The sequence below is a fragment of the Uranotaenia lowii genome, chromosome 2, assembly GCF_029784155.1.
Source record: "Uranotaenia lowii strain MFRU-FL chromosome 2, ASM2978415v1, whole genome shotgun sequence".
In the NCBI taxonomy this organism is placed as follows: Eukaryota; Metazoa; Arthropoda; class Insecta; order Diptera; family Culicidae; genus Uranotaenia; species Uranotaenia lowii.
The window spans coordinates 155,009,437-155,153,615 of record NC_073692.1 but is presented as its reverse complement, the minus strand read 5'-3'; the positions used below and the strand labels follow the sequence as shown (position 1 = coordinate 155,153,615).

Genomic DNA, 144,179 nt, shown 5'->3' with positions numbered 1-144,179 from the left:
TCAGTTTTGGGTCAACTCTTAAACTTAGCACATTATCTAGTCAATTTGGATGTGGTGGCCCACGTTTCCCCACAGTTTTTCAAAATAAAAAAAAAATACTTTTTTAAAACAGTCAAAACTCGGGAAATTAATGTATTTAAAAAATAAAAAAAAATGCCTAATGATACATCATTTTTCATTTTATCTTTTCTAATAAAGAAGTTATGAAACATAGAAAAAAAAGTTACCCATGATACCCCACTCTCCCCTACATTTTGTACTGGTTCCTTTAATTACGTTGTGAAAGTAATAATCAACCACATAACCAATTCTAATGAAACACTGAAGTTTCAATATAAACATTGCTGCACAATCAGTCAATTTTTTTTTGTTACAGAGTGCCTAAGAAAAGAAACTGACTGTGCCTTTTATAGTTGTTTTAAAAGAGTTTTGCACAAGAACTTTCATAGAGGTGGATGATAACCGGTGCTTTAAATCTAGAAACGTTGAGGCGGCTCAATTTTGTTCTGAAGATTTACGTGATTATTTGACATTTTCTTTCTTATAAAGTATTTTTACTCTGTAGGATACATTCGTCCCTGTTTAACATTTTCGAATCTAAGAATTTCATCAGAAGATTCTTTTTTGTCGAATGCATAAGGAATGGAGCCGAATGAAAAATAATTCTTTTATAAGTCTATTTTTTTCATTGATTTTGTACATCTTCGGAGGTTAAGGTTTTTCAAAGAGTGAGATATGATAAAGAATCTAAAGAATTTTTTTCAATGAAACTGTTTGTTGATTCCATCATATTCGTTACCAATAAATTCTGCTATTATGAAGAGGTTGCAGTAGGTAATATTGCTACATTCAAGTAATCATATCAGAACATTGACAAGGTTTTGCACGAAAACATGACAAAATTGTTCATCATATCTTAAATTAATTTGTTGAAAAAGTTTTCTTCATCAAAAAATCACTCCTAAAATAACTTTTTCGATATAAATATTTCAATTCTAAAATGCTTCTAATTAGTTATGTCCCGTAAAATGATTTAATTATCGAAATTGTTTGTTCAATCGCAGAAATATTTCTTTTCAAGTTAATAACTAAAATATTGATCCTATGCTTGTTGTGATATTTGCTTATACATTCCATCCAAACTAGAAAACTAATGTGATGCCGAGATCAAAGAAGCTTTAAGAAATAAACGACTATAACATCAATTCAGCTTCTATAAAAATATGATTGTATCATTTAAAAAAAAGGAATGATATTTTGAGTGAAAATATTGCCAAAAAATGGCAGTTAATTGGATGTGTTGAAAAGTGTCATTAAAAACGAAGAAATGTGGTTTTCAGTTAAGAATGTACTTGTTCCAGTTCAGGTATTTCCATCAAACAACAATTTCAAAAACTAGATCACACTTGTCAAAAGTGTTTCCTGATTATATCCTTCCAACCATACTCCAAAACAAAATTGTTTGCTAGGATGACCTCGGTCCTAAAGCGCAATGTTATATCTTTCATCCTTTTCTATATTTTTCCTAACTATCTATTGACTACTAGGACGTGGCCGGCGCCGTTATTGATGTTTAAAAAGAGAGCATCAGAGAATGAGCTACTAATCCCAAGTACCATTTTACTATCCATGGTTAGTACAGTAATTTTATTGATTGAATTGTGTTTTAACTTAATTTTCAATGATCTGTTAAAATAAACTGTTTTGAGCTAATAAAACATGTTTTTTTTACTTCAGTGTATCTCAAAGCTAAAAATGTTGAAAAAATATTTTCGCCAGGTTGTAATGAACGCACTCTTCGCGACAGAGAAGGAAACCATCAAGTTACAGAGAGCTTCTCAACGAGAACAGAATCGAAAGGAAAAATAAAAAAAAATCTCAATAAAATACGTTGTATACCGTCATCTGGGGCATCATGCAACACTTTTCAGCTTCTAAAAACCTAATAATGTCCACAGATAATCCTACCGTTTGTACATCAAAAGTTTTAAGGTTAATGGGACATCAAATTAACGTAGTCAGAAAAATAATTGGTTCCACAAGTTATTTTTAAATTTACAAAACATGCGATTTTCACCCTACTAAGAAAAAGGGGTAAATTGCTAAAACCTTTGTTTTGAAAAATAAAAAAAAGTTTGAATAGTTACAGTTTTTGACATATTTGTGATGTCGTTAAAGTACGATCTGCAGTTATTTTTGATTTTGTTAGAATTAAAGTTTATATTGTTTCTGTCAAAGATTTTTTTTAGAAGAAAGCATAAGGGTGCAGTATACATTTAGGGATAAAAAATACTACAAAAAAATTTTCATCATATTCTAGCATATGGAAACAAGATTTCAACTGTGAATCATTGATTTACATGTCGATGCATTTTAGACCAGACTGGTAACGGAATTTTAAAATTATTTATTTTAAAAAATTAAATGATTGTCCGGCAAACATTCATACACCAACAGTGTTGATATAGGATAATAAAATCCATATAAAGTTTGTAGGTAATATCATTGAGCCAATCCGTTACATTGTGTAAAGCTTTTACGGCATCAAAAATTGTAAAAATTACGATTTTACAAATTTTCTATGAAAATCAATAGCTTCAAAAAACTATTTCACGATGTGAGAAACTAGGGCATCATCGTTTTGTTATCATTAAATGATAATTTTATTACAATGACAAGTCAAATAAGTGTTGTAGTACACAAATGGTGCATCGAATCATGCTGTTGCATGATGCTCTGTTTGACTGTACATATTTGTTACCATTACAATGAATTTTCTACTTTTTGAAATATAATAAATGTATCCATTGGAAAAGTGAAAGTTTGAATTTTAATAAGCTCAACACTCACTACTTTCTTCAAAACCAGCGTAAAGAAATATTGTGTAGGATTCAAATAGTCCTGATTTCTCTATTCATATTCCAAAAACGTTGTAAAATTTATAAAAAAGGCAAGTTTTAAGAACATGATATTTTTCGTAAATTAAGGCTTGAAATGATTATTTCAAACCAAAACAAACTTCAGAAAAAAATTTGGAACTTAGTTACCAAAAAAATTTAAATCTAAGTATTAAAGATTCAGCGTAATAATATCAAATCTAAAAACCTCTGACATAATATAGCGAAATTAGGCTCACTTACCCTACTATCAATAGAAAATTTCAAACCAAGAAACGTACGAAACGCATCATTATTTCGGCTCTCTGCCCGAATTACCACCCACCGTACCTACTCGGAGAGCAAACAAACACGTTTTGCTGGACGCGCTGCTTGTGGTTCTAGAAATTCAGGAATGATTTTACGTTTATAATTTTCATATTTCTGTGAAATCTCATAGCGTGAATTGTTGCACCTCACTAGAATGTAGATTAAATGTGCTTTCCAATGAATATACTTTTGATTGGTCCAAACAAAGTAAAAGCACTGAAAATCCGGGTACAACCTGACGGTGGACCACATAAACAGATGAAATTTCAATTTGTAAAAAAATCGCGCAAAGTAGTGAACTTTGAAAAATTCCGGTAAATTAACTTTTTGTTGCATGGAAAATCTAAAGACAGCAAAATGTTAAAATTTTAATAGATTTTGTAGTCATATTTTTTTCAAAAATTCTACCATCGCTCAAACAGTATTTACAAGCAATCGAATGAAAAGTAGGTTTTTTAGACCACTTTTTTGAACTTTTTGCGACCATTTCATTAAAAAAAATTAAAATATTTTTTTTTTTGGCTTCATGATGTAGACATTAACTTCAGCTTTCATATGCATAAGACAAATATTTTTTTGGACATGGATGGACATGGACTACAGCAGTTTTCCTGAGGCATGTTTTTTCGGATTTTTTTTCTTTCATGCTGAATAACGAGAAAACTAGAAGCTTTAGCTATATGTATATAATATTCTAAACATATTTTACTGACATTACAAGATTTCTATTGATATAAGTTTTATATGAAATTCATAATAATTCAAACGACTTAGATAGATTTTACTTTTGGAGTTTCAAATTGACACTCTAAGTCGGAAATGGGAGTTTTTTTTTGTCCAGGCTTCCAGGAGACGTCCATAAAAAAAGTAAAGATACAATATTAAAGAACTTTTGAATTCATTTAGGGTCCTCGAAGAAATTTTTGTATTTTGAAGCTTCTGAAAAAAGTTACAAGCCTTCAAACTTGCAATAGTGTCAACATGACACTCTAATGCGGATGAGGGTTTATTCATCAACTTTTATCAGAGTTTAATGTAAATAAACATAAAAACATAAATACATAAATGATAATTGTGATTCATTTCCCGCAAGTACATGAAACTATATTGCAGCTATTAATCTTTATACAAAAGTTTACATTGGATTACTTCTTTCATTTACGCTTTTTCTTAAGAAAACTATTATGATGCCTGAATCGTATCATTTATAAGTATTTATGATAAATTCAAAGAACGAATTAACGTTTATTGCTGGGATGATGCGAATAATAGAAGAAAAATATATTGTGCTCATTGAGTCCGAGTACTCTACATATAAATTGAACTAGTTTGTTAGAAATGATTTCCATATTTTCTATCAATATCAAATGTAAATGAAGGTAAAACTATTAAATAAGTTTAGTATTAGATGTGATAATGAATGAATAAAATGCAATTTATATTGTGGCTCTTTGTTACATAAATTTTCAAGATCCAACGTAGAATAAATTAATTGTCAAACCCTGAAACCCTGGAACATCGAAATATTTAATTCGTTTTGTCAGGAACGGTTTTGAACGAGAAAAATGTTTAATTGTTTAATTTAATGGATCCAAATGATGTGTCAAATCTAAAACCAAATAGAAACCACTTTAATAATTTTTTTTAAGATCATATCACTTGTCAAAAGTGTCTCCAGATCAAATCCTTTCACCCACTCTAACATTTTTTTTTTGCTGGGACGCAGAGGTGACCTCGGTCCTAAAGCACAAATTATTTCTTTCATCCCTTTCTCTATTTTTCCTAACTATCTATTGACTACTAGGACGTGGCCGGCGCCGTTATTGATGTTCAAAGAGAGAGCACCAGTTTTGGACATTGTGAATGTGTTGTCAATCTCAGACACCATTCTTTTGACCTCTGATCAAAACTGATTGCCTAGGTCAATCGCGGAGTAGCAACCATTGCACAGTGGTGCAGAACATCAATCTAGCTGTACGAAATTAATAGGGCCCAGGGATGAAGAGATAGACATTTGATGTCTTCAGCAACATTGTTCAGTGTTACATGGAGCATATTCTAGTATCAAAATTTTTGCCGAGGGGTCCACCGATAGCGAGATAAAAATGCTAACTTTTTTGTTTTTCTAATTAGGGCTTTGATGTCTTCGACAAAGTTGTTTATCTGATCAAAATACATAAGTTTGTTGAATATGTCAAAGTTCTATCACATCACCCTCAGGAGTTACAGTCAAAGTAAAAAAAATCTCTTGAAAAAACAGTTTTTTGAACCTGACACGTTGTATATCGGATACAATGGTTCGCTGTCTTTGAAACAAAGTTGTAACAAGCCACGATCTATATTTGTCTCATACATTATGATGGGTTTAGAAGTTGCTGAAGCTCTATAGAAAGCATTTAGTGTATTTTATTGGCAATTTTGGAAGGCTCGTCCATCGAAAAGTGCACATTTTCACAAAAGCCCCTTTTTTGGCATGATTTTTGATGATAGGCTAAGCTTGCCAGATTGCCCGGTTTTATCCGGGCTTGCCCGGATATTTGATGCAAAATTTCGAAAAAGTCCGGTCCGGCCCGGTTGCCCGGATATCGCGAAAAAAGTCCGGATATTGCCCGGATTTTTTTCACAATTTTCACAAAGAAACCAAGAAAAAATCAAAGTTTTTGAGTTAGTTTCAGCAAAATCGATTAACGGTATGGAAATTTTCAACGGTTGTTTCAAATAATTTTGCTGATTTACTTTTATAAACATTTAAATATTTAAGTGTTCCAAAAAGTTTTTGGAAGTCTGCAATTACATTAATAAAATATTAATTTCATTTTTGTTGCATTTTTTCTTTCCTTTTATCTATAAAAAAAACCTAAATTTTGCCCAGTTTTTGCCAGGTTTTTGAATTTTAAAAATTGAAATCCATGCCCGGATTTTGCCAGGTTTTTTTTGAAAAAAATGCCCGGAATTGCTAGGCCCGGATGGGAGTGGAAAAAATTCTGGCAACCTTATGATAGGCGGAACCATTTCCATTTGAAATTAGCGCGGAAATCGGTGGAACTAGTAGAGATTTGAATGATTGGAAATACACATTTTGATTATAATTTTAATGGCATGTGCGGCGGAATGAGAACTAGACAGAATTTTATTTTATAGAATTTGAAAGAAAGGTGGATAGACAGGCATTAGTGCGCCAATAGGAGAAAGCTTGATAGGTGATGAAATTTTAGGCTAGAGGGCATGTTGATGAAAAGCTCCCATGAATTGCTCCCGCCTTTGCTCTGCATTAGCTAACTATACATGAGAAACCCAGAAAGAGAATTCCCATGTATAGCGAGCCCAATGGTTTGAGAGCGTGTTTTTACGCACACTTCAAACGAGCAAAAACGTAGCAACCCATGGGCCTACTGAGCTTTCCTTATGCGAGAACAGTTCTATCGACGTTGCCATTTTTTTCAGATTTGCTGCGATTAAAATCATATAACAAACAATCATTGGCAAAAAGAAAAAATACAGAAAATAGTTGATCACAATCCCAACTTCACATTTTCTAAACAGATTTCGGATTAAACATGGTTTTCTTTCACGGGGTTTCGCAATTAAGGAGTCAACCCTGTTTTGTTTGTTGCATTTTCCGTTGAAATCGTACAACAACATCAACTTCTCAGGCATGTATTGTATAGAATACTTTAATCTTCTTTGAATATTCAAATTTATGAGGAAGCTTTCAAATCGTATTGAGAGGAAGTCGCTAACTTTTGTCAGCTTCTCTTAATAAACGTCTTTATAGCTAAATATTCGTTCAACAGTATGAGCCATTTTACTGTTTCGGCACCCCACAGCATCATCAGATCCCAAAATGACCATCAAATGTTGACAGCCAACTATCAAACACAATTGGATATCAAATTTCTCACCCCTATATGAAACTTTTAAAAGCTCCACAATCCCAACATTTGGACGGAACGATGGACCGAAATTGTTTTATCACACATTGCGGCACGTGTGTGTCGTCTCGCTATCACATTTGTCACTCGAAAAGGGATAACTGAAAAAAAAAGATTGCCAAAAAGGGGACGCCCAAACGAGGAAAACCGCTATGGTCGGTCGCTATCACGCCGCTATTTCCAGTCAATTTCAGTCAATACACACATGACTCATTTGATAATTTGCCGACAGCTCGAGGGTCATAAAGTGGATCTTCAATATGCTCATAAATACCGAAAATAGAACCCATCGACAGAGAGAGAAAGCGAAGAAAGAAGGCGGGATCAATCGGTTGTTGAGCGAAGAAATAAATATAAAAGGGCATATAATAATAACCTGCCATGCTGTGCCATCGTCAGCAGCGGGTGGTTGAGGGTGGAGAAAACTTATGAAAAAGAAATGGTGAAAGAAAGTTATTTAGGTTTCGGACGCAAGCGGGGTGGAAAGTGCTTAAATTTCAATGATGGTTCTAAATTGAATTGTCTGACCAAGTTGTCACCGCACGAGTCTATTCTTTGGCTTTCGGTTTGTGGGACTCAACAGGACATTGAGCAAATAGAGTGTTTGCTGAATAATTGATTTTTGATAGTTGTGTTATTTGTTTATCCGCCAATTTCGAGATGAGGTTTACAGTAGACTGAATCAATCTGGGGTCATTTTTGAGTTACTCAAACCCTGGGGTCTAAATAACTTTGTTCTGGTTAAAAACTCCACACATGATTTTTTGCAGAATTTTTAAGTAACGATTACATGAATTAATTTGATCTTCTATGTTTGTATGGGAAAATTTAATATTTTGTTCTGGAAATCCACATCATTTTTGTTTCTTCTGTGGAATTTTTGAGATATTTTTCGAAGAGTTATGGTAATTTGAATGTGCTCTTCGGGTCATTTTTATAAGTGGCGATTGGATGTATTCTTCACAAATTAAAAAATAATTGAAACCCTTAAATACTAACATCAAAGCTATCAGAAGTTATAAACATTTAAAAATAAAATTGATTTTTTTTTTGTTCTTTTTCCATTTGGAACTAATTACAGATAATCTGCTTAACCATTTTGACTTCATTTTGAAGTATTGAATTTAGGCACAATTTTCCTGTTTGTTTGGATAACCTGCCGCTATTTAGCCTACCCCTTTTCTGAACTAGAATAAGTTTCCTACATAATAAATCTGTGAACATTGAAATCGATTAATATTTGTGATCAGGGGACCACCTATAAACTACAGGTTAAATTTCTTCGCAATGGATATTTTGCGAACAACTTTGGAAGATTAATCTTAACTGCGTATCATATGTGAAATTGACTCAAAAATTTGAGTTTGGACCTCATTACCAGGAAAAAAATATTATTTAACATCGTGGAATCTGACGGTGAGAAATAAGTTGCTTCTGCAAAAATGTTTTTGGGAAATATTCCTATGTTACAAACACTGCCGGCCAAAGGTTTGGGACCACCCCTTCAAAAACATGAACATTTTGGTCGGTCATAATAAGCCAAATTGATCTGCAATAACTTGTAAGAAAACTAAATTATGGTCAAACCAAATTTGCATGTTTTTTCAACGGTCGGATTATGTGGTGAAAATTATCAGAAAATAATCGAACTTTAGCTAAAAGTTTATTGAAGTTAACCTGCAAAAATATTTCAAATATCCATAAAGCAATTTCAACTCATGAGCTTCCAAATCATTTTACCAGATAGACAATACGTTGTTCGATAAAAGAGATACGCGTGAAATAAAAATGCATGTTTTAGAAGACTGATCCCAAACTTTTGGACGATAACTTATGTAGCTATTTTATTTATTTTAAGTACATATTTTTCTTCCAATTTTACACAAAATCTACCAAGTGTGTTTTGATAAGTATGAAAAAAGGATTCGAATGCAACTCGAATTTTGAAATTCGGTCTACCCCACCCAGAGATGATTGAATTGGAAGTGTAGTTTTTGTTAAATGTCTAATCTAAGTCTTTAATCTAAGTTTATAAACTTAACATCTACTTTTCTCACAAACATATAAAGAAGGTTTTGCTCACGATCTTTCGAATGAGGCCTAAAGAATTGCAATATTTCTTAAGATGGCTGAGATTTGACTGATCAAAATGTCCATGTTTTTTAACGGGTGATCAAAACTTTTGGCCGGCAGTGTATGTGAAAGTTTTATGAAGATCGATAGAACGTTGCAGAAGTCACCTGCATAACAAATAATACCACTTTCATGAAGAATTAAAATTTAGTCGATAAACTCTTTGAAAAAGGTGAATCCTGATAAAAAATTTTATATCTGTTGCACACAGAAAAAAAAAAGTTTTTTGCCTTTTTGATGTCAAAAATAAAAATCTAAAAGATTCTAAAAGATATGTAAAATCACGAACAAATATTTAAAGTTTCGAGAATCCATGTAACCTTACATGTAAGAACATGGGTGGAACTTTCAACGTCTGAAAAAATAATAATTATAAAACAGCGAAAAATGCACATACAATTCATTCAGAGTAAGCTTTCAACAAGGTTTCGGCGGAAGTCTTTTTAGGAATTTCTAAGTAAATTTAAACTGAATATACCATTATACAGGAAGATCATCCACCTTGAAAACTGGGATAGTCTTCAAAAGAGGTCATTCGCATATTTTTACAAGCTTAAGATACTGGATTTTCATAAAATAGCACATGGAAATGGTAAAAAAAGATCGTTTTCATTTGAAGATATAAAACAATATAAGGCTAAATTTATTCAAGCTTCCTCAAATTTTGTGGTTTTAAATGTTTGTCGTGATAGGATGAAATAGCATTCATGCGAAATTTCTATAAGCAAATCTCATAACTAATACTTAGTGTTTGAATAATATGAAAACTATAAACTTTGTAAATAATTCCAAACAAAACTTCAAAAAAACTTACAAACCTTACATGGCTTAACTAGAGCCAAATTTGTTATGATGATGAATACTTCAAAAATGTCGATAAGTCAAACAACTCATATTTATTTATATTTTATGCGAGGCTGTTTTAGGGGGCGGGGGGGCATTAGGTGCAATTCCCTCGGCTTAGGGGGGGCCCCGAGGAAAATTAAAATTCAAACATTACTTTAATCATACTGCTTTAAGTTCTACAAAACTAGGAAAGAAAATGAAAATCGGAATTGAAATGTTGAAAATAACAGGTAAGGTGGCCCTCTTGAAACAAGTATAGTTTCACCCTACTTGTTTCAAGGGGGTGGCACAGAAAATTTTTTGACTTTTACGTGTCACTGAAACTGCAACCTTTAATACAAATCAACCGGCAATTAACAAAACCTGTAATTTTAAATTGTTTTCCTTGAAAGTTCACGGAGTTTCATTTATTATTACAGCAAATGTTCTGTAAAAAAGTTGTACACTGAAAATTAATTGTCACGTAATTAGTTTTTCGACCTGTAAAATAACGGTAAATGTCCTGCTCCTTTTTTTTACAGGAAATTTGCGTAATTTTACAGGAAATAATTTTTGCTGTGTGCCGGATTTGTGCCGGATAAGTTTTTCCATTAACTGTCAGCAAATTGCAACGTTGATAAATAAGTCGCAAATGTCATAAAGCTGGTAAAACCACTAAATATAATCAAACAAAAAATTAATACAGGTTTGGTATTGAATACGCAATGCAACAACAAAATTTCTATAAAACACTAGGTAGGGGAAAGTCGAGTAAGACGGGCACCCTAAGGTAGAATCATAATAGATAGTCAGTTATTGCCTTTTTCATCGCACTTTTCGGTCAGATGGGGAGTTTAGGTAGTTTGCTATCACATTAACCATTGGAAATAGTAAAAATCCTTCATCAAAACTGTTTTTATAGCATTCTAGAACATGCTTGCAAATTACAGCTTTTAAAATGGTCGGGTAAAACGGACACTGCTTAGAAAAGGTAGATTATGCTGAAAAATTGCTGTACTAGTCAAGCATGGATCACGCAAAATCTGAACGCATTAAAAAGGGTCTATCTCGGAGCTATGTAAACGAAATAAAAATGTTTTGTAATCAAAATGTAGGGTTTTTATTGCACTTCAAAGGAATATGTTCCGAGTTGTATGCAAGGAAAATTTACACCGGTCTCGATAGCGATCAAGCAGCTTCAAGCTGTAATTTTATTAGTTAGGATTAGATTTAAATTACGTAGCTAATATAGTATCAACTTACAAATCAGTGTTGGAAGTAACTTCTCCTACAACCGGAACAGTTTTAATACGATGTATACAGTTCTTATACGAATGCTGTTAACAAATAAAGAATTAGCATAAGCCGTTTCACATGCAGTTAGAATATCAAACCTGGTAAGTTACTGTACGGCTTAAGTCAAGCTAGCTTACTTGGCTGGAAGAGCCGTAATGGTTCTTAATCGAGCTGTTTGCTTCTGCTAAGTAAACGAAGGGGAGTTAGCATGAACTTTTCTGTTTCACGTGTGGCAAAATAAGTTAATCTTATAAACTGTTAAATACGCGGCTTGGAATAGCAGAGTTCTACACTTAGCCGGAAGAGCCGGAACAGTTTCAGAAGAATCAAACTAGCTGGTGCTGCTGGGAAAACATAGAGTTTAGCATTTAGCATGTCCGTTTTGCAATCAGCGGGAAGAACGAACCTGGTGGACTGATGTAGGAACTTTTCACTTATTACCACAATTCAGTTCACTGCCTTTAGCGATCAAGATTATTTAAATTTTAAACTATAGTTTAGGTAGGTAGGTTATATAATAATTTAGCTAGATTTTTCAATTCTGCATCTACTTTGCGCGGGTGGTAGAAAATGTTTTCCGGAACTCGTCTTTTCCAATCGGGAGACATCTACGGCTGGCCACTGAACTGTAGTTTGGCATTTGGCGTCGCGTCGCTTCAAATTGGCAGTGCTCCCAGTTGTCAACAAATAATAAGAAAAAAAATTAGTCGTCCTACCATCCTTCTTTATCTTCTGCTTGACAATTGCCCAAAATTTTTCGATAGGGCGGAATTGAGGGCAGTTGTGTTGGTTGATGTCCTTTATTAAAATCCACCCGTTGGCCCGATACCACTGTAGTACCTCTTAGCTGTAGTGGCAGCGAAAACTTTACTGGTCCTTTGTGAGATCTAATGTACGAAAAAAAAAAACGTTTTTTAAGGCACTCCTCCTTGTACATTTCGGAGTCCATGGTCTTGTTTTCCACAAGAACCGGGGTTTTTCGTCCTGCGAATACCTTGCCAGATCAAACACTTTCTTACAAACTTATCAGCAAAAACGAATTTAAACTTGGCGGGGACATCACCCCGACCAGTGGCTTTGTAAAATTTTTGGCCAGGAAGCCGCCGAAAATCAGATTTCACGGTTTTTGAACCAGACCACGTCGAGTTTTTACGTGGGTGTCAAAAATTAATTTTCGCATCGCGGTTTCCATTACGTGTAACTTTATTGGAACAAAACAAATCGTTATGAAATTTTCAGCACTGATAGAGGAAACATTTCCGAACAAAGTACTGTCAAAACATTTTAGATCCGACAACTAGGAGCGCATGGTGTAATAAACAGTGCGTCCAGATTTTGGATGATCCATGCTTTACTTAGTTTTGTAAAATAAGCATTTCAGAAGATTTTAAAACCAACTGGTCCAAATCCGATAGCGGAACAGTGTGGTTTTCGTAATTCCGTCTTTAATAGGGCTATTTTCACTAGGGATCAACTTTTAGCAGTTTTTATGGCCTGTTTGAGGTACTGAGTACTTTTTGACAGACAATTGCTCTAGCCAATGTTTTTACATATCTTGAGGAACTTATGTGTCCGTTTTACCCGACCTTACAATTTCCGTCTTACCCGAATTAGCAACTTTTTTTTCAAAACCTTTGTTGCTATGCCATTAACTATCCTATTTCAAAAACACATAGCTTTCTTTGAGTTCTCTCTTTTCAATAGCGTTGCAGCGGTGAGTAGTAGAAGCTATGAATGAAAGTTAATTTTTCTTCGCAGCTTTTTATTTGAACCAGAGATGTCTCTAGGAGCCGCTGATAAGTTATGAGTAGTATCGGCAAAAATTATCTATTACAAGATTCGGAACTCTAGCGAAAATCGACGGACAAAATCGAAAAGCGCCACCATCAAATGCTGCGGCAGAAATGCAACTATTTAGTAAAACACGCTAAAGAAAAAAACCAATTTATATTACACTGTCGGAAATAACTAGCAGTTTGAGGGTTCAAAGCTTTTTTTTTTTCTTGGGGGCTGTTCAGATACCACTTGGACAGAAAAATAAGGTTTTAGACCCCCTCCTCCCCCTCCGTGGACAAGCGTGGAAATTTGTCAAACCCCTACCCCCTTCACCGGATGTGCACGTGGACAGATTTAATTTTTTTTTTCAAATCTAAATTGAGAGATAGAAAACACTACTTTTTGCTTTTTTGTTATTGAAATGGATGATTTGGAAAAAAAACGAATTAGCACTTCCTGATATAAAATAATTTTAAAAGTTTTAAATTTCTAAATTATCAAATTTATCACATGCTTTCAAATGGCTACTAGGTGCTACTAGTTGTTTAAACTTAAACTGGAAAGCTTTGCAAATTTAAGATTTTGAATTAAACATCTTAATGAAACTCGATAAAATTTATCAGCATTTGAATGAATTAAACTAAAATTAATTCAAACCTTGGGAAAAAATCTGTAATTTATCATAAATCAGGATCCCAATCAAAATAAATACTTTGCCACGTCATCAAAACCCTTAATCGCAATATTCTCAGCACTGTTCCGTGGAATTTGGAATCAATGATCAGGCTCAACGAGATATGCAATGCAAATTAGTTATCTGTTTTAATTGAAGATTATTTTTTTATTGAGGAATCTGAATGCGCAAAAACGAGTGAGGTTATTAAATTGAGTCAGTGGCATAAAGCTTTTCTTCAAAAATTGGTGAAAGTAGGTCAGAGTGCATTTTACAAATGTATTCCAAAATTGAACAAAAGCATATTAGAGTGCATTTTAAACCCCCCGGAACGAGGGGTACAAAAGAAAAAATCAATTATCGAGAAATGTTGACCTTTTCTGTCAGTAGGTGGTGTTAAGGATTGTTAAAAGATTGTCCGTTGGCATTTATATGCAAAATTTCAAGAGCTAGGTATCTTGGAATATATTATTTTTGGTATCGGTCTTTGTTGCTGACGGAACAACTTTTTGCCAGATCATCATATCTTTTATCTGGAAATACCATTTCTTTTAAACATTAGATAAATGCAGTAGTTTTTTTTTATCTATTACGAAATGCGCAATGCACAAATAATTTAATAATTTTTATTAAAAATATTTAGTCAACGGTCAAATTTGGTTAAATTGAAAAAATGACCAGGCGATTTAGAAACTGAAACTGGCCGATATATGGATTTGAGGTTGTGAGGAACTTGAAAATGTAAAAGTCTTGGATGGATTAATTGTTTGGATAGTTAGAAGATTAAGAAATTTGGAATGCTTTGATGTTAATTTTTAGATTGAACTGGACTATTCAGAATGAATGAAAAACAATGGTTTCCAGAAAAAAATAATATTAGAAACTTTAAATGACCTTGAAATTTAGTAACATTCAATACAAGAATGAGAAATTTTATAATATTTTAACAAATGGAATGATTCGTTTAAATAAAACTCATGTTTTGAAATATTTAACTTTACAACTGAAACCTACGAAAAGAAATAAAACTGATGTTCTTTAAAACCAAAATTAAATGAAACTGGAAACTTACATTTCTAGAATATTTGAATGTATAGAGGAAGTATGCCTTAGAGTTGAATAATTCTTAAACTTTTGAAGACAAAAATAATATGATTTCAAGTTAACAACATTTTTAAATAATAAAATTGAATTGTTTTATTTATAAATAGGAAACACTAGCACCTAGCAAAGAAATAATAAAAATTTATAATTGTTGAAAAGTAGGAAATTTAAATTCTTGGATAGCTGGAATTATTGAGTGTAAGAAGCTTGAGAAACTGAACTTTTCGTAAGTACAAAATTTTGGAAGTTTGGATACTTATAATTTTTTAGATATTCATTTTATTTTGAAAGCTGATCAAACTTTCATAAGTCTATTAACTAATTACGAATACTAAACTAGTTCCATAATCGATGCACTTGGAATGTAAAACTTGGAAATTATATCGTATTGTCTTTCAGCGGAGTTTATGTTTTGATCTTTTTGAATGATTTTCAAACGCATCGTCAACAAAGATACTTGGATAAGTTTTTGAAATGGCGTCAATCTTTAACCCTTTAATGCATAGTGTTGTTTTAAAACAACACTAATTAAATCAAATTTATCTCAACAACGCATTGATATTCACGAAACATTCCTTCACTTAAGTTGTGTTAGAGATTACAGGAAATCAGCTCAGGATGTTGTTGGAACTGATTTTCCAATCATACGTGAGTTATTTGAAAAGGTATGCTTAAAAGTTGACTTTTTTCACTGTTGTTTTAAAACAACATTATGCATTAAAGGGTTAAGTTATTTTCAATATCTGTTACATATATCTGTACCAACACGTGAGAAGGATGTATCTCCATATATGGCGAATCGAGAAAAACGCGTTTGAAGAAAATACAACCTATTTTAAATCGCTAATTAAAAATCACTTGAAATGTTTGCATTTTATGAAAGACAAACGATGTTTAGAAGCATCCCCTATATGTTAGAATAGAGAAATATCAATTTTTATGAAAAAACGACGCGCTATCGTAGATAGAACCTAGCTCACGTATTATTTTGTCTCCCTTGTTTATACACCCTTTGCTATTTTGTCATTTCTAGCTTAAGTTTTAAACTCGCGTTCATTTTTAACTATGTTTTTATGTTGAATAAAGTGTCAAATCTTTACCAACACATAAAAAACATCTATGTCCATATATGTCGTATCAAGAAAAACGCGTTTGAAAAAAATACAACCTATTTTAAATTCCTAATTAAAAATCACAAAATTTTGGTTTTTATGAAAGACAAACGATTTTTAAGAAGCATCCCATGTTAGAATAGAGGAATATCAATTTTCATGAAAAAACAACGCGCTATCGTCGATCGAACCTAGCTCACGTAGTATTTTGTCTAACCTGTTTATACACCCTTTGCTATTTTCTTATTTTTAGCTTTAGTTATAAGCTCGTATTCATTTGCAACTATGTTTTTATGTTGAATAAAGAGTCGAATTGATTATTTTGAGTTTGTTTGCTGAGTAGTAGCGAAAAATTGTTTCGGAGTAAAGGATGTATATCCATGTGATGGCAGTTCTGGTTTCAGAATGTTTATAGATCCTTTACTCAAATTGAGTTTTCAATGTAATGGAATACTTTTTTCTAAAAAGGGTTCTACCGTTAAGTAGGGCAACTGTTGGCCTATCATGAGGTACTGAAAATGGTTTTTGTTTACTTTTGGAGATAGATCCTTTTCACGTGTTGGTACAGATATATTTACTCTGTTTAAATGCTTTAATCATAATTTTACCTTTCAGATTCGTATCCTTTTTATCAATAGAGAATATATTTTTATTCATAATTTTATATAACTATATGTATTATTCTATTGATTTATTTAAAAATTTCTTATATGTTTATTCTAATATTTTGAGTAATTTTCCTTACCACCATATACTATTTCTATACAATTATATATTTTCAGAGGGAATGCATCTGGGGATAACTTAAAGGAATATTGCAAGCGGCACGGGTAGCCGGCCATTGTAGGTTTCTGAGGGTTGGATGCCTTCCTTCGACGAACCATCGGACCGTGGAAGCCCTAGAAGAAATTCGAAGGCCAAGCCACACAGCCATAGGCAGGACCTTGCTACCGATGGGGGAACCATACATACATACATACATCTTGGGGAATTTATGTGTCCGTTTTAACCGACCTTACAGTGTCTGTCTTACCCGAATTAGCAACTTTTTTTTCAAGACCTTTGTTGCTCAAGCCCTTCGACCAAAATTTGATGATTTTCCTCCAGATGGTCAATGAGAAGTCTAATAAAGATTTCACTGTTGAAAACGCTTGAAATGTCCAAAAATATAGCGTGTTATGGATTATTTTCTGAGTAGAGAAAATTACATCGAATGATGCTGCCTGAAAGTTTTTGTTTGTTTTGTTTACTATTATGAGACCTTGCTTGCTGTAATACAGCAGTTGATCTCGAAAGTGTTAATACACCTAGCAAAACATATTGTTATCATTAGATTTTTCCAAACATTGTAATTTCCGAAATACTGAAAGTGTCCATCTTACCCGACTTTCCCCTATCAATTGCAAAGAAAACCCTCCAGGGATTTAAATTGTTTCTTGCTCCCAAAGCCTTCTTTAAAATGAATTGAATTATTACTTGGAAGAAGCATGTTTACTTTCTTTTTTCAATTGGTATCAGAGGAAGTCGCGTTTGTCTGGAATTGTATGAAATATAGAATGAATGTTCTAAAATAAAGGTGTTGGTCAAAAACATTCGTGGACTGAACTCACCATTGGCTTTACTACACAAAAGCACTGAGAAAATTTTGTCCATGGAACTAAAATGTTTTCTTTCGTTTAAAAATCAGCTTTATATCATACCCCACAGTAGCTCTCAAACTTCCGCTTCTTTGACGGAACGTAGATTGGGAAGTCGTTGCCATAGAGTTGGGAAGCTTAAAATGGTCTTCTCTGAGGTCCAATAATTTTTTTTTCAATTTTTGTGCGTGTTTGCATCATTTTCGTCATTCATACCTCAAACCACCACCAGATAAGGGAGAATTCAATTTTCACAAAAAAATTCAATTCTTGAAGGCAACATCAAACTCAAGTATTTTGAATGGAGACAAAATCCTGCAAATGACTATCATAAATCTATCAAGCTACGTGAAGACATTGTAGCCTAGCAACTGGGAATCCTCGGCGGAAATTAATGCTTTCTTATCTATCCCCGTACATGTCTCGGGATTCGATGCCAGAAACCTTACTGTAGAAATCGTCTCAGGAAAACAACATGGCAGATATCTTTAATTTATTTCACACAATTTTCCACAAAGCAATTCCGGTTCCTAGATATTCCTCGGCAGATGTTGCTCAATTAATCATTAAAAGATTCTGGTTTCCCAGACTCTTTTTTCCTCTCTGCTCCTTCGCAACACAACAACAGAGCCCAACTTGCTGCAGCCATGTTTTTGCCGTTTGGGAATTGGGAGGAGAAATCGTTCGTAACGCGCGAAGAAGGAAGAAAAAAATAAGCTGAAAACTAGTTCTTCGAGACTTCACAGCGTGGCTCCGTTCCAATTAAAAGGCAGAAATCCGATTAAAAGAGTATAGAGGCCCCAACAAAAACCTTTCAGAAACTTTGTGAAAAAACTCCATTCCGATATTAGGAAAAATGGAACCCGAAGCGAGGCAGCAAAATATTGAAGTTGTGAGATCGAGTTGAGAAAAAAAAACTCAAACTATAGACAGAGCTCCGAGCTTTTATTGCACCCCCGCCATAAAACTAGATAAACTAGAAGTAGAAAAAAAAAGAGCTCTATAACCTTTTTTAAACCGTGCAGCAGAGTATGGTGGTTGGTGGGTTCCCGTTCGCTTTATGCAGCAGCAGCAGCAGCAGGAGAAACGTGTTCGAATTTGCTCCGCTTTTTTCTCTACGAAAAAGTTATAGAAGCATTTATTTTTCCTGTTGATCTTTTCGGACTAAAGTGGGTTGATGTTTTCCGGATTGTTCAAAACACGTATACCTGATCGAATGGATGCAATATTGACCGCTCTTGGCATTTGCTGCGACAAACAAGCCACAGTTTTAGATTTTAAGTTGTTGTTTCGGATCAGTTTGTTTCATTTTAGGGTTTTTTTATACTGTTGTTGCCGTTTACCATACTTTGACAAAGTTTGTTGGCAAAACATGCCAATCTCTGAACCGATGATGCATGGTTTGGTTCGTGAATTTTGTTATAGTTTATTGGTAATAAAAACAATTCTATTGAAAAGTTCTGCAATTGTGCTTTACTAAATACATAGAGCAGGTACTTTGCACTAATTCTTACTGTTTGTAAAAGACCGAAAGCGAATTCAATTTGATAGGTGAACCCCATTTTTGTACGATATAAAAATGATTTTGAAGAAGTTAATGTCCTGAATTCAAATCTGACTTAACATTAACATTTGAGACCTTCAAAGCCAAAGCGGTATGAATGCAACCCTTCATTTAATAAAACAACAAATTTGCAACAGTATTTGTTTAAAAAAAATTGAAAAATCGTATTTAAAAAAAAAAATCTTCGTGTACACACTTTCGGGGAAAAAAAAACCTAATACCTACCTCCTTCTTAACTTTTGTCTGATTCTTTGGGGTAACTTTGATCAACATTAAATTTTTGCACATAATCATCATTTACTAAGTCTGAAGTTTGAATAGCTGAAAACTGTTTTCTACGTTGGAAAGCCTATAAATTGAGTTTCAAATAGGCTAAATTTGGTTTGTAGTTGGAGAATTTTTTTATATAACTTAAAAAGTAGTTTTTAAAATTTTAAATATCTGTTTTTTTCCAAGACTCACGAACAAACACCTCTTCTGATAAAATGATAGCATTAAGAAACAAATTGGTTGTTTTATATGAAAGTTTAACTTTTTTCCTTTGTATAGGTATAGTTTTAAAGTTATTTTTATGGTCATTCTATGATAATTTTTGGATATTAAAAAAAACGGACATTTTCTATGAGAAAGCCAGATAGAAAAACGGCTAAAAACCCTATCAAATGGTTAAGTTTAAAGAAAAAAAAGAACATAGGAACAATGAGAAGCCCTAGGGCATTGCATGGAGGTAAAATTTCATTTGTTTTTGACACCGAAAAATATTGAGAAATGTTTATAATGTTTGCCCCTAAATGTATGCAGCAATATTGTCAATCATTTCAGTATATTTGTTTTTGAAAGAAAATGTTGAAAAATTCAACTGAGTCCGAACAAAAAAATACCGTTATTGATGTTTTAAACCTTCTGTGCTAATTGCCATCAAAACAATAATATTGAAGATGTTGAGATACGTAAAAACCATAGTGATCAAAGTTTCCCCGAAACATGAAATCTGGTTTTGTAAAAAACATTTAGTTATAGCCACCAATGTCGTTTAAATATTCTGCTATCAGGATCATGCTTTATACTCCTTATCTCAGTAAGTATTTTAAAACTTTTTAGTGTTACAAAAAAGCAACCCCTTCCAAAATATTCGAAAATGAATTTTAAACGTGATCAATGTTCCCCCAGTGTACGGTACGGTACGGTACATTATTTTATTTTGAATACAATAGTGTTTGTATAAAAAAAATAAAAGAAAAATTAATATCAAGTTCTAATTCGTTAAATAGTTGTAATGAAACATGCAAGAAATCAGAATTCAAACATTCTGTACAAATTTCTGATACTCGATTTTGAAGTAGATTTATTCAAATCTGCATGTTGATTTTTTTTTGTATTATTCATTTATTTAAAGACATCGAACTGCACATTTTATTTTAGATTCTAATTTAAATTTGTATGTTTGATTGCATGAGTAACTGAGGTTGAAGTTTTTTATACAGTGAGCGAAATAAGAATAGCACCACTATGTGTTTTGCTTGTTAAAATATGAATGATTGAAAATTACGAAAATTTTCTTCCACAGACTGTTCTGAATTGCTTTACGGATAAATCAAGCATAAGTTACTTTTTTGGACGTAGCAATTGGCGTTGAGGACCAATAATGTGGAAAAGGGGTGCGAAATAAGAATAGAACCACTTGAATTTTTCTAAGAAAAACAACATTATTTTCAAAAATTTACTGTGTAAAAGTGAATAATAATGCTTCTTCGAATTATTTGAATAGATAACTGCATTTTAGGAGTTTTCCAGAATTCCAAAGGATTTCAAATGTTTTAAAATGGGGGTTTTAAGAGATGCTCCTCTAGCGTTAAGGAATTTAATATTTGAGTTGTAATTCTTTATCAAATTACTAACTTTCTTCATTAAAATGACGTGAAATGATGAAACAAACATTCGGGATTAATTTTTAATCAGAAAAAATAGGTTGGAAATCAAAAACTTTGATTTTGTTCAGTAAACCACACTTTTGCCAGTTTCAAGTCGTAGATGGCAGCACTATCTTGCAGTTAACACCAAATTTTGTCTTAATATTGATTTTCCAGGTTTATAAAGGCCCATATTCATCATTTTGAGGTATTTTCCCATTACAGTTTTGTGGAAATTCACGCTGCAGAAAGCTTTTCCGGATTTGCAAAAGAATCACCAGCACAAAAATGTACAACCGCCAGAATTTCTGCTCATCTCAACTTCCAATTCAATTGCAAATCATACCAAAAATACTGCTAGCCGTCTGGTCCATCAAGCTGCATCCCAAATTATAACTTAATTCCGATAATCGGTCCAAAAAATTCACTTTTAGTGACCTTAATGCAATTCTATTTTTTTTTTATGATTTAGTGATCTTAGAATTTCCAAAGCGTTCACACGGTACATGTATTTATTTCTTGACCAAAATCGTCCAGCACTCCCTAATTAACCCCAGACATTCACAAATGGGCATGAATTTGGTTTGAAGGCAAGATAGTGCTGCCATCTATGATTTAAAACTAGAGAAATAGTGATTGATTATTAAAAAACATTAGTATTGAATACCAACCTGCTTTTTGGATTCAAACTTAGCCTCAAATCTATGTTTCATCATTTTGCATCATACTTATGAATGTTAATGAAGAAATCAAGCAGTTTGATAAAGTTTTATAGCTCAAATATCTAATTCCTTAACGCTAGAGAAGCATCTTTTCAAATTCCCATTTTAAAACCTTTGAAAACCTTTTGAATTCTGGAAAACTCCCAAAATGCAGTTATTTATTCAAATAACTCGTAGAAGCATTATTATTCACTTTTTCACAGTATATTTTTAAAAATAATCTTGTTTTTGTTGAAAAACTCAAGTGGTGCTATTCTTATTTCGCACCCTTTTTTCACATTTTTGGTCCTCAACGCCAACTGCTACGTCCAAAAAAAGTAAACTTATGCTTGATTTATCCATTAAGCAATTCAGAACAAACTGTGGAAGAAAATTTTCGTAATTTTCAATCATTCATATTTTAACAAGCAAAACACATAGTGGTGCTATTCTTATTTCGCTCACTGTATTCTCATTCTACATTTTGAATTCTTAATCTTAGTTTTGATGAAAAAATTATTTTCATTATTTTTAATCAAAAATACAACGCTCCGAAAGCAAAATAATGGTTCTGAAATCTGATCCAATAATAAAGTGATAAGATTTCGTTTTTAAATCTCATAACTGACATCTATTATCGATTAAGTTTTGTGACTTTGAAAATAATAATTTCAGCACCAACACGTGAAAAGGGTCTATGTTCATTTACGACGTTTCGAGAAAAACGCGTTTGCAAATTTTGCAATCTTATTTTAATCGCTAATTAAAATTCACGGAGAATCTTCCAAGTCTATATGGTCAAAACGGTACGTAGGATCATTCTTAATATGTTTTTATCGATACGACGGTGTTATCATGGAAAAATAGCTCGCAATTGTTTATAGACCCTACCTGGAGTATGAAATTCGTCTAAATGTGTTATACACCCTTTGCTTTGTACTGTATGTATCATATGTGTGAGTGAGATGGAGATAAAATTTCCCCTAATTTTTGACAAAGGCTTATGGTTCTCGCTACAGGAGTGAGTGAATAGCTTTCCGCATTCTTCCCCTTTTAATGTTTTGCATCTAGACTGTTTGCTTTGTTGTGGAGTAAAGGGTGTATAAAACAATCTGTGTGAGGATCATGTCATTTTATGGCTGTACATTTTTTTGATCCTTTGCTCAAACGGCAATATAAATCTTACGAAAACTGAAAAGCTAAAAACGGTTTTTGTGTTTAGTAGAGCTCATATTGGGCTATTCGAATCCACTGACAACGGATTTTGTTTACTTTGTCTTTTATACCCTTTTCACATATTGGTGCTGATTTGTTTCTTAATTTTCAGAAGATTTTGATAATTTTTGTTTGTTTTCTTACTTCTGATTCTACACGCAATAAAAATGTGCACGTAGTGGCTACGTGAAAAACTAGATAATTTTCATACAATCGATTTCCACGCAGATGCTACGAAATCAATACGCGTCCCTTTAGGAATTCGTACTTTATGGAGATTACCCACAATTGTCGTGAATTCCAAGTAAGTTCAACGCGATGTGGTTATGAATGCTGCGGGGAATGTTTTTTAATATCCGAATGAAATTATGGTTGGTTTTTTTTATCTCATTTTTATTTATGTTAAATATTATCAAAACAAAACAAAATTACATTGTGAAAAAACTTTATTTTCACAATATTTTGCACACTGTTCACTTACACTATACTTTTTAAGAAATTAAAACACTTCATTTCCTGCAGCTTATGAATCGTAACTTAGTTTGTTGAATCCTTGGAAAGTATACATTATTGAAAAATTAATTATTTCAATTTAAAATAGAGGAAAGTGTTGATAAATGCGCATAGTGGGTTAAATGCGCCTACGGCCGTTTGACGAAGTAGCTGACAAGACAACATATCAATGCATTTTGAGGGTGATACGCTTTGAACATAAGGCACAAAAGAGTTTTACAAATTTACCGACTCAAAAAAAAAATATTTAAAATTCATACAAGGTTTTGATACCTTTTGAATTAAAAAATTATACGTAATGAAGTTAACGAAAAAAACTTGGGTGATTTTTGTTTCTCATTCAAATAAACTTAAAACGTAAAACGAATTAATGCATTTATGAAGGTTTTATATTGATAAGAAATTGGAATAAGTGAGTTTTTTTGTATGCCCCTATCATGTATCATCAAAACTTCGAATGTAAACTCTAATTAGCATCTTCAGAGAGAATTGAGATCTTAAAACAGGTTTGATAAAGTTTTTGTTATAAACGAACTGGCTCCATAATATAGCAACCCTAACTTTAGTTTTATTCCATACAATTATAAAATACATAGATTAGTCGTATAAAATTTATCAGGTTTTAGCATTTCCAATGAAATTATACGGTAATATTGCCAGAAATTTTGGGCAAAACATAAATAGGTGCATTTAGCCTGCACGGTTCTAGGGTTCGGAAATTAAGACAACAGTTATAATAATTCTTTTTTCCGAAAATTGGAGCAGATTTCAACGTAAAAATTAGTCCAATAGAAAACAGCTGCTTAAATAATAGGCGCATATAGCTTGCTTCTCTCTTACTTTAGCGTGTTCGTTATTGCAGGGCTGGTAGCGGTTTGACTATGAAAAAGTAGTGACTTTAGTGACCAAAACTTGAAAAAAAGTGACCAAATAGTGACTTTCAGGACCGAAAAAAGTGACCAAATAGTGACTATGTAGAACGAAAAACGTAACTTTGAAGTACAAAAAATGTGACCAAATCAGGCCCGAGCGAAGGATCCGTCCATGGGAGGGTGGGTTTCGAAATTAAAATTTAGATAAAGTAATAACAATACCAAAAACAAAAAATTGAAAAGGAAAGGGTTTTCTTACACCGTTTGTCACTCATGTTCAACACACAAACAAAAAAAATGACTGATAAACCAAATTTTGGAAACATATTACAATGAATGTTTCAAATTTCCGATAAGTTAAGAAAGTAAGAAATAAATTAGTTTCAAAAGAATTTCTTAGCAAATTTAAAATTAAAAAATCTGAATTATAAAATAAATGTCCATTCTTGTACAAAACTTACCATGAATAGATGTTAGGAAAATGATAATAATTGTTAATTTTTATTTATCTAAATTTGGAATTCTTTTCTTCATTTTCAACTGGAAATTTAGTGAGAAAATCCGCTGTAATTTTTTAATTTGAACAAAAAATATTTAATCACGATTTAAAATGTGAATTACCGATTACTGAATAAAAAATGAATTTTGAACAGAATTTATTCAATGTTCGATGGTTTAATTTAATTTGATAAAAAGAAGAATATATTTATAATTATTTTAAAAGTGCCAGTTATATAAGCCAGACATAAAACCTTTAATAAAGTAAAATCCTCCAGTTATCAAAATTTCATTTTTGAAGCTTAAATAATAACTTCATGTTCAACTACACTGACAAAGAAATGTTATAAAATGAGTAATAACGTAAATGATAAAAAATGATGAAAAATTGAAAATAATGAGTTCAAAACTTTTGTTATTAATATTGAAAGCACAAACTAAATACAAAGTTAGTTAACAGTGCGTATTAAAATTTATTTTTAAAGTAGCTACTTAGAACAATTTTTCAAACTTTTTAGATTAATTTAAAAATCATGATCGATCCAAAATATATGATTTCATATAAAAAATATTAATCAAAAGTTTTTAAATTTTCAATCGCAGGTTTTTAAGCTTTAAATTACAAGCTCTGAGTTTTTTGTCACTTTTGATTAAAATATTGGGTCCTAGAAAAAGAACAGAAGGTTGAAATTATGTTTTATTATTAAAAATTTGAAGTTAAAGGCTTATGGTTGAAGAACACGAAAATTCAGAATTTAAAAACAAGGAAACAATTTTAAAAAATATGTCTTAAAAATTTAAAAAGTTTGATTAAAAAAATCCGGCAAGTTGATTAGAAAATTGAAAAAAAAAAACTGTACAATAAAATTCGGTAAATTTATTTGAAAATTGAAAAAACAATATGGAAACAAAAAATATTAGTTTTTAAAAACATTTCAGGAAGAGTTTTTTCAATAAACATGTTTCACCATAACCATTTTGGTGCTTATTTTTTTTAAAACTATTGATTTGGTAAATAATGTCCTAAACCAGAAATTTTGTCAAATTCGGCTGAACACATTTAGTTTTGGTGATAAAGAGTTTATTACTAGTAAAATCAAACATTGATAGATAACTGATTATGGAAAAATATCATTACAAGTATTTTTGACATCACAGCAGAAAGTGTAAAAAACTTGATTCTATTTAAAGCTCATCAATTCATATAAAACTTTTATTTTTAAATAATATGTTTTTGATTTGAGTTTTTGTAAAAAAAAAGTGCAGAAACTTCTCTAAAGATTTTTACTTATTTTCAAAAGTCATTTCAATAACAAAAGCTGATAGAAATATAAAGCTTAGTTCTTTTAGAAATGGGACACTTTCATTTGCTAATAGCTCGTTTACTAGATATCGGATATTCAAAATTTGGACAGCGTTTTGTTGCCTGTAAAAAGTACTATTCGACCTATTTTTTTCAAAATTTTAAATTGACGCGTTTTTGAATTATGTACGATGCAAGAGAAAAAGAAAAAAATAATTTTGCACAGTTTCCATTAAAATTCGTCATTATCCAATTGTTAGCTGACAAAACCGTTGATTATTCAAAGAATTACTGAGTTTTTGTGGTGAATAAGTATGTAAACACTGTCAATAATGTCCACAAAGTTCAAATCAAGCATTGGAGTGAAGCACAAGATCGGCAACTACGGTTGAGGGTAATCTGGGAAGTCAAGTCTCATACTAGTATTTTTAATTTTCAAAAAACGAAAAACTAAGGGTAGATCGCTGAAATGTCTAAAACAATTTTCTCCGATAAGCTGAAAGTGTTGCCTAATGATAACTCATTCAAACCCAACCTCAAACAACCATTTTTTGCTAGTTCCAGAGCTCGTAAGCTGTATAGCCGGTACCGAAGCTATGGGACAGATGATTTCTGATGAACGACAAAACTTATGAAATACCCTATTTTAAATAAATTCCAGCGTTTGAATCCTAACCATGTCTGCTCGTTGCAAGATCCCGAGTATATTAAAGTATGTATTTGCTGGTTATTCTGTATCAAATTATAATGATTTGCTAGAATTCTTCTCCTGCGAAAAAAAAACAAAAATTTTCAAAACGAAACTTTGGTTTTCGCTGTTATTAAAAGCCAAAAAAGAGTAATCTTGTATGTTCCACCCGCAACCTACGATTTATACTAACCGATTTTATCTTATTATAACATCTTATGATGGTTTTACTTCGTTATTGTCAGATTTTTCCAGGAGAAATTCCATTAAAAACGTTCAAAAATGTGGTCGAAAATAATCAAATTTGTTCATATCGAAACTACTGTATCCACTAAAATGCTTCCAGTTTCTTTTAAAAGAGAAGTATTGGATTAAAAAGTATCAGAAATTGAAGAAGGAGGGTGAAGCCATCTAAAATATAGATTTGACGAAGTATAAGTTGGAAAAACTGATCAATACCATGACTGAAAAAAGTGTGCGCCGGCCAATGGGAGATACCAAGAATAAAACAGAAATTTCTCTAAGAAAAAACTATAAATAATTTTTTTGAAATTTTTTCATGGAATATCATAACATTACCTTCATTTTCTTCAAAGAAAGTATTTCGATCAAACGAATGGTTTTTGAGATACACGCATTCGTAACTGTCCCATTTCTAAAAGAACTACGCTTTAAATATTGCATACATATTTAGATTCGGGGAACCCAAATTAGTTGAAATTACCGTTTAAATTCATTGCACCTAAGAAAAATGTAAATTTTGTGGCCTTGTATAAATTTTTAAAACCCTTTTTTTAAGTATTTAGAAGAACAAAAAACACGAAATAAAATTGTGTTTGAAATTGTTTTTTTTTTTTTAAGAATATTTCATATCAACATAACATTTGTTATGACATAAAAGATTTTTTTAATAAAAAAAATGGTTCGTTTCAATCTCAATCTTAGTTACACTTCTTAATAAAAACCCATTCTAAAGGCGAGATAGGGTTTTTGTATCATGTTTTGAGTTCCAATACAAAAGGTTGATTGAACTAAAAATTAAAATCTACAATCAAAGTTAGTTTCAATTCATGAACGTCAAATAATGTCGTCTATCGAAATGTCTCAAGCAAAGGGTGATTCATGCCGAAATTCCGCCGGAGGCGAAAAAAATTTCTAACTGACTGACTGATCAAGTAATTTACCGTTACCACCGTCAATATTAACACGCGCAATTCAAATTACTCTTTCATTGGTTTATTTTTGGTGAAAAAAGTGACTTTTGGTGATAAAAGTGACCATTTTTCAGAAAATAGTGACTTTATTGACCAAATGATGAAAAAAGTGACTTTTTAGTGACTGACCCAAAAAAAGTGACCAAGTCACTAAAAAGTGACTCGCTACCAGCCCTGTTATTGCGTTTTCTGTGCTCTGTTGAACACACACACACTGCGCGACATCGCAAAATCCCTTCAGTTGGAAGGGTCCAGGCGGTATCCCGAACATTGCAGTTAAGGCCGCGATTATGGAATTTCCCGTAATGTTCCGATCGTCACTGCAAATTAGTATTGATGAAAGGATGTTTACAAAGATTTGGAAACGCCAAAAGCTGGTTCTGCTGCCCAAACCCGGAAAGACATTGGGGAAACCATCGGCTTACTTGTCAATATTCCTACTGGATAGGTTCTGGAAAAGGTGATCTTGAATCGTATCCAGCGGTACACCGAGGTCGAAAGCGGATTGTTCAACAATCAATTCGGCTTTCGAAATAGGCGATGACTAGTCGATGCCATTCGAACCGTCATCGAAAGGCTGATAACGCCAGAGTCAAAAAGAGAAGAGGGGATCGTTTTTGTGCGGTAGTAACACTGTACGTGCGCAACGCCTTCGACAGTGTCAGCTGGGCAGCGATTGCATCTTCGCTAATAAAAATGAGGATACCGAAATATCTCTGCAAATTAGTAGAAAACTATTTTCAGAACCGTAAGCTACAGTACATGACGAGCGAAGGATTTCAGGAAATGGATGTTACAGCTGGAGTACCGCAGGGGTCGATACTGACCCTCACCATTCTGATACGATGAGATGGTGACATTGAGCCTGCCAGAGGGATTAAAGTCGGTTGATTTCGCGGACGACATCGAGCTACTAGCGACGGCTTACTCAACAGAAATCGTCCAGCTGAAAGCTTTAGAGGCTGTAGAAACGGGAAGTGCTGGATGCACTCCAAGAGTTTGCAGTTGGCTCACCACAAAACCGAGATGTGCCTGATATCAAACCTGATATCACCGCAAACAGACAGGATTACGGTTGGATCATTCACTATCGAATCAAACCGCGAGCTTCAATATTTGAGGGTGATGATTGATTACCGGTTCAGCTTTAAAAGCCACGTTGAGTATGAGTGCTAGAAGGCGGCAACAGCAACGGCCGCACTTACGAGGATAATGGCGAACAACTCGGGGATCCGAAGTAGTCAGCGGAGGGTAATTTCTAGTGTGGTTTCGTCAATCCTTCGATATGGAGGGGCGCCCTGAAAATCTGCCCTTAGCATCCAGTGTAACCAGCAGAAGCTGAACAGTGTACAGAGGCGAATAAATTTGCGGGATATCAGTGCATACCGCACCGTTTCGTCGGAGGCAGCACGCGCTGTAGTGGGAGTCATGCCCATTTCGCTTTGGTTGTTTTAGGACTCCGAGCCAGAGATATCTCCATGGCCAACTGGCAGTAGCTGTGGGACAGCTCAGAAAGAGGAAGGTGGACCCATCGTTTGATCCCAAATATCAAGGAGTGAATGGAGAGAAAGCCTGGCGAAGTGGATTTCTGCATGACGCAATTCCTGACTGGTCATGGATATTATATTGTTCAAGATTTGAAAAGGAACGTGCCTGACAACATGTTGCAGAAGATGTGTGATGACATCAACACTTGGCATGCAGTCTACGATGGGCTTGCCCGGATAATGACTGTTCTGCTACGCGGCGAAGCAGATGTCAATTTGTTTCGCCGCTCGAGTTCGCATAGGCTGCGTCCGTAAATTCGCATCGCACTCACTATGACATCAGCCATACTCGAACCCCATTTCAGACGGGGTCCACTGGAATCAACATAAAACTAACGCCAATCATAATTTGTAGTTACTTTTTGCGCAGCATGTTCGACTACCAGTTGTCAAAAGCTACAGCTAAGAGAAGCTTAAATACATAAAAAAACAAAAAAAAAGGAAATGGATCTATTGTTGAAAATCATTAGTTTGATTGCCTCGGAAATCCTTGAACCTTGTGTTTTTTTATCTAAAAAAATTATTAGCAGTAAGGTCTAAGAGTTACCACCATTCTGGATTGATTTTTTGGAAAAAAAGAAATCCTAAGTTAGGTAGGAACAACGCAACATAAACCTCGTTTCAAAGTGGGGTTGGGGAACATCGACAACAATCTTAAAAATATGCACAATATTAACTTTTCATACGTTGAAATTAGGTCTTGTGATATAGCTCAGTTGGCATGTTTGTTGTCTCCTGAGCCGATGTCCGCGAGTTTGAGCCCAAGAGCAAACATCGAACACAGTTGTACCGGATAAGTTTTTCAATAACGATCCGCCAACTGCAACGTTGATAAAGTCGCGATTGCCATAATGATGGTAAAACAACTATAATCGAAACAAAAAAAAATACACGTTGAAATATCTCAGTTATCTTTTATTTTTCATTTTTTCCTCATTTATGAAGTATATCGTAGAAAAAAGTTGTTTGTATCCATAAAACTAAGCTTCTGTAAATTTTTCAGTGAAAAAAAAAAATTTGACATATGAAATTTAAAACATTAACATTAACGATTGACAGTTCAGTTCTAGTGCCGAGCATTTAGCAAAATACATTACATGCAAATCGAAGGAAACTGTCACCTTCATTAACGTTTTATCACAAAAAAAAAAATCATCGGCGTCATCGATTGGGAAGAAGATTATTGTTCAGGTGTAATAAAAGTATCTGCACCATCGTCGTAATAATAAAAAAAAACTCCGTACCCAGGTACCAACGTAAGTAAGTGTACGTAGTCTTTCGGGAGCCAGTTGGCAATTGTGGAATCCTAAAGCGGCCATTGTTCAGCCTAACCATCGGTAATAATTACCTTAGGGCATCACCGTTTCGGATGCAAATGATGACCCACACAAATCGGGCCGGGTTTCTTTGGGACCCATGCAATCGTTGATGCCTTTCTACCTTAACAAACGTTTCATTTTCCAATTACGTTGGAGGCTACACCAGCTAGCAATTCAGCCAACCAGCGGATCGTTTCATGGTCTTTTGACAGTCACTTATTTATTGTTATTGCACGTAATTGACAGCCATAAATATCAGTTTCTTTAAGAAATACCGCTCATAAAGAAGCATGGATCTGTTTTTTTTTGTCCTGTATCATTGAATATCAGAGACCCGGGGCAGAACTTGAAATTTTATTTTGCCTTTTATTTGCATAAAATGATACTTATTAATTCTTTTATGCCTCTTCGAATCGTTATGTTAAATTCATTTCTTTTTTTTCCTGATTAATTAGGTATTATCATAGTTTATGAAAGGGCTAATTAATATTCTTTGAATATTCTTTGGCTAACTAGTATTCTTTTCCCTCCGTCCCTCCCCATTTCCACACTTTAAGTCAGAAGGGTCTGTAACATTCATAGACACATATTTCGTATTTAAAGGGTGATACGTTCAAAATTTGGTCAAGGGAAAACGCGTGTAAATCTGTGAAATCGTTAATTTAAACAATCAAATTAAATTTCTTTTTCAAGTTTAATAAGTATAAAATTCCGGAAAACTATTCAGTTAGGCTTCCGCTTTTCCAAATCCGAATTGCCAGGCCTTACGCTTAACCCCTGCCAACAGATTTTGTACAGCCACCTTGTCCACCTTCTTCGCCGCAGAAAGCCAGTTTGCCTTGAACTGCTGCTTATCCTTAGCAGTTTTTTTGGTCTTCTTCAGATTCCGCTTGACAATAGCCCAGTATTTCTCAATTGGGCGGAGCTCTGGCGTGTTGGAAGGGTTCTTGTCCTTGGGAACCACTGCACGTTGTTGGCGGTGTACCACTCCATGGCCTTTTTACCGTAATGGCAAGATGCCAAATCCAGCCAAACCAGTACGGAACAACCGTGTATCTTCAGGAAAGGCAGCAGACGTTTATTCAAACACTCTTTCAAGTAAATTTCTTGGTTGACAGTCCCGGAAGCTATGAAAATGCTGCTTTTCAAGCCACAGGTACAGATGGTTTGCCAGACCTGATATTTATTCGCGAACTTTGACAGTTTCATGTGCTTGAAAATATCTGCTACCTTTCCCTTTCCTTTTGCCGTGTAAAACTCCTGTCCCGGAAGCTGCTTGTAGGCGGCTTTGTTTCGTCGTCCATTACTACGCAGTCAAACTTCGTCAGCATCGTCGTGTACAGCCTCCGGGATCGCGCTTTGGCCATCGTATTTTGTTTATCATCGCGATTTGGAGTCACTACCTTCTTGTAAGTCGATAGTCCGGCTCGTTTTTTGGCTCAATGGGGTTTTCGATTTCCCCCCGATACAGACTTCGTGGCTGTCGACAAACGTTCCCCAAACACTTTAATTACATTTGTAACGGTTGATTTGGTAACTTTTAGCGATTTTGCCAGCTTTGCGTGCGACTAGCTCTGATTTTGATACGCTGCTCTTCTTCCTTGGACGGCATTTTGACAACTGAAGAGTGAATTCCAAAATCAAAATAGGAGCAACATTCTACACACACATTCAAAATGAGAGGTGTTCAGGTTTTTTAAATGCAAAATTGAAAGAAATACGTCAAGTTGATATTGACCAAATTTTGACCGTATCACCCTTTAAATAGCTTCCCATGTCAAATGTGATTCTATAAATTCTTGGTTAATGCAAAACATTTGTGTTGGAGCTTCCTCTTATCTAACTTTGTCCTTAATAGTTAAGCGAAAAAATTTAAAAGACCCCCCACCCCTCCCCCCTCTCCTTTCTATCCATCCACCGGAAGGAGGTAGTAGTACTTAATATCCATAGAAACATTCTTCGTATTCAAATACCCTCCCAAGCTAAATTTGGTTCCATTCGCTGGATAAGTTTTCGAGTAATGTAAAAATTGTAGGGAGCATCCTCTTCGCTTAAAAATTTCTCACTGGAAGAATAGCGGGTTCTTAAAATATCATAGTAACATTTCTTGTTATCAGATTCCTTCCCATACCAAATTTGGTTCCATTTGCTAGATAAGTTTTCAAGTTATGCTAAGAATTCTAAAAGAGCCCCTTCCCTCCCTTCTATCTCTTCACTGAAAGAAGGAGGGGTCTCAAATTATAATAGGAACCCTCCCACAGTGGTCGGAAAATCGCTCAAGAAAAGCAATCAGGAATGGTTTCTAGCTAGAATGATGCTACCTCCGAGTGCTTTGATACGCACGTGGTAAAAGTACCCATTGAATATATGTCGAAAATCAACACTAACTTGATACAAGAAGATATACCATGCCCCACCGGAGGCTACCGTTGCTATTCGTCACGTGGCTAATCGACGGTGATCGACATACTTGGTGATACATTTTGAACGTCGCTCCCTCAATCATTCCCGAACGTCTATCCGCGCATCATTGTTGATAATGCTCGTTATTGATAGACGATCATTAATGTTTCAAAAGGAAAAATCTGAATAAATACCAGGACCACATGTTCAAAAAAGCTGTAGCACATGCTGGACAGTTCATTGCGGTTTCCTAGTCATGATTTTGTCCTTCTAAGCAAAACGAAAAATAAAAAATCATCTGATAGCCTACATAGATCGCTCAGAACTGAAACATATCAGTTATGATCCTAAAGGTTGAAAGTCGTTAGGGGAAGGAAATCAGCATCGAGACGTTCGTTGCTGATAGTCTGCGTCCTTTTTTACCTCATCATGTATCGCAAAAGTGTTTCAAATACAGAAGCGTCGTTGTCATGCATGATTGTTTGTATGATTTGGTTGAAGAAGGAAAATTTGACTGCTTTGATTTTTTGGCTCTGAATGTAGTCAAGCATGGCTCAGTGAAAATGATTGATTTTCGGAAGCATGCCCTCCCAGGCCTCAAAAGCACCCACCTGGCAAGTTTTGAGTAAATCGGTTCAGTAGTTTCCGAGTCTATAGGGAACAGACAGAAAGAAATCAATTTTTATATTGATTTGATACTAAGGGGTTTTCAAGAACGAAGACCTACAATATGACAAATAACTTCTTCCAAAAGAGATAAATCCATACAAAATCAATACAAAATACGTTAAAACTCGAACAATTTTGTTGTGGTTTTTATTGGAACACGAACGAATGTTTGCCATCAGGTATCAGAATGGGGGTAGGCTTAATAGCGGCACATTATCCAAACATACGAGAAAATTGTGCCTAGCCAATTTTTATTAAATTTGGTACACCACCGAGTTTTTATAAATCGAAATTGTATGTGTGTCTTCGGAAACTTTTGAACAAGTACATTAGATTGAGTAGGATTTGAAGTTTTAAAACGAATGGTGCAAACCCGTACAATATAATTAAAAAAAATCTTCTGAAACATTTCCTCAAAACCAGTACTGACTCATTTTTTCAGAGTAAACGATAAAAATTTTGGAATTTAGAATTTCAACTTGAAAAACCTTTAATGGAAAGGGGGGATGATGAATGTAAGAATTAACGAACCGCTTACACACGCCTTTTTCTTTCAATTATTTTTAAATTTGATTAAATATTTCAGGATATTTGCTCTGCTTTTAAACTCCAAAAAAATAGCCTAAATTCAAACACGTTGCTTCGATGCAAACCATTCCTCATTTCATTCCAGTTTGAAAGTTTCTACGACAGGAGTAGGTTGGCCTTGTTTTTCATGGCGACTGAAGTTCAGTTCCGATGCCACGTCCCAAAAGTGCCATAAAAGTTGACAACCCTCTTGAGGGAAGAGCACAGAACAGAAAGGAAAAACGAAGACGAAGAGACCGATACGGTCCAAGCAAGACAGGACGAGCGAGGCGGATATGCCTATCTCTCCAAGGAATGGAGGGTCGGCTAGCTAAGCGCGTCTCTGCGTTTTGTGGCAATTTTAACCAAATGTTGAATCACGCGCCCTGAAATTTATCCTAACGGCTGTCGACGGATTCCACATTTCCATCCTCGTCGTAATACGGTATCTATTTCTGAAATAATTCAAAGAGACGCGTCTTGTTTCGAGGCAACGAACGGCCCGAGCCTTTTTTTAATACTGAAGCAGTCCATAAAAAAGGACATAATTTTTTCGCGTGAAACAAAGATTTATTAAACTAAGGCGGGAGTTCGCTCTGTTGTTTGAAAGATGGCACGGCATGCGTTCGTTCGTTTGTGGAGATACATATCAACAATAAAGTACATAAAAACATTAGTTTAGTGGCAACATGCCAAAACCGCAAACAACAAGAACAACAACAACACTAAATATATCGAGTTTTACGATTAACCTCATTCCAGGCGTTGCGTTTCGAGTCCAAACAAACGCTAAAAGTTATGACTTTTGGCTCTGTCCTGAAACTCGCTGTTTAAATTAATTTTATTTATTGATACTCAAATGTTGATGGATCGATGATCGATTTTATGCGATGCCAAGTAATTTGATTAATTGATACCGATTGTGGTTTGGGCATTTTAAAGGAATGATTTTACGAAAAGAACTGTTTTCCATGGTTTTAGAAGAACTAGGAAAGGAACTCTAGAAATTTCCTTTGTAAATCTCGTGGTTTTTTTTCTATCAGCTATCTTTTTGAAATTTTATAGAAAATTTTGATTATTTTATTTAAACTAAACATAAAACATGGTTTAAACATGAACATTTCTTTCTAAGGCTGTAAGTAATTTTGGCTTAACCCGTTTTACCCAAACAGGAGTTAATTTGAATCTTTCATTTAATTTCACCGAAATATGAGGTCTTTGATAACATTTCATGCCAGAGTTTTATTTGTGAACCTGAATTCTTCCAAAGGCAGGTCTATTTTTTATTTCTTTTCTCAATTCTGGATTATTTTCCAAATTCTGAGAGCATATTTATGAACCCAAGGACACTCATTCATGATAAAATTCAAAGAATGGCAATGGCGCCATGTTAATCAACTCTTCTTGAAATGAATAATTTTGACTTCTTCATTCCGTTATTTTTGTTTTTATTTATCTAAAAATTTTTGCAACTGTTTTCTAAGAATACAACCTTTATGGAATTTCTTCATTTTTTAAATTTTTTTGTTAATGATTTCATATTTATATGTTAACTTCTGGTTTGGTCAAATTTTTCGAAACTTTCTTCGTTTTTGAAATATTGTTACAACAATTTTTTTATCAATTAAGATTATTGAGTGATGACCATTTTGAACCTTTTTGAACATTTCAAATAATTACAAATTCATTTTGTATTTTACTAGCTGACCCGGTATGCGTTTCTACATCCTCTTAAATCCAATAAAATGTGTGAAAACAAATCGTTTTTGATTAAAGTTAACCATTTGAGTTATGAAAAAAAGTTGTATGGGAGCTCGCCTTCCCCCCTCCTAACGCTCCGGTAAAAGGAGAAAGAAGCCTTAAACGATCATAGAAATAAAAATCTACTCAAATACCCTCTGCCATTAAATTTGAATAACAAGTTCTCGAGTGATCCAAAAATATTGTATGAAAGACTCTCTCCTCCTTCCTTCCTTCCCAATGGAGAGAGGGAAGGTCTTCGAATAATTAAAAAAAAAACATCTCTCGTACTCAAATATACTTCCATGACAAACTTTGGTTCATTTGTTGGATTAGTTCACGAGTAATGCATAAAACTGTATGGGAGACCCCCTCTCCCTTTTTCATCCCTCCATTGGAAAAAGGGATAGATTTAAAAAAAATTGTAACTCGTTTCTTAATATCTGGTATGCGAAATTCGGTTTCATTTCACATTTGCATGATTTGTTATCGAATAATGCATTAAATTGTATGGAAGACCTCCTCCCTACTTTTTATCTTCTCAATCGAAGAGGGGGTAGTCCCAAATTATCATAGAAACATTTCTCGTTCCCAAATAACATCCCATGTCAAATTTGATTTCATTTGCTTGATTAATACTACAATTGTGCAAAAAATGTATGGACCAAAATGGTGTTCTTCTATCACCAAAATGGAAGGAAAGACGGGTCCCAAACCATCCTTAAGTTATTTTTCCAACGCATATAATTTCGCATGCTAAATTTGGTTCCGTTGGCTCTCGAACTGTACAAACAATTGTATGGGAGCTCCCCTCTCACCTTTCTACCTCCACACTGAAAGGAGGGAAGGGGCTCAAACCATCCTTGAAATATTCTTCCTTCCCATATACCCTAGCATGCCAAATATTTGTTAAAGCAAGAACATACCTCGATTAAAATAAGTTCAGAATTTTAGGGTTGTAGGTAAAAAGGGAAAAAAATCAATTTTTTTGAAAAAAAAAATAAAAATTTGAAATAACTGATAACTAACTAATAACTATTAACAGAAAAGTTATAAGTATTTTACATCGTTATAAACCTTACAAATCAAGCTTTCCTAAACAAATGAGCTTGACCAGCAAACATTTATGAAGGTATAACACAGGATCAACAGAATTATTCAAACAAATATACCAGATGAAAAGATTGTATTATACTTACCAAAATAGCATATAGCTACAAAAGTTGAGGCGATATATCTACAATGACAAGATTCCAACGATTAAATTTTCCCACAAAAAGCAAAATAAACATAAAAAAAAATTCCCCGACCGAGCTTTGAACTCCAGTCCTCCGAATTGACTGTCCGACATCTTACCACGATGCCAACTCATCAGTTGATATGATCCACGCTATAGCTCTATAAGTGAGATTCTTCTTTTACAAACCGGTCAAAGGAGGAGACCGGATAGAGTGTCAATTGAAGGACCGTCGATTTACCGTAAATCAGTTCACTCAAATCGTAAATGTTGAATTAGCATATTCTAAACTTTTCGGAGACATATTTACAAATTTTTGGGCAAAGCTTGTCGTAAATGAATGATGGAAAATCACTCAATACCAACTTGTTTGCGATGGTTATTGAAAATGTCTTGATATTCGATTTGCATTATCATTTCTATTACGATTTCATGTTAGCTGGGTGCAATGCTTTGACGTTAAGAAAAAAAAGATAACGCATGATTTTAAATTAATTTAAAATTTTAAATTTTTAACTCTTTGGGCGCGATCTTTCTTTGTTAGCTAGTGTCAGGGCAGAAATCTTTATTTTATCCAACTTTTAGTTAGTTTTTAATAATTTGACTGCGACCACTTACAACAAAGATCTTTAGAGCGATTTCAAAGTTGTGCCGTATTCAGTTTTTTGGTTCCTTTTTCTATGGGAGATTTCCATGCGAAAGAGCGCAGAAAGCAAAACATGCCACTATAACAATTTGATCGTAACACGTCAAAACATGATCTGAGACAACTAGTTTCGATCATAGAGTAGTAAGCCATGCCTTTTAGGCGACGAACGCGTTTTCGTTTTCGTCCATCAAAATCTATATATATAAAAATGAATTTCTGTCTGTCTGTCTGTCTGTCTGTCTTTCTGTCTGTCTGTCTGTCTGTCTGTTCCCTATAGACTCAGAAACTACTGAACCGATTTGTGTGAAACTTGGCAGGTGGGGGTATTGGAGGCCGGGGAAGGTTCCTATTATGGTTTGAGACCCCTCCCTCTAACATGAAGGGGGGGAGGGGCCTCCCAAACAATAGTCAATTTTTTGCATAACTCGAGAACCAATCAAGCAAATGGTATCAAATTTCGCATGGGGTGGTATTTGGGGACGGGGAATATTTCTATGAATATAAGGTACCCCTCCCTCCCCTCAGTGGGGTGATAGGAAGGGGGGAGGGGGGCTACCATAGAATTTTTCATATAACTCGAAAACTAATCAAGATATTGGAACAAAATTTGGCATGGATAGGTATTTTGATACAAAAAATATTTCAATGATTATTTGAGACCCCTCCCTCTTTCCAGTAGAAAGGGGGAGGGGCCCTCTTTCATATTTTTATACATAACTCAAAAACTAATAAAGCAAATGGAACCAAATTTGGCATGGGAGGGTATTTGGATACGACAAATATTACTATGATTATCTGGGACCCCTCCCTCTTTTCAGTAGGGAGATATAAAAGGGGGAGGGGGCCTCTTTTATAATTTTTACATAACTCAATAACTAATTAAGCAAATGGAACGAAATTTGGCATGGGCGGGTATTTGGGAACGTGACATATTCTTATGATTATTTAAGACCCTTTCCTTTTTCCAGCTACAACAGCAAATGGAGCCAAATTTGGCATGGAACGATATTTGGGTACGAGAAATTCTTCTATGAATATTTGGTATCCCTCACTCCTTCAAAGAGGTGGATGAAAAGGGGGAGTAGAGGTCTCCCTTACAATTTTCAGTATAACTAGAGAGTTGATCGATCAAATTGAACCATATTTGGCATGTGAGGATATTTGGATACGAGAAATGTTTCTATTATAAATTGAGGCCCCATCTTTTTTAGCGGAAAGATATAAAGGAGGAAAGGGGGGCTTCCATACAATGTTTTTGCATAACTCGAGAATTAATCGAGCAAATGAAACCAAATTTGGCATCAAAAAGCATTTGAGTACGAAAAATACTTTTTCTATGTGAAACAATTCCTTTCTTGCAATAGGATGATAGAATTAGGAATATAGGAGGGAAAGAAGAGGCTTACATTTAACTTTTTTTTAAAAAAATCCGAGAAATGGACAAAACTTAACATGAAAATCATTTTGGTATGATTCTATGATTATATGACACACTTTCAGTGAGTAGGTACAAAGGAGGAGGGAGGTGAGCCCAATACAATTTTATTAGCATAAGTTCTCAACGAATAAGTTCTAACGAAGCCAACAAATGGACACAAATATGACATGGAAAAGTACTTGGTTACGAGATATGTTTCTACGATTGTTTTAGACCCTTAAGCTTTACAGTGTAGAGAGGGGAAGAAAGGAGAAGGTTCCGTATACATTTCGTTGTAAAGCTTAAAAACTTATCAACCAATCAATGGAACTATATTTGATATAAGCGGATTTTCGGGAACGAAAAAAATGGGTATGATTATTAAAGATCACGACCTCCATTCAGCAGGAGGTGAAAGAAAGAACAGGGGAGGGGGCTCTCTTATCAGTTTTTAGCATAAATCTAGAACATATCAAGCAAAAACAACCATATTTTATAAGTTAGATTGTTTGCGTACGATTAATTTGGGCCCTCCCAGCTCAGGGTGAAGTTTAAAGAAACAGATTAAAATTATCAGATCTTTAACACAAATTTATAGCTCAAGATTAAAAAAATTAGTTTCAGTCATCTTTGTACTGCAATTCAAAACTCCAGCTGCAACTCTCATTTTATAGCGGTTGCTTTAGAATTATGTTATAATTTGATTTAAAATAATGCCAACAAAACAATAAAAATTTGAATAATTTCTGAAAATACTATTTGTTTTTGAAAGGTGTAGCAAAGCACACCGGGTCAGCTAGTTTTAAATAAAATTAAAGTCAAACTATCACCCTTATTCTCGTTTTCGATCGAATGACATTCGTTCGAAAGTTTTGCAATTTTGTATTCTTGTTTTCGTTCGAACGAATGAGAACAGTTCGATCTTTCGAACATCGTTCGTTCGAATAAAACGTAGCATTCCGGTTTTCGATCGAACGTATTTTTACTAACGAATGTCAAACGCGAATAGTGAAGTGTTGTGAAGTGAAGTGTTGGAATAACCGACTAGGAAATAATTCAAAACTTATTTCCACGACCCATGTCCCATTGCTTAAAATGTAAGTAAATCAATCTTGAATTTTTAATAATTTAAAACTAAATGCAACAAATTCCATGCAAAATAATTGACTCCGATAATTTGGCTGGTACAACAACATTCAATGGCACAGCAATAGTTAACAATTATTCATTCCTAGCTCGAAGCGTGTGAAGAGCCAAAGTACCAACAAATCGCAATTTTCGCGGATGGTTGAAGTTCTCGAACAGCACCCGGATGTAGCTAAAGGGTTTTCAAAATATGATGGTGCACCGGTTTGGGATCAAATTGCCCAGGATCTGAATAGCCTTGGCCCTCCAGAAAAAGACTCAACAGCCTGGAAAAAAGTAAGTAGAATCAAAGCGTTTTTGATATTTTGTGTGAGTATAATGCTACCGGCTGATTTATTTCCAGGTATGGTCTGATCTAAAATCTAATTTAAAAAAGAAACTATCGCATAACCGCCAAGAGCAACGGGCAACTGGAGGTGGCCCGAATAAGATGTGTCTGCTCACGGATCTCGAAGAAAGGATTGCCGCATTGGCCGGCTTGACACCAGCCGTCGAGGGCATCGAAGGAACTTCATCGTTTGGTATTGCAAGTGAAAACATCAGTGGAATTGCCAATGATGCTTCAGTGGAGCTTGCTTTATCAGACGAAGAAGAAACACAAGAAGATACCCGTCGAGAAACTACCCGCCGGAAGAGGCCATTAAATCAAAGTATGGAATTGTTGAAAGAACAAGTCCAGCAACAAGGACAATTTCACGGCGATGTTGTGAGTGTTTTGCGAGCTCATACAAAACAACTTGAAAATTTATCATACTACACAAAACAAGTTTCGAAGCGCATGTTGGAAATATCCAACATGACAAATCAACAGTTTCAAGAGCAGCGTCGCCACAATCTGGAAATGGAAAAAATTAATCTAGAAAAATTAAAAACAAAAAAAGCAATTCTAGAACTCGAACTTCAAAAAGAAAATTCATAAAAAAAAACTTGATGATCCACTTTTCGTTATGATATCTGTTTTTACAAAGCTAAATAAAAGATTAAAATTAAAGCTATGAGTTTTCTTCATGCGAAATAATGAAAAAAAAATGACGTTCTGCAGAACAACATATATATATATTTATGAATTTTAAACTATGAATTATTGTCAAAAGATAGGCAAATGTTGTGTAAAGCACAACAAACGTTAACAATTTTTGCTACTTTATTCGGAGAATAGTGGAGCTGTCGAGCCCCGAGTATGCAGCGAAATCTATTTTTAAGAACTCCAATTGTCCGTTCAATTATTCCCCTAGCTAAGCTATGCTTGCTGTTGAAGGTACTTTCGAGAGATCCTGATTGTGGGGATCTATGCGGTGTTATGAGCCATGGTTCAGCAGGATAGCCAGCATCACCTGTGAAAAAAAATCAATGCATAAAGAGGAATTCGTGAGCTATGTTATTGCTGTGCTTTTGTTTGAGGATTTTTATACTTAGGCTTACCTAAAATTTTGTAATTAACATCGCCTTGTCTATGCATTTCTCTTAAATGCGCTCGGGCGGCACTTAGTCCCCATATGTGAGAATCATGGTTTGATCCTTGGAAGCTGGCATCAATAAATCGAATTCGTTGGGAATGGTCACACATCTGTTAAAAAAGTAATTTTAATAGCCACATGATACCACATTATTTTTACTAATAAACTACTTACAATCATAGCATTAAGACTATAAAAGCGAATCAAAGCAATCGAAAGATTCCTTTTAATTCAACCACGGTAAATGAAAAGTTCATATACCAGTATTTCGATAGCAACTTACTACCTTCTTCAGTGAACGTTTTCGATTGATATTCAATCGAAAACGTTCACTGAAGAAGGTAGTAAGTTGCTATCGAAATACTGGTATATGAACTTTTCATTTACCGTGGTTGAATTAAAAGGAATCTTTCGATTGCTTTGATTCAGTTTGAATCATTCAACCAAGTAGGCTCATACCACACCAGAGTGACTATAAAAGCCTTTTCTATTATAGTACAGATGACGGTTATTTTTGGGTGGAACAATTTTAATGTGTGTGCCATCAACACACATAATGACATTTGGTATTCCTGATTTGTCGTAAAAGTATCGCTTGGCTTCCATTTTTTCCTGCTCAGTCATTGTGAAAGTGATCCATTTCGGACATATTTTTCTCTCCATGGCATTCAATATTTCGGTAAGCACCTTAGAAAAAGTTGGTTGGGCTATAGCGACGTCATAATCCTTCCCATTCCCGTGCTGATAGTTTCCCTCGGCGAAAAATCGTAAACAGGCAGCTAATTTTTCTTCAACAGATAGGCCATCATGTTTTCGAAGAGGAAATTCCTCTTGAATTTCTTGTCAAACGTATCGAAAAGCCGCTTTACTTAAACGACAGTTCCTTCTGAATCTAAAATTTTCAAATAGTTGAAAATTAAATACTAGTTCACACTGAGCTTGCAAAAAAGTCACAAATTTTAATTTTAATTGTGTTGAAATACTCACTCGGTTTCTGACAGGTTCATAATGACCGATCGTTGCCTGAGGTACCTTCTTTCGGTTCGCAAAGATCGGGTGTTCTCCTCTAGCGTGGCAAGGTAACCGAGCATCACGGTTTCCATCGTATGATGCGGTTAAAAAACGAAAGCTTTTTGTACACTTTTTCTGCAACTAGACATTAAAATATCTAAGAAGCTCACCAACAATCTTTGTTTTTAAGCACTGAAAACATCAAAACATATGTTTTTGACAGCTGTTTATTTGACGAGAATTGTCATTTTGGCACTTCTCAGTGTTCGAAAATTTCGAAGTCTATCTGGTAACACCACAATCGAAAGTATCGCATCCTTACGAAAACAAGAATGCCATATACGCATTCGTTCGAAAGTATCCGTTCGAACGAAAGTCAGATACGCCGTAAACCAGAATAAGGGTGTATATAAACTTTAAAACTAACGGTGGAAAAAGTGACCGGCGGAAGTTCCCGGAGTGGTTTGTGCTTTGTTTTAGAATGCTGAAACCTGGTTGAGGGAGTGCAGAAGGAATTCAAACGACAGCCGGTCCGGACTAGAGGAAATGGTTTCTAGTCGAAAACATCGAAAATTTATTTGGTTTGCTCCAACCTTTTCTAATATTTTAAATGTTTATATTGTATTATTTCCTTATTACACAATGTAATGAGATTAGAGTAGCAATTTTCAAATTATGTTATAGGTGTTTTAGTATTCCATATGAAGCGTTTGGTTGAAAACTCAACTCATTATTCCTACCCTTGTTCCAGAATCTTTTGCAGTATTTCCCACATGGCTCTCCTGGCCGTAGTCATCTCTGTAATGCATGTTTTATGTAACAGAGATTACGTTGAAAAGAAAAATGAAGGAAGGACTCAAGTCCTTTCACTTTCCAGAATGCTTACATGTTTTGGCTATGGTAAAAAAAGAAAAAGAAGACAACTAGTTTTGATCATAACAAGCACAAATGAACGTCGAATTGTTTTAAAAGTTATCGAAATATTTTTGTTTGCTCGCTTATATGAGGATCTCCCATAGTGCAACGGTAGTTGTAGCAGTTGTAGCATGCAAAATCAAAAGATTATTTTCAAACATTTGTTGTTCTTCAGTTATAAATATTATGACTGCATATTTTGAATGGCAACATTTCAAGATACGATTTTTTGCTTTGGCATTCCATACGCTTTTCTTGGACCTCACGAATTTGATTCTTTTCTGGAATTTTCGCCCATTGGGATGATTTACCTACCTCTATCAAGATTTCAATATGGGTCGAACGGAGTAAATCTTGATTGAAGCGAAACAGACTTTGGAAAAACATTATTTAAAAAACGCTTTATTATTCCCGTTTGAGAGTTTTATAACCTAAAGCCAATCGAATTCAATGACATTGGATGGTAACGTCTAGCTCAGCGGAAATTCGTCAAATTATTTTCGTGGAGGGGACAGAGGAAATGTGATATTAGTCATCCGGATCCCAGTAACAAACTTCAACATATTTCAGATAGTAAGCATATATTTTTTTTATTTTTTCTTGCTTCACTTATAATAATTAAGTGTGGGGTGTGTGTTGTTTTTTTTGTTTATTTTCTTCCATGTGTATCGATTTTAAGTTTATGTGATTGCAATTAGAATGTATCTACAATGGGTGTAAGTATCCAACATAATCAAAAACTTCCTCCCGGGAATCCCTCCCGGTGCAGATGTACATACATACATACATATATACTCCTACCACTCAAAACGAAGAAGACGATCGATGAATGGTGACAGTCGTAACCGGCAAAACAAACTCTACAGAATTATGTTACGGTTTAAAAAAATAATTTTAACCATAATAACGACAGCAAAACTCAAAACTCATAATGGTTGAATTGAAACCTAAGTATCTCTTAACTAACTAAAGTAATCTCGTCGAAGCGGCGGCATCGCGCACTGTTTTGCACTGTTGTTGTTGGTTAGTTGGTTGTTAGTGTGTTTGTGTTTTGATGTGAGAAAATCCCCTATCGACCGAATTTCACAACCTCGCGATACGAGGTCAACATAGTCGTTTCTGGCGATTTCTTCCTTGTTTGTGTGTGTATAACGTAAAGATCGTGAATTTTAAGTTTGGTGCCGCAGGCAATTAGCACCTTGGAGCCTTTTTTGTCGTGTTTTTTTTGTTTTTTTTCAGTGTTAAGTTGTTTCGATTAAACGGGTTTTGTTGACAGTTTTTTTTTCTTTATTCTTCTCATGAGGTAAAAGTTGGAAAAAGGTGAAACGATCGCTAGACAATGCTTTCGTTGGTCTATGGGTGTCTTTATTCAAAACATTTTATCCAGTTGCTTTTACAGAGAAATGATGATTGGTTTCTTAGATGTAACGTTATTTTCTGGTTGGTTTTAATACTATTGCAGGCAAATTAAACTATTTAAGTAGCGCAGTGGAAAGCTAGCCTAAACTGCCAGTTCATAATAATTTGCACGCGTATTGCTACACGTTAAACTCGTTGCAACCGTTCATGGGAACTAACAAATTCTTACACGCTAAATTAGGTTATTAAAATTATATCATTTTTACATTGCACTTTGTTTAATTTTCGTTATTTTTTCGCCCGACTGCCGTTTATTTCTCGAAGTTTTGGTTTTCTAACGACGGATCGCAAAAGGGTGGAGCTTGGGCTTGGGTTTCCAAACGAGGGCATCGCACAGCTTGGGGGATTGACTGGCATTTCGTTTCCTGGAGCTCGGTGTATAATTTATGCATGAGGCCTTCCGATTGGTCGGATTCGACCTACCGGCGATGGCGGGTGCGGGCTTATAAATTATTCATAACCAGACGCGTGAGATTGGTTTCTTTTTCGTGCGGCGAATGAAATTCGCACCAACACACAGAAAATGGAAGGCTGGCTACAGCAGCAGCAGCATTCTAATAAGGCATTTCAGTTCGTGCGTCCAAGCCCGTCCAGAGCATTCATATATAATGATATTCCAAGCTGCCTTTCCCTAACCTAACTTATGCGTCCGTTGTAGATTACTGTGAGGTGTTTTTCTTCATTTTCTTTGCTCTCACTCTAGCTTGGCGGCACCCCTTCTATGAACAACTTTCCATTTGCTAATAACTCGTTAAGTCGGAGCTGAATGCTCTTATAATTTACGATTCTACCTCGCTACAGCTCTAAATCAAGGAGAAATAAGTTAATCTAGCGAACCACATCACATTATGCTTAACGAAGTTGGGGGACCCTGGGGGCCATGTCCATGGCCCTGGTTCAGGTGCTGTGAGGTGGGCACTCCCAGGTGCGAGTGCAGCGGATGGTGAGGATGGTGGAGTCCCATCGAGCCCATGCCCATACTCATGGCGCTCATCTGGTGCAGGTGCGACAGGTGTAGCGAGGGTTCCAGCTTCGGTTTCGTGTCCACCAGCAGATTGGACATGCCCTGGACGACGTTGTGCTGCGAGTGGGCCACCGAGGAAAGCGACTGGCTGTTCAGACCCATGACACCGTTCTCGGCCTTCTTCTTCTGCTTGCGGTCCTTGGCGCGGCGGTTCTGGAACCAGATTTTGACCTGTCGTTCCGAGAGCTGCAGCGACTGGGCCAGCTCCGACTTCCGGCGGATCGTGATGTACCGGGTGTAGTGGAACTCCTTTTCCAGTTCGAGCCGCTGATGGTCGGTGTAAACTACCCGGTATTTGTCCTTGGTACGTGTTTTCCCTGTAGAAAAAGAAGAAAAAATAAATGTTAGTGTAAGGTTTGATTTGTAGTTTGTAAAAATACAGTAATCTTTTTTTAAGGGAATTTATGTCTTTGGGTGTACAATATGCGCCTAAAAAGTAGGCAACATGCACAACATAAAGCTATTGAGCCGTGAACACAAATCGATCGCATTAGCACACCGACTCGAGATAGTTAATAACATCGTTGGATTTGCATGCATAGAATGTTTTGCGAAATAAATTTGATTCTCTAAAAACCAATTCGGAATGGCGACCCGTGGAAATTTTTCAACTATCCAAAAGCTATCTGAGAAAAAAAAACACTAGCAGGTGATGATAAACCCGTCAAGAAATCTATCCGAATTCAACCATCACTGCCACAAATGTTCCCCAGAAAAGCCAAACAAATATTTGACCACACTTCGCTTTACCATCACATGCATTTCTCGAACCAGCATTACTGACTGATTCTTACCTTCCCGTTTACACCCCTTTTCAGATACCGACTTGCCCAATCTACCAACAACAATCATACCGAAGAATACGATAACGATCTCAACGTGCTCATATCTATCTGGATGGTTAAAAACGCAGTAAAGGAGAGGTACGATACACAATCATAAGGAACGATAAACACCTTTTACTCAAATCGGGTCTCCTCTTGGAAATATAACTGTGAAAGACTTTCAGCGAATCTTCGGGATCCACCAGGAGCCTGCTTTGATATCGAATACATCGAACATCATCATCAACATCAGTTTAAGGTTAGTGAAAACCCAATTTTGATTAATTCCCATCCGATAGTCCGAAACCGGGCGAAAAAAACCTTTTTCCATGTCAGCGGAATTAGTGCGCACCCGCCGCCCGTCGGACAATAATCACACAAAAAAAGTCTTATCGCCAAAATCAATATTTACTCTGGTTCCACGCTATGCGTGTACGTGTGTACAGCAACGTACATATGTAGGTAGACAACAACACACGATGTAAACAAATAATAACCGAACAAGATACTTGAGCCACTTGGAACACGGTTTTTTTTCTCTTCAATTTTTGGCTGATTTCAATTTGAATTTTGATGTGAACTCATTAATGTTAAATCCATTATTAATATAGTAGTTGTAGTTCGAACAGTTACGGTAGTTCTGACATAACCAAAGTTGGACGGATTTGTTTCAATCTTTAATGTGTCCATAAAAATGGGCGAATTTATTGTTTGGGGCGCTGTCGCATTTTGAGGAGCTGTCCCCAAGTGTTGTACAATCATCTCAAACGCCGGAAATACGCAATTTTCTGTTTGCTTGTGTCGCAGTTTACCTTGCTGCTTCCATTAGTGGACAGTAACGCCACTGCTGCTGGTGCAGATAAGATTCATTCATTTATTCCTTCTTTTTTTTTCTTATGTGTGTCGCCAAGCACATTTGGATGAGTTGTTGTGCAGCAAATATGGCAACTGATATGTGACATTTTTTATCAAAATTTTTAATATTGAAATTTTTGGTTTAACTTCAAAAATGAATTGGTTACAATAAATAACAGTGTAGGCATTTTTTGATTTACATTTTAGAGTGCAATGTTCACTCCTTTTTTGTGTTTATTTCCAAAAGTGATATTGTCGCTGAATCTCCAAACCGAAGTTTTCGTCATCATCAGCGACGGCGATATCACGACGACATTTCATATTGACCGAATATCAATCAAACATCTTCCAAGTTTCGGAACCAAACAAAAGAAAGGGTTGTCGATTGACGAGGTGTTGATGAATTTTTCATCGTCGCTGGTTGACAAGGTTGCCATTCACCAGCACGAAAACTTCGGATTTCAACTTATTTTATAAAGCTTCAAACTGAAATTTTGGTATAAATCCATTGTAAATTTGGATGACTATAAACATAGAAATATTCGTTTCCGGATAATGTTGTATAACGAAATAGAGCAGTAATATTTCCTTTCGTTAAAATATTTTTAGGTTGTTCGTCGACCAAAATGTCTTGCCTAGGTTGAGAAAGCAATGTCGCATTTAATATCCATACTGGCTGAATAAAAGTTTAAAATAAGAGTCACTATTCTCAAATAGAATGCTTTCAGGCAGAAGCTTGAACACTCCCTACAAGACGAAGAAGAAAGAGTATACATCAATGAAAATATTCGTTTATTAAACCTTGATTGATGCCAGAATTGCCCGGTTTTATCCGGGTTTTCCCGGATATTTAATACAAAATTTGAGAACAGACTGGTCCGGCCCAGGTGCCTAGATTTCATTGAAAAAAGCCCGGATTTTGCTCGAATTTATTCACTTTATTTGGCAAATAAAAAAAACATATTGTGCTGAAAAAATTTCTTTGTATGCGTCCAAAACGATTTTTGATTAAGTTTCCCAAAAAAAAAACTAATCATAAAGGTGTATTTGAAGCCTATTATCCGATTTCATTTCTGTGGATAAATTTTGTTGGAAAAATTCAATTTTTCCATTTTAAATTCTTGATTTTTGTTGAGTAATTTTTGAGTTATGGCAAAATTTCCCGGATATTGCCCGGATTTTTGGTCGTCAATTTTGAAAACAAATGCCCGGATTTTGCCAGGTTTTTATTAGGGTGGTCTAACCGGTTTTACCGAAACCGGTAAAACCGGTGCGTCCATTTTCCAATACCGAAAATACCGTCTATTGAGACGGTAAAAAATCGATATTTTCGGTAAATTTTTCATTATTCTTATGCATTGAAATAAGATTGACACAGCTAAATGTTTTGTTACACCAAATATGTATGAGTGCAAATACTCAAATTTTGTCCAATCAGCTTCAAAATCTAAGATCAATAAAAGTTACTGCAAGGTTTATGTGGGAATAGTTATTGCTAAAACTTGTCAATGTAACTTTTTGGATTTAAGCTTTAGTGGTGTTCAAAAGAGCATTGACAAGCTGCCATCTCTCTTAGAAGATATTTTTTCATGAAACTTTACACATTTCAGTTCAGCTATCGAACTAACGCTCCACAACATTTAAAGACTGTTCAAGTGTACAATGACTGAAGAAAAGATACAGCTACAAGAAATTAAAGATTGCTTTACAATAATCACTGTATTTTTCATTGAAAAACTGTAGTTTGGTAAAAAAAAATGCCAAAATGATTTAGCTATAAACAAGCCAAGTCTATCAAAATCGTTCTAAGCGGTGCCGGGCTTTCATAAATTTACATTTTAAAATCAAAAAATTAGAAGCTTCCTACTTTGTTTTAAAACATTAAATGTTTCAACAGAGTCAGCAGTTAAACACATGTTCAAATGTTTGTAAAAAAATTATCTATCGATATTTTTATGGTAATTGATGGGACTCTGTTGTTTTTATTTTTAATGCTAGCATTTTCTTTTTCCAGACAAAGCAGTTACAAAGTTTTTATAAATTTGTAACAGTATTATAATAAAAAACGTATGGATCAGATCCGAACAAATATATTTATTACGGAATTTTGACTGGATATTGAAAAGATTTTTATTCCTTTTCGATCGTTTTAATGTTAGAAAGGCAAACTGAATGCGATCTTGACCTAGGTTGCGGGGAAAACATTCGTATTTTGGACAACAAAAATAAAAAATTCTGTGAATCAACTTTGTCACAGAGTTTTGTGTTTTGCCTCATCATATTACGTCTTTTTTTTACCGTAAAATCTTTGTGTACATCAAAATGTAAATATTTTGTATATCATTTTCATGAAAGATGTTTTAAAACTTTTACTAAATCTGTGATAGATCTGTGTTCTTAAATCTGAATACTGTATTGCAGAGTACAAGACAAAAATTCGTTGAAAATAATATGAATTTCTATAATTTCTGCCACCTCACAGCAAAATTATAATAATGAAATGACGATGAAAAATATTATGATAATCATGAGAATGACGATAGATTTATGAAAAAGAGATAATTTAAAGACACAAATCCATATTTTTCAATAAAAAATGTTGCTAAATCTATTGCATAATAAATTCTGAGCATTTTATGCCATTACTACTGCAATTTGACGAAACTTTTTCATGAATTCGATATGTTTTGGAAAATACCGGTTTTACCGGTTTTATAAATTACAAATACCGAAATTCCGGATTTGAAAAAAACCGGTAAATTCGACCACCCTAGTTCTTATATAAAATTGCCCGTCCCGGCTACATGCTGAAAAAATTCTGGCAACTTTATGCTAGGATAAGAATGCCAGATTGCCCGGATTTATTTACAGTTAAACTCCCTTGAATAAAAAAATAACTTTATTTGGCAAATCAAACAAAAAAAACAAATTGTATTGAAAAATTTCCTTTTTATGCGTTCAAAACGAATTTTTTATTGTTAGTTTTACAAAAATAATCATAAAAGATTTTTTTAAGCCTATAATACGATTTCAAAAATTAAATATAAAATTTGGCAAAAGTCCGACCCGGTTGCCCGGATTTAGTTGAAAAAATGTCCAGATATTGCTCGGATTCATTCACATTTTTTACAAAGTCAAACAAAAAAAATGAGTTATTATATTTTTTTCATTTTTTCATCCAAAAAGTTTAATTGAAATAAAAAAAAAAACATTAACGATTTTGGATGCCCAAAATACGATTCGAAGTCGGCTGATATGATTCGATAAAAAAAATGTTTTATATGTTTTTTTTCTATTGATTTTTGGGAAACAGTCCTTGAGTTTTGCCTAAATTTTTTCGGCTGGAAAAATGCCTGTATTTTGGGTTGATAGTTTTGAAATACAATGCTCGAATTTTGCTAGATTTTAGATAAAACAGTCCGGTTTTGCCTGAGTAAAAGTCAGGCAACCTGTTGCTAGGATAATGGCTAGAATGCCCATAAAAGATCGAGCAGGTCAGTTATTGACCGTTTGGACAGATCACCTCAATCGTTGGACTGCGTATTTCGAAAAACTCTTTCATCAATCATAGTGCATTAACGACGTTTACTCGCGATCGCCCTCGTTAGCTGGGATAGAAACAGCAGTTGAGTGAAATTCAACAAAGAGCTTGAAATCGATTGCTTTCACCCTCTAGAGTAGACGTTGATCACTACAATGTCCAACTACTCTGCAAAGTGGTCCTTAACAGGATCCAGAAGAAAAATTACGCCTGTTTATAACACTACGAATAACAATGGAACAAATAAACGAATTTCGAAACTCTCTCCAGCTGCTGTTCGTTAATTTGTATTAAAACTCCTGAGCTGCTCAGAGAACTGTTCCACCTTATCGAAGTACACAGTACACATTTAATTGCTTCTTGACTGACACAAGGATGAAATCCCAGCAAACATAAAATCGCATCAGAAATGATAGATTAAGTCGTTAATAATGTTAATGCGAATCGCAATTCCTACCACATAAGTAAACGATCGTAAAAATGGTCACTTAAAGTCGGTTTAAATCGGATATGATAAAAGTCTCCAATGTTTACAAATCTGTTCTCCCGCGGGGTATTTAAGTGAGAAATCAACCCTTTGGTTCTCTCTGCGAGTAGCAGTGCAATCAGATTATTTAGATAGTTCCGTTGAAAGAATTGTCCAATGAGAGAAGCAGCAACTGTTGTGCCTAGCAACGGTTTTCATGAATTGAGAGCAAAACTTACGCTCTCTTGCTTAGTTTCGGGATGAACGAATAAGGTGTTAAATATCGCCCAATTTGTATAGTTCTTATCTTTCTAGACAGAATTTAAAAATATGTATGTATATTGTCTTCACCTTTGTAGGTAAATGCTATTTTTTCGACTTTTATACGATCATTCTATAATGTATATGAAACGTATAACAAAATTGTAAAGAAATATACTTATATTATATTTTTGCTGGGCTTTTATCGATCGCTGCTTTTTCTTATCCTAGTGGATGAGAACCGTTGATCTAGGTACAATCAATCTACTAAAAACCAAATCGAGGATTATCATGGAATCCTTTAATTTTGGAGGAGATAAACGATCATAATTGCTTGTTCGCCCAGGCAACTGGGTATTCAAGACTTTAACGAAACCAGGTAGCAGGTCTCGAAATCAACGTTGGAAAGACTAAGTTTATACTGAAAATCCATACAGTTTCATGGTAGCAGGACAGCAGGTTGACAAAATGAAAGCCTCCAGTATTTTGGTAGCTAGACAACACCTTTAGATGATTCCTAGAAAGTACATCAAAGCCTGAACCAGAAAGGTACATGGTCTTCGAAAAGTCTGTCGACAGATCTAACCTTGAAAGAATACTGGAATCTTCCGAGAACATAATTGGTGATAGATTAGAATAATCCTGCCAAGTGTGATAATTTTTTTAAGAGATGCATTTGATTAGACACTGGATAAATATCGAAGAGTTTGTGGCTGGGAAGCCTAACTTCAGCAGTAAGAAATGTCAACGGAAATCTAGCCTAGCATCAAGACTAAGACGCCGGCTCCATATTGTCTATATTGGAGATCAGTAAAGTCGACCCCATGCTTCAAATAATCGGCACAAAAGTCTTGAAAATATGTACCTAACCTAGACATTACATAGACCAAAGAGACCATTATTTAATCAATCAGCTGAACGAGCGTGCGTAAAACCACTTCTCGAAGGTGATAATTGATATCGGTTTTGAGAACCATTCCTGATGGCTCCCCCCTATAGTTATAAGGTAGGGGAAGAGTGAAAATTGAATAAAAAAAAGTAAGTGGGAACCCCTCACTAACACTCACGCAAAACCCCTAACGGTTCAAAGCGCGCCGCCGAAAGTCGTTAATCCAGATACGGTCTGGTATAACCCGTTTAATTTTTATTTTCCTGACAAACGTACATACATATGTACAGTACCTAGTAGGTACTGTGAAACGCTTTCGTAAGTCGGTATGTTCTAGTTTTGAAGTCACGCAACGGCTAGTAGGTATAGATAACCTTTTATCAGTTTCGGAAAACAGGGCTCGAGTGGGTCGCGTACCGCGTATTGTACCTCTATATGTACTAAATATCTACAAGTACTTGTACTTGAGCGCTTTCGGTGTACTCTTATTGCTTCCGAGCGTAGATATCATTTGGGTCTTCCATTTCAGATCCGGTCTTTTTATGTTTGGTGGTGGAAATGGAATTGGAGTTTTTTTCTGTTTTCCAAAAATCACAGATTGACCCAAACAAATGGGGCCAAAGCCCACGAAGTGGAGGATGGGGTTTATGGCTCCCAACCGATCGGATAATACCAGCCAAGTCGCGGAACCACCGGATTACGCTCATTAGTGGAGTGTGAACAAAATTTATACTGCTGCCCCAGCTCTCTGGGAGCTTTTATTAAAGAGGCGATCCTCCGTAATGAGCCCATAAAATCGAAAACCGATTTTTATTGGAGCCTATAGATTGGCTAATACGCTCGCTTTGCTGATGATGATGATGGTGGTGGGCAAGTTTTTGGGGTGGAGCCGGAGGAAAATTTACGATCCTACAGAGCGGAGCCATTACAACCGAGATATCTCGTAACTTTTGATGGTTCGATGAGATGATAGGAACCGGTATATTGAGATGTGAACACCTTACTTTGGGGACTATGGCTATTGCTATCTCCGCCCCTGGGTGATAGATAAGACCTCGTTTCTATCTCTTTGTGGACATCCGCCTTTGTTCGAATTTCGAAAAATTTCATCATTTTTTGGATCACAGCAAACAAAATTTTCATAAAGCAAGAAAACTTTACACTCAAAACAATGTAATGATCTGGGAGTGAGAACCGACCCTAAATCCGTCAGAAGTCTCCATGTTTGTTCCCATGTAAAAGGTCTTGAGAAAGCGTGCCCACATTTGTTTGGGCTGGAAATCTCGGCTATTTGCTCTGGAATTAGCCGAAGCAAATTCGTGTAAAATGCAACTTAATTGCTTTGCACAGCTCAGCAAGATCACGCAAATATTGCCGGAGTCAATATGTGTGGAATCAATTGAGAGGAAGAAACCCGTTGAGCATTTGCCGTTAAGCTTTTTTTTGCACTCCAAGTTCAGCTGAGCGTCAGTTGTGATGAAAATATCACAACAAAGCGCCGTTTTGTTTTGGGATTTCCCATCAAAGAGGAAAAAATTCGTTTGGCCTGCAACCAAAAGAGACCGCCAAAGAGCTCGCCGATTGAGTATATATCCAATTGACAAATGGATTACCGTGGTAAATACCTTCCGACAAACGGGTGGCTGATCCCTGGCTAATACCTTAAAAAAGAGCCGTTCCAAAAACCAGTCTGCGGTGGTCTTCGCTCGCGATATCTCGAAATCCTCAACTTCAAAGCCAATCGCAAAGCGATGCACGACACTGGGAGCAGGAGAAATCTTTCCCTTGAGCCTGGTCCAGGAAGCTCCGTAGATCCGAGGTGCGTTATCGCGCGAGTAGATTCCCCCCGGGTGAATTTTCCGTTGAGATCTCTGTTGTTGCGATGCGTGGCATTTGGGGATATAGCACGTTTGTTTACTTTCGAACCAAGTCAAAAGTACCGCCAGCCATCGGAAACCGTACAACGATCACGACTGACAACGCGGAAGGACCAATCGGCTCAACCCGTTATCTGCCGGCAAGAGTGCTCCGTCGTCGCGTCGTAAGCATTCCCCCGGTATCTCGTTCTAATACTCAACTACTCACACTTGAGCACTGGAAGCTCAAACACTCAGACAAACTCAAACCAAACCCACGCGGACCGATGCTAGAGAGGAAGCATCGTAAATAATTTGTCGTAATCTACCGCAATAAAAGGATTAATGCTTTTATGATAATTCAATATAATAATGGTATTGATTTTTATTTTGGCTATATATTTCTGCGCCAGTACAACGGGTGTGTTGTTGTGTCTAGAATCATCTTTCCACAAAGCTCAGAGACACTGAGGCGGCTTGAACGTTCCGCTCAAACGTATCACTTTCACCCTTAATAAAAATGTCACACAGCGGGTATGAGTGTCAAATATTGTCAACCCAAACTAACGTCCTTAAAATGTGGAAACCAACGAACGAGAGAGTAGAAAAAAAAACAACCATCACGTCTCTATTATCACCCACAACCCTGGTTGAACCAAGGCAGGGACCGGAAAAAGTAGCATCCCATCATAATGAAGTTTCAAATTTTTCACCTTGGTCCCTGGGGTCCACTTACGCATAACCAGCTACCAACCCCCTGCCAGTTGTGCCGCTCAAAGGACCGAAAAAGAGCCCAACAACTTACTTTCCACAATCCACAACCCCTGGGCTGTCCTCTCCTTTTAAGGGAAACCCCGGTTGCCAACAACTAATAAATATTCATCGTTGATTGTTCTGAGATTTCGGCTTTCTCCCTCGTCGTCAGAGGTTTTCCATACCATACCTCCTAGTCGGAAACTTACTTGAAACCAAGTGGCAAAGAAAGGTCGGCATTCGGCTAGGTCGGTTTAGCTTTTTTTTTATATAATTAGGTATCACTTTTTTAAATTGTTGAAAATGCCATAATTTGAAAGTTTTTTATACGTTGTTTCGTGTGATTACTTGTGGCTTGTTGATGTCACGACATCAAACTTTGCTGAAAGATGTACTTGTCCTCCTGTTCCGTTTTTACATGGATTTTTCCAGGTTCTCGCAAAAAATGTAAATTTCATCATTAACAATCATATTATCATTGATCAGCATTGAAATTTCCACCAACGCTCTCGTAAGACACCTTATCATTTTATTTTTATTTGTTTAAAGAGGATTTTAACCCTTAGTAGTCACTCGCCTTCTGTATCAAGAAATTAAAAACATTTCTATATTCACCATGCTACTTTCACTACAGTGCTTTACATTCGGTTGAATATGACAGTCCAGAAAACGATCTCCCGCCTTCCTAAGAGTAACTTTTCCTTGTTGAAAAGCTTTAAAGTGAAGCAACACTACAGGACTGAGCTGTTGAACATAAAAAGGTTGCCCTAAATAACCTCGTGAGATCATATCCGGGCATCCGGGACTTTCATATTCATCCGAATGAAAATAAAGCACTGTAGACACATTCCGCGCGCTTATACCGCTCACAAATGATTTTTTTCAGTTCTCGAATAAAAAAATCTCCAAATCGCCAAGTTTTTCTATAATTCAAATCACAAAAAAACCAACGAAAAAAGAGAAAAATATGTTTCCAATATGTTTTGTGTTATTTCAAATATAAATTTTTTGACGAATAAAGTGTGAATTTTTACAACATATTTAGAAAATAATGAAAAACTAATATTTGGATTACTTTTTTCGCAATTTGCAAAATAAGTTTTGAAGAAAACAACTACTGCTTAATTGTATAGAAGAAAAAAAAGAATTTGTTTATATTCGACGGAAATCTTTTTAAAAGCGATCAAATCAAGTGAATTCACGTCACAAAAAAGGAAGCTTTTTAAAACTTCAGTTTCCTCGTAAATTTACATTTTCTAACAAGAAGGATAAAGATCTTCTTTGGAAATGATGAGTTGATTCTGAAACACTTAATTTTACAGAAATCTTTAGAGATCAAACTGAGTTACAACAGCGCAAACGGGTCAGTTCACGTAACAAAATTTGATTTGATTTATAAGGTAAAATGCTTATGCTTTTGCTTATGGCAGATCTTGTCAGCATCTCGGTAAATAGTAAAAATACATTCCCTATTAATCATATCTTGGCCGGGCCCACTGTGCATTATTGGACGCAGAGACGACTAGAACCAAGAGAGGGAGAAACATGGACAACATTACCAAACGTTTTCAGAAGAATGAAAAAGCGAATTATTATCGTTGAGAGTGCTGAAAATTGGTGTGCTTCCGACGTTGATAATCTTTTAAGATTCCTTCTTGATGGAAGTGTGGAATCTCCTAACAGAAATCCCAAACTAAACATAAACATTTTTTTTCCTTTAATCGAGATTTTTTTAGTTATTTCAGCATATCGTCAATGTGAGTTACTCATCGAATTATTGTTGTAAATTCTGCATGCCATCATTTCTGGTCAATATTGACCTTGGTAAAAGCGCCATTGAAGCGCTGTTGAAAAGCTTGATTGTAAAATAAAATAGCTTTTATCGAAATATTTGAAAATTTCAACATTTGGAAATCATTAAAACATATTTGATAAAAAACAGTAGGTAATTGAAAAAACTTATCTGAATTGTATGACTTTTTTTTAAGGGAGTTAACTGCCAGGGTCATTCTTCACTAAATTTTTTGACTGTTTAGACTGGTCCATACGATTCCCCAAAATGCTACAAAATATTTTCACAACATTCGGTTCGGTTCACTGCAATTAATGATAAAAAAATCCACAGCAATTTTCCTCTTTTGAACTTTCAATCTTTGAAAAAACAAATAAATTTCTTTCTATTTGAGAAAATTTTCCGAACCACGTAAAAACGCGTGTTGACACTTCAGCACACGCCTACTCTCTTGTAATATTTATAAGGGAGATATGCTCTGAAAGCTGTTTTTACCCTCGGATTTTTACAAATCGAACAAAATTTGGTTCATTATTAAATAATTAGAAATTGAACAAAAATCAATTTTTTTTGGAAAAAATTAAAAAAAAAATTGTCTTGTTGAATAGTATGCATTCAGTTATATGAGAAAAAGAACTTATTTTAATCTATGATACCTCAATATGTTGTTAAGTAAATGTGAGTAAAAAAAATGGAAAAAGTTCGGTAATGATACTGAATATTTACGATTGAAAAAGTCGGAATAACGAGACATCACTTTTAAAAGTGTATTGAAAATTTGTAGGCCGTAAAGAATGGTTCCAAATAGCTAGGATTTTTGTGCTTGAGTTAATTGCGTGAAATAATTGTTTGAACTGAGTGAACTCAAGTCACAACCAAGGTTGCCGAAATCACAGAAAAATCTGTATTATCACAGAATTTTGAGCAAAATTTCGTCACAGAATCTGTGTCACAGGTCAAAGAATTTTTAAAATTTTCACAGAATTCATAGCTTTCCTACATTTTTTACAGATTTCCAAAATTATAATTTTTCTATGTCATAATTGACTTTTTATTTCTGACAATAATTCATGAAAATATGAAAACAAGGTAATGCAAATGATTTTTTTCAATTTAAACTGTAAGAAATTTCCAATTTGTTGATGTTTGACACGATTTTCCTATGAACTTCATAGAAAAAGTATCACAGAAAACCCTCACAGAATTTTAGGTTCAAATCAGAGAATTCGAGATTTTTTTTTGTCAAAAACACAGATTTATTTTGTGGCAACCTTGGTCACAACTTTAAAGAGGAATAATTTTGTTCGTTGTTTTTCAATCAGAAAGCTACGTATACCAAATTGTGAGCAATTAATTCGTGTACAACTTATTCTAAGACATCAATTTTTCTATTTCCTCAGAGAGAACAGGAAATTTGGGTGATGTATACTGAAGACAAAAATGATCAATTCTAGCTTGAATTTACGTCACAAAAGTAATCGACCACAACAGAAACACATTTAATTTTTTAGTGATCGAATCATATTCATTTCAAAGGAAATTTTATTTGCAACCGTTCGCTACTATTTTTTTCTTTCTACAATAAAATGGCTGACCTTTACAATGATTACAGCTCAGAAAAGTCTGGAAAAGTGAATTCATGTCACGGTGGAATGTGTCATGTGATGCAGGGTGGGGTGTCTCAAAAGGGCGAGGTAGGAGGTAAAATTTAAACGCCGATCATTGGTTATGTGGTTGCTCAAGGTAAAATTGATTTTTTTTTGTGAGAACCTAGAAAAATCCATGCTAAACAGGACAGGAAGACAGGTACATCTTTCAGCAAAATAACGACACCAACCAAAAATCGTTGAGAACAGCAGCTTTCGTTTTATCTACATGGTTCAAACCAATCTTGTGGCCATCCCTAGCCCCAATATGTATCCCTTAGAAGGTTTGTTAAAGAAAAGGTGGAGAACATTTGTGTTCAGATTAAAAAAAGGGAAATTTGACTATTTTTTTTAAGTCTAATTGGATCTGATAGAATTTTGTTTTTATCATTTTTTATCAAATCATTAATTTAGCGACATTTTCATGTTTTGCGCTAAAATTATGCAATTCAATAAACAGATTGCTACTGAGCTATGAAAAAAATGACGGTAAAATGTTCTTAAATTTACCAGCTTTCCAATGAACTTATTAAAATTTAAAAAGATTTCTCCGGCAAAAAAACTGAACACATCGGAATGATTAGATATAAAAGATGGATGTTTTTTTTCTGCCGATCATTGTTTAATCAAGTTTAAAGTTTAAAAAAATGTCTACGTCAATATGATGCAAAATCTCCTTTATTTGACATATATTTCCAATCTTGCATAACACGTTAGTGGCGAATAATAAAATTCTTATATAAATTTTATGTTAAACATTACCGGATCAGTTAAAGCTTGGATCATTTAAAAACATTTTAACAAAACTTTTAAAATACTCGATCTCCAAATGTTCGAGGGAAGCCTGATAGTGACTGAAAACTCATGGAGATCCGATTAAGCATTATGTAATATTTCAGTGTTTATGCTTTGAACAACTTAAAATAACCAAAGAATTTTACCAAGAGTTTGTCGAGATTCAGAGCTTCGAATTTCAGGCTTTTACCTTTACAATCTGATCAGTCATTTTAAGCAGTTTGTAACATTTTTATTCGACACCACAATTCAGAGGGATGAGGCTTATAGAGGCGAATCTACCAAGCAAGCCTCTCTAATAAAATAAATTAAATTAAAATGAGGCTTATTTTCTACGAAAAGAACGAAACTTTGCTTCAGTTTGTCAAACAAGCAACATTTTAAATTTTCAATAATTTCATAAGTGTTCATAATTTTTATAATCAGTTCGAAATATTTTTCAGGCGCAGCTAGCCGTACAAATCCGTACAATCTTCCAGCTAAAACCAAATTATGTCACGATTTTTCGGATTTTTTAGACCCATATTCATCATTTCGAGGCAGGTTTCCAACACAGTTTTGTTGGCCTTCACGCAGAAAAAAGCTTTTATGGATTTGCAAAAACTCACCAGCATTAGAATTTTTTTCGGCAACCTTGGTTCTAGCGTCTTCAAGTACTTCACGGTGAAAAACTTTATTTTTTATTAAAAAGATTAAAAAATCTTTAAAAAAAACAAAATGTTGTAGACCCCCCGATGGATTATTTCAAATTTTGGCTCAAATAAAAAGGGTAAGTCCCAGCTTTCGAATGGTGCAAAAATTAGCGACGCTAGAGATTTTTCGATAAATAAAATTGTTCTATCAGAGACACCGTGACTCATTACTTTACCAAAATCATTCAGCAAACCTTAATTAATTCAGAACAGTCGAAAATGAGTTAATTCCGTTTAACATCAAGATAGTGTTGCCATCTACGATTTAAAACTGAAAATATGATGTTTGACTTATTTAAAAATTCACATTTCAATGAGAAGCCTGTTTTCTGGATTCAAATTCAGCCTAGAATCAGTGTTTCATCATTTAACGTCATATTAATAAAGAAATTAAGCAGTTTGAAAAATAGATCAAACGTCAAATTCTTTAAGGTAAGGTTGCCAGAATTTTTTCAGCACGTAGCCGGGTCGGGCAAATCTCGGCAATTTTATATAAAAACCTGACAAAATCCGAGCATTTGTTTTAAAAACTGACGACCAAAAATCCGGGCAATATCAGGGCAAATTTTGTTGAAACCCAAAAATTACTCAACAAAAATCAGGAAAAAAAATTGAAAAATATTTTTTTTCATAAAAATTTATTAACAGATTTAAATCCTGTTTAAGGCTACAAAAAAAAATAAATGATTATTTTTGCGAAATTTACTCAAAAAAAATTGTTTTGGACGTGAAAATAGAAAATTTGTTTGATTTGCCATAAAAAGTGAACAATTCCGGGCAAGGCACCCGGGCCGGCTGGACTGTTCCCTAATTTTATACCGGGAAATCTGGCAACCTTACTTTAAGGGCTAAAGGAAAAACTCTTAAAAACCCCTTTTAAACCTTTGGATTACTAGAAAACGCCTAAAACGCAGTTATCAATTCAAAAAGTTCGTAGAAGCATTATGATTCACTTTTACACATTAAATTTAAAGAAATAATATTGATTTTTTTTTTCAGAAAAATCATAAATGGTACTATTCTTTTTCCGCACATATTATCATATTTTTGGTGCTCAACGCAAATAGCTTCATCCAATGTGCTCTAGAAAGCAGTTAATATTAAATGATGGTTTTTTCTATTTACTGCTGATTTTTAACTCTCAAATTGTGAGTAAATTTTCTGGACAAGTTGGTAGTTTGTGAATTTTTTTTTCTGTTAGATTTAAAGCTTAGTTCTTTTAGAAATGGGACAGTTACAAATGCGTGTATCTCAAAAACCATTCGTTTGATCTAAATACTTTCTATGAAGGAAATGAAGGTAATCTTATGATAATTCATAAAAAAAATTGAAAAAAAAATTTCGTGTTTTATAAGAAAAATTTCTACTTTATTCTTGGTACCTCCCATCGGCCGGCGCACACTTTTTCCAGCCATAATATTGATCAGTTTTTTGAACTTATTCTTCGTCTTATCTGTATTTTAGGTGGCTACATCCTCCTTTTTCAATTCATGCTACTTTTCGGTCCAATACTACTCTTTTGAAAGAAGCTGAGACCAATTTAAAGGATACAGCTGTTTCGAATTTGCCAAAACTAGCTATTTTTTGAGCCACTTTAAAGCGTTTTCAATGGAATTTCTGCTGGCAAAATTTTACAATAACAAAGTAAAACCATCATGAGATTGAACTTCAAGTATAATCGGTTATTAAAGATCGTAGGTTGCATAGGGTATATGCAAAATTACTCTTTTTAGGCTTTTAAAAACAGCGAAAACCGAAATTTTTGTTTTGAAAATTGTTGTTTTTTCCACAGGAGCAGAATTTCATCAAATCATTATGTTTTATACCAGCAAATACATACTTTAATATGTAAGGGACCTTGCCACGAGCAGACATGGAATAGGATTCAAACGTTGGAATTTGTTTGAAATAGAGTAGTTTTAAAGTTTTGTCGTTCATCAGAAATCATGTGTCCCAGAGCCTCGGTACCGGCTATACAGCTTACGAGCTCTGGATCTAGCAAAAAATTGATGTTTGAGGTTAGGTTTTAATGACTCATCATCAGGCAACACTGTCAGTTTACCGGAAAATTTTTTATTTGGAAATTACAGCGATCTACACTTAGTTTTTCGCTTATACATCATTAAAAATGCTGGTATGAGCCTTGACTTCCCAGATGACACTTAACCGTTGTTGCCGATCATGTGCTTCACTCTAATGATTGATTTGAACTTTGTGGACATTTTTGACAGTGTTTGCATACTTTTTCACCACTAACACACAGTAATTCTTTGAAGGATCAACGGTTTTGTCAGCTATGATTATGATAATGATGGATTTTGAAGGAAACTGTGCAAAATTATTTTTTCCTTTTTCTCTTGCATCTTGAATATCTCAAAAACGAGTAAATTTAAAATTCTGAAAAAAATGGGTAGGATAGCACTTTTCACAGCCTGTCAAAATTTTGAATGTCCGATCACTCGTAAATGAGCTATTAGCAAAAGAAAGTGTCCCATTTCTAAAAGAACTAAGCTTTAGTCGATTATCTAAAACGAATCCATACAGATGCTTGTCATTCCTATCACAGTGCACTATATAACCATTATTATATATTAAAAATAGCTTTCTCGAGCGCTTCTACGAAAATTTTCAAGAAAAACAGGCTTTTTTCACTAAACCTCCTTGCACAAATTTGGCCAGAGTACTTGAAAACGAATAAGGATCAAACTCTGTTAGTGGCATTGTGATCAGCGAAAAAAAGCTGAAAAGTGAACCAGTCTAATGTACATGTATATTGCTATAATTTATATTGATTTTTAAGAAAACATTGGGGCGCGTTCGCAGATTACAGAATAAATGGGTTAAGCTATATGGTGGACTGTACTGAATTGGCGTTTTATACATGTAAGTTTCGAAAATTTAAGTTAACACATGCAACTGCAAAACTGTTTTATGGATTCGCACATGGTATCTTCAAAAAGAGGTTCTTATCTTGAGAGCTTTTTCTAAATACCTACTTGTTGAACGTCAGGGTTTTTAAGGCACTTGGCACTCTTTTTGGCATCACTTGATTTCCAATGCTTATCGATGATGATATTCAAAGCAAGTCGTCATTGATTCAGAAGACGATATTTTTTACAAGTCGACCCAACCTAGCAAAATAATTCAAGGATGAGTATATCACCTAGGATTGCCATTCCCTAGTTTTTTTTTATTCCTTCCAACGAAGGAAACCACCAAGGACGACCGAGAGTCCTCTTCTTTGGCCGTCTCATCGGTTCGTCCTTGGAATAACTTTGGCACATAACCAAACCGAGACAAACCAACAACCGTAGAGAGATTGCTCAAGTTTTGCATCGAAAACCCAGAAATCGGTACGATTGTACTTAATCAACCGTGACGTGTTGTTTGCTTACTGGCCTGCCTTATGGCCAATTGGACACCGATAAACCTTCTGACATTCGTGTTTATTCGTACCAAGGTGCTCACCCGGTGGGGGATCTTCACTTTTTTTTTTGGAACCGTAACAACCAACAAGGCCACAACTGTGCGGTTCGGTTCGGGTTTTGCCAACTTTATCGAAAGTTACGCAACATTTTAGGTGAAGTTTTGAAAGAAAAAAAAAGCGAAAAAGCGTTACGGTCTGTGGAGAAACCGTCAATCGAAGATTTATGGTATGGTCAGTTTGGTTTTTCTTCTTTCTGGTCGTTTCTTCAAGCGTCTTTTTTTACTAGTGAGTTTTTTGGAAAGTGGTGCTGAAAATTGAAGCATACAGTAGTGATTAGTTACTGTGTGTTGAATTTAATTGGTTAATCTGTTCGTGTGTAACCAAGTTTTTCTAAATTGAGTTGTCAAAATTCAGTCATTCCTGACAGACGATGAAAACACTCCTTCTTGATCTTGATTCTTATTCGATGTTTGTATGTCTAAAGCTTTATTCAATCTCAATTTGGAAAACATCTCAACAGATGTAAAATCTCCGATTGTGTCTATAAAAATAAACCACTCGTCAGACAAATCCAATCATTGTCTAAGAACTACAGATGGTTCCGTATTAAGATGTTTATATCGTTGTCCCTCATGAGTATGTTTATGCTTTTTATGTTCAAACTCGTATTGGAATATCATCTTCCACCAACCAACGTCAATGTTTGAAAAGTCTTGGGCGGCTTAACGTTCCACTGATCTCCAGACGCATAGTTTAGATTTTTCGACGCCATACGAGTCAATTGCACCAAGTATTGAATTTTGACTCTTTAACATCCAAAGTCTGTGAAGAACCGCGCGCCGTTTACTGACTCTTGCGCTTTCAAGTGGAAGGTAGTTAACCACTTTCGGCACGAAACCACCCACAACATCGGCCATCGTTGTACCGAGTCAAGAGAGTTCACAAACCTCTCGGGCGAACTCCCCGGGCGAGATCTTCGCCTCGGGTCCCGAGATATTTAGTTGTTTTATTTACTATAAAACAAACTATAAAACGTCGATAAACTAACCCCGACCCGACCAAAAACTACGACGGGCAGCATTCGAGTAGAGTTTCCTGCCGAGCGCGGAAGAGTCCCACAGCACGCCATTGCGATGTTTGACTGCCGACCAATCCTCCAGTCCAGAGTCGAAAGAACCGGAATGACTCACGGAACAACCGTAAAGGGGAAATTGTTTATGTGTTTTATTTTCCTATTATCCAGGCTCGCGCGAGCGTTTTCGTACGAGACTCGATGTATAAGAGTATCTCCCACTAGGGTAACATTGTATATGTCTTCTCCTAACCGATTCGAATCTTTCGGTGGTCGTTTGGACCATAAGTGAAGTGATAAAAGAAGTGTCCTGCTGCACCGTTTAACAGAACGAAGACGGTTCCTCTCCAAGGATCTCTTTAAATTTATTCGCCCCATTGCCGTCGTCGATTCTTGTGGTGTTCTGTTTTTCTGTATTGTTTGAGTCGTTCGTAGTGTTTACGATTAGGATAGGAATAAATGCTAGGAAAGGGAACCCGAAAACCTCATAGATTTTTTCTTGTGACTGGCTGCCTGCCGAAGCAACTACACAAGTCTGTAGAGGTGCCCTCACTAGTTGTTATTTCGACTGGGGTCATAAAACCATAAAAGCCAAAGTCGCCAAATCTATTACCAAAATCGTTCGAGCGGGCGGCGGCAACCGGGTCCGGGGTTTAAAGGGGTTGCCCTAGGCAACGCACGAAAAACGAATGGAACCAAGGGATGCTTCTTGCATGAATGCGTGGCGTTACCAAGGATACCTACTGCAAAATGCTGACGGACTGCTCGAACATCGAATTCAGAGCTTAACGAAATCGAACAGCGTTTGATCTCAATTTAATGAGCCGCCATTGGAATTTTTTTGACATTGAACGAACCTATCACTGGAGAGTAGAGCCACAATAGGCATACTAATTCAGAGTCAAATTTAGCTAATTGATAAATTTTTTAATGAGAAGCTTTTTGGTCTGAATCTCGTTAATTGGATGACCAAATAAACGATAAACAATCGAGCATCACAATCTAATTTCAAAGATTTATTGACACTACCCAATTATTCACAAACTGTATTGCAATTTTACCCCCCAACTTCGAAAATTGCTGCTGCTATCGCTACACAGTAATTTTTTTCCTCTATTTCCAGCAAAAAAAATTGCTGGAAACGTCCAGCAATCCAATTTGTTGCTGGAAACCAGCAAACATTCTCCGTTTTGCTGATTTTTCCAGCACTCGATCGTCATTGCTGAAAAACCAGCAATGAATCTGGCAAACTTGATGGATTTGTTTATTTTTTGCATGTTATTTTTCGTTGCAAGTCGATAGAGACAATTTTTTTATTTTCAACAATGACGGCGTTGTTGTTGCAAGAAAAAAATCTATTTGAATAATTGTTTAATAACTTTATCCTTAACTTTTTCTCCATGAAGAGCGAACACGAAATTATAGCGACACATTCAACAGGGCATAACTTTTTAACCATTGGGTAAAAATCAACCAAATTTGGCACATTTCCTCATTGTTGTATATTGTTTACATGCTGTCAAACTCGAAGTCGTGTTTTCGATTCAACGAACATGGAGGTGAACCAACGCAAGTCGAGAGAACGAATTCTTTCGAAACACCTGGAATTTCTTGACCTGTCGCACCGGCAGTTGGGAAAAATGTTGAACATTCTCCATTCAACCGCCTCCAGAGTGAACAAAAATACGGGTAAGGTGAAGCGGATGATTAAAGCAAATCCTAACGTCTTAAGCCGTAATTTGGCTAAAAAGATCGGCATGTCGCAGAACAGAAGATGCTGACAAAATATGACTGCTGTGTGATGGACGACGAAACGTATATAAAAGCAGATTCCAAGCAAATTTCGGGGTTGGAGTTTTTCACCGGCAAGAGCAAGTTCGATGTGGACGACAAATTTAAGAAGAAGAAAATGTCAAAGTTCGCCTCCAAATATCTGTGAGTATGCTTTTCGTGACAAAGGGCACAGTAAACGGCAAGATCTACAATTCTGAGTGCCTCTAGAAGCTCCTTTTGTCATTTTTGTAGCAGTACGACGAAGCTCCGCTATTTTCGCCAGATTTGGCATCATGCCACTATTTTAAAAGTGTCCTGGAGTGGTATGAGGCCAATTCTGTCCATTTTGTTTCAAAGGACATGAACCCGGCAAACTGTCTGGAGCTGCGCCCGGTGGAGCAGTACTGGGCAATAATGAATCGGGAACTTCGGAAGAGCAAAAAGACAGTCAAAAACGAGAAGGACATGTTAAGAAAATGAAAAAACTGAAAAACTGGTACCGGATGACACTGTACAGACTTTGATGGAGGGCATCAAGCAAAAATGCGTTAAAAAATTTTTTTTTAATTTTCGGATTTTGTCGTGGAATGTATCAAATTGAAGAGTTTTTTTAGCGTAACTTCAAGTCCAATGCCTCTAGCAACTCAGCACTAGATCCACCGTGACGTACTGAATCCATCGCAATGAAACACTTTTGTTCAGATAGTGTCACAACTGCAGCAGGCTTGGAGCTGACGAATTCCGCAAAATCAACCATTACCGTCTGTAAAATGCTGTAGTTTTCGCTTTTAGGGCTTTGGGGTCAAGAATACTTGCCTGCCAAACTCACAGGCCTATACCTGAAGGATCATCCAGTATAGGACATCTTGAAGGAAAAACTCTCAGCTTCAAGATAACATAGGTCTGGAACGACATTTACCGGAAAAAAGTCAGCGAGAATCGCTGGAGGCATTCGCAACTGACTGAAGAGATGTAATGAGGTCGTAGGAGGCAAATTTGAGCCAATCTTTGGATTTTTTTTGTTTGATGTTGTTGCAAAGGTTCTTGGAATGTCACTAGTGTTCAGGTGGTCCGATTAGATTAATTAATAAGCAGGATATCTCTTTTGAAGAGTCTAAAAAAGTACGAGAACTTTATTGTCACTCTGTGGATGCACCCATCCTCAGCTATGAAAAAGAAGGCTTTCATTCCAAATCAACTTCAAATGTGATACAACTTAAACAAAGCCATTCTAACAATAACGAAAGCTATAGTGGATTGTTACGAGACATTTCGGTTAACTTTTTCATTAGTGATTCACGAGCACAGCTAGTTATTACTTTATAGTTAACGAAATATGCGGAATAAAAACTTTGTTCCTTTCTTGAAACTTGGGCCCTAATCAATTCTAAAAAATGTCACTATCGTTGAAACTTCATGTTGCACATTTTACATTGAAACCTCAGAATGTTTCAGAGCAACTGTAATATTGTTATCGCTTTCTCTAATAACAAGTCTTATAATTATCAAGGAGCTGACAGAGAAGAAAATTTCGGTACTGACATTTCAGTGCCGCACTGACGTTTTGGTACCAAAATGCCATTGAAATCAAAGGAGAACTGACGGTCTGGTTCCAAAAAGTCAGTACGGTTCGTTTGTATGTGATTTGACAGTTGATTCAGTCCTTTGATAATTATGAACACGTTCCTTAGCACGAATCTTTGGTAGTGGTATTTAGTTTTAGAGACAATGTATTTATAATTGTGGACGACTTCTGGAATTTTGCTAATTACACGAGTTCTTTACCACGTGCTAGACTCGGGGTTAAAAGCCTAAAGGCTCTTTTCACGACTCCGCAATTGCCGTTGAATCTTCATGTTCCACTTTTGTACCGAAAAATCTCTAAATATGCCAGTGCAACTGAATAGATTCTTCATTACGAGTCTGACTCGTGGCAATTCTTATGAACCAAAAATTCCTGAAGACTCAGATTTTTGGTTTCTGCTTATGATGCTGATTCTCTACAACGATTCAGACTCGTAATTTTAGGCTCAAAGAATTCGATCAAAAAACATACTCACCCTTACTCTTGTTTACGGCGTATCTGACTTTCGTTCGAACGGATACTTTCGAACGAATTCGAAAAAGCTATTCTTGCTTTCGTTTGAATGCGATACTTTCGTTGTTGGTGTTACCAGATGAACTTCGAATTATCTAGGCAGCATTGACATTTCTTATCTGCCAACTATATGTGAACAAACGCGTGATTTTGTGAAATTTGTAGTTGTTGGACCGGAATATTTTAGTAAAATAGCCAGAATCTAGCAAGCAACCGACCCAGAAAAGTACGACAACAGCAGCGGATCCAGATTCAGGTGTTTCCAGACGAAAATTCGAGGCTGACAGCTTCCGGTGGTTGTATTGGTGCTGCCGATCTTTCTGCTCAAAAGGTTACCCCGTCGTAGGAGATGTATGTAATGCAACGAAAATGCAACCATTCGTTTGGTTAGCGGGCGCGAATCTTTCTGTTGATGTTGTAAAAATTCTCTGCTGAAGGGAAGACGGAGTGAAAGGAACGATGACAAAGCTGGAAATTTATGTCTTAAAGAAGTAAAATTTAGTAACTCCTAAAATTTTTGATTTTTGAAATTATACGATCCTTCACTATTTCACTTCAAACGGTAATGATTCGCAGTAGGGGGAAGTGTTCCAAAATGCGCATGTTGGGTAATATGCGCATACTGCCGATAGACGATATGGCTAGAGATTCATCATATCTAATCAGTGCAGTTTGAGGGTAATACGCTTTTAACACATGGCAAGGAAAAATTAAATTGTTATATAAAGTCGAAAAAATTAAAAAATTCAAACAAGATTTTTGTCAGTTTTGTTATAATATATTGAACTTTAATTATTGTGCGTACAGGTTCTGTGAACAAAAATTTAAATGGTTTTTCTTTCTTATTCATCTGGAAATCGGAAATTCACCAAATTGAAGCTTTTGGCAAAGTTGTAGATGATAAGATATTGGAATAAGAGACAGGTTCTGAATGCCCATATCAAGGCAGGTTAAATGCCTATATCAATAAAAATAGATAAGTCTTATAAATTTTTTACTTTTTATCATTTAAACATTAAATCTACGCTCAAATCACGACCTTACAGCGAAAAAAGAAGAACTTCATACTGACCCGATAAAAATACAATATGAACAAAATATTACCATGAAATATGGCCATATCGCATACTTAACTATGTTTCATGCAAAAGAACTAGTGATGTAAAAAAATTCACCAAAATTTCAGCCTTAGCGTATGCTTAACATCCGTTTCTACCATTTTCAATTAAATAATTTCATAATATTGCAAGTGTAAATGAAATATAGCTAAAAACATAAATATGCGCATTTAGCCCGCCGGTTTCGGAAATCAACTATTTTGACTTCTTTTATTATTAAATTATTTTCACAAAAACTGTAAGAGATTTTGAAAGAAAAATTGCTCTAACGTATAGAAAACAGATGTCCGCTCATGTGCATATAGTTTTCAGACTTCTATCTATTGGAATATGGGAGAAAATGAGTGCTTTCCTTAATATGCGCATATAGCCCGCCTCTCCCCTATCAGCCTCGCGTTTGTCGGCCCATAGAAGAAATACGTTCGAACGAAAACGGGAATGCAAAGTTTCGTTCGTATAAACTATGTTCGAAAGATCGAACTGTTTTTATTCGTTAGAACGAAAACAAGAATAAGAAATTGCCTTACTTTCGAACGAATGTCATTGTTCGAAAACCAGAATAAGGGTGACTATCATTGTCGTTTGCAACTGAAAAACCTCAGATGGTTCCTGAGCAACCGAAAAACATTAAATTATCGTTTTTTGTTGATAATTAGCACAGTATTGTGCACTAAGTCTTCCTCACGAGTCTGAGTCGTGACATTTAGTTTGAGAAAAAATATGCTAGACGCTTAAGCTTAAGACTTCTAGGTTTCCCTACTGAACCATTTTTGATTTTACCACGAGTTAGACTCGTGATAACAGATTAAAATTCTTCGATCAATGTACTGTCATTTTCGTTTAAATTACATCTACACATTTACCATAGAAATACCTCAGAATTTGTAAAAACCTGGCAAATTGAGCAAAAACCGGGGTATACGCACGAATTCCTTATCACGAGTCTGACTCGTAGCATTTAGCTCGAGGCAAAAGTTCTTGGCGATTCTGGATAACTTGTGGCTTTTGCTTATGACACATATCACTTATCACGAGCACGAGTCGGGGTTATAGACCAAATGACTCTATCCACTATTTTCTGTCGTCTGGCTTCTGTAGTCTTTTGTCTGTGTGTGGTGTGGCTTTTGTCCAATTGTTGCTGTCTTTTGATGTCTTGATGATTTTTTCTTCTGTGTTCAGTTTTCCAATATCTGCCCTCTTTCTTCTGTCTTTTGTCACAGCAGACAGATGGCAGAACACAGAAAACAAACGAGAGACGAAAGAAGACATAGATAGAAGTTATGTCTCTTGCCTTCTGTCGCCTGCATTCTGTCCTCTTCCGTTTGTCTTCTATCGTCTTTTTCGGTCGTTTCTCTTGTCTTTTCTGTTTTCTGATGCCTGCTATATTTCTTCTGTGTCCTGTCTTCTGCCTTCTTTTTCGGTTACAGAAGACAAAAGATAACTGTCATCTGATTTTTATCTTTTGTCTTCTGTTCTGTTTCCTGTCTTATGTTCTCTCTGCCATATCTTCTGTCCTTTGTCTCCTGTCCACTGTTGTCTGTTGGATGTTTTCTGTTTTATGTGCTTGAAAATAAGCAACTCAAGTTCTCTTTCTTGTCTTTTTCTTCTTTTTTCGGTATTTTTCTGTCTTCTGACGTCTGTTTTCTGTATCTGTTGTCGTTTTATTGTTTGTCAGCTGGCTTCTGTTCTGTTTTCTGTTTTGTCTTCTTACGTCTGTCTTCTGTCATTTTCTCCTCCCTCCTGTCTTCTGGCTTCTGTCTTATGTCTTCTGTATTTCGTTTTCCATCTTCTGTTGTCTGCTGTATGTCTTCTTTCTTCACTTGTATTTTTTGGTCTGCTAACTTCTGTTTCTTGTTTTTTGTCTTTCATTTCCTGTCTTCTGTTCTATAGCCACTGTATTAAAATTTAAAAACTCGACAAATATTTTTTCATCAACATCTTGCTAATGATCGTCTAACTGAAAAATCGTTATGATATGTTTTTTCTGTCTTACCACGTTCAAACCTGAAACAATTGCATCAAACCGAGCCATTATCGTTATCTCGGGCACGCAGCAAGCATACAAACATATTCTAACCCTACTTTCCAAATATGTAGGTACGGAACAAGTGATTCAAACAACGACACCAGTAAAATCCGTGTCAGAAAACGACCTTCATTTATCTTGTCGCTCTCCCCTGATGAAACATAATAATCATAACCGCATGTTGTGTTTATTATTTTACCCGGTATGCTGTGGTGATGAAGTTTTGTTGAAGGAATGTTGCTGCTGTGGCGGTTGTGTAACATTCACGAGTTTTCGACAACAAGGGGTGGTGGCATTTGTGTTAATTTTCGGAATTGCGCCCCAGAGACCATTTTTGGCGGGTAATTTTTCCTGCGCCAGTTAGTAGAAGGTTGTCTCAGTTTTGATGTGAGTTTTTTTGCCGCTTTCAACAATTTAGAAAAAGCGTTAAAAATTAATTGAATTATTATCTGCGAAGAACAAAATTGGTCGACCGGTTGCTTGTTCAAGAATGCAGACGTTTTTCGTCCTGGAAACAGACGCAGGTATTCATACTTTCGAACAACAGAAAAATGTGCGAATTGGGTTCAAAATTTGGCGGTACCATAAACGGTTCTCGACCTCATGGAGGCATTCGGAGGAATCGTATCGGCATAACCTTTGGTTGGAGACGAGCTTATCGACCGACGATCGGCAAAGCAAGGAACGCTCAAGGAGATTCAAGAAGCGGCATGAGAGGGCCTCCAATTAAGCTGTAAAATATTGATTTTTGTTTTCATAGTATCGTTCCCTTTTGAGGCATTGAGATGTTCATGGGTTCGGTCAATTTGGTGCAATAAAATGCAAGCCTATATTTGCATTTTTTTTTTTCTGGGATGAAATGTCTTTACTGTAAGAACAACAAAAAACAGAAGAAAACATCGGGAAAATATCGGTGCCAGGTATCGAACCGAAACAGTTTTTGTTTCATTGTGTTTTGGTTCTTATACTGGGTATAATTCATGCTGCAGCCCAGTTCTAAGTTATAGTTTTAATATTTTCAAAACACGTCAAATATCGCAAATTTGAGTCGGCTTAATTCGGCTTCACGAGGAATTTTTATCGTCAGCACCAGTATATAAATCATACTTCATTGCTTAATGACAAAACTATACTTTTTTCAATGATGTACATTCGTGTTTTCATTTTTCTCATAGATATGACGACGTTTTTGGCTTAATGTATCATACAAACATTCGAAAGATTATCTCTTTTTCTGAACTTTTATTCAGCTTTCAAAATTCTGAATATATTTCGAGGTTTTATGCTTATCATGTTTTTCAGTAAAGGTTTGATCAACGATTTTTTCTATCAAAATCAGCAAACTGGCTAATGTACGTCAGAAAAACAAGGAAAAAAACGTTACAGATTTTGTCTTCGCCAACAATATTTGGGCTCCCCATAAGCTTAACCACGAGCGATTTGCGCTCGCTGCCAGGGAAAATGATTGATTGCTGCCAGGGCGATTGACAGGGCTGCAGCAATTTATCAAACCAGCACCGGTTGACAGCTTCGAGGGGTTTTATTGATAAAATTTGTGTGATTAATCGCATCGCTAGCTCCACCTTTTGTTTGCTCTCCGAGGGGCCACGAAAAGGGAACATGGTCGCCATATTGTGCTTGTTTGCGTGTTTGTGTAGGAGATGTGATTTCAGTTTAGCTGCTGGAATCCGGTTGATCATAGCCGAACGATAAAAAAATGGCTACAACCTATTGGAACTTATCTCAGGGAGCGCAATAAAAACTTGTGCCATGTGTCTAGCTGAGTTAAAATATTTGTAAGCAAAATTTCGTGGAAAAATCATACAACTCACCTAGAAATTATTACAAAATGATGTTACCTGGTTAAACTCTTTGGAATAAAAGATGAACTTGCAGGAGGATGCAGCCCGGAATCGGATACTTACATTTTCCTGTAAAATGCAACGATCAGAGAAAACTGATTAGCATTTCCGGAAGTAGTTCAAAACTCAGAAAAGCTCCAAATAAAACAGTAGCAGTCGAAAGCCAATTTCAAAGCCTATAAACCAACCTTTACCCAATAATCAAACAATCCGTAACCTTTTTCTCGTGGCAGCGCTTTTGTCGGAGAGAATCCTCCAAAAAGAACGCTTAAATGTGCTAAATAGCTACCGTATTCAATTCTCACCGAAAAATGAAAAAAAAAGAAACCAAAATGCAGTAGCAGACCGCGGCGATAAAACAAATCCATTAACGTGTCCCTAACCAACGACCTCTATTAACACCTTTTGGTTCGAAAATTCTCAACTAGCGCATCACGATGAGTGGTTTCGAAGACCGGTGGCTTGTTTGAAGGTTTAATGTTTGAGAAATTTTGGGTCGGAACCCTTTTTTTCGTATTATTCCTATGGGAAAATTCAAAAATAAAAATTTGGATCGTCCAATTCAGATTCAAAGTCGGAATTCAGATTCCAAATTTTTAATTCAGACTCCGAATTCCGAATTTGGATTCAAACCCACGTATTCAAAAATCCGATATGCAGAACTCAAAGATTTAAAACTATTATTATTTGATTCCATGGATTCCATGGAACTTTGAATATTCAATTCCACAAGTTTCGTTCTTATTCATTTTATAAAGAAAATAAGTATCGTAAAAGGAAGTTATAAAATCACAATGTGGGCTTGCGATATAGCTCAGTTGGCAAGTCTGTTGTCTCCTGAGCAGATGTCCGCGAGTTCGAGCCCAAGAGTAAATATCGAACACAGTTGTACCGGATAAGTTTTTCAATAACAATCCGCCAACTGTAACGTTGATAAAGTCGCGAATGCCATAATGATGGTAAAACGACTATAATCGAAACAAAAAAAAAAAAAAATCACAACATGTGAATAATTTTCCCAGGAAAAATAAAAGCAAACATCAAGCTGGTATTTCAAAGCAAGCAATCACACAAAAAGGAGTAGGTAATAAAGCATTCAAATTCAAGTTCACTTTTATATCAAAACCTTCCCAGACCCCTACGCTTCAAAGACGTGAAAAAGCAAACAGCTTCGCATGATTGGTTAAAGGAAAGATATGGCATCCGTCACCAAGGGCAACGAATCATAGCAACCGGTTGCTTGAGCCGCTTCAAAGAATGAAGGCACAGGAACAATCGCTCAACTTTGAATTGGTTCAAGAAGAAATAAGAACTAAGGCCCTTCGAACCAGATCGAAGGAAATAGAAGACAAAACAGACGAAGGAATCAATAAATAGCTGGGGAAGGTTAAAGAAATAACGTGGCAGTAAAGAAACCATTACTTGAAGAAATAGAGGAAGTTGGTGGGTTTGGCAGGCAAAAGGAAACAAAGTTGGGAAAAAATGTTTTACTCAATGAGAGAAACTAACACTGAGAATCTAGAAACGTCATGCAAAGAAAATCGTCGGTAACACGGAAACTTGCTTCCATGCAAGTTTCACGGTTTCCGTTTTTCGGGAAAGACTATTGCTAGGTTCATGCATATATAGGCCCATTCATTTAGGGGCAAGACAAAACCGAAACACTCGTAAAAAGAAGTAAATTGTATGTACTATGTTGTGTGTGCATCATACCACCGGATTCCATGGGGGTGAAATCTTGCAGGGACGGCGCCGAACAGATGTTGATCAGGCCTAGGAGGGGCAGAGGGAGTTCAGAGAGTTAATAATAACCTATGAAATTGGTTCTTGGTTTCGCGATTGCAAGTGTCACTAGAAAGTGGCCCTCGAATAGTTTTTAAAAATTTGATGCCTTTTAAAAGACTTTTTCGAAAAAGATTTAAGTTAGAGAAAGTGTGAGACATTCAAACAAAACCACATTCAATGACCGGGAAAACATGCATGAAATTTATCTGTAATATAAAATATTGCTATATCCAAAGATAACTAAAAACAAAGTAAATATAAAGCGTTTCATTAGACCCACGATTTTCGATCGCTTAAAACTGAGTCAACTTTTTAAACGAGTGTATCAAACTGTGAAATCAATCCAGTAGGCCGGAATCGGTAATTTACACCTTCGTACCGAATGCCTGTCTATAACAGTTTTTGAGGTTGTCGTTCGAAGAAAGCCGATCATAACATTCAAAACTGAAACCTAACTGCTTGGCAAATAGTCTACATAAACAAAACAACAACATAAAACCGCGCGTTTAAAAGCCAAACAAACCAGGCCAGCTCTCGTTTGTTGACGACGGCAATTAAAAAGTTGTAATAATCCAAGTGTGCGTTTTTACCGAGCAATAACTGTTGTTGTTTATGGGAATGAGTTAACTCGTTTTAGATGTGTTCTAATTAAGCGTGTAAATAATTTTTTTTTGATTTCCATTGAACAATGGTGATTTGTTATGATTACATTCGAATCATAAAACTCGTCAATAAAGGCACGGATGTTAATGTTTGACAGATGTTGAATAAATCGTCAAAAATTACACGTAAGTTTTGTTCAGTGCAAGTAACTTTTTTTCAAACATTCATCAGAATTCACAATTTTGAAACCTTCTATACACAGCAAAAAAATTCTAAAAGTACACGCAGTCTAAAAAATGAGTGATCTATTTTTTCTTGAGTGTAATTGCAAAAAGATGTAATTTTAAACTCCTTTTGATGTAATATTAGACTTTTTTCAAAAATAGGATAGAAATAAACTGTTTTGATGTAATTTTACATTGCGTCATGCAAAAATCAACCTGTTTGATTTAAAATTGAATGTAAATATTTAACTTCTGCCTTTTTATATTTCGTTAGTTTGCGCACAAAGATAACAAGTCGAAAAATTATTCGGAAACGAGTCGATCAAAGGCGTAGCTACCTACAGCAGCACTTCTAGAGTCTTTTAAAGTCGTAAGTATACGTGAAATGAAGAATGCGGTTGAACCTAACTAGTTTTTTCGCCATTACAGCAAGGTCAGATGGTTTCGCAGAGGCTGATATCCGGACAGTTATTATCCGGAGAAACTTTTGTCAGATCAATTCAAGTGTCCAAGTGCTGACTGAAAGATCATGATGTTCCGGAACCATTCGAGGATACTGATGACGCTGATCTGTAAAAACATCCTCGTGCTGGGAATTATCGGATGGAACAACAATTTCAGCTTGACGCTTTCCGTGATGGTGTTTTAATTTTCAGTTTTGTAAATAAATGTGAATTAAAAATAATACATGTGGGCGTATTTATTCAAAGACAAAAGCAAATACCTGAATATTTAGCAAAAATATCAATATTTACGATAATAAATTTAAAAATTTACATCCCTGTGTATTTTTACACGACGGCTTTTGTGATCCGATCTCGTGCATTGATTTCAATCTAAATTTACACGCCTCAAAAATTACATCCTTGAAAAAAATAAACCGTGATAGAATTTTACATCAAAATCGATGTTCCGTTTTCGTGCATCGTTTTCGATCTAAATTTACACGATTTTTTCTTGCTGTGTATTCTAAAGGGTCATTCCATCAAGTGATCTCACACTAAGGGAAGAATGCCACAGTGTGGTAAATTCCTGGAAAAAAAATCAAGTGATCTCCATGACAACCCAACCCTCTTTCTTAAACGACGTCGTCATGAGCAACTAACCAGCAGCGCCTTTCAAAGGTTATAGCTTCTAACAAGGATAAAAACCGTCCATTCTTCGACCAAAACCAGAAGACAACCTAAGCCAGATGTTTAACCGTGAAGCCAACAAAACAAAACTCGTAAAACAAAATGGCGACCCGTGACTCGTGACTCTGCCACCGCCGTCTTATTGTAAGACGAACGTGGAAGAACCTCCAAACAAACGTCAAACTTTGCCGAAGTCCCCGAACATAAATCACTTCGATATGGTTTGGTTTTATTTTCTGTTGATGTTGTTGTTGTTTTGGGACGGTCCTTTTTTTAACGGGCGAACCAGTTTGGAGTTTTTTTTTTTGTTGTTTTTGTTTCAGCTAACGTCCTTCAACAAAAACATGTTAGCAGGATTTAAGGTTTTTTTAGGTCCCTGTTTGTTGCTTTGTTGTGGCTTTACGATGTGTGCTTCGGGACTCACTCAAAGTTACGGCAGTGATTTTTAAGTACTACATATCTACCGTGGATTGATTTATGTGGAACTTAAGGTGCAGTCGTTCTGATTTTAGAGTTTTTATCATAAAAGCTTTTCGATTTGAGACAGTTTTGATGGTTAGGAATAAAAGTCAACTGTAAAGTTGTGTTTCTATGTTCTAGCAAGGTTGGTGGTACAATTAACTATCGATCATCCAAATCAATCATAGTTATAGTTGAATTTTCAGGGAACGTTGCTTGGAAACATTTAGGTATCGATTTTAGTAAAGAGCCATCATCGCTGTTTCGAGAAAATTGCGTTTAAAATTTGACAGCTACATAACCTTCCAGCAAAAATATTATTTGGTTTTCTCAACATCTCGAACACAAATCATGCATCTGATAAGTGAGTAGGTTCCAATAATGGTCTTCGAACGTAATTTTTCACCCACCTTATAACTCGATTTGGCGCATACGCCCTTTTGAAAAATCGATACCGATTTCTTTCTATAAAGAAAGTAGATCAACCTTATTTTGGATCAAGTTTGTATTGAAGCTTTGATTGTGCGTCTAATTTGTAAATTTGGACAATGTATTTCTCGCTTACGTCGTATGAAACAAAATGTAAACAAACAGTTTTATTACGACAAGATGCAAAAACTGACATAAACTAGTGGCAACATCTTTCCATTTAGAATATTTGGAGCCTGGACAACATATTCTATATGTGGAACACAAATTTTAAAGTTGTTTTGATGAATTCTTTCAGTTTTCTGTGAATTCTTAAGATGTTTTATACGACGTAATGAAAGCTCACACGAGATTTAATTTTACACAATAAAACAGTTATCCGTTTTGCAAATTCCGAACAACGGAAGGCTTTTTTTATCAACTTCTTTTATTAACTACACAGCAAAAATTATTTCCTGTAAAATTACGCAAATGTCCTGTAACAAAAAGGAGCAGGACATTTACCGTAATTTTACAGGTCGAAAACATGATTACGTGACATTTAATTTTTACTGTACAACTTTTTTACAGGACATTTGCTGTAATAATAAATGAATCTTCGTTTACTTTCAAGGAAAACCATTTAAAATTACAGGTGATTTATTTTAAAGGTTGCAGTTTTCAATGACATGTAATAGTCAACAAAAATTCTGTGTATTCTATTCAGCCAATATGGAACATTGAAAGTACACTATTGAGTACAGTCTGAAATGTTGGTTGTTTGGGTTATATCTTTAGTTCAAGATGCTTTGCTAGGATTTTTGAAAGGCTTAACATTACAGTTTATTCCAGCTTCAAAGTAAATTTCTATCTCTCGCTCGTAAGCGTTTAAATCAAGGTTGCGAGATTTTTTTCAGAACGTATCCGGGCCGGACAAATCCGGTCTATTTCATTTAAAAACCTGGTAAATCCGGACATTGGTTTCAAAATTGAAAACTAAAATCCGGGCAAATTTGGTAAACACCCTGGAATTACTCAACAAAAATCAAGAAAAAAAAACTTGGAAAAAAATTGCATCAAAGCTAGACAGCAGATTTTGAATCGTTTTTTTTTCATGTTTGTTTTTAAAAAACTTGCTCAAAAATTTCGTTTGGACGCATAAATTAAAAATTGTATCAATGCAATTTGTTTTATTTTTGTTTGATTTGGAAAATGAAGTGAATAAATCCGGTCTTTTTCAAAGAAATCCGGGCAACCGGACTGGATCGGACTTTTGCCAAATTATTTAAAAATAAAACCAGGCAATCTGGCAACCTCAGTATAAATCGAACCGGAAAAGTAATTTTCACCAAGTTTTTTATTGTGTATGAAGGCTTTCTAAATTTTCGAAAAAAAAAAACAGGAATAAAAGAACTGTGGAAACTTATAAACTGTAGAAAGGGTATAAATAACTTTGATTCTAAATTTTTTCATAGCAAACGTTAATTCCTTGACGATAATCATTTGAAATTCGAATGTCGAAAATAATGATTTGAATATCTATGTATCTGTAAGACTACATTTCCCTAAAAAATGCACCGTACTGAAGCTAAAATTTCTAAAATCGACGATTTCAACCAAAAAAACTGTTCTCCAAAAAACACAACACTGTCTTTTGAGAATAACTTTTAAATGATTGGACAGAAGTTGATGAAATTTTAAGTTAAATTACGCAATAATATAATGCTTATATGTGCACAATTTTGCAGTTTATTCTTCTGGTACTTTTGTAGAAAATCCAAGCAAAAATTCCAAAAAGCTGGGGGCACGCTAAACAGTACTTTTCGCAGTCCACTACGAAACTTTTCAGTATTTCATTACGCGGTCTAATTTTCTTGCGTACGACTTGACCTCCGCATTCTGTTTGTTTATTTTATTGGCATTTTTATTTTGTTGGTCTGAATTCTGGTCCATTTAATCGTTTAATTTATAGAAAAATCGAGTGAATGTTATGTCATTAAATGTGAAATAATGCTTTTGATAAAAAACAATCAAACAACCCTATGGTCCTATGGTTCAGTGTCGCAAATCTATTTATGTAAGAAAAAGATGAGGCGCATATAAACAATTTTCAGCCACTTGTAAAAAATTATGTCAGTCGAACTACCGTGACTGGCAAGTTATAAAACTTTTCAATTGATAAATGTCGATATTTACAATCAGTGGCTCATACGAAATCAATTCATTGCTCTTCTCGAATCTTAAAGTAGAGCAAACTCAACGTCTACTGTCTCCCTGAATTGGAAATTATTATAGTCGAATCAAGCATGCAAAAACCCCAACCTCCAAAATGTCAAACATGCTTTCAAGAAAAAAAAAAACAAAAAAAGAACACTAGAAAACATCAAACGCTAACATTTGCGAAAAAACTCACCTGGATTGGGTTGCGCCGTATACGATTGCTTCTTCATCCACTCGAAGGGACTTTTGACCGGTGTCGGCCGTTGGGAGGTAATCTGTGGCGACGAGGACCCATTGGGCGCTCCGGGGCTGGACATATCGCTACCGGAAACGGTAATCGGTGGCGACGGTATACTGTGCAGCCCGTCGCCAATGTGATCACCCGGATTGGCCCCGTTTGTGCTTCCGGGACCGCTGCTTTGCCCACCGACGCCGCCGCCACTTCCGAGGTGAAGCCCGCCGGGACTGGACCCATGCGGAAGCAGCGTCTGCGGAGGTGTTGGGAAGTTTTCATGTCCGGTCCAATCCGGACTGGACTGATGGAACACATGCGGATGTGGATAGTACATCGGCTGCGGAGAGGATTCCCCATCGCCAATAAACTGATGGTGCGGCGGCTGATGCTGATAGTTTCCCGGGTACCAACCGGAAGTGGCCGAATACGGCAAGTTACCACTGTGATTTTTTGGGTACATTGCAAAATGGTTGTAGTAGGACACCATTTTCACCGATTTTTCACTTTGCACTTTTGTTTTAAATTCTTTGAATTGAGGGTGTAGTTATCCAGCACATATAATATCTTGAGGCTTCGTTTGTCTTCAGTTAACCAATTCTCAACACTTCATCCATTGTACTTGGTAGTTATCTTCGAGTTTGCATATTCACACTATAAATAACACATTTGATGTAGTTGGATGATTTATCAACACTGCCCTCCCGTTAAGTACACTTTTTATTGTCAATAAAATTATGATATTATGTAATAACAAATGCAATAAATAAATTTTCACTTTTAATCCTCGTTATTGATTAGCGGATAGCTCTCGCTGATGCGTACAGGCCAGTGACTCTAGCACTACAACCTGGCTGCCAAGTACCAATCTCTCGGGCACCGAGACTGGTCCAAAATTTGCCAAACCAAGAACTAGATACGAAAAAACCAACCTCACTCAACGAAACTCGGCCGAAGACTGACGGATATAAAATTACCCATGTTTACTTTCCACTCGAGCTGAGGGGCGTGTCCCAAACAGCTACCCGCTAGCCAATGGCAGCAAGCTGGCAGACATTTCTCTACCTGTTAGCCAATGACATGCGCGCATTCTGTTTACACTTCATCTTCTTTGACCTTCGCTACTGTGAACGAAGCGAGACAACACCAAATCCACGAATCGTTCTCTCGCTTCAACCTACGTGCAATCCGTCCAGCTCACGTACGCCATTTGTTGTGATAAGAAGAATACGCTAAACATGACGCGGCCAACCGATCGTGGCTCGCGAATGTTTTTCGCTAAAAAAGAAAAAAGGGAAAAAACAGGACGGAACCATCTAGCACCGATAACAAAGAGGACCTACGCAAAATTGACGGTTTTTTTGGAATCCACATCGAAAAAAAAACATATTGCGGCTCGCGGCACAAGAACTACAGATGCTAGACAGATAGGGACAAGATACGGCGGGCGGCATCAGCGGCGGCGATAATGATGTTTGATTAATGTCATAAAGTACCGTATATTTAGTTTATGCGGGATCCCGCGTGCGAAAAGGCTACGACGACGCATCGGTGCCATATCCGTCTACTGCGGCAGGCCAACACCACCGTTAGGATCCTTGGACGGAGCGCGGATGCACCCAGAACAAATATACCCGTGCTTTGGAGAAGTTTTTACACTCACAAATATTTCAGTGTTTTACCAATGGCTTCCCCTTAAGTTATACTACGACTGCAAAAAATCTTGCCCCAAATTTTGGGTGCATCGGCAGGGAACCAATCCTCCCTTCTCAAAAAGTCTAGCTTGTAGAGGTCGAAGGCGAAAACGTTCCGGCTGATGGCGGTTTGGCGCTTTGGCTAATGAATATGGCCGGCCATATAAAAGTTCGGTTCCTCCTGCTCCTCTTGGAGCTCCAGGCGCCGCGGAATCTGCCAGCGGCCATGCGAAACGCCTTTGCTGCAAGACGATGCGCGTTTTGGGGATGGATTGTTGGGGCAAATGATGGCTCGTTATCAGTCTCCGTCGTTGTCGGGGCGTATGTCGGATGATGATAGTCGGTCTGGTGGGTTGTGTTTTTCGCTGCCAGAACCTAATTAGTCAACACAATTATTTTTATATGGGTAGCAGTTTTTTTTGGTTCTGTACTCGGGACAAAATGGGGAGGGTTTTATGAAGCCCGCTGAGAAGGATACAGTTTTCGGGGTTCGCCAACCAAAATTTATCTATGCGATCAATTGCGTAGCACAAATTTTCGTAATTTATTGCAAGTCAATTACCAATTCAAAGATTTCAGAAAGCAAACGTTTGAATTGTTGTGTATGAAAAAAATGCATCAATCTTTGCTTTTTAGCTTGTAGCGTTTATGATTAACATTTAAATTCAGTTCAGAAATATAACAGAAAATATTCGTTTTAAATTGCTCTCAAAAATTTACGTAATAACCAGCCCCTTCTGAAAATGATAAAAGTTGAAGTTGAATTTGAATGTTGGTTAATGTTTGACCAACAAACCACACCAAAATACAAAAATATTCAAAATTCTATTAAAAAACAATTGTAGTTTATCTTATTGAATCTCATCAAACAGGTCGTTCAGGTAACAGCCCTAGAAAATGTGTGAAGTCCTTTGTTCTCAAGAAACTTTTAAATTCCGCTGAATTCTTAATGAAAAACTCGGTCTCATTTCGAACTGAGCTAACGTTTGTATCCGAACTCGTCATATTGGTTATGAAAATGAAAATTGCTTTTTTCAAGAGAAAATTTTAAGAAATTTTTGTTTCCTTTTTACTGTTGGATTTAATTTTCTGTAAAAGGGTGTAGTTTTTATTTTTTCGAGTTTTTTGAACGATTATTTAACAGATTATCGTTGAAAAGCTTGTAATATCAATCGCCATGCATTATGAAAATATCACATCATTTTAACAACCGTTAGCTAGAACACATTCGAACATTTTTTAAGAAAAATGTATTTTTTCACAAAAACTCACTTCGCAGAACAGAGATTGGTTCAAAAGATCCCAAATTTGGTAGAAATACTAGGGATACCAATGCCGGATCCACATGAGTCCGGCATTGGCAGAATTTTTGGAACTGTTTGAAGGAATTTAAAGTTCTGAAATCTGTGGTTTTTGTTACGGCTTCTACTACAATTTCAAATTTGAAAATAATAGAACTTTTTCATTTGGTGTTTATATTCTAGTATTGTCATCATTATTTCTTTTATCACTGTATGAAACCATCAATTTGATGGTTTTTTATTATTTAACCATTTCTGTCTGAGGCCAATAATTTACAGAAACTGCGTCTATCATTATGGGCTTAATAAAAAGAAAAAAACGGACTTTTAATTTTTCGAAGTCGAATCCAATATTTTGAAACCAGTTTATTAAAAATGATCTTGAATTGAACGATCATCTTCAGTTTAAAAGGCTTGAGAATCCTTAATGCCAGAGAAAGCTATTTTCAGTAGAACAGTCTTATGAATTTTTCGAATTTATCGATTTGAATTCTTGAAAAGACAAAATGTACGTGATTGTAAGTAAAACTTTTTAGTTCTAAACAATTTAATTTAACAAGGCAACGTAATTTACATTTTTATGAGGAGCATAATTTTTTTTAACTGATATAGACTAATTTGAAGGCGCTGTATCCATTTTTGCACAATCCGTTTTCTTTTATCGGAAGGCCACGAATTTTTAGATTTATTTGCGAAAAACGACGCAACGTTGGATTCTCACGATATAAACTTGCCTATTCCATGCTTCTGTGAATAAGATGTGTATGAGAAGTTGTCCACAGTAGACGCAACGAAAGGTTCTGGTCCAGCTTGGTCACTCGATTGGATTGCATCATACCTCACTCGTACGCGTCTGTTCTCCATGTCAGGGGCGGCGTGCGGAGTGTAACAACGTCCTGGTGGCCAACCTGAGCATTAAAATCCCCGATGACGATCTTGATATCATGTTTTGGGCAACGGTCGTATTCACGCTCCAGCTGCGCGTAAAATTCGTCTTTGTCGTCACCGGTACTTTGTCGTCACAGGCACGCGACGAAAAGGGACTAGCGATTGGAAACTTGGAACATGGAACTGCCGATCTCTAAATTTTGTGGGCAGTACCTACGTGCTCTCCAACGAATTGAAGAGCCGCAAATTCGACATCGTAGCGCTGCAGGAGGTATGCTGGAAGGGCTCCACGGTACGAACGTACCCAGATGGTCGTGCCATCTACCAGAGCTGCGGCAACACACATAAGCTTGGAACAGCTTTTATAGTGATGGGAAAGATGCAAAAGCGCGTGATCGGGTGGTGGCTAATTAACTCACGAATGTGCCGGTTGAGAATCAAGGGCCGGTTCTTCAACATCAGCATCATCAACGTGCACAGTCCTCACCTTGGAAGTACCGGTGACGACAAAGACGAATTTTACGCGCAGCTGGAGCGTGAATACGACCGTTGCCCAAAACATGATATCAAGATCGTCATCGGACGTCAGATCCTGTCGAAGCGCCAACATCGAATCAGATCACTATCTGGTGATGGTGAAGATGCGCCCAAAACTCTCCGTAATGAACAACACACGAAACCGGCGCCCGCCTCTGTTAAATATCGCACGACTGAAGCAACCTGAGGCCGCGGCAGACTACGTGCAATCGGTCGAAGCAGCGCTGCCAGCAGAGGGCGAGCTTGATGAAGCCCCTCTCGAGGACTGTTGGGATACCATCAAGACAGCCATCAACAGTGCTGCGGAGAACGTCATCGGTTATGTGGAGCGAACTCGACGGAACGACTGGTTCGACGAGAAGTGTAGGAGGGTGATGGACGAAGAGAATGCCGCGCGGGCGGCAGTAGTGCAAAGAGGCACCCGTCGAAATATGAAAAATCACCGACAGCGGAAGAGGCAGCCAGTCCGAATTTTCCAGGAGAGCGCCGCCTGGAGGAGGAGGAGCTCGAGGAGCTGGAGCAGCTGCATCGTTCCCAAGAAACACGAAAGTTCTATCAGAAACTCATCGCATCCCGCAAAGGCTTCGTGCCGCAAGCCGAAATGTGCCGGGATAAGGACGAGGGCATCCTGACGGACAATCGTGAGGTGATCAAAAGGTGGAAGCAGCACTTCGATGAACACCTGAACGATCAAGACGGTGGGGGAAGGTACATCGTAGGCGTAGCAAACGACGTAGAGGAGCCACTCCCAACGATGAATGAAGTTAAGGAAGCCATTCGCCAGTTGAATAGAAACAAGTCGGCTGGGAAGCATGGTATCGCAGCTGAACTCATCAAAATGGGCCCGGACAAGTTGGCCGATTGCCTACACCGGTTGATGGTCCGGATCTGGGACATAGAGCAGCTGCCGGAGGAGTGGAAGGAGGGGGTAATATGTCCCATCTACAAGAAGGGCGACAAATTGGACTGTGAGAACTACCGGGCGATCACTGTCCTCGATGCCGCCTACAAAGTGTTGTCCCGAATCCTACTCCGCCGCCTAACGCCACAAGCAAACAGATTCGTGGGAAGTTATCAGGCCAGCTTCATGGAGGGACGGTCTACGACGGACCAGATATTCACATTACGGCAAATCCTCCATAAATGCCGCGAACACCAAGTCCCTACCCACCATCTGTTCATCGACTTCAAAGCCGCATACAACACGATCGACCGTAACGAGCTATGGAAAATAATGATGAAGCTGATCAAACTGATCAAGGCGACGATGGATGGAACGCAGTGCTATATGCGGATTTTGGGTGAATTATCGAGTTCATTCGAATCGCGCAGGGGGCTTCCACAAGGTGATGGTCTATCCTGCATGATGTTCAACGTGGCGCTAGAAGGTGTTATTCGACGAGCGGTGGGCGAAATGCGGGGCACGATTTTCAACAGATCCAGTCAACTTATCTGCTTTGCCGATGACATTGATATATTCGGTAGATCATCTGCGGCGGTGGAAGACATCTACCGCAAACTGAAACGCGAAGCAGGAAGGATTGGGTTGATGATTAATACGTCCAAGACGAAGTACATGCTGGCCTGCGAATCCGAGACCGACCGAACCCGCTTGTCCAGTAATAAAAAGGTTACGATCGACGGCGACGAGCTGGAGATAGTCGAAGACTTTATCTATCTCGGCTCACTGGTGACCGCAGACAATGACACCAGCCGTGAGATCCGGAGGCGAATTATCAGCGGAAGTCGTGCCTACTATGGACTCCACAAGCAACTACGGTCGAGAAGACTTAGCCCTCGCACGAAGTGTAACCTGTATACGACGCTCATTAGACCGGTTGTTCTCTACGGGCACGAGACATGGATATTGCTCGAGGAGGTCCTGCGTACACTCGGAGTATTCGAGCGACGAGTGTTAAGAACCATCTTTGGCGGCGTACAGGAGAACGGAGTGTGGAGGCGAAGGATGAACCACGAGCTCGCGCGACTCTACGGCGAACCCAGTATCCAGAAGGTGGTGAAGGCTGGCCGGATACGCTGGGCGGGATATGTTGCGAGAATGCCGGACGACTGTTCGCAAAACAGGTGTTCGCTACGAATCCGGTAGGAACAAGACGAGCGGGGGCGCAACGAGCGAGGTGGTTAGACCAAGTGGAGCGTGATCTGGCGAACGTGGGGTGCCCGAGAAATTGGAGAACGGTTGCCATGGACCGAGTGAATTTTAGGAATTATGTTCGTCAAGTTATGTCGTGAGACGGTATACTATGTAAATAAAAAAATAAAATAACAACAAATCAACGAGTTCCTGGACTCTGTTCTGTTCGTTGATTTCGAAAAAACATTCGACCGACTGAACTATGAAAACATCTGGGCTGCACTATAGACGTAGAAAGACGTCCGAGAGAAGCTAGTCCATCTCATTGAAGTACAGAACGAGAAATTTTCGTGCAGGGTCTTGCACGACGATGTCTTGTCCGATCCAATCCCGCTAACTGCTGAAGTTAGACAAGGATGTATCTTATCACCGCTACTTTTACTCATCGTAATAGATATCGACCTCACCGAAAGCTGCAAGTCTGTAGGTCTCAAAGTCAATGTCGAAAAGACTGAGTTGATGGAGATCATCACAGAAAATCCCTCCAGTTTCATGGTAGCTGGGCAACAAGTTGAGGAAGTGGAGTGCTTCCAGTATCTTGGTAGCCAGATAACGCCTGATGGTGGTACCAAAAAAGACATCGAAACCCGGATCAGAAAAGCCCGCTTTACAACATCTGGTGCTCACGTCAGATATCTCCACGAACGAAAATTCGAACCTTCAACTCAAACGTCAAATCCTCATTGTTGAACGGTGTGAAACTTGGTGCACATATGCGGTAACGACGCGAAAACTGCAAGTACTTGTGAATCGCTGCCTGCGGAATATCATCCCTGCTTGGTGGCCTGGCAACTGGATCTCAACCGTGGAACTACATCGCCGGTGTCATTAAATGGTATCGCTAGAAATCAAGACTCAGAAACACGTAAGTGGAGATGAATTGAGCACACGGTGCGAAGAAACGAATACGAAATTTCCAGAGAACCGCTCGAATGGAATCCAGAAGGCCGAATCCGAACTATCGACGAAAACTTTGACTGGGACCAAGTGAAGACGCTGGTCTTCTACTACGGCCCTATGCGCCAGAGAACAGAGGCTAGCAATTCCTTTCCAACCGTGTGGAGAACATCTCCCAGATTTCCCCTTTTTTGACAGATTTAAGCTTTTTTCTTCAGATTTGAGCTTTCATCTCCTATGCTCTCAAGGCAAAAAAGCTTAAATCTGAGGAAAAAAGTTTAAAAACGAGATTCACCAACACTTATTTAAAAGATGTTGGTCACACGATACATAGACAAATCGTGTAACGTTGCCGGCTCCTGCCAGAGAATCGACGCGGGACCATTGAGTAAGTAAGTAAGTGTTTTTATTAGGATTGGTTCGACCAAAAACAAAAAAGATCATCATTTATCATTATAATTCTGGTTGTTTGGTTTAAAGATTGATTCATCTGAAAATATATCTCAATTTTTTTCTGGGATCACAGTGGGCCGTAGGAAGAACCGACTCATGGGGGGGGTTTTGGTGACTGATTTTAACCTATGATGTTTTGCCCAACAACGTACGAAAAAAACAAATTTTATTTGTTACTATGATTATTCATTTTTAAGTTTTCATTAATAGTTTTTGTTTTAAAACGGAACTTTAGAAAAATGGTCCTTAGCCTAAAGGGTGAGTTAATTTTTTTTATGAAACTTTTGGAAACAAAATATGGAATTTGCTTTCATCGAAAGTACAAATTTAAGAACTTGTTTAAAAGTCTGGTAGGTCGAAGCATAAAATAAGTTCTTTTCAAGCTTGCCTTCAATTTATTAAAAAAACGTATTCTATGCTCAAAACATACAAGCCCAAACTCTTTTGCAAATTTCAAGAATTTAACCTTAGAAGAAAATAAATTAAAAATTTCAAAAAAAAAACAGTAAGTGATAACGAATTTTCGGATAAAATTTACTCGAAGCAAACTTGAACTAAAGTTATGATTTCAGTTTGAAATTCAGCTTTAAAAAACTTCAATATCAAGAATGTTAATCAATACACCGAAAAAATATAGAATTTTTTTGCAGATTTTTTTTGGTGAAGATCAGATACTCGTTTTTTTTTAACAGGAAATATTTTTCATAAAGAATCAATACCATAATGAAAATCCTGTTTGTAATTTTTTCAAATATAATTTGGAATATTATGCATAAAGCAAAACATAGAAAATTCTTCTTTATATCTACGATTTTCAGCTGAATTGTGTGTACAAACTTCTTCTGATTAAAAAAAAATTAAATTTGGAAATTGACAAGCAAATTTTTATGTTCATGTTCTCTTGAGTTCTTTTACAATTTTATGTTGATTGAAAAACTCGTTCACTCATTCCTGAATTTCAAATCTTAATACTGAACCTGAATTAAAAAATTGAACTGTTTCCAAATTTCTATACCATTTCTGAAATGTACAAAAATACGATTTCCGAATCTAAATTTCAGATCAGAATTTTATGAGCCAAGTTTCAGAGTCATCATTCATGAATCTTTCATTTAAATTATGCATCGCTGGTTTAATATTAATTCATTTTTTCAATTATTTATTTTTAATCTGTATTGTGAATCAGAATTAAAATGATGAATCTGAATCTGAGTTTTCAATTTTGGATCGCCACTTAGAAGCTTTTAAAGTTTAAATGTTGTTTTAGAATAAAGTTTGAGAACTTCGAATTAAAATGTAAAACAAAATTCTTCTTTTTTCATATTCGGAAAATGATTATCAAAATATTGAAAATACAAATGATTTTCGAAAAACATGATTCAAATTTTATATGAAATGCAAAACCGAATCAGGATTTCAAAGCAGCTTTTCATTCTTAATTTCTAATGATTATTCGAACTGAAAATGAAGAAACCTGAATTTGATACAGAATCAGAAATACGAAAATATTTAGAAATTAAAATTTTGGTTATGGGAATAAAGAATCAAAATCTCCAAAATGAGTTTAATTTAAAATTTAATATTCAGACCTGAATTTCTATTATAAGGTTGCAAGATTGTCCGACAAATAATATAAATATGCCCGGATATTTAATATGAAATTTGGAAAAAAAAATCCGGTCTGACCCGGTTGCCCGGATTTCATTGGAAAAGCCGGGTTTGTTCTCATTTCAATTTTAAATCAAACTTTAAAAAAACAAATTGAGTTAAAAAATATTTTTTGTTCATGCGTCCAAAAGTTTTGAAGCAAGTTTAAAAAAAAATCAGGAAAGGTTTTTTCAAATCTTTTTTTCATGATTTTTGATGAGCAATTCCTAACTTTTGATCTGTATTGCCCGATATTGCCTGGATTTTGGTAGAAAATTTTGAAATCAATACCCGGATTTTGCCTGGTTTTTACATACAACAGCCCGGATTTGTTCGGCCCGGATACGTGGTGAAAAAAATCTGATAACCTTAGTTTATGAACAAGTGAGAAAATTTTGAAAAACTGTAGCAAAATTTTGAATTTGGGATGGGTTTTTGAGGTTTTGGAATTAATTTTTAGTCTAGATTGTTTTTCTTGAATAGACTTGCTCTATTATCATAATTTGATTATGGATTTAAAATTTTGAGTGTAGAGTAGAATACCTCGCTTGCTTTTTTGGGCCCCCCCCCCCCCCCGTTCCTACGGCCATGGATCACACACAAAAGTTTTTTTTTAAATGTCTTTTTTAAGAGATCACTGACGTTTTCACAACATTTAATGGTTTCCTTTGATGATTCTTAACTTTGACCGAGTTGAGTAACGGTATATTTTTGAAACATTAGGATTTTCCTCCCAACACCGACGAACTGTGTAAATAAACTGAAAAGTCACAACATAACCAACAAAAATCACTTACTAATATTGTTTGAACTTTGAGGCAAATAAGCTGTAACACATAAAAAGACAAGTCCGGTATGTGTGTAGACTAGGAACAAAACATAACTGTTGCAACTGCATTAGTTACCATGTTTGTCGAAAGCCACGCTAGACTGCAGTACGCCAAGTGTATGTCTTAGGATCATAAATAATAGCATGAATGTGGCTTAGCGCATGGAGATAATCGGTGCATTTTCCTGGAATCGAGATTCGGTTTGGTTTGGTGTTGGGATTTATTCAAAACCAGTACTGGAATGACGAGAAAATTTATTTTTTTCCGAAAGTTAACTCTGTGGATAAGTAAGGCTTGATTTGTCCTTCATGTTAACCATAGCCACTCGAAGGCATTTTCCCACATAGAGTGTACTGAATAGTATCCTTATTTGTTGTGAATGTTAACTAATAAATATGTAATACTACTTCTAAATGACTTTACCGTGTTGCTCAGAAAACCCGTAAGCCCCTTTGGAGCGATGACTCATTTTAGAGCTGTACGTCGAAGTTGTCTGTTTGTCGTAGCTTTTATTTACGATTACTCTAATGTTAGTCAAAGCTTTATAGAAGATTTTTCCCTCACTCGGGCCACACTCTAGAGAACATTCAGGAATAGGCACATATGCATTTTTTTCTCTGTTTACCATCATCACATCAGGTTTTATCTCAAATGTGCTATCGCGCCATTACGGGGAAAAACTCTACGCAAAGTGCGCAATATCTTTCACGTACATAGTTCTAAGAGTAGATACCTCACCAACTTTAAACAATTTCTTGTTCTGTGCGGTTGTTGTTTGGTTGGTAACACAAATCCCACTGCTGATAACCAGGCTCTGTTTGAAAGGCCCAAGTCGGTGGAAAACCCGTGGCCTCTGCCCGGTCTTGTTGATGTTATTGTTACGGGTTGTATCCCCTCGACCTCAGGAGCGACCATATCGGGGCCACGCCACGCCACAAGGTTGAACTTTTTCCTTCTCGGCGCACATAGTACAACAAATGGTCCTACATGTATTGTATGAGGCATTGGCTGCGTGAGGGCAAATATGTACCAAGCACAAGCTCTCCAAAGCCATAAACTCGATTTTTATAGTTGTTTGCATATTTATTTGTACTCTAATTTTTAGACACCTTCGGCGTGATGATTATCTATATGTTCTCCATTTGGTGGAACATGGTGTAAAGTGATGAATAACCAAGTGCTGGGTTATAACTAGTAAATCACAACCCGTCAACTCACGGCCGGCGATCGATGTGGGCAATTCGGATCGAATTGGATTGGATAGGCTTACGGCAGATAGGCAACGGACATTTGTCTGAAACAGCAGGTAAGCTACCTAGTGCGCACCCTAACGAGATCGGTCATGAAAATTCCACCAAAATTGAAGAATAAACCTTCTGGAAGGCCCCTCAACCCAATCCGGCAACTGATATGTGGGTGCAATTAGTTCGAAAAACAAATAAGATTACCCAAGTTTGCAAATACTGCCAGTTCGGGGACGACACGAAAAGCCACGCCTCTCCTTTCGGGTCGTTTTTGGCAGAGCAGCAAGTAATCCCTGTGTATGGGACTTCTCAGACTTTTTATGGTCCTGGGTCAGCCTTATTTTTTCGGATACCGACCGGCGGCAATTGGACGGGCCTGCCAACAACAACCCTTAGCATAGTTTTTTTTTCCTCTCATTCTTCTTCGTTCGGTTCGACAAATAAGGGTAGGTAGCTGCCTGTCGCCCCGTAATCTCATTGTTCGGAACGAAACGGGTAAGCAAAACAAAAGCGAATTTTAGCTCCCATTCTATTGTCTTTCAATTAAGATTTTATGAAGCCGGGAGAGCAGCACATTTTAGGACCGACCGTTGGCAAGGCGAAAGGCCGGCTGGTTTTTGGGATTGCCGCTGCCAGTCGACTGTTGTTGGGTGGGTGGAGTAGATTAGCAGCATTTTGCCTGGAATGATGAACCAGGGAATTGGATTTTCAGCTCTCAATAAGATTAGCTTGGGTCATGAAAAACGACGAGTGAATAATCTTGTTGAGTACTGTACCTTTATCCATTGAGCAATTATTGAAGAATCTTTTGATAAAAAAAAACCGTTAAGTCTTTAAAATCATTCAAAACAAAGCAAAAATACTGTTTTGAATGAAAAAAAAAACGTCAGAAAAATTGTCAACTGACAATTCTTTCATAATGGAATTGCCGATTTCAAACGGAATCAGCTAATTTGTAGCTGTGAAGTGCGTTAAAAAAAAAAACAGAACAAAAAATGATGCCCGCAGAGCGCAGGAATCGCATATAAAATAATTGTAGAAAAGTAATTGATATTTGAAGTTAATTTGAAAACCCGAATTAGCCAGGCACAAATATCAAATTCTTCGGTTATTAGGAAAAACACCTAAGAAGGAAATACATAATCTAAGTTTGAAGTGTTTTATTGATCATTCCATCGATTTATCGAATATTCAAACGAATGAATTCTTTTGAGAGTTTGTGGACGTTTCTGAACACAAAAGTAAACAAAAATGATGTTTAGATTTAAAAAACGATCTATTTTACTGTTTTGTACTCTGGCTGGACCCCACGCCCCCGAGATACTACCGAAACCTTACAAAAAAGTATGCAAACGTCATTTCAATTAATGAATATTTTTGTATGGATTTAGAAAATCACGTTTAAAGATTGACAGGGGACTGAGATAAACGGAGAATCATCGTCAATGATCACACAAATTTTGCTGCCAATGATTGAATTTGTGGTAATTTGTTGCAATTTGTTAGAGAGAATTAGAAGCTTTTAGTTAAAATGAGAGAAACCGGTGCTCAGAGAGAGAGAGTGAAAATGTGCTAATTGTTGCAAATTGTAGCAATTTGTTAAGCAGTTTAGGGATTTTGATTATTACCATTCCAAATGCAAAGAATTCTCGTTCCATTGCAATCCCTCGTTGACAGCTCTATAAGCGCCCGGCAAAAATATTAATTTGTTTTCTCAATACCTCGAACACAGATCAAATTGATGAAGACCTATATTTTTAATCTACACATTGGGTAGGTTAACGTGAAGGTTTTGAGAAATCGATACCGATTTCTTTTTGTTTTTTCTGTCATACCCGTAAAGTACGCAATTCAGTACCTAAACTAATTGCTACTTGTTAAGAAGAAAAATTAAAAATAAAATGGTCATGGTGAAATTATCTAGAAATTACCAGCTTTCCAACGAATTTGAACTTGAACATTGAAATTTGAAAAGAGAGAGTAACTGAAAATATCGGCATTTTAAGATAAAAACAATGGGTGGTGTTCTATTTGTACCGGTCACTGTATAGGGGAGAGAGGGGCAGAACAAGCACCCGGGGCATGATAAGCACTCCTCTTTTCTAAAGTACGTATTTTCTTAAATAAATTTTCATGAGGATTAGTTTTTTATTTCCTATAGTATTAATTTTTCTGCAAAAAAAGAATCTTCTCATCATCCTTATCGAAACATTAAAAAAAACGACTCAGTTCTCAAGTGACAAAAGAAGGATTCGAAATTTGTTCAGACCTTATGTACGCACTCTATCGAAAAGGGTCCGAAAGGGCTAACATCAAAAATAAGTCAAAGTCCATTATAAAAAAAAATTGAAAATTCTACTTTTTCATTTTATAAAACAAAGTTGTAGAATACGTGAAACATGAAACTTTTTTGGAAACATCAAAACTCTATCTCTTTTCAGAGCAGAGTTATAAAGGTTTTATTTTGAAAATTATTTAAAAGTTAGTTTTTTCAACTTAACTATATTTAGATGAGGATTTACGGAAAATTTTCTTCCCAAGTGAAAGTTTCCAAAATTTATCCGTAAAACTCTAATAAAAAATTTCTTCGTTAAAATTCAGTGACTTTTGATGTGTTAACCTTAAGTGAAGTGATGTTAAGTTAAAATTTACGAACGGATAAGTTTTATCCAGAAAGTTTTTCAAGAGATGGGACTGGGCTGGACCCTCGGACCAGTTTTGGGCGATTCATCATCGAGATAGGTTTTGGCTTCGGGAAGGATCCGGATCCATTTAAAGCTAAGTGTTTTTCTTTATTTCTTCGACTTAGTTGCTTAGTTGTTAATTAAACAAGTATTGTTGCTACTTTGAAATTTTTGACGGCAAATTTCTCAGCAAACTTGAAAGCCGTCTCAGCTAAATTCACCAATAGTTTCTTTAAAATGTTATGCAAAACTTATTTTAAAATAGTATTTATTCAGGAGCTTTTGCAGAAAATGCATAAACAGTTGCAAATATACTTTTTGATAAGCATCGACATTTTATTTTCTTTCGTTAGAATAGTTCAATAACGGTTATTGTGAACATAAAATTCAAACCTTTGGTAAATATTTTTATTATTAATTTGAATTAAAACGATTTTCTTGCGTTTGTAGATTTCGGTTACATTAACAGTTGCTGTTGATATGCTGTGGGATATTTGAGAATCTTTTGATATAATAACATGTAGTGTAAAGAACCTTTCCGGTTCGACCGCGGATGATTCAGCTTTTCCAGGGAAACCTCTCAATTACTTAAACTACATCTGGAAAAAATTGTGAACTCTTGGTTTTTTTTGTAATTTTTATTGAAGCTGCTAATACTTGAGGTTTTAAGGAGCCAAACTCGTTGTGTATGTTTACAATTGTGTGCTTAGGTCGAGATCGTCACTTTTTGGAGGGAACAGGAAATTGATAGGGATATTCCCACCTAACCTTCACAACCCTGTTTCATGTAGGACTATTTTGTTTAAATTGAAAATATTTAAAATTCGATGTACTAAAAATTTAATAGAAAAATTAGATTTAAAAATGTGTCATCTAGTTAAATTCAGAGCAATAATTTTACGATGAGCATTTTGAATTGATGAACTTTTTTTAAGGGATGGTTTTGTTGATATCATTTTTTTTAAGTAAATCGCATTAAACGGTTTTTTTTTAAATTTATTATTATTCACTCATTCATCACCGCTAAACTTGTTGCAATTCAGGATAGATTTTTTACATATAGATATAAACAAATTAAAAAGAAGGTAAATCTTCGAATTGATATTTCACTGGATATTACGGTTATACTATAGGCTTATTTTTTTACAAATTTATGTTGGAGAAAGATAGTAGGAATGTTCATGAAAAATAGGCACTTAGTGATAGTAGTTATTTTTTGTCATCATTACACTAAACAACCTCATGCCCCCGTATTAACTGAAAGCGTCGAATAGGAGCTAATAGGAGTAAGGAAAATAATTTTTATGGTTCACCGTAACACTTGTCAAAAGTGTCTCCCAATTAATTCCTTTTACCCAGTCCCAACCAAAATTAATTTGCTAGGATGCAGAGGTAACCTCGGTCCTAATGCACAAAATAAATCTTTCATCCCTTTCTTTTTTTCCAATCTATCCATTGACTACTAGGACGTGGCCGGCGCCGTTATTGACGTTCAAAGAGAGAGCATTAGTTTTGTGCAGTGTGAATGAGTTGCGAATCCCAAGCACCATTCATTTGACTTCTGAACAAAATTGATGGCCTCGGTCAATCACGGAGTAGCAACCATTGGCGATGTGGAACTTGTTCTACTGAGCCACACCAGCGATCGTGGAACTCGAACTGATTATAATCATAATTTGATTTTGAAGAAAGTAATCCATTTTCTATAACTATGCATTTCGGGTTTAACGGTTTAAAGTGGATGTGAGTAGTTCAAAAAAAATGCAAAAATGGATTGCAAATGGATTTATAAAACTAATAAATCACGTTGAAGCTTGAACTAAGTGCAATAAATTGGTGTTGGCTCCATTTGCCTCCACGTGCTTATATTTAAACACAACAAGCATATATTTGATGTGTTTTGCGTGTTTCCATACAAAAAATGGAACAATTGATTTCCAGACAACAATTGACGAAGGCAGAACGAGGACAGAATGCTAAAGCTATAGCTAAGTTTAAAAAACTAACTTTTAAATAACTTTCAAAATAAAACCTTTACAACTCTGCTTTGAAAACCATCATAAAATTTAAAAATTTTCACTACAATCAATTTTAAAACGCACTTTTACTTTAATTTGTTGACTTTAGGCATACAGAGCACCATTGGTCAAGGCACGATGAGCATTTTCTGCCATAGAATCTAGTCGCGAATTCTACTCGATGAAGTCAGCTGAATTATAGAGCTACAGCTTTACTAGTTTGCATGTGACGATTTAGCCCATTGGCGATCGAGGCGATTTTTTTTTCATTTCATTCATGATCGGCTAGTAGCATCATCCGCCAAACAAAGCACCAGAAACATAATGTATCAGTGTTTGTGTGTTAATTGTTTGATTCTACAAACAGACATACATTATTTTGTGATTGCTTTCTTTGATGGATCTACGACTCACCGTTTAGTGCAAAATGCATCGATCATGAATGGTAAATGAGAAAAAAATGCCACAAGCAGGAATCGAACTCGAGTCTTCTGATTACCTCTTCGACACCTTACCAATAGGCCAAATCGTCAGATGGAACATGTCAAGCTATAGCTCTATTATTCAGTTGACTTACTCGAGTGGAATTTGTTGCTAGATTCTACGGCAGAAAACGCTCACCATGCCCCGATTAATGGTGCTTATACTGAAGGGGGTTCTGATTTTGCCCCAACAGTAACTGATTTTCAGCTTTCGGCAATAATTTTTAAATGCAATTTTAAACGTTTCGGTCTACTTTTTCAAGTTGAGAAACAGACTTTTTCAGTGTCTGGATTTCACTAACATATTATAGCTGTCTTCTATGATTGAATAAGCGTCCTCTTTAAGGTGGACATTATGCCCTTATCTTCCCTACATAGCATACTTTTTAACTTTAGCTTACTTAGGCAATCAAAAAAAATCAAGTACCTAATAACTGATCTACAGCTTTTTTCTGATGCATGTTTTTCGATTTTTTCCGTCTTAGAAAAACGTTAGAATAAATTATTGAAGCTGTCTAAGGTTGATGACAAATTCAAGCGACAAAATATTGCGTTCCAACAAGAAAGCAACGCAAAGCATTTGTATGACATGACGTACTGGCGCGTTGAATTTCACAACGAATTACCATTTTTCTTCATCTGCAATAGCTGGGGATCGTCTCCTGTTTTTCGGAAGCCATCAAGAGCTTATCAGATCATGATCCAGATTGCGAGGATGCCAAAATATCAACCGACAAAATTCCTTGCTAATTTTGCGGAAATAAGAATTGATGAGAATTTTCACACCGATTGAGATATTATTTCGAACAGATCTTCGAATCACTGTGCTTAAAACCCGAAATTACAAGTTCAAAACGTGAAAAAAAACTATTAATAATGGGATTTCAACTAATCTCGCTTCAAAACATCTCGGCATCGGTTTTGTCGTGGTTTGCTGCACTTCCAGGCCATTCATTATGTCAGGTTCGCGCGTTTTCAATGGAAAGTAAATGAGAGCAGTCATGTCGCATGCGAGGAAGCAACATAAGCGTCATATTTGAGTCACGTTACAAGCCATCCGAAACTGCAAATCTATATATATAAAAATGAATTTCTGTCTGTCTGTCTGTCTGTCTGTCTGTCTGTCTGTCTGTCTGTCTGTCTGTCTGTCTGTCTGTCTGTTCCCTATAGACTCGAAAACTACTGAACCGATTTGCGTGAAACTTGGCAGGGGGGGGGTACTGGAGGCCGGGGAAGGTACCTATTATGGTTTGAGACCCCTCCCTCTCTCAATAAGGGAGGGAGGGGCCTCCCAAACAAAAGACAATTTTTTGCATAACTCGAGCACCCATCAAGCTAATGGTATCAAATTTGGCATGGGGTGGTATATGAGTACGAAGAATATTCCTATGAATATTAGGTACCCCTCCCTCCTCTCAGTGGGGTGATAGGAAGGGGGGAGGGGGGCTACCTTACAATTTTTCATATAACTCGAAAACTAATCAAGATATTGGAACTAAATTTGGCACGGGAAGGTATTGGGATACGAAAAATATTTCAATGATTATTTGAGACCCCTCCCCCTTTTTTGTAGAAAGGGGGAGGGGGCCTCTTTCATATTTTTTTACATAACTCAAAAACTAATAAAGCAAATGGAACCAAATTTGGCATGGGAGGGTATTTGGATATGAAAAATATTTCTATGATTATTTGAGACCCATCCCTCTTTCCAGTAGGGAGAAATAAACAAGGGAGGGGCCTCTTTTATAATTTTTTACACAACTCAAAAACTAATTAAGCAAATGGAACCAAATTTGGCATGGGCGGGTATTTGGGAACGTGGCATGTTCTAATGATTGTTTGAGAACTCTTCTTTCTTCCAGTGGGGAGAAAGGAAAAAGGGAGGGGAGTTTCATACCATTTTTACATCATAACTAAAAAACTACAACAGCAAATGGAACCAAATTTGGCATGGAACCATATTTGGGTACGAGATGTGCTTCTATGAATATTTGGTATCCCTCACTCCTTCAAAGAGGTGGATGAAAAGGGGGAGGAAAGGTCTCCCTTACAATTTTCAGTATAACTGGAGAGTTGATCGAACAAATTTAACCGTATTTGGCATATGAGGGTATTTGGATTCGAGAAATGTTTCTGTCATAAATTGAAGCCCCACCTTTTTTTCAGTGGAAATATATTAAAAGGGGAAGGGGGAGCTTCCATGTAATTTTTTTTTTGCATAACTCGAGAATTTATCGAGCAAATGAAACCAAATTTGGCATCAAAAAGTTTTTAAGTACGAAAAATACTTTTTCTATGTGAAACAATTCCTTTCTTGCAGTATGATGATAGAATTGGGAATATAGGAAGGGAAGAGGAGGCTTACATTTAACTCTTTTTTTTTACAAAATCCGAGAAATGGACAAAACTTAACATGAAAAATCATTTTGGTATGATTCTATGATTATCTGACACACCATCCTCCTTTCAGTGAGTAGATACATAGGAGGAGGGAGGTGAGTCCAATACAATTGTGTTAGCATATGTTCTCAATTTATGCTAACGAAGCCAACAAATGGAAACAAATATGGCATGAAAAGGTACTTGGTTACGAGATATCTTTCTACGATTGTTATAGATCCTTACGCTTTACAGTGTAGAGAGGGGAAGAAAGGAGGAGGGTCCATATAAATTTTTGTTGTAAAGCTTAAAAACTTATCAACCAATGGAACTATATTTGATGTAAGAGGATTTTTGGGAACGAAAAAATGAGGTATGATAATTAAAAATCACGACCTGCATTCAGCAGGGGGTGAAGGTAAGGACAGGGGGGGCTCTCTTATCAGTTTTTCAGCATAAATCCAGAACATATCAAGAAAAAACAACCATATTTTTTAAGTTTGATGGTTTGCGATTAATTTGAGACCGTCTAGACAGCTTCAAATTATCAGATCTTTAACACAAATTTATAGAGCGAGATTTTGAATATTCGTTTAAGTTATCTTTGTGTTGAAATTCGAAACTCCAGCTGCAGCTCTCATTTTATAGCGATTGCTTATAATTTATGTTATAATTTGATTGAAAGTAATGCCAATAAAACAATAAAAATTTGAATAATTTCTGAAAATATCATTTGATTCTGAAAGGTGTAGCAAAGCACACCGGGTCAGCTAGTTTCTTATAAATCGGTTGAAAGGCAAAAGAGTCCTCGTGTATCGATCTCAGGTAACATCAACCGGAATATCGACACATTATTTACAATAATAACATTTATGTTCACATTTTCTGTCTAGAAAGCTGTTTACTGATAGTAATATCCCAGCACATGCTTTAAAACTTGGAATTCAACTTTCAATTCAGCGCCAATATTGATTGAACAATATGGGGCATATGCTGGGGCATATGACAGCGATTATACGAACACTCAAACTTAAAACAAGCATAGGTACTTCCCATTATTGTTAAATTGAAACTCTTCAAAGCTCTCATCCTGCCACATTTCGTTTTCGGTGCTGAATTAATTTTGAATGCTTCGGAGCTTTTAATGAATCGTCTTCGTTTAGCTTTGAACTGCTGTGTACGTTATATTTTTAATTTAAACCGGTTTCATAGAGTGAGTCATCATCATCAACAGCTGCTGGGTTGTCCTTTTAAAGTTTTTTACAAATATAGAGCTTGTATGTTCTTGCACAAAATTGCTCAAACAGGAAAACCATCTTATCTTTATGAAAAACTTACAAGATCTCGAAGCTCTCGCGTCGGTCATTTTATTATCCCTCGTCACCATAACTGAGTCTTATAGTCGATCCATATTTGTCAGGGGCATAAGTATCTGGAATCAACTTCCTAGTTCCTTACGAAACTGTAATTCTTTCATAACATTTAGACGAGATGACAAACATTTTTTTAACCAGTAACCAGACTCCAAAAACCAGTACCTAGTTTTGTATAGCTCTTTAGTTGTTTTGAAATTAGTCAGAGAATGACCTTAATGAATACTTTGTAGCACAAATTGTAGTGAATTATAAGGAATTAAATTACCTTAAACTACATGAGTTGATAAATGAATAAATAAATAAATAAATAAATAAATAAATAAATAAATAAATAAATAAATAAATAAATAAATAAATAAATATGGCAGCGATTAAAGTGTGATTGAAATATGATTTGAATATTTTTTTAATCATGATGTTTTTAAAAAAATTCACACAAAAAATTGTGTTACTGTCATATATTGCACCGGTCTCCATTGAGATAAGCGATTCTGAGCGTGTCGAAAACATGAAAACATAGGTGTACTGGTAGCGACATCTAATGGATGTTAGTCCACTTACGAATTTGGTTTGAAACTTAGATTGGTAATCTCACTCACGTTTTGAGCTCCATCCCGAATTCTGTTCTCTGTGGTACACTCAGGCAAATTCTTATTATAATTTTCATAAGATGCATCTTATGAGCCACTTTTTGGAGTGTAAAATAATGTTTCATAAGAGTCTTATGAAATTCTTTCAATTTTCATACGATGTTCTTATGAAAAATAGAAGAAGCGGCATTGTGAAAAAATAATGAACACATTCATTCATTGCATCAGTTTTTTTTTTCATCATTTAACAGTACGAAGCAATCGCCAGTTCATAGATATTATAGTTTTGCTTTTATGTTAAATGTTATTGTTATCTCCGGAATGGTAAGTTCGATTTGATGTTTTTGGTGTGAACGTTTAATATATTAGTAAACTAAAATACATTATCTATTTACTTTTCAGCAAGCTGGTCGGCAAAAACGCAAGGTCGAAGATCAAGATGCGGCAAAAAAAACTTTGATGGAGCCGTTTGTTGATGCGCTGCTGATGGTGACCATGAATGATTAAATTTTAAACAAATTTGGCAAACAATAAAGTGAATGTTTTCAGCATGAAATATCTAGAATTATTCTTATTAGAAAGTTATTTATTGTTTCCATAAGAATCTCTTATGAAAAGCAACAACCTCTCATTGCAGTAGGCGTTCATCTTCATCTTCATCTTCAGAATTCATTCGCGTCATAAGACAATCTTATGAATTTCATCAATTTTTTTTATGGCGTCACTTCATAAGAGAATCTTATGGCATACATAATAGTATTTTTCTGAGTGTAGAACTTCCTCCACGTGATGGCGTGCTTGACGTGTTGCCTTGTTTTTTTAAGAATGAGATTTATTGGTTTTATTACTTTATTAGAGTTTAACTCTAATATTTCCACCTTTCATAATTCTAAGTTGAAAATGAGAAAACACCTGTCTCGATTTGTCTGATTTGTCTAATGCTATGAACGTCTTCAAAGTTCTGACAATCGATTTATTCTGATAATAAAATGAGGCTTTGGGTATTGTTGCACAACAATTTCATCTCTATGAAGGAAATTGATTATTTTAAAACATGCAACAAGCTAAAGCTGTTTTAAAACACCCATAAAATAAATAGAGTACCATCGTCGTTCTTTTAAACATTTATTACCTGTCTTAAAGCATGGGTGACATAACAGAGAAAGGGATTTTGTTCAAATGCGGAAAAATATCGTATACCCTGGTCTGGACCTTATACCTGGACCCTTAGACGAATTCGACTAGTCTGTTGGATAAATAGAATGGTTCGAGTTTGTTGAAATATTCCAACTTAACTTTTGGACTGAATAAAACGAACTTCAGTTCTTTGGTTGAGCTGAATGTCAAATTGAATTATCTTAGGATTGATTGAGTTTCTATGTATTTCTTGAGAACTTGAAGTAACGTTTTGTTTCTAATTCTTATTGTGATTTAAATTGCTCGTTTTTTCATGCTTTTCTTATAGCAGCGAAATTTGAGACTAAAATATTAAGTCCAATAAACTTAAAACGAATAAAATAAGTTCGGATTCATATTTGGAATATATAGTCTAAGGATCCATCAGAACAGATTGCCACTCTATCCAGCAGCTACTCTGAATCCTCAAGTCACGTTTTTCATCAATGAGTTCTTCAATAAGCTGAACACTTCAACTAATAAGGCTGATAATTTATCCGGAAGTTGAGACGGGTCCGGATTCTTTAAGCGAAGCTAATAAATGCTTCAACCTCTATCAAAATCTACTAATCGAGCAAACATACGAGTAGTACGTAAAAGTGAACGCTTCAACGTAATCGGTACCTATATCGCCAAAAGGCAAAGACGCTTTAGTGGCGGTATGATGAAAAAGATTGCCGACCTGACTCGAAAGTTTCCAAACTCTTCCAATAATAAAAAAAAAACACCAGCATTTGAAAGGAGGCACTCAAGCTAGGCGAAGAGTCGTCGTCGTTATTGCAGTGCCGCGATGATTATTGCAAATAATAATGATTGTTATTGTTATTGTGGGATCGTAAAAAACTTGATTAGTGCCATCAAAGGGATCGCGCGACAAATGTCGTCTATCTATCTGATGGCTAGCTAGAACACATGTGTGCTTGATGGATGGTTCCAGTTTGTAATCGGAACAAAGATACTAAGTCGAGGGGAAGTGAAGTACAAATATGTTTTTCCTTGATTTTGCGGCAAAAATGTGTCAACTGTGTTGAGTGATTTAAATTGTGTTTTCATTTTACACATTGTGTAGGTATGTAATGACGGTCAGAATCAATTATCAATAAACTAGACTTTCCACCTGCATTTCCAGGAATTGGGGTGAGGGCCATCGTAAATATTGTTTATACAGTGAAAGGTAAAAAGTTTGCATGCACTTTGGTACTCTGATTCAGCTGATATACTATTATACTGATAAAATCCACTCATACAGATCTGCATTTAATCTGCATAGAAATCAAACGCACAGAAATGGTGATAAATACATATATATAAATACATAATATAGATACATATATATAAATTGGACTCCAAAAGTTTTAAATTTTGGTGGCCCTAGGATTTGACAATAGATGTAGCGAAATTGTTATTTATGCTACAAGTTGCAAAAAGTAGATTTTTTCATCACGAGTCGTACATTGCCGAGTTCGATAGTTACGAACCACCAACTCAAACCCTGGTATCTTAAAAGCTTCGTCTTGGCCCAAAACTCATCCATGATTTTTTGCAGAATTTTAAAATAACGTTTACATGAGTAAATTTGAACTTTTAGGTTTGTCTGGGAAAATTGAATATTTTGTACTGAAAAATCAACATCATTTTTGATTCTTCTGTGGAACCGAGCCAGCTGACAGTTTTTGTGCCAATTTATAAAATTTCTTAATCAAATTTTCCGCTGAACAACTTTGTTGAAGACCGCAACTTCGTATCTAATTAGGTAAAAAAGTTATTAACTGTTTAACAGAGGTATGTCTTTTCACATTGATAAACAAAAAATTCAATAGACATCACTGCTGGAGCCTCGCAAAGTATTACATGAAAAGTAGCCATGCAATACCTCGCTAGGCACCCTGCAGGGATGTCAATTGTATTTATTGTTTATCAATGCGAAAATACATACCTCTGTTAAACAGCTTATAACTTTTTTGCCAAATAAGATACGAAATTACGATCTTCGACAAAGTTGTTGGCACAAAAACTGTCAGCTGGCTCGGTTCCATTGAAGAAACAAAAATGATGTTGATTTTTCAGTACAAAATATTCTATTTTCCCATACAAACCTAAAAGTTCAAATTTACTCATGTAAACATCACTTAAAAATTCTGCAAAAAATCATGGATGAGTTTTGGACCAAGAAGAAGCTTTTTAAACCCCAGGGTTTGAGAAATTCAAAAATTACCCCAAATAGACTCAGTCTAATGGACATTCGACTAGTTCACTTTGCACTTTTTTCGCAGATCGAAGCCGGACTCATAAGTATGCGTTACTGTGAGTAGATCCACTTGAAGCATTGAACCCGAAATGTTCTGTTACTATTTTTCTACAAAAATGATCTTGATAGAAATGGTTTTTCTTCTTTTAATTGTTAATTAGTGATATGATTGTTCATCTCTTATTGTTTTAAAATAAATGCATTTCGAAAACCATGATCGCAAGTGTGGCTCAGTAGAACGAATTCCACTTCGCCAATGGTTGCTACTCCGTGATAGACCGAGGCCACCAATTTTGTTCAAAGGTCAAATGAATGGTGTCTGGAACTGACAGCACATTCACAATGCCCAAAACTGATGCTCTCTCTTTAATCATCAATCACGGCGCCGGCCACGTCCTAGTAGCCAATAGATTGTTTGGAAAAAAAAGAGGATAAAAGAAATAATTCGTGCTTAAGGACCGAGATGACCTCTGCATCCTAGCAAATAAGTTTTTGGGAGTGTGGGTTAAAGGATATGACCAGGAAACACTTTTGACCGATGCGATCTAGTGAATGAAGTAAATCTGCAGAAACTGAACCCCAAATTTATTGCCTAATTATTTGTATTATCAACACTGTTTTACATGGGTTTTTTTTAGGAAAAAATCGACCGGAGGTCTAAAACAACATTTTTTTTGAAGATTTGCGAGGTAATTTTTAAAATTTTTACTAATAATTGTAGCTTAGCTTGATTAACTACTCACATCCACCTTTAATGTTTTGTTTTTAAGCTTAAAGGGTGATACGGTCAAAATTTGGTCAATATCAACTTGACGTATTTCTTTCAATTTTGCATTTAAAAACCTGAAAACCCCTCATTTTGAAGGTGTGTGTGTGTGTGTGTAGAATGTTGCTCTTATTTTGAATTTGGAATTCACTCTTCAGTTGTCAAAATGCCGTCCAAGGAAGAAGAGCAGCGTACAAAATTTTGCTCGCGCATCGCGAAAATCCGAGCTACTCGCACGCAAAGCTGGCAAAATCGCTAAAAGTTGCCAAATCAACTGTTACAAATGTAATTAAAGTGTTTGGGGAACGTTTGTCGACAGCCAGGAAGTCTGGATCGGGGGGGAATCGAAAACCGGAAGCCGCTTAGACAACAAAGAGAGTTACCGGTAGTTTCAAGCGAAACCCTAACCTCTCTCTCCGAGATGCCTCAAATAAGCTAGGTGTATCGTTTACAACCGTGCATCGAGCCAAAAAACGAGCCGGACTATCGACTTACAAGAAGGTAGTGACTCCAAATCGCGATGATGAACAAAATACGACGACCAAAGCGCGATCCCCGAGGCTGTACACGACGATGCTGACGAAGTTTGACTGCGTGGTAATGGACGACGAAATCTACGTCTAAGCCGACTACAAGCAGCTTCCGGGACAGGAGTTTTATACGACAAAAAGAAAGGGAAAGGTAGCACATATTTTCAAGCACATGAAACTGTCAAAGTTCGCGAAAAAATATCTGGTTTGGCAAGCCATCTGTATCTATGGCTTGAAAAGCAGCATTTTCATAGCTTCCGGGACTGTCAACCAAGAAATTCACGTGAAAGAGTGTTTGAATAAACGTCTGCTGCCTTTCCTGAAGAAACACTGTTGTTCCGTACTGTTTTGGCCGGATTTGGCATCTTGCCATTACGGTAAAAAGGCCATGAAGTGGTACGCCGCCAACAACGTGCAGGTTGTTCCTAAGGATAAGAACCCTCCCAACACGCCAGAGCTCCGCTCAATTGACAAATACTGGGCTATTGTCAAGCGGAACCAAAAGAAGACCAAAAAACTGCTAAGGACGAGCAGCAGTTCAAGGCAAACTGGCTTTCTGCGGCGAAGAAGGTGGACAAGGTGGCTGTACAAAATCTGATGGCAGGGGTTAAGCGTAAGGCCCGGCAATTCGGATTTGGAAAAGTGGAAGCCTAACTTAATATTTTTCCTGAATTTTATACTAATTAAACTTGAAAAATCAATTTAATTAGATTTTTTAAATAAACGATTTCACGGATTTACACGCGTTTTCCCTTGACCAAATTTTGACCGTATAACCTTTTAAATGTATTAAAATAAATATCTTCGAAAATAAATAATAACATTTTGAAGAAAAAGATTTAAACAAAAAAATATGTCAATAATCATAAATTTCCAAGAAAATTCAAAAACTATCATTAAAAACTTTCGAGATTCTGCTGTTAAAATAACTGGCAACACTGTTGAGAAAGTACAAAAAAAAACTGTTCTTAAGGTAAAAATCAGAAAGCAGTTGGAGGCAGAAAGTTATAATTTGCTTCTCCCTCAGATTTATTTTTACTCGGACACATTTGGATGTGGTTCAAAAGAAGAAGAAAAATTGAAACCGTACTATTTGATAATTTTTCAATGTTTTCTGCTTTTGATAGTGTTTGATTGATAAAAAAAAACTGTTTTTTAATTTAAAACCAAATTTGAAATATTAAATATAAATATTAGAACAATGCTCACTATTAGAATCAGGTTTCCATTTTTTTAAATGTTTCAAGCATATTAATTATTCATATTATAAAGATCATCGGAAGTTGTCATAATGGATTTGATAAACTTTGAAAAAGCCTTTTTTAAGAATCCTTTACTTTATTTTTTTTCTATATGATTGTCGAATTTTAAGCGCACTCTATCTTTTCAAGACGAGAACTATTTCTAGAAATCTGTCAGTACGTTAAATCCGGACCAGCAAAAAGAAAGTGAGAATAATCAATTTTTTTTTAACGATTCAATTAAACGCCCTTATTTATGTTATAAATATCTCAAACGTTACCTTCGTCAACAAATTTCTCAGCAGCAGGTTTATTGTGTTTACTTGTAGCTTATTTAGCTAAAGCTGACAAAAAAATGTTGGAAATGCTCAATATAGGTCCTTATTCTTAATTCTGCCATTATAAAAATTTGCACCTTAATTGATTGGTTGATGTCAGATCTAAACATAGAACAACATGGTCAAATATGTCCTATTTTTAGACCCTTCACCTATTTTCTGGGTTTTTCAATAATTTTTATGAACCCAGAGACCCCTGAATGTCAATTTGACACTTCTCTTTATTTATTTCAGAATACCATGATTTTTCTTTCAGTGTAGGCACGAAGTAAAATAATGCATCATTTCATTGACAATTTTACTGAAACGCAGTCGAATTTACTATGCGCAGCCAAATTGAGCACATGGTAAAGTAGCTATGTGTAAGGTATTATAAACAACAAAACATGTTTGGCTCAAAAATATGGTTGCCTGTTGTTCATTTAAACCACGGATTTAGTAGTTCTACTATGCTTTTTTTTGTGTGTAACTTGCGCTTTCTTGGAATCTACACAGCAAAAAAGTATTGTAATATTACATCAAATACTTGCACATAACTTGAGTTGCAAATCTTACTTAATATTACATCGTCTTGATTTATCCAGCTGTTGGAAATCATTGAATAATTTTCGTACCGCTCATGCAAATGGGCCGAATTTCCTTAAAATGAAAAATAATGAAATTATGTCTGAAGCTTTGGTTTTGCTTACATTTATATTTACCTTTGGTAGTAAAGTGAGTTGCCTTACTTTGGACCCTTTAAGAGGTAATTTTTCAATAATCATGTTTTTCTCGTAAATGGAAGGGAGATTTATATCTTTCGGGAAATTTATTTATAGTTCAAGATCTTATCTACAAGTTTCAATGAGAATTTTCAACATAGGTTCCGTTGTTATTGAAAAAAAATGCATTTGGATAATCAAAATTTCCCACTTTTAACCTACTGTTCCTATTTTGATACTGAACTGAATCCTTTAATAGGACCTATAACTAAAATTCCTATAAAAAGTATGATTTTTGGAAAATAAATTTAACATTAAATATGTGAACTTCAATAAAGTATTAACATAAAAAAGTACAGACAGTACAGTACAGTGGCAACATTCGATTTTGGCACATGTGCCAAAATCGAACGGTTTTAAGAAACGACATTACCATTTAGTTTTCTCTTCAGATGGACCAATGTAATTTAGGCAAACACCATAAATAGGTTTTTACTTTCTGAAAGGATGATAGAATACAACCAAAAAAACCAAAGTCCTTCAAACATTTTAAAAAGTACTCAAAAATTGCAAAAAGATGAAAAATTCAATAAAACGAAAAAACAAATTCAAATAAAAGACTAAAAATGACAAAAACAATTAAAAAATTATGAAGAATGATAAAACAGCAAATATGATAGAAACAACAAACATTCTAAACGAAACAAGAAAAGTGCAAAATGCATCGAAAAAATGTGAAAAAATATACAAAATAGCTACAAATAAAAGTTGACTAAAAATAACGTTAATGATACTCACTATAGTTATTTTGTTAAAATAAGTTTAAAAAATTCTATGAAAAAAAACCGTTCGATTTTGGCAACATTCGATTTTGGCAATACAAAATGTTCGGGCATGTTTCCAAAATCGAACGGGGTCTGTACATTTAAACGACGTATACAATGCGAATACGTCGTGTAGTGTAATATCACAACATTCTGGGTGATATCGCAACAAGTAGTCAATGGTTTCTTCAATTGGCGTTTAAGTTTTATTCATTCCAATAAGTAAGAAACAGATTATGGACCTCATCTGTATTTGCCTAATCTAGTCCTTAAATGCCGAAAATTGTAAATAATGCACACAATGAACATTTTATTTTTCCTGAATCCTACCATACCGCTTTTTGCCATAAAAAGTCTTTTTGATAAAATTTTCAACGTTTTTAAAATCAGACAACTGGGCCTTTTTCCAGCTCTATGCAAATAAACTATAAGTAAGAGCAAGTTCACTGGTGCTGGAAAAAAGTGGTAGAAATTTTAACACTTGTGGCACATTTTGAAAACTTTACCATGCATAAATATTTTCAAGATTTTCAATTTAGTTCGGCCCTCAGTTTTTTTACAACACGTGTTGTATTTTCGCATGCTGCCATGCAAAATAGCTCGATTTCAAACACATACGGCTGAAATAGAAACAGTGCTGTTAAAAATACAACGTCCAAAGATCTTGAAAACATTTTTGCATGGTAAAATTTTCAAGACGTGCTACAAGTGTCAAAATTTCTACCACTTTTTCCCAACACGAGTGAACTTGCTCAAAGTACACATAAAAAAGTTCCAGCTATTGATATGGTGAAAGAGCTGTCGTGGAGGGAAAGTGTTTGAGATATTCTTAACAGAAATTTAAGCTTTTCTAATCGTTAAAAAGCTGTAATACAGACCCCGTTCGATTTTGGCAACATGTCCGAACATTTTGTGTTGCCAAAATTGAATGTTGCCAAAATTGAACGGTTTTTTCTTAGAATTTTTTCACTTATTTTTACAAAATAACTATTGTGAGTATCATTAACGTTATTTTTATTCAACTTCCAACTATTTTTAGCAATTTTGTATAATTTTTTCACATTTTTTCGATGCATTTTGCACTTTTCTTGTTTTGTTTAGAATGTTTGTTGTTTCTATCATATTTGCTGTTTTTTTTTCATTCTTCATAATTTTTTAATTGTTTTTGTCATTTTTAGTCTTTTATTTGAAATTGTTTTTTAGTTTTTTTTTTGGATTTTTCATCTTTTTGCAATTTTTGAGTACATTTCAAAAATTTTAAAAAACTTTGGTTTTTTGGTTGTATTCTATCATCATTTCAGAAAGTAAAAACCTATATATGGTGTTTGTCTAAATTATATTGGTCCATTTGATGAGAAAACTAAATGGTAATGTCGTTTTTAAAAACCGTTCAGTTTTGGCACATGTGCCAAAATCGGATGTTGCCAAAATCGAATGTTGCCAAAATCGAATTTTGCCAAAAACGAACGGGGTCTGTATTATTGCAACAGAAATCCTTAATACTACATCACATCTGACATCAGCTCCAAAAATAACATCGTTCATCGTTACATTATTTTCGGCTGTGTAAGTGATTTTTTTTAGCATTCCTACAGCCTTTTTTCCGAAGCATGTTTTTTCGGATTTTTTTCTTAGATTTTGAATACGGAAAACTGATGTGTTGTAGCTGAATATTGTCTGAAAACCATATGTGAGCTACACTACGAGAATTTCCAAACTATAGACTGTAAAATCAGTTGAGAAACACAGTTTGAGTCAAGAGTGTCAGATTGAACTTTAACAAATATAATTTTCTGGGACATATCAGGGTAGATCAAGGTTTAACAAGCGCAATTCGAATTTTTCTGCTGGATTTGTCCATAATAAAACAGGCCAGATTTAATAAACCGAATTCGGGAGGTAAAATCGTGTTGAACAGAACTTAGTCGATTAGCGGAGTGAAATGTGGAATATATCTAAATAAATATTTATTCAGATAGGTCCCTTTTCAGGTTTTTATTTGACTCCTGGTTACTATGGAGTTGTTAAATTTTCAAGTTTGATCGTTTTCATATAAGCCAAATGAAGATATGTTTTAAAATTTTCAATAAACGATTATGGGAGTGTTGATTTGATAAAAATATTGCCATCCCTTCTTGTGAATAAAATTTATCCTGAATTGAATTTTTGGAATCGATTCGAAGTTTTTACCTAGATTTCGAATCGAATGTCAGGTTCTATTTTTACTGTAGCCCACGCACATCTTTTCAATTGATAAATGAACAGTTGAAAATCATTTGTTGTTTTGAATTTTTAATTTTGGGCACATCCTAAATCATCGGCTCACTCTGCGCTATTAAACGAGCGAATGCCATAAATTATGCCGAATAAAAATTATTCCGCGGTTAAGATCTCGACTAGCCAAGCGACAAAACAAAAATCTTTCCGCCGCCGGCCAGCCGGTAACGCAGAAAAGAAAAAAAAACATATTTTAACCCTGGTTTGATCGGCCATTTTCGAAAACCCTAGCAAGGGATCAGTAAAGTCATTAAAGGATTACGCATTTTCCCGCAGCAGCAGTCGGCCAACCATCGAGCCGAAACCCAAAACGACCGGAGAGAAAGGATTGTTTATGGTGGCCATATTTATTTGCGTGAAAGTTTTTGTTTCCAACCGTAAATAGTTACCGAAGAAGGGGGCAAACAGGAGGGAGAGAAACCCAACGCTATGGGTTTCGTGTTTTGGACTTGAATTATATTCGTTTGAGATACTATTATGAGTCGACTTTTGCTTTCCAGTGCCAGTGGGGTCCCACCCGGAGAGTGAGAAGATTTATGTGCATCTTCGAGGGTACGATTCATCCGGCTAACGAGGCAGGAGCAGAGAATTTTACGATCTGACTCCTAGTTAATTAAATTAAATTTGAAGAAAAAATAATGAGAGTGAATAAAAATCGCACTTTTAATTTATGCGGGTTCATAAAAAGAACGCATTTGCCAAAGAGCATAAATAATTGGGTGGAAAACCTTGGACAGCATGAGCGGCTTCTTTTTTTTTAAAGAGCAGTGAATATTTTCTGCCAGGGCAATTCCTCCGTTTGATTTTCCGCCGATGTTGCGACCCAAGTTATGGCGAAGAAAAATGGCGGGCTTGCTATTTTTTCATCATCTTACTTGGCTCCGTCCACTTTTTCCATTGCTTTAAACTCCCACAACGCTGCTTGTTGACTGCGAAAAAAATACCTTCAATGTGAGCGCGCTTAATTCATTTAGCACACAAGCTTAACATCTTAAAATGGCAATGAGATAACACGGAGGCGTTTCTCGAAAAGTAAATGTAAAATTTTTAAATAATTTTAGTGTTGTCCTCTATGCTGCGTTTTCAAACTTATTTGTTGTTTTCAACTCCTTTTTCGGCGAGAAAAAAAAAACAAAACTACTTGCCAGTTGGTCCAAACGTTTTGAGAAACTTTTGGCGTTTTGCTCCTTCTCTGTGTACATTAAATTAAATTTATCAAATGTACAATTTTCTATTTTACAAGAACTAATTGTTTTACTGTATCTAGCGAACATCATTCTGTTATTTGCTGTGAGATTTGTGGAGATCCCTGTGGAGCATACAGCCGGTCTCCAAAAAATCACAGGTGCTGCATTTCCCTTTTCTCTATCGACTATACGGACTTGGCCGGCGACGTTTTGGTTCTTATTGAAGTCTGAAGTTCTCAAAACTGTACAATAAGATTCTATCGCTTGTTCATTTGGTTTTTTGTGCAATATTGATTATTTCGAACCAATTAGGGAGTTCAAAATAATCGATTACGACATTGACCTGAAAAAGGCCTTGGGCCTGGTGGACCGTAGTTGATAGCAAGCTCAAGCTCAAGCAATCGTCGTACTGTTATTCGCTGTCTGTTATTTGTTTTTGATGTTATGTTTACATTGATTTGTCAGTGTTTTGTTTTACATGTTTCGTGAAAATGAACGTAAAAAAGATGTTATTTTGTCTTATCAAAAAAGCGACACCACTATCCTGTGTGACATTGTGAAATCGATGGCGAAAAATTTAAAGATGATATTCTTTAAAACCTTCTAGAACTGTTTTTATTTCGATTTCTCTTGTTTTCAGCGCGTAATTTTTATCAGGCCGGAGAAATCGCAATAAAATCAGTTCTGAGAATTTTTAAACAACAAGACCAGTCTGATTTTCATCTTTCAACCATTCTTCATCGATTCAACCATGCTGCAAAATCAAGTTTCGTCACGTTGTTGAGTTATTGACGATAGAAGATTTGTCACGTTCATTTTCACGAGAACCGTAAATAGGCCTTAATATGGAGTTTTAAACTGATAGAAAATTGATAAAATCTTTCTGTTTGCCAACAACGTCGATGTCGCCCTTAGTTTTAATGTGAAACATGGAAATTTAAATGATGATGAATTGAGATTCTTGTGTTATACTTCGAAACTTTTTCCAGCATTGAGGAGTTTAGAAAATCAAAACCATGACCACAGGTCCAGTTCTTCGAATTTTCCACAAAGCCGCACAAATATTTCTGTTTAAGAAATAATTTCTTGGAAATAATATCTAAAAACTACTAGGCATATTAATTTGATTGATTAAGATTGTTTTACTGAAATTGTTATTAAGTTTAACTTGTGCTAAATTCACAAAAGTTCAAGTAAATTTTACTTTTAGTTTTTTTTTGCTATGGTGAATAGAAGAAAATTCAAAAGAATTGAAAATAGAATAGAATTTAAAATAGAATAGAATTGAAAATAGAATAGAATTGAAAATAGAATAGAATTGAAAATAGAATAGAATTGAAAATAGAATAGAATTGAAAATAGAATAGAATTGAAAATAGAATAGAATTGAAACTAGAAAAGAATTGAAAATAGAATAGAATTGAAAATAGAGTAGAATAGAATTGAAAATAGAATAGAATAGAATAGAATAGAATAGAATAGAATAGAATAGAATAGAATAGAATAGAATAGAATAGAATAGAATAGAATAGAATAGAATAGAATAGAATAGAATAGAATAGAATAGAATAGAATATAATAGAATAGAATAGAATAGAATAGAATAGAATAGAATAGAATAGAATAGAATAGAATAGAATAGAATAGAATAGAATAGAATAGAATAGAATAGAATAGAATAGAATAGAATAGAATAGAATAGAATAGAATAGAATAGAATAGAATAGAATAGAATAGAATAGAATAGAATAGAATAGAATAGAATAGAATAGAATAGAATAGAATAGAATAGAATAGAATAGAATAGAATAGAATAGAATAGAATAGAATAGAATAGAATAGAATAGAATAGAATAGAATAGAATAGAATAGAATAGAATAGAATAGAATAGAATAGAATAGAATAGAATAGAATAGAATAGAATAGAATAGAATAGAATAGAATAGAATAGAATAGAATAGAATAGAATAGAATAGAATAGAATAGAATAGAATAGAATAGAATAGAATAGAATAGAATAGAATAGAATAGAATAGAATAGAATAGAATAGAATAGAATAGAATAGAATAGAATAGAATAGAATAGAATAGAATAGAATAGAATAGAATAGAATAGAATAGAATAGAATAGAATAGAATAGAATAGAATAGAATAGAATAGAATAGAATAGAATAGAATAGAATAGAATAGAATAGAATAGAATAGAATAGAATAGAATAGAATAGAATAGAATAGAATAGAATAGAATAGAATAGAATAGAATAGAATAGAATAGAATAGAATAGAATAGAATAGAATAGAATAGAATAGAATAGGATAGAATAGAATAGAATAGAATAGAATATAATAGAATAGAATAGAATAGAATAGAATAGAATAGAATAGAATAGAATGGAATAGAATAAAATAAATAGAATAGAATAGAATAGAATATAATACAATACAATTCAATGCAACACTATACAATACAATACAATACAATAAAATACAATACAATAAAATACAATACAATAAAATACAATACAATACAATACAATACAATACAATAGAATAAGATAGAACAGAACAGAACAGAATAGAATAGAATAGAATAGAATAGAATAGAATAGAATAGAATAGAATAGAACGGAACAAACAGAAAAGAAGAGAAGAGAACAAAAGAGAAGAGAAAGGAAGAGGAGAGAAGAGAAGAGAAGAGAAGAGAGGAGCAAAGACGAGAAGAGCAAAGACGAGAAGAAAGAGATGAGAAAAGATAGAATAGAAGAATAAAATAGAATAGAATAGAATAGTAGAAAATAGAAGAGAATAGAAGAGAATCACACAAAATAGAATCGAATAGAATGGTATGAAATGGAACAGACTAAAAGAGAAGATAAAAGAGGTAAAGAGAAGAGAAACAAATGGAATTGAATAGAATAAATTATAAATAGAATAGATTATATTATAAATAGAATAGAATAGAAATAAACAGTCTGGATCGATTTCTGGATAAAAAAAATTAAAGCAAGTGCCACATTTAGTGACCTTTTTGTTTTAAATGATTCAATCAAGTTTTCCTCATCCATGTGGTTTTCTAATAAAAGCTTTTTTTCTATTCTCAAAACAAAGCCTCGGTATAATTTTTAGCAAAAAATAGGTTATGGAGTGTAAAATTCTCAAAGTAATATTTTCAATCTTCGATCGGTATTTCTTTATTTGTAATCAAAAATAAATAATTGAAAAAAGTGCATTTCATGGTTTGAATTTATTGTACAGACTCAGAATATCAATAAAAAACACATGTAACAGGGTGACCAGCGAACCGGGAAAAACCGGGAATTGAAAATGGGACCGGTAAAAACCGGGAAAACCCTGGAATTTCAAATCAAAACCGGCAAAATTTTTAAAGATTTTTTTTTTATACATAAACCTATCAAATCCTAAAAATTTTTCATTTCATCATGACGAAACTTTTTCTCAGAAACTTTGTAAACCATTCGAGAAGAGCGGGAAAATGTCGGGAATTTCATAAAAAAAATAGATTTTTTATATAAGCGCATACATTTGTCTAGCAAATAATCGTCGTAGAAAATTGTTTTCGACCATAAAATATATCTTAGCTCACGCTTATTGTGCACTGCAGTGAATCTAATTTTTTTTTTAAATTAAATAAACTTTTCACAACTATGGAGATTTAATACGTTAAGTCATGGTAGTTAATTTTTTTAAAGTAAATATTTGAAGATTTTGTAACGTTTTGCACTATCTTTACGAATATATGGAAAAATAGACACTAAAACCCTGAATGAAAAGTTAAGTCAGAGGAATTAAAAAAAATCTAAATAATGCGACTTTGCAATCAGACAGTTTTCGATTGAATTCACATCTCGAAAACTAAGATTTAAGCTTAATATCTATCTCATAACTACTGGGGGAGTTATTTTGAAGAGTCCGACAAAAATATTGAATTAATTTGGTGAAAAAAAAACAAATGTTAATAAAAGAGAGATGTGAATTTAGTTATTCATCCTCATTTTCTGCTATTTTGAGATTTTGAGATGAGATACAATGAGATTTTTTTCGACGTGACTTTTCTTATTTTCAGCTGTTTTCAATTAAGTTTACGGTACCTTTATTAAAATTCAAAAATAATCATAATAATAATATTCATACTTTAAGTTTTCATTTGATTGATAAATTATTTAAATAAAAAATATAAAAAAGCAAATTTCTTTGTTTGTGTTATATGTACTAACACAATACAAATTGTCAAAAACTATCGAAACATAAGTTAAAAAATCACAAATAAAATTTCTGACAAACGAAATAACCTCGAAGTATTTATCTATTTGGTTTCGAAAATACTTTCTTCTTATTTAGCTCAATTTTTACTTTTGAAAATCGGGAATTGTCCCTTGCGAGAAAAAATTCTGGAAACGGAAAAATACAATAAGATGCCACAATTTTTTTCTGGTTAATTGATAAACGCACAGAAAGCAGGAGGTGTAACAAGATACCATGTTTTGTGTGATTCTTGTATAAATTTTTTTACTTAAACCAGTAGGATTTCAAATTAAAAATTCAGACTAAGAATTTAGATGAATTTATCAAAATTTAGGTAAATAGATTCAGGCATCTAGAATTCAGCAAATTCTAAATAAAAATTCAAGGTATCCAATAAAACATGTTTCAGTATTCAATATGAGACCCGAAATCAAATTTTGAACTGCTTAGCATGAATAATGTTACGGAACTGTTTTAAGAACTTTAGAAGAAAAATATTAGAATATCAATCACTAGCAAGGTGGCCGAAAAAAAAATTCTGTGTTCTGACGAAAAAAAGTCTTAATTTTACCCAAAAATTCTGTGAAGGTTTTCTGTAATGCTTTTTCATTAATTTTATTCAAAAGTCATGTCAAATGCCTTTTTTACATTTAACTTAAGAATAATCAATTAACATAACCAGTTTCATCATATTTTTCCAATTCGAAGATATTAATCCAAAATTCATATCGACATAAAAAATTTAATTTTGAAACAGATGTCAAAAATTTTAAAATTCTGTGAATGTTTCTAAAATTATGTGTTCTGTGACACAGATTCTGTGATGAGAATTGGCTCAAAATTCAGTGAAATTATAGATTATTCTGTGATTTTGGCAACCTTGATCAGTAGCCAAGCTATAAAATACAGAATGATTCTCTATTCCGAAAATAAAATAAGTGTCAGAAATTAAAATTAAAATTTGAATAATGAATCCGAACTTGAAATTAAGTTCATTTATGGATTGGTTATTCAATACGAAATTCATCGCGCATAATTATGTTTCAAATTTCAGAATTCAAAAGCAAGATTTCAAAAGTATAATTTAGTATTTCAACTTGAAATTTTAAGTGTTATATACATTGCATTCATGACATCATATCCAAACTATAATTTATCTCATGCAAAGATGGTGTGAAAGACTGAAAAGAAGGTAACAATTTTCGGTTAAGATTAGACAACTAGAATATTTTTTTTACCGTATTACCATCACCGTATTCTGAATAAACTTAGAGTTTCAAAATTATGTAAATTGAAAAAAATTAAGTCAACTCACACTTTTACGTCACAACACTTGCATATAAATATCTTTATTTCTGGTTGCGCATTTTGAAATAGGGAAAACCATAAAATCTCAATTGGGAAAAAACCGGGAATTGTAAAATGGAAACTTGCTCGGCCCTCGGCCACCCTGTTGTAATTAAATAGTTTATTGATGAATTTTATACTCTCTAAGAAAAAAATATTAGAAATCATAAAAAATAAAAGCGATTAAAAAATTTGTAAAGAATGAGATGTTACAATAGACTGAGTCGATTTAGGGTAACTCTTGAATTTCGCAAACCCTGGGTTCTTAAATGATTCGTTTTGGTTCAAAACTCATCCATGGTTTTTTGCAGAATTTTTAAGTAACGTTTACATGAGTAAATTTAAACTTTTAGGTTTGTATGGAAAAATTGAAAATTTTGTACAGAAAAATCGAAATCATTTTTGTTTCTTCAGTGGAACCGAGTCTGCTTATGGTTTCGGTGACAATTCATAAATTCTCTAAAGGAAATATCCCGCTGAACAACTTTTTCGAGGACCGTAACTTTGTATCTTATTAGACAGAAAAGTTATTCATTTAATAATTTAGTATCGTTTTAAACAGTAACAACTTCATTTCACAAATATCAACGTTGAACTCAAAACTCACAAAATTTTAATTTACATAAAAATTGGAAACATGATTTCAGAATAAGTAGAACAAATCCGAAATCTAGGATTCGCTAAGAACAAAAAGTTTTAATTTCGAGGCGAAAGCTTTTCATTGAGGTTTTTAAAATCTTTCAAAAAAAAATGTAGAAAAAAAACAACAAGAATTACGAAATTTATTCATTTCCGACTTACTTCTTCCAGATAAAAATTTCAATTCAATCGAAATGCACGATTTTTTTAAAACCTTACATATCTGTTCAGAAAGTTTGGCGAGTTTTGTATTTCAATTGGTTTCTTGCATTTGACAGTGCTTTATGACCGGAAATCAGAGCTGAATTCATCTTAATGGTAGTTGCCAAGCAATTAGTTTAGAATACAAGATGAGCCCAAGGTTTTGCTATAGCTCTTTAGCCGTTTTAATACCGAACAACAATATACCGTTTTTGCGATTTTCACAAGTTTTTTTATTCATCTCATGAGACCTTTGTTTCAAAAGATGAAAAACTAAAACATAATTTAAATTTTGTAAATACTGTTTTTAATGGGTTTTTGTAAAATAATGTTTTTTGGCAATTTGGCTCGGTATCAAAAGAATTAAAATAACTTACCGAAATTCAAAATTCGTGTTTTTTTTTAAATAACTCCTACTTGTGCATTCGGATGTTTAAAAATTATTGAATGGTTAAAACGCTTCAAAGTTGCCATTAGAATTCCTCCAACGGTTTTGTTTGATTTTCGAAAAGACTCTCTTCAGGTATTCTACTTGAAAAAAACTACCCTTACTAATGCCTTATTGGTTTTTACCCTGGTGGCCCACCAGATGAGAGAGGAAAAAAACTTGAAGATTTAAACGTGGTTAATTGAAAACTTTCCTGGGACAAATTTTAAACTGGTTACACCAGTTTATGACGGTCGCCTTGTAAAAAAGTGTCGCCGTTCACAGCATTCTAGCACAAGTTTTGTTTCATTTCACTATAGTTCATTTCGATTGCCTGAGACTCAAAAACTATTCCTAGCTATTGAGAATCTCTTACTTTGGCCTAAATCTTGATTTTATCATTCCTCAAAAAACTTAATTCTACTAATAAATAGGTTGTTTTGATTTGTACTTTCGTTACTATTTAATATTTTTTTTCAGGCTCCTGAAAGTGTTTAATACACAATCGATTTTTTTTTTCAAATGTTGTTTTCAGACCCTACAGTTGGTATCCATTTTAGCAGTAATATTTTGCAGACCACAGCATCCTTATAAAATCAAATGTTTTCAAGCTGTACTTCATGAATAATATACATCATGATTTGATTTGTTGATTTGATTTATGCATAATCATACGAATCAAGGCTTAAATACCCACGAGTTTGCTAGCTAAGCTTCTACGAGCCCTAAGCTTAAGAGTCTTCGCCGTTCACGTTATCAACCTTTTTTCACAATCAGACCCATTCAGATCCTTTGAATTCACGGTATGATTCAATCTGGCAATATAATGCTACATTCCGATAGCGCTAAACTTGCTTGCTTGCTTCTTTCATGGGAGAAGATTGACAGCAAGCAGCCAACATTTTTTCGAGAAAATGAAGACATAAAAAAGGCTGCCCAACACCATATTTTTTCTCACAAAATTTATGGGCCCCCTTTATTTCATTTTCGACAAACCATTTGCCTCATCGATTTTAGCCGTTCGGCCTGAGACCTCTGGGGCCTGCCTGGTGTGATCAGTCCAATCTTCTTCGAGCAAGACAAGAAGTCCAACCAAACGACAGGTTGCGAACGATCAACCAAATTTCCAAAGTCTTTACGTGGTGTAGGCTTATGAACAATATAATAAATAGTAGAGAGAAGACAAAAAAAATCGTCGCATCGGCTCATTGGATGCCATCGAGGCCTCGAGACGTTTTTTTCCTCGGTTTGATGCTTTTTTTCCCTCATTTTGGCTCTCTGTTGCTGGAAAATAAAGATGGAAACGACCGATAAATCCACGGATGGATATTAATTTACAGCTCGCTTCCAAGCGGTTCACCTTTTTATCCGACATTTTATTTTTCATTTCTCAGCTGCTTGCGATCTCATCACTGCACTCGGCGCACATTCGGCTTTGAGTTTGAAAAAAAATATGGTTTCTTGATTTTTTTTTTGGGAGAATTCCTTTCACAAAGAAGTTATTTTTAAAACAGTTGACACAACCTTTTCGATTACCAACTCGATAGATACGTCAATTTTATAATTCAAAAGTAAAAGAATTTGTACTGTATTAAAATTTAATTTAAATTCCAAAATTCCCTCTCGATTTTGGCTCGGTTAAAATTAGCACGGTCTGAAACAATAGTTTCTAATATTTCCGTTGTTCATGGTACCAATATTAATTTTACAAACTCAAAACATGCTCCCAAGCAACCATTAATCGCGTTTTTACTTAAAGATGGAACTTGGAAGTTCACATTTGGCTGAAAAAATGTTTTACGGGAGCTTCAGTTGACTCTTGTCACGTAAAAGTTACTCAGGAACTTCCATCGCCTTTTGAAAGGTTAAATTATCGTTAACGGAACTTCTAGGCGCTTTTAATGCAACTTCTTTCAAGTAGGTCGATAACGTTCCCTTAACACTTTCAAACGCACCGTTTAAATACTTCTAGGTGATTTAAAGAACCTATATGGGAATTTTAAGCGACATGTCAAACATGTCTATCAATTCCTTGTCATGGTATTTGTTTTGTTTATATCAGTACTGTTATTTACAAATGCGATTAAAGAATTTTTCGAAATTTTCTTTACAATGTTAAGATATTCGAATAATTTTTGATGATGAGATTTTTTATTATTATTTATCAAGTGTACTGAAAGTCTTTTAAACGAAATAAAGTACAATCTATTGACCAACCCATTCAATCATCTCAAATGACATAAAGTTTAATTACTAAATTTTACAGTGGCAATGAACTTTTGTTGGATTGGTCGAGAGGCTGGTTAGTTTCATTGCAACCTAGAGATCAGTGGTTCAATTCTCCCACTGATTAACCAAAACAGCAAGCAAGGTATTCTACTCTACAATCAGAATTTCAAATTCAGAACCCAATTATGATAATAGAGTAAGGTTAATCAAGAGTCCATCTCATTCATCCCAAGTCCAAAATTCTGCTACACTTTTTTACAATCATTTTTTTTTTATAAGAAATTATAAATGAAAAGATGCTTTGGAATCCTGGTTCAATTTTTTTTTGCATTTCATATCAAATCGAAACCATGTTTTTCGAGATCATTATGCATTTTCAATATTTTGATAGTATTTTTCCGAATTTAAAAAAAGAGAAATTATGTTTTATATTAAAATTCGCAGTTCTTAAACTAAATTCTTTTACAATATTAAAAATAACAAAGCTTCGAAATGGCAATCCAAAATTGAAAAGTCAGATGCAGATCTTTGTAAATTCATCTCTTAATGCTGATTCACAATACAAATTAAAAATAAATTATTGAAATAGTGAATTTAGATTAAACCTTGACAACATAATTAATATAATAGATTCATGAATAAGGGCTCTTAAACTTAGCTAATAAAATTCTTATCTGGAATAAGATTTGGAAATCGTATTTTCTGTACATTTTAGAAATCGTATGGAAATTCTGATACAGATTAAAAGCCCAATTTTTCAATTCAGGTTCAGAATTCAGATTCAGAATGAAGATTCGAAATTCAGAAAAAGGTTTAACTTGTAAATAAATTTTACAATCAACATAAATTGTTGAGGAATTTAAGAGATTATGAACCTAACAAATTGCGAACCAATTCCGGGACATCTCGTTTTTTCGCTCGCCAACAGAGTGCTACACTTCGAATTATAACTCAAATGGACTGAATTTGAATGTTAAACTTTATTCGAATAAATTTAACACAACACTTACAGTAAATTAAAAATACTAAATTTGTAAAATTTCGCAAGGGGTTTTTGAGATATAGAATGCCGAATTTCGGTGTTTCTAATCATAGATTCATAATGTGTTAAGATTGCTTGTCAAGTCAATTTCCAGAATCTAAAAATTAAATAACAAAATTTGTTTGTAAACACAATTAAATTGAAAATCACAAACAAAAGGTAGAATATGAGTTCTTTGTTTTACCCGAAAAACCCAAATTTTATTTAAAAAAATCATCCACAGGATTTTATGAAAGAATTGATTCTTTCTGAAAAATTTTTGCTGTTAAGGAAACATCTTCACCTCCAAATTCTGCACAAAATATTTGTTTCCTAGTGTGTTGTTAAACATTTTTAACACATTAAAGATATTAAAATTCGCCATTTTATGTTTCAGAATCAATAAACAGAATTAAAACTGTTAGTTTAATATACATATTTAAGTAACGGGAAGAGTTTTGTTTTATTATGTAGAATGAGGTTTCATTTCTAGATTCATAACGTTTGAATTAATTATGCTTGAGCATACTGTCGGCAAGCGAAAAAAACGCAATGTGCAGCATATAAACGCATATTGCAGTTTTTTAAAGCCTACTTTCATATTTAAATCATTTATTTGGTTCAAGTTTGCAAAAAGGAAATTTGATCCGAAAATCTGTTGATTTGTATCTCTTCCTTTTTTTAAATTGATTTATTTTCATCAAAGGTTAAATTCTTTTAATTTGCCAAATAGTTTGGAAGATTGGGTTGGATAGATTTGAGTATAGAATATGGAAGATTCTTCTAAATAAGCTTATTTTATGCACAATCAACTGAATTTTATCTAAACTCCTTAACAAATTCAAAAGTTTTAACCATCGATGAAACCGAATTTGGCTCACCTTTTAGGTTTAGGACCAATCTTCTTAAGTTATAATTTAATACGAAAACTATGTCAAAGTACTTAAAAACGAATAATCATATAGTCAATAACATAATTTGTTATATTTATTTTTTGTATTCGTGGATTGTTGGGCAAAAAATCCTAGGTAAAAATCAGTCACCAAACCCCCCCATGAGTCGGTTGGTTCTTCCTACGGCCCTGCTTCAGGTTATCCCCCAGATGCATTCTCTCTGAAATATATGATTATTTATACAATGAAACACATCTTACCTGTCGGCAACTTATGGGATTCGAACCCAAAAGTTTTCTTGCCGATACCGGGAATCGAACCCAGTACGCCTGGCTTACCAGACTCGCGCCAGCATCCACTAGACCACATCAGCGCTCAAAAAAGTTAGGTTTACGGTTTGTTTACATGAAATGTACTGCAAGAATCAAAGAATATTTTAAATCCAAAGAACTTTCAGTACATCTCTGACGATTTTTGAATGATTTTTTTTTTTCCTTACAAATTTCCATACAAAATTAAAACTTGTTGCGCTAATTCAGGACTGAATGAATCGCTTCAAAAATGATATTGCTATTTGTGGTAGTAAAAACAATCAAAAAAAAGTTATGGGAGGAGTAAAATGTTTAAACTTGAAATTTTCATGCAAAGCTTGCAGCGGTCTAATGTACATGTTTTTTATTTTTTTTTTTTTTTTGCATGAGAACGAAATATTCAAGAAAAATTAAAAAAAAGTAAAACTATTACATCAAATTATTGCGTTTTTCCATACATAACTTCAAATCAAAACCCGGCTACTTAATTTAAAAATCTGCTAAAATTCAGTCGTTCGTTTTGACCAAAAAGGGAACTTTTTATACTACAAACGTTTTGAAATGAACAAAGTTGCAATTCAACCAACCTTACACCCATAGAAGAAGTTTTAAAATCTCAATGCCTATTTAGCAAATCTATGTGCCGAATATTCACTGAAAAGTGTACCTACTGTACCAAAGTTGATATGGTTGGAAAACATTAATGACATAAATTTTAAAGCTCCCAAGCAAAATGATGCATTAACCATGTTATAGGATTTCCATCCTATTGGATAATTCATCCCAAAAAAATATATAGCGAGAATCGAACTCACTGCAACATCTCATCTTGGCTTGCCAGTCCGATATCTTACCCAGTGCACCATCTGAGTTGGTTAGCAAACGAAAGTTTATTATCATAACCACTGCTGATTACCAAAAAAACGCACTGCATTGATCGTCTACCGTTTGGCCGGTATATTTTTTCATCCTCTTTTGTTGGAAAAAGCATGAGAATGGGAGGGGAATGGGAAACTAGAAACTGTTTGCTATTGCCGGCCGGTTTACATACACATGCCCAACTCATCATGGCTGGTATAGGGAAGAATGACCCTGGCAGTTGAACTCCCTTTATCTTGTGATAGGATATGGGATTTGTTTTATTTGGTTTCTAACAGACATATGCAATGGAGTTGTGCTGGGAGGACAATGCCAATTATTAGAAAGCTTGTTAATGCCGGTCCGGCATAGGAAAAAGTAATTTTTTTAAGAAAAAAAGTGCTGCAGTTTTTTTGAGTACATTCCCAATCAAAGTCTATAAAATATTGTGAAAATTAGATGTCCTTTTAAATCAGAACTTTTCGAGATTGTGAAGACGGAAAGTTAGAAGAAATGAAAGATGGTGAATATGAGCGAGTAGAATTTTTGTTCAGAAGTATTATCATCACATACCAAATTTTTGTTAAGTACGGGCCAATTTCGCTCAGATCGCTCAGATAAGCTCTTTTTAAATCAAAACGGATCTATCGATGGTTAGCCCCGGTTGTATCGAACGCGATGGTAACAAACTAAGAAGGCTAACCATCGATAGATCCGTTCTGAGTTAAAGGGAGGACAATGCCAGTTATTAGTGTTCAGGCGAAGTGGACTGTATTTTTCTGGAGAAGGGAAACGCATTGGTTTCTAACTTAAGGGTTCACTATTTATTCGTAACATACAATTTGGTAGGTATTTACACTTAACTAGATTGTACAATTGAGGTAATCACAACTCTTAACTAGGCGGAAATGTTCTTAATTTCGGAATTTGACAACGCGCACGGAATCTTAAACTTAACTAACTCGCCCCGCCACGTGAGGCTCTTTATATAAGCGCTTCGAATGTTCTGGAATGATCGGGACGCTAAGATCCGAATAATACAGTTTGATCTCGAACCTTCTGATTTGTAGAATTCCAGAACATTCTAAAGCACGTGGAAGGAAAATCTGGATCAATCTGGAAAAATTTGTACAGGAATATTCTGGATCAATAACATTCTTCAAGCTTATGTAAAATTGGCTTGAACAATTAGAAAGCTTGTTAATGCCGGTCCGGCATATGATCTTATACCGATTATACCACCTCTAAGGAAGTTCAATATTGGAGTATAGTCTGATTTGTGGGTGTACCGTTCAAGCTGAAATGAATCGTTCTGTGGAACTTTCGGTTACTTAGAATTTTTTCACTCTTAAACTTCACATGTTGCAAAGTATACGTGAGAATCAGAGCAGCACTAACAGAGAAATTTAAAATCAAAAGTTTCTTGAGAGAGTATCCCGTATTTTTTCTCGAGGTCTTAACACCAAGAGCTTAAGCAGAATATATCACATTTTAAGAATTTCACCACAATCGATTATGTTACTAACCGATAAATTTATATATAATAGAAAAATTACAAATGTGTTAATCTTCATATTTCTTAATATGAAGTAATATTGAATACTTTGCATATTTTATTTTAACAACGCTAAACTGGCAAAGATCGAAACCTTTTTCCCACTGTGCGATCAAACTTGTTTTGGCCGCGGGAGCTGATATATTTTTATGGTTTTTTATTATTTCAATCCACAATTCCGTAAGAGCCCCGAGATAAACCGAAAGAGTGGGAATAGTGGAAAATGAACGATAATTGAAACTCGGACCCCGAGATATGGTGGAACTTTGTGTTCGAAAACGACGATGACGACGACGGTCCCTCACTCCTCCTGGCTTAAGTCGACCCAGGCACTCTCAAACAAGGCCCCAATTAACGAATCCAAGATGGTATTTTTTTTCTCTACCATTTTTTTCCATTCGTTGCAGCTTTTAATAATTATTTACGACCGTTCGGGGTTAAAAAAAATGCTAAGTTGAAGAAAATAAAATAAGGCCGCCAACGAGAAGGGGGAAAAAAGAATCCACTGATAATGAAATACAACAACGATGGGAAACATCTTTGAAACGCATCGAAAAGTGTTGTGACTCAGTGAAGCGCGTTTCAATGCGACTTGCTCTGAACGAACGACTGTCAGCCATATTTAATTCGCTGCCATTTTGAAAGACGTCTTACTTATTGCACACCGGTCAATTAGCCGATCAACCAACCTGAAATCAAATCAAATCCAAATGAAACCTCGCAAAATATGAATGGTAATCATAAATTTCAACAAGTCACTCTTGAGTTATGGAGCTCTTGGGGCCCTTATCGAAAATTATCAATCCTGGTGTGCCCGGAGCTTTAACTTTTTACAATATTGGCTTTCCCGGCTTTCATTGTCACTTTTGTAGGTACCTGAGCCAGTCTTAAGCTATTATTATTCGAAGAAATACAGCGTTTGCACTTTGATTGCGCGGAGAAATTGTATTTACATTTTATCATATTGCGATAAAGCCGAAGGATATTTGAGCGCTGTCATTTATTGTTCGGAAACAGAGAGCGTATATTCCTTTACACTGTTCTCAAGAATTTTCTGGGAAATAGTACATATGAATGACTTTTAAAAAGGTTAACGATTACTGGTATAGTAAAATTTTGTCTGTGGTAAAATTATCAGACTTACCGTTAGATCCTGTAGGTTAAAAAACCACTTAATAGATTGTCACGTGCAACGTGGTTTGAGTTTGACTTGATTAAAATTTTCTTTTTCACTTCATTTCGTGAAAATCTTCATGAAGAGGATGGTTTGCTATTCATACTTCGGCCTGCTCATAATTCACACTGAAATTTAGCTTTTCATATTGTCAAGACCATGAAAATGTTTTTCTGTTTATACTTTACGAAAACATTCACTTTACCACCATGATAATTGATGTTCTGTGATTACTAACTTTATATACTTTTCCGAAATGATCCGAAGTAATGTACAACGTTTAAAAACTCTTCTTCTGTGGGGGAACATTTAAGCGGACATTAACCAACTGCTGATTTGACTATTTTCCATCCCAGGTATCTTTATCTTCAAACCCTTAAACTTTTTCTCAAGCTTTACATTATTCTTCACGAGGTAACATGTAATGCAAAATGAAACTTAAAACCTATTTGCAACTGGGAATTTAACTCTCCGAACACCACATGCTTCTCCTGAAATTCCACTGTTTCTGAATACGCTGTATGACTAGTAAGCACATGCAGTGTTATCTTCATGTTATAAATAGAAGCGATTTTATTGAAATTTATTCACGTTTATCTTCTCTTTTCACGATTTAAAGTTAAAATTTTTAAATTTTTCGTGACGGGAGGAAAAATACACGTGCGCTCCGATTCGATCAACGCCTACTCTTTGTTAATTTAGTGCTGGGAAGTTTTACGAAAAACTGTTTGCGAAATAAAAATATATTTTTAAATATTTTCTCAATTCTCCCACATGTATGTTACCTTGTTAAAATCTAATATATAAAGATGAGTTGGACTATATATGTTTGTTTGTATGCACCTTATACAAATCGACACCGCTTAACCGATCAGCCTGAAATTTGGTACAGAGATGTATTTGGAACTGGGTAAGGTTTTAGTGATAGTTCTGAGCCCCTCCCACCTAAGAAAAGGGACCCTCCCATACAACTTTCGTTTTTATTCCCACATATCAAAAGTCATGGCACCCATTTGGCAGCCGATTTTCGTTTCCTTTGGCGGGTTGTTTTCACGATCACCATGGGCCGGGCGTAAGAAACGACTTTCCAGAATTCACGTGTACTGGAAAGCAAATCAAAGCTTGCTGAGCGTTAAAGATTTGAAAGGGGAATTTTGGCGGGTGTTTTTTGTACCTTCTACTGCTGAAAGCACGTGGTACCGGTAGATACGAGAATTTTGGATGCAATAATGAGCTAACATTTCGGATTGACGAATACAACTAACCTGTAAAGTATGTATTGACTTGAATTGTAGTGGTCAAAGTGTTCCCTACCACTGCTGCAGGGCTTTGGTGTCTATAAAAATATAAAGTGTGTGAAGTATGGATGCAATGATTTATCTTCATAATGAATTTGGATTGAGTGCTGAAAACATATTAAGCTATTTTCTTAAAATCAAGCTTTTTAGAACCAACAATTTTCGTATTTTTTCAATTCCTCATAGAGAAAGATAAAATAATTAAATTCAGAGTTATAAGTTGAGAGCTGTGATTTCAACGCTTTGAAATCCGTCGAGAAATCTAAGTGGATGACTCAAAAATTTATCTTGCATTATCTGGAAAAACCAAATCAAATGCAAGAAACTTTATTTGAAATTAAGTATGGGGTTTTAAGTTTATACAATTCAATTTTATCGGTCAATCTATGACTTTTGGATAAATGTTGATCATCAATGTGTTCAATTTTACCATCCAATTATGCTAAAACTTAAACCGTTAAGTACTGCGAATTCATTCAAATTATTTCCAAGAATTTTTACTTAAACACTCTCCAAAATAATTAATGAGATTTTTTTTCCAAGAATGGAAAAATTGAAAAAAAATCTTTTGTTATAACATCATAAAATGGACGATTTGGACTCCGAGATAATTTCTTTTAGATCACTTCAAAAAACTATTTGTGGAACTTGGAACATTTAAGAAAAACTAATCATAAAATGGTGTGGAGAAAACAACGAAAAGTACACATACATTTGAAAACATGAAAAAGAGGCTTCAACAAGTTTAAAAAAACAAATACAAACACATATAGGATCTCAATGAAACTTAATGTTTCCTCGAAGAGATTCCTTTTACTTAATTCTTAGCGTACATCTTTCGAGTATTTGATGGCTAGCATATCACTAATGCTTAAACCAATAAACCACAAAAGTTTACTATGTATGCTGTGACTGGGATTCGAACTCATGGCCGTTGGCTTGGAAGACTTGAAGGCCACGAGCTGCGGTAAGTTTCGGAAGCCTTCTTAGAATTTTCTGGGCAAATAAAACTTGAATATAGCATACGGGGGAGTATTTGGCATACAGCGTCCGAGGAGATCATCCCCAAATGAGATTTCATTAGATGGGGGGTGGAAAATATAAAAATATAGTATAATCATTTGAGGATTAAAAAAATAGAAGGCCAAATCTATTCAAGCTTCCTTTATGAAAGGGTGGGTATAAGATGTTTTTCGTGATGAAATAAAAAAGCATTCATGGTAAATTATTTTTAATTTCTATGAATACGAACCTCATAACTATATCTAAGTGTTTCAAAAATATGAAAATGGGAAACACAGTAAATATTCTTATTAAAAACTTGAAAAAACTAACAAAAATTTAAAAGCTTACACACATGGCACAACATGTCTAAAATATTAAAAACAAAGCTACCAAAATTTCGTAATGTCAAACGACTAATTTTGATTTATATTTTATGCAAACCCGAGCAAGGCCGGGTAAATCAGCTAGTTAGATATAAAAATATGATCTGTCAATTTCTCAAATAGAACTTTTTCAAATATACAATTTCAAAACTTTTTTTTAGTTATTATAATTTAGGAAAAGTGAGATTTAACATATTAATGCCGTATCCTAACTAAGGTTGTCAAATTTTTTTTCAGCACATATCCGGGCCGGGCAAACTGGGAAATCTAATATATAAAGATGAGTTGGACTATATATGTTTGTTTGTTTGTATGCACCTTATAGAAATCCACACCGCTGAACCGATCAGCCTGAAATTTGGCACAGAGATGTAGTTGAACCAGGGTAAGGTTTTAGTAATAGTTATGAGCCCCTCCCACCTAAGAAAAGGGACCCTCCCATACAACTTTCGGTTTTATTCACACAAACCAAAAGTCATGGCACACATTTTGCTAACAAATTTTCGTTTCCTTTGGCGGGTTTTTTTCACCATCTCCATGGGCCAGGCATTAGAAACGACCATTCAGAGTTCACGTGTACTGGACAGCAAATCAAAGCTTGCTGAGCATTAAGGATTTGAAAGGTGAAACTTTGGCGGTTTTTTTTGTCCTTCTACTGTTCAAAGCACGTGGATATATTTGGATGAAATAATGAGTCTACATTTTGCATTAAAAAATACAATAAACCTGTAAGAAATATATTAACTTCAATTGTAGTGGTTTTCAAAGTGCTCTCTACCGCCGCCAAGGGGATTTGAGAGACTACAAGAATGTACAGTGAACTGATCAGTGAACAATGAATTGTCTTCTTCAGCTGAATAACTATTAGGAATCAATGCTGAAAAACGAATGAACATTTTTTAATAAATTCTAGCATCTAAGAATTAACATATTTTTGGAATCCCACACAAAGAAAGAAAAAATAATAAGATTCTGATCTATAAGTTGAATGCTTCGATTTCAACGCGTTGATAGCCGTCGGGAAATCTAAGGGGGAAGTAGGGTCTAACACTTTCAAAAAATCGATTTTTTTTTTATTTTCTTATTGTAAAACATTTTAAGAATGTTATGTCAAATTTTCAAGTCAATCGAAGCAAAACTGTAGAAATTATAGGCTTTTATCTCCTCTTATCTAATACTGTAAGAATTCTAGAGCAGAAACTTCAAACGCGTTTTTCTCGAAAGCACATTTTTAAAGTCAGTGGACATCGTCATTTGAAAACTACTTCACCGATTCTTTTCAAATTTGGAACATGTTTTGTACATATAAAATTCCAAACCCCAACGATTTTATTTTTTTGTTTTTTTTACTTTGGGGAGATTTTACAGATAAAATTTTTTTCTTGAAAAATCGTAGCGGATTTTTTCTTGAAAAATCGTAGTTTTTACTTCAAACTGCCACAAAAAATTCATAATTTTTTTTAAATTAAATAAAATCGTTGGGGTCCAGAAAAATATCTAATAAAATATTTTTCTCTGATTTTTTGACTTCAGATGATTCTGTGCTGAGATACAGTGTCCACCGCAAATCCTATTTTCTAAAAGGTATCCTCGAAAGTGCTCCGTCACCGGCTCATTTTTCAATATTTTTCTACGAAAAAATACTAAATGTTCTTTTAACAATGCTTTGTATAATGCAAAAAAATTGAATACATTTGTTTGAACGATAGCTCTAAAAAAAATCGTGAAAAGGGTGTTTTTTTTACCCGTTAGACCCTACTCCCCCCTTAAACGGGGAATTAGAAAATAGATGAGATATAAAAAAAATCTTGATGAAAATAGATAAGATAATAAATATAACAAATCTGAGATTTTTAGAATTATACAATTCAATTAAATTGGTCACTTTTGAATCATTTTTGGTCATCAATGTGTTCAATTCTATCATCCAATTTTGAGAAAACTTATGGTAGAACCGTTTAGTACTGCGAATTCAAACACATGATATTTAAGAATTTTAACAGTGATAACCCTTCACTCAAATTGATGGGTTGTTTGAGCCCAAGAATAGAAACATTGATATTTAATTTAAATGAAACCTTTCTCTCAACATTATAATGGTAACTTCAGGTTTAGAGATGATTTGTTTTTGATAACTTTAAAAAACTGTTTGTGGAACTTTCAGCATTTAAGGAAAAGTACTCATAAAATCAGATTCGGAAGTCTTTTTAGAAATTTCTAAGCACAGAAACTTAAATATTCCATTGTACAGGGAGATCGTTCATTTTGAAAAGAGGGATGAATTTTTATTAGATGAGGGAAAGGAAAGATTTAAGAAAAATTATCATTTGAAGATAAAAAAATGAGGCCAAATCCATTCAAGCTTCCTTCAAAATGGTGGGGAAAAAATGTTTTTCGTGATAGGATGAATAAGCATTCAAAAGAAACTATTTTGAATGCATTTAAATTCAAACCTCACACCTATAAGTTTTTCTTAAATACGGAAACGATAAACACAGTGAATAATCTAAAAAAAAAAACTTTTAAAAGACTAACAAACTTTACATGGCTAAACATGCGCCAATTTTTTTAATTATGACGAATATAAAGCTTCCAAAATTTTGAAAAGTCAAACGACTCATTTTGATTTATATTTTATGCGAACCCGAGCAAGGCCGGGTAAAATCAGCTAGTTTTATATAAAAACCTGGCAAAATCCGGACATTTGATTTCAAAAGTGACGAACATAAATCCGGGCGAATTACTCAACAAAAATAAAGAAAAATAATTGAAAAACAAAATTTATTTTCATCAAAACTCATCGACCGATTGGGAATTGTATTTAAAGCTTCCAAAAAACCTTTTCTGATGATTTTGGTAAAACTTGCTAAAAAAATTTCGTTCCGGAGGCGTTCGTTTTTTTTTTTTTGTTTGAATTGCCAAATAAAGTGAATAAATCCAGGCAAAAACCGGACATTTTTCAGTAAAATCCGGGAAACCGAACTCGGCACTGTTCCCAAATTTTGTGTTTAATATCCAGACAAACCCAGATAAAACCGGACAATCTGGCAACCTTGCTCTAAACCCTTTAGGGAAAAAAAACGATTTTTATCTAACACTTATTTAAAAAAAAAATACCCCGAATGAACAAAGCGTTACTTACGCACTCTTACGAGTTCTTTTCTCAAAATTAAGTATTCAAAACGAGACATGGCACAAGCTTAAATCTCAACTCTGAAAACAAATAATCGAATCCTCACAATTTTCTAATGGTTCGAATTTTAAATACTAATTTATTTCTTCTAAAATTCCAAATCGATTGACATTATGTTCCATACTTATTACTACGAACTTTGTTCAATATCCTAGATTGAAAACTCATATTCTTGGCTTGAATTGCTTAAAAATAGCAATTCAAATGATTAGAATCCTTCATCCCCTCAGCTTAAATGAATAGTCCTTAATTCTTAGAAAATGATATCCAAATTTCGGATCTAGCTACCTTATACATCATATCTAATCTATTTTCTTTAATCTGAATTTTAAACAACGTTCACAACGCCTAATTCTATAATTCTATTTGTTTATTTAATTTTAGTACATTACAAATTAGTATATGACTTGGATTTTTTTTAATTTTCATATGGATTTAAAGTTTAAAATTCAGTATTCTTGATTTTATATTTTGATCAAACTTGATGTGATGTCTCAACTCTGGATTCGGACTTCTGAATTCAAGATAGCAAATTCCGATTTCAAAACTTTTATCCTGGATTGAAAACTCTGACTCCTAGATATTTAATCAAATTTTTCTTTAATTATAATTTGAATTCAGAATTCAAACTTTGAATTTCAAAGTTCAGAAAAACTGGTATTTCTGGTAATTTTTTGTTCATCCTGAAAACCAGTCTACAGAAAAATAAATTAAATATTTCTAAAACAGTAGAATTATATAGATATGAAAAAGGTTCATTTTCACATTAAAATTCACATATTTTGATCTTCGACTGATGCTGGATTCAACCTTAAAATTTGTTCGGCAAGATTGATTACATTGTTCGAACAATGGAGGATTGCTTATCAATCGATTGTTTCAATAGGCTAGCATTGAATTGGAGTTATTTTGTTAAATTTACAAAAAAGATATTTCACATTTCCAAGACATATCATTTGGCCTCAGATTTGGTACAATCTGCATCTAAGTTATAGATAGCTTAATCATCTGCAAAGTTTATGTTACATTTTCAGTTTTAATGCACATTCATCCCGAAACGAGATTTTTGTTATAAAGATATGCTCGCATTATTTGGCGGTCGTGAGAGTCTAGCAAAATATTTTGTTTCATTATATTTCAATATTTAGAAAAAAATATTAGCGTTCCATGCCGACCCAAACCCACCAGAAATGCTTATTCATTTTTTGAATTCGAAACAAATATTGTAAAATGCCATTTCAAAAGGAAATTTGCCTATTTGCCGATATGTTTACTTTAAATTTGGAAAAATAAACATAAAGGAAACTACTAAAACGGTCGATAAAGGAAAGGCTATAACTGAGAGTGGTAAGATTGCAGGAAAAAACAGGAATTAAGTACCGTAAAACGGGGTAACTTTGATCACAGGGGTAACTTTGGCCAACAATAAGTTTCTCCACATTATCATCAATAACTTAGCCTAAAGTTTGAATTTTTGGAAACTGTTTTGTACGTTTGAAAGCCTATTGATTGAGCATCAAATAGAAAAAAAATTGGTTTGTATTTGAAATTGTTTCCTGTTAGTAAAAATGTAATTTCAAAATCTTAAAATATCTATTTTTTCCAAGGTTCGCAAACAAACAGCTCTCCTGATGATACCAAAACGTATTTAGAAGCAAACGGGTGGTTGAATGTGAAAGAACAATTTTTATTCTTGTATATGTATAGTTATAGGCCTTTTTATAGTCACTTAATGATAATTTTTTGATATTTAAAAAGTAAGATCATTTTCCAAGAGTAAGCCCTTATCAGATAAATGGATACGAATCCTATCAAATGATTAACTTTGAAGAAAAAAAAATGGAAATAGTGGGAGGGCCTAGGGGAATGTGTTAAGATAAAATTTCATTTGTATTTTGAAGCTAAAACTATTAAGCAATTATTTTAATTTTTGCCCCTAGCTGTCATTATTATTTTTTTCGATTATAAATGTTTTTAAAAGAAAACGTTGAAAAGCAAGGCAAAATTGATAAATTAGAATTTTTAAACAATTATGAAGGTGTTTTGTATCCTTTATGATCAAGAAAACTCGTAAAACCGTAAAAATGGAGACTGATCAATGTTACACCAAAGCATCAATTCCTGAACAGCGACTAAATCGATTTTTAAATCGATTTTTAAATAAAATTTAAAGTAGTCCAAAAAATTTCTGCAACCATGTTCTACATTCATAGGAGTCCAGTACTGGATTAAAAAATATGAAACATGCCACATTCCCCTGAACAGAAAAAATAATCGTAAAATATTGAAAAAAGTTATCAATATTACCCCGGATTACGGTAACCAAAATGTTGTAATTTTCCCAAAATGTCTGTAACAGTCTTCTGCAGAATTTTTGTCGGGAATTTTATTTGAATCTACATAAATCTAATTAGGTCATTTTGACATTTTATATTTTAAAAAAATAATTTTCTGTTTCGATTTTAAGAATATTTCCATAAAGTAGTGAGAAAAATCCAAGCTAAAGAGTGTGATAACAAATGATAGTTAGAAAATGTGTCTAAAATTTATAAAATCTGTGTTTATTTCATTTCATTTATGATTATGATAATGATATCGGTTTTTCGACCAAAAAAAAACTCTAAACACACTTCGGCATTTTTCTCAAAAGAAAATGTTATCAGAATTGCTTCGGTATAGCTCTGAACATTTAACGCCCCTATTACTGCAGTGATATGCAACATTTTCAGCAATGAAATTTTTTTTTTGTAAAAATACCGAAGTTACCGGTATTATCGGTTTTCACATTTTCAAATAACGAAATACCGGATTAAAAAAAAAGTAAAACCGACTACCCTAATGCTGAGTGAGAAATTAAAATTTAGTGATTTAGAATTCGAACTCTATACTCAGAATTTATTTTTATTCAAGATAAAGAATTCTAGAATTGGAAGTTGGAAATTTCCATTTTCGCAAATTTTGAATCGAATATTTTGAATTTAGGATGCAAATTTCAGAATGTTTCACATTTTTCGACATCAACATTCAGATACGCTCGAAATTCAAAACCGGGATGGTTTGAATTTTTAACAAACAAATTGTGAAATTTAGAAATATTGGTTTAAAACTTATAAATAATTTAGAACCAATTACTGAGAACTTTGGATTCAAATTTCTGGAGAGTTGAATTTTCAGATGGTCAAAAAAGTGCATTTTGCGTTACGTAATTTATGAATTTCGCCTCATCTCTGAAACATTTCAATATGCATTGCGAAGATTACTACGGCCAGACCAAGTGGTTAATACCGCAAATGATACTGGAACAAGGGGAGGAATAAAGCGTGAAGTAATAACTTTATATTTAAAATCATAAAATGCGGAAGTCTAAAATCGTTAAAAAAAGGTTGGATCTCACCAAATAGGTTATCGTCGATAGAACACATTCTTCGCTAATTCGGAACCGTACATCTCAAGTTGGTAGGAGCCAGGCTGGTGCTGTTTTGATATCGGAACCTGTTGAAACCGAAGTTTCTGAAGCTGATTTGTTGCTTCCCCTATTCTGTAGTTTTTTTTTTGTTTCTTCAGCACACTTCACAATTTTGTACACTATTGCGGTTATTTTCAACTGGATTCGGTACTGATTCATACTTTTTTCTTCCTCAGTTAGAACGAATTTTTTACCGAACGAAAATTATTGACATCCGCGCGAGTCTAAGCCTACTTGAACTCCAGCTTTTCTAACTACGTAGTTCTATTTTTATTCAAAAGTGCATACTTGATCACGAATGATAAATTTACTTGTTTTGTTTTGTTTTTTGTTGTGTAGCTTTTTATTAACGAATTGCAAGCCTGGAAGTATACCAACAACTCAAGTTTTTCAATTGCCGAATCAACAGAAAATGGAAAAATAGACCTTTCTGTTTTTCGAAAAATAAAATGAAATACCAAAACATTTCTTCACTCATTCCACACTTTTCAGGCATCTCATAATCTTTCTCGAATTACTGATCTTTTTTTAGAAAATAACTTTCATGTGAGATGACGCGGCTAGAAATTTTCCGAAATAAGATAAATTTCAGGCTCTCAGTTGGACAGTTCTAATCAGAAACTGATGACATGTTAAACGTAACTTAGCCACGATTCTAAACAAACCTTATAAAACCTTAGTTTAAAAATGCTTATAGAGTCAAATTCACCTTATTTTTCTCTATTTCGGGCTTCTAAACTTTAATGGCACATTCATCCGATTTTTTCTACATCAAACAGCTGTTGGATAATTTCATCAAACATCTTTCTTCATACAAAACACTCCAATTATGCACAACAGACACTTATGCGAGTTTCAAAACCTTCCACGTGTTTCTACCGACGCGTTTTTCTCTTTCAGTCCAATAAATTTCTTATTTCCACGATTCACGATTTCAAAATTAACTTTAAACATAGAAAATACAAGTTAAATACAAGTAGGTACATGAGAGCAAAACAATTGTGCCAACTATGTCCCAAATTTTGACAGCGTAGCAGATAACAAACAAATGTGAGTGAAGTTATGATGAGTTACTTTAGCCATCGTGCCATAAAATCTCTTCTAATCAATCTGTTCAAGTGGTTATTTTTTAATTTTTGGTCAGATAATATGCACTGAAAACAAACTGTTTATATAAAGTCTTAAATTATTGAGCAAAATTATTAGATTGCTCGGAATCAGGATTCAATTTCCGTTAGTAAGTTAAATTCAAGCTGCTGAACCGAGTTTGGCTTATGGTCACAAAACGATCTTCGCGCTGACGCGTTTACTTTTATATCTCTCAACTATAAAGATGATTTATATTTACTGCCCGGCTACCATATAGATCAATCACACACTCTATCAGCATTTGTTATACGAATATTGTCAACCATGCAGCGTGTGAAATTGCCTCGAATTGTACCACTTCAGTTGTTTTAAGCCCAGAGAGTAGGTATCATATATTGTATTGAACCAGCTACCAACGACATAAACGCATAAACCATTTAGCATACAAATGATCTCGAAGCTTTCGTGTCTCGTCGGGAAAAAAAGTGTATTTTTTACACTTGCTCCACTGTTTGATCAGCGGAAGATCATCAATTCATAGGTCTATAACTACAATGGTCGAAAAAGTGACAGCTCTATTAATAAATAGGCATTCCATAAACAAGCAAAAACCTAGCGCGGGCACCATAAACAACAACAACAACGCTTCTCCTGGTACAAGAATATGGACCTCACCTCTCCAGCCAAGCTTCAACGAACATCATCGGTAGGTAAGTTGGCACATTCGTTAAATTGTTATACGATTATTTATTTACAAATATATTGACTCAGTTTTTCGGCCTTTTCCCTTACATTTTCGAACCCTTGATGGATTGGACAGCGAGCGACAGGGGCGGGTAGGGTAGTTCACTTGCTCTGTTCGGTTTATCGATACCCAACCAAACCATTATGATGATGATGGTGGTGGTGCTTCTAGATTATTGAGTGTGATATTTACCTTTATAGGTACAATTTGATGAGGAACAAAAACAACGACACACATTTCTGAACTAGCGGGGGTGCCACAACAGTTCTCAGGAAATAAAACAGCCGAAAATGAACCATTCACGTCGTCATCCAGAGCGGGGCGGAACAAAAAAAAATATCGCAATGCGCCAAATTAGGATGACCAGTTTTACACATGTAAAATTCGATATTGTCTTGAACTTTCCAACGTCGATTGACGCTGAGAATTTTAAAACTTTACTCAGTCAAAATATGCAAAAACTAACAGTAATGCCTGATGTGTGATTTTAAGCCGTAAATATGATGCTTGAAACAATAAAAATACATGACTAATCTAGCAATGCTTGATATCATATCAATTTTTGCAATTTTTTTACTTACTTACTTAATGATCCCGCGCCGATCCTCCGGTGCATAGGGCCGTGGTAAAAGACCTCCACTGTTGACGATCCGGAGCCAGCGTCTTCATCTGGGCCCAGTCAAGATTCTCGTCGACAGTTCGGATTTCAGCGGCTAGGCTTCGCCGCCACGAGTTTCTGGGTCTGCCTCTTCTTCGATGACCTTCTGGATTCCAATCTAGCGCCTCTCTGCAAATCTCGTTTTCATCTTTTTGCAGCGTGTGCCCAATCCATCTCCACTTATGTTCCCGAATCTCGATTTCTAGTGCCCTTTGATGACACCGGCGATGAAGTTCCTCATTTGAGATCCAGTTGCTAGGCCACCAAGCGCCGATGATATTCCGCAGGCAGCGCGCTGCAGCGGTTTACAAATTCTCGCAGTTTTCGCGTCGTCACCGCATATGTGCACCAAGTTTCGCACCCGTACAGCAATACGGATTTTACGTTTGAGTTGAAGATTCGGATTTTCATTCGTAGAGAGATCTGGCGTGACCACCAGATGTTTCGGAGACTCGCCAACGCAAATCAGGCCTTTCTGATCCGGGTTTCGATGTCTTTCCTGGTACCGCCATCAGGCGTTATCTGGCTACCAAGATACTGGAAGAACTCCACTTTCTCAACTTGTTGCCCAGCTACCATGAAACTGGAGGGATTTGCTGCGTAGATCTCCATCGACTTGGTCTTTCCGACATTGACTTTGAGACCTGCTGCCTTGGAACTTTCGGTGAGGTCGTCAAGTTTGCTCTGAATATCCGGTTGTGTTTGGGCCAGCAAAATGATATCGTCAGCCAGTTCAAGGTCGTTGAGTTGCTCCATTGTTGAAGGATTTCGCGGCAATCCTCGGTTCGGTGCACAGTCAATCGATCCAGTCAGAATCTCATCCATTACGATTAAAAAAGTAGCGGTGATAAGATACATCCTTGTCTCACTCCAGCAGTTACCGGAATTGGTGCGGACAAGACACCGTCGTGCAAGACCTTGCAAGAAAGTGCCTCGTATTGTGCTTCGATGAGATGGACTAGTTTCTCTGGGACCCCTCGTCCCTTAAAGCCGCCCAGATGTTTTCATGACTAAGTCGGTCGAATGCTTTTTCGAAATCATAGAACACCAGCAGAAGAGAGTCCTGGAATTCGTTGATTTGTTCCAGTATGATTCGTAGCGTTGTGATGTGGTCCACACATGATCGTCCGGATCGGAATCCAGCTTGTTGCCGTCGGAGTGTAGCGTCGATTTTCTCCTGGATCCTGTTCAGGATCACTTTGCAGAGTACTTTGAGGGTTGTACAGATCAACGTTATGCCTCGCCAGTTACCGCACTCTGTCAGGTCTCCTTTCTTCGGGACCTTTACGAGGATACCCTGCATCCAGTCGGCCGGGAATGTTGCAGTATCCCAGATGTCAGCGAAAAGACGGTGCAACATTTGTGTTGACAGGGTAGGGTCGGCTTTCAGCAGGGATGCAATCGATCCCAGGTGCTTTGTTGGATTTCATGTTTTTGATTGCCGCTTCTATCTCAGCCAGCGATGGCGCTTCCGAGTTGACGCCATTTATGCGACTTACTGTTGGCGCTTCGAGCTGCGGATTCTGTTGGCCATCGCTTTTCGTGACTCGGAGGAGTTGTTCGAAGTGCTCAGTCCATCGTTTAAGCTAATCTGTTCGATCGATAACTGACCTGCTCGGTCTTTCAGCGGCATTCTTGCATTAGGGGCCATCCATAAATGATGTCACGCGTTAGGGGGGGAGAGGGGGTTTCGATTTTTGTGACAATTTGTGACATGGGGCATGGGAGGAGAGGGGGGTCAGCTTGAACGTGACATCACATATTGTTACAAAAAAGGCAAAACAATAACAAATAATTTTATCCTCAATTCAATCAACTTTCTAACCTGTGGAGAAGATTTGGATTGCGAATTGATTGAAGAAGAGGAATTAGATTTGTTGAATGGTTTCTCAGACATCGTCGCTTAGACTGCAGCTACTGCCTCGACTTTCCCGGTCATTGATATGGAAAGTCATCAACATTATCTTTGGACCAATGATTGAAAGCAATGATTGGAGGGTCGCTAAAAGTTGGTAACCTTTTTTTAATTTCTTTGAATAAAACTGATGAATTTAAAAAAAAAAGCTACATTTTTAATCAAATTTCTAGAGAGTTCAAAAATTTATCCCGGGGGGAAGGGAGGGGTTTATGAAAACGTGACGTTATACAAAAAGGGGGGTGACGGAAGGTTGTAACAATATGTGACAAGGGTGGAGAGGGGATCTATTTTTTTCCAAATTTGGCGTGACATCATTTATGGACGGCCTCTTAGTCCTTGCACCACTGAGGCGGCGAGAAATGTCATAAAGTAATCGGATATCTCCATTGGCGGCTGCTCTTTCTCCCTCTTCGGCTAGGGAGTTTGTCCAGGCTCTCTTGTCTCGTCTACAAGCAATGATTGAAGGGTCGCTAAAAGTTGGTAACCTTGTTTTAATTTCTTTGAATAAAACTGATGAATTTAAAAAAAAAAGCTACATTTTTAATCAAATTTCTAGAGAGTTCAAAAATTTATCCCGGGGGGAAGGGAGGGGTTTATGAAAACGTGACGTTATACAAAAAGGGGGGTGACGGAAGGTTGTAACAATATGTGACAAGGGTGGAGAGGGGATCTATTTTTTCCAAATTTGGCGTGACATCATTTATGGACGGCCTCTTAGTCCTTGCACCACTGAGGCGGCGAGAAATGTCATAAAGTAATCGGATATCTCCATTGGCGGCTGCTCTTTCTCCCTCTTCGGCTAGGGAGTTTGTCCAGGCTCTCTTGTCTCGTCTACAAGCTCGTTTAACTGCCTTTTCCAGCTCCGCATAACGTAAACGGGCGGCTGCTTTGGCTGACCCGGGACATGCCTGCTCAATTCTCGACTTGCGCCTTTCTCCGATCATCGACCATCCTCCAAGTTTCATCCGACATCCATTCATTTCTTCTTACACAAACTTTACGCAACTGCATGGTAAGACAGAATGGGATTAGACAACAGGCTTCATGGCTGTGTGGCAGCGGCCTAAAGAATACTGCCACTGGGATACTGGTCCATGTCGTACGAGGCGACTTATCCAGTACTTCCCAGATACGTTTATCTCATATTTCTGTCTATTGGAAATCAATGAGGCTGTATCTGGGCGGGGGAGAAAATAGGTCAAGGTCAATTATTGCATGTAAAGTTCAGCAGTTTTTCAAGTTCAAAACATTGGAAGGAAATGTTTTGAATCTGAATCAGTTTTAAATTCTTGCTAGTATTTTTTGACTTTGTACGTATTTTCTCTCGAGAAGGGTATGCCAATAGTGCATATGTAGTACATGCATTTGCACAAGCTGTATTCTTCCATATTTTCTCGTTTTACCAATTTGGAATATGATTTTTCATTTAACAAATCTCTTTGCTCTCCTAGTAACTCCGTTCAATAAAATCTCTTCACAAGTGTTCAAATGTGAATCGCAAACGCATCGCTTACGGTCCCATTGCTTCTGAAATCATAG

At 35.2% G+C, this 144,179-nt stretch overlaps 2 protein-coding genes across 6 annotated transcripts; one reads left to right on the top strand and one right to left on the bottom strand.

The window, feature by feature from the left end:
- The first annotated feature begins 29,384 nt into the window (after positions 1 to 29,384).
- On the top strand, positions 29,385 to 42,190 carry LOC129741987 (uncharacterized). The gene is made up of 5 exons (XM_055733831.1): positions 29,385 to 29,423; positions 40,735 to 40,817; positions 40,956 to 41,142; positions 41,210 to 41,572; positions 42,026 to 42,190. Exons 1-5 carry the CDS (start codon positions 29,385 to 29,387, stop codon positions 42,188 to 42,190), a joined length of 837 nt encoding a protein of 278 aa, XP_055589806.1.
- Positions 42,191 to 44,813: 2,623 nt separating this feature from the next.
- LOC129747167 (homeotic protein caudal) lies at positions 44,814 to 139,210 on the bottom strand. 5 transcript variants are annotated; one of them, XM_055741211.1, is made up of 4 exons: positions 138,940 to 139,210; positions 81,464 to 82,156; positions 76,152 to 76,211; positions 44,814 to 47,009 (listed from the first exon to the last, which is right to left on the bottom strand). In XM_055741211.1, the coding sequence occupies exons 2-4, from the start codon at positions 81,990 to 81,992 to the stop codon at positions 46,510 to 46,512; spliced, it is 1,089 nt and encodes a 362-aa protein (XP_055597186.1). In that variant the 5' UTR covers positions 81,993 to 82,156; positions 138,940 to 139,210; the 3' UTR covers positions 44,814 to 46,509. The 5 variants fall into 5 exon arrangements, with proteins under 5 accessions (XP_055597186.1, XP_055597187.1, XP_055597188.1 ...); XM_055741212.1 differs by lacking the exon at positions 138,940 to 139,210 and adding an exon at positions 138,896 to 138,914; XM_055741213.1 differs by lacking the exon at positions 138,940 to 139,210 and adding an exon at positions 138,159 to 138,279.
- Between the last annotated feature and the right edge of the window lie 4,969 nt (positions 139,211 to 144,179).

Excerpts from the sequence above, each read along its gene's own strand:
- LOC129741987 (XM_055733831.1), top strand. The coding sequence starts at position 29,385 with ATGGCGAACAACTCGGGGATCCGAAGTAGTCAGCGGAGG. Across the intron at positions 41,143-41,209 it reads ACTCAACAGCCTGGAAAAAA|GTATGGTCTGATCTAAAATC; the intron begins GTAAGTAGAATC and ends ATTTATTTCCAG. Across the intron at positions 41,573-42,025 it reads GACAATTTCACGGCGATGTT|TGGAGCTGTCGAGCCCCGAG; the intron begins GTGAGTGTTTTG and ends TTCGGAGAATAG.
- LOC129747167 (XM_055741211.1), bottom strand. The coding sequence starts at position 81,992 with ATGGTGTCCTACTACAACCATTTTGCAATGTACCCAAAAAATCACAGT. Across the intron at positions 76,212-81,463 it reads TACGGCGCAACCCAATCCAG|GCCTGATCAACATCTGTTCG; the intron begins GTGAGTTTTTTC and ends TGCCCCTCCTAG. Across the intron at positions 47,010-76,151 it reads CACCCCCATGGAATCCGGTG|GGAAAACACGTACCAAGGAC; the intron begins GTATGATGCACA and ends CTTTTTCTACAG.